General features: G+C 40.6%; 9 protein-coding genes across 16 annotated transcripts; 5 read left to right on the top strand and 4 right to left on the bottom strand.

Annotated features, from left to right (window-relative positions):
* Positions 1-4,536: 4,536 nt before the first annotated feature.
* Positions 4,537-6,666, top strand: LOC134858379 (uncharacterized). Its single transcript, XM_063874234.1, has 3 exons — positions 4,537-4,830; positions 5,062-5,236; positions 5,491-6,666. Exons 1-3 carry the CDS (start codon positions 4,626-4,628, stop codon positions 6,617-6,619), a joined length of 1,509 nt encoding a protein of 502 aa, XP_063730304.1. The 5' UTR covers positions 4,537-4,625; the 3' UTR covers positions 6,620-6,666.
* Positions 6,667-6,771: 105 nt separating this feature from the next.
* Positions 6,772-9,638, bottom strand: LOC134858416 (uncharacterized). 3 transcript variants are annotated; one of them, XM_063874279.1, is made up of 3 exons: positions 9,248-9,638; positions 8,438-9,031; positions 6,772-8,313 (listed from the first exon to the last, which is right to left on the bottom strand). In XM_063874279.1, exons 1-3 carry the CDS (start codon positions 9,593-9,595, stop codon positions 7,906-7,908), a joined length of 1,350 nt encoding a protein of 449 aa, XP_063730349.1. In that variant the 5' UTR covers positions 9,596-9,638; the 3' UTR covers positions 6,772-7,905. The 3 variants fall into 3 exon arrangements, with proteins under 3 accessions (XP_063730349.1, XP_063730352.1, XP_063730350.1); XM_063874282.1 differs by having other exon boundaries at positions 6,772-7,560; XM_063874280.1 differs by having other exon boundaries at positions 6,772-9,031.
* Positions 9,639-11,594: 1,956 nt separating this feature from the next.
* tm9sf2 (transmembrane 9 superfamily member 2) lies at positions 11,595-31,930 on the top strand. The gene is made up of 17 exons (XM_063874832.1): positions 11,595-11,834; positions 16,653-16,720; positions 18,567-18,660; positions 20,200-20,327; positions 22,405-22,534; positions 22,945-23,069; positions 24,335-24,431; positions 25,428-25,507; positions 26,537-26,645; positions 27,166-27,298; positions 28,093-28,212; positions 28,358-28,415; positions 28,500-28,659; positions 28,889-29,040; positions 29,651-29,762; positions 30,236-30,407; positions 31,281-31,930. Exons 1-17 carry the CDS (start codon positions 11,718-11,720, stop codon positions 31,346-31,348), a joined length of 1,923 nt encoding a protein of 640 aa, XP_063730902.1. The 5' UTR covers positions 11,595-11,717; the 3' UTR covers positions 31,349-31,930.
* A 2,141-nt stretch (positions 31,931-34,071) lies between these two features.
* Positions 34,072-49,808, bottom strand: pcca (propionyl-CoA carboxylase subunit alpha). The gene is given in 24 exon segments (XM_063874831.1): positions 34,072-35,127; positions 35,860-35,937; positions 36,974-37,114; positions 38,332-38,385; positions 38,678-38,776; positions 39,370-39,472; positions 40,030-40,243; positions 40,338-40,413; positions 40,585-40,653; positions 40,773-40,847; positions 41,099-41,242; positions 42,749-42,899; positions 43,081-43,175; positions 43,466-43,568; positions 43,779-43,857; positions 44,581-44,617; positions 45,091-45,222; positions 45,719-45,772; positions 46,440-46,553; positions 46,697-46,765; positions 47,241-47,288; positions 47,402-47,449; positions 47,451-47,480; positions 49,740-49,808. Coding segments are annotated over 24 exon segments (2,136 nt in total). The 5' UTR covers positions 49,794-49,808; the 3' UTR covers positions 34,072-35,058.
* Positions 49,809-51,933: 2,125 nt separating this feature from the next.
* Positions 51,934-59,337, bottom strand: LOC134859104 (zinc finger protein ZIC 4-like). The gene is made up of 2 exons (XM_063875425.1): positions 58,555-59,337; positions 51,934-55,696 (listed from the first exon to the last, which is right to left on the bottom strand). The coding sequence occupies exons 1-2, from the start codon at positions 59,075-59,077 to the stop codon at positions 55,065-55,067; spliced, it is 1,155 nt and encodes a 384-aa protein (XP_063731495.1). The 5' UTR covers positions 59,078-59,337; the 3' UTR covers positions 51,934-55,064.
* Positions 59,338-62,516: 3,179 nt separating this feature from the next.
* On the top strand, positions 62,517-104,859 carry vps8 (VPS8 subunit of CORVET complex). Of its 2 annotated transcripts, none has more exons than XM_063875254.1 (45): positions 62,517-62,649; positions 63,834-63,902; positions 64,695-64,825; positions 64,982-65,078; positions 65,552-65,584; positions 66,128-66,182; positions 75,679-75,803; positions 77,685-77,771; positions 77,989-78,056; positions 78,311-78,464; positions 78,556-78,615; positions 79,841-79,948; positions 80,776-80,856; positions 81,409-81,510; positions 81,990-82,064; positions 82,689-82,724; positions 83,212-83,302; positions 83,764-83,807; positions 83,916-84,005; positions 84,629-84,675; positions 87,406-87,628; positions 87,759-87,848; positions 88,858-88,909; positions 89,009-89,051; positions 89,533-89,605; positions 89,874-89,993; positions 90,843-90,914; positions 91,272-91,391; positions 91,707-91,763; positions 92,033-92,115; positions 93,284-93,368; positions 93,798-93,896; positions 95,084-95,173; positions 96,139-96,185; positions 96,279-96,423; positions 97,201-97,290; positions 97,383-97,550; positions 97,804-97,885; positions 98,292-98,374; positions 99,223-99,303; positions 99,772-99,941; positions 100,667-100,835; positions 101,329-101,382; positions 103,448-103,528; positions 104,410-104,859. In XM_063875254.1, exons 1-45 carry the CDS (start codon positions 62,578-62,580, stop codon positions 104,533-104,535), a joined length of 4,128 nt encoding a protein of 1,375 aa, XP_063731324.1. In that variant the 5' UTR covers positions 62,517-62,577; the 3' UTR covers positions 104,536-104,859. The 2 variants fall into 2 exon arrangements, with proteins under 2 accessions (XP_063731324.1, XP_063731323.1); XM_063875253.1 differs by having other exon boundaries at positions 81,409-81,579.
* LOC134858407 (DELTA-sagatoxin-Srs1a-like) lies at positions 66,766-71,572 on the bottom strand. The gene is made up of 3 exons (XM_063874268.1): positions 71,351-71,572; positions 69,559-69,649; positions 66,766-68,822 (listed from the first exon to the last, which is right to left on the bottom strand). Exons 2-3 carry the CDS (start codon positions 69,624-69,626, stop codon positions 68,396-68,398), a joined length of 495 nt encoding a protein of 164 aa, XP_063730338.1. The 5' UTR covers positions 69,627-69,649; positions 71,351-71,572; the 3' UTR covers positions 66,766-68,395.
* A 1,548-nt stretch (positions 104,860-106,407) lies between the features above and the next one.
* Positions 106,408-115,998, top strand: fam98a (family with sequence similarity 98 member A). The gene is made up of 8 exons (XM_063874192.1): positions 106,408-106,612; positions 107,400-107,548; positions 108,510-108,644; positions 110,324-110,505; positions 111,435-111,515; positions 111,597-111,713; positions 112,660-112,827; positions 114,730-115,998. Exons 1-8 carry the CDS (start codon positions 106,575-106,577, stop codon positions 115,363-115,365), a joined length of 1,506 nt encoding a protein of 501 aa, XP_063730262.1. The 5' UTR covers positions 106,408-106,574; the 3' UTR covers positions 115,366-115,998.
* A 455-nt stretch (positions 115,999-116,453) lies between these two features.
* On the top strand, positions 116,454-132,365 carry si:ch211-195b21.5 (transcription initiation factor TFIID subunit 1). 5 transcript variants are annotated; one of them, XR_010165029.1, is made up of 10 exons: positions 116,454-116,782; positions 122,557-122,693; positions 122,801-123,509; positions 124,565-125,186; positions 127,457-127,524; positions 127,627-127,723; positions 127,805-127,923; positions 129,970-130,758; positions 131,640-131,758; positions 132,149-132,365. XR_010165029.1 is itself a non-coding variant. In XM_063875275.1 (8 exons), exons 1-8 carry the CDS (start codon positions 116,582-116,584, stop codon positions 130,498-130,500), a joined length of 2,481 nt encoding a protein of 826 aa, XP_063731345.1. In that variant the 5' UTR covers positions 116,454-116,581; the 3' UTR covers positions 130,501-131,098. The 5 variants fall into 5 exon arrangements, 2 of the variants coding, with proteins under 2 accessions (XP_063731345.1, XP_063731344.1); XR_010165030.1 differs by lacking the exon at positions 131,640-131,758 and having other exon boundaries at positions 132,149-132,354; XR_010165028.1 differs by lacking the exon at positions 132,149-132,365 and having other exon boundaries at positions 131,640-132,121.
* Positions 132,366-142,922: the final 10,557 nt, after the last annotated feature.

Genomic DNA, 142,922 nt, shown 5'->3' with positions numbered 1-142,922 from the left:
GGAGAAAGACCGTTACACAAAAACATATTACATTCATCCTCCTTATTTCCGAGCCAGCTCACTGTTGCTATCCAGTGAGCTGGCTCAGGTGGTGGAGGAAAGAGGACAGAAATATATTAAATGGTGACTAAGACAAAGAATAACTCAACTTTGAATCAATGATACCAGCTGGAGAACCAGGTCCACAGGAACTTCATTCTCTCTATTCTGAGTCCTGAGCTCATACTTACCTTGGTGTCCTCAGGGAATGGCAGCAATCTCTGAAGTAAACACACTTCTTACATGTAGAAAGAGAAACTTAAATGAGTGATAATAGGCAAACAGAAGCAGCAAATGCAGAGTATATGTTTTACTGTAAGTCACACACTTCTACTGAAGGAGTTGTGAGTAAAACATGGTTTGATTTATTCAAAAGCATGGATATGTAAACTATATGAATTAAAGGAGTCACAATGCAACAACACATATTTCCTACTTTGACTTTGCATTGCAGACTTTGCTGGATCACCTCGATCACACGTCAGAAGCCCTCACTCACCTTTTGGGTTCACATTGCACAGCAGCGTTTACCTGTGAATTGTGAGCTAAACAGGTGATAGTATATCAACAAATAGATGAAGCATACAGCTTGTAGGCGGGTCACATGTTAATACTGTTTTACATTCTCTACGGGACAGAAGCTCAAACTTATCGGTCTTGTCTTCGGTGAACCTCAGCAGCTCAGTTGGTGGAGGAGGATCAGAGGGAATGAAGGACAGAGATGGTTAGTGACACATATTATCTTTGAATGATTTCATGTTACAATATTATGTATTTCATAGTTACTGTACCTTTTTTGGCCATATTAAAGGGACAGAAAGGATGGTTTGAAGCGGGGTTGTTGGAGGTAATTCTCTATAGTCAGTGCATGTCCTTCAATTGGAAGAGGTCAGCACGTCCCGGGTTTGTAGGAGCCGGCAGAGTTCCAGCCGGAAGTAAAGCGAGGTACTGTTGTGTACCGGGGCAGCTGCAAGGCTTATTGTTGGTGAATCCAAACTAGCTGGTTTAAGTCCCACAACACAAACTAACTTACATCTGGAGGAGTGGAAGAGCACCCACTCCTGCGGGCTGTGAATGGAGTCAAGTGGCTTTGAATAGAGGATCAATAATTGCTTCAGTTTCCCGTTGGAAAGGGAAGGTAAACTGAGTTAAATGATCTGAGTATAAAGTTGCTTAAACTCAAACCTCGTTTTTAGGTGGGCTTTTCTTTTGGGTGGCTAAGAATATTTAGCTGTTACCCCCTCTACAGAAATACTTTGCTGTAACTCATGTGTGCCTCTTCCAACAAGGGGGTGCCGAGCGCAACCTGCTGTAGGTAGAACACTGACTGTGGATACACACCTCCCAACTCCACTTCAAGCCATCCAAACTATCCCTTTAATCTTTTGACCTGTGGAGAAAAATATTCAGGAAGCATCCTTATGAGATGCCTAAAAACAGCGGGGTTCGATCCGATTTTGGGAGGTTTCTTTTGGTTCAATTAAGTTTCCTCATGTTGGAGGTTATGTATTTTGAAGGTGTCCAGTGCATTACCTGTCAATTGGGGAGTAAAGTGCAATGAGAGTAAAGTGCCATGTTCTGTTGCTTTTGTCCTGCTTCTTCTAGCGTCAGTGCAGTGGTCTGCAGGGATGTCTTTCGTTTGACCTTGAGAGCTACAGACAGCAGACTGAAGAGAGACTTCCAGGAGCTTCCACAGTGCTGCCAGCTTCACTGTGAGGGCCTGACATGAGGGTGAGTCAAGCAAACCCACCATCAGGGTGAAGGCTCCAAGGAGAAACATCGACCCACTGTGCAGAAAATGAGGAGACGGTTCAAACTCCCCCAGTGCAAGACGCTTCCTGGGGAGTTGGCAGCCCAGCCAGACGCAAAGGCTACGTGAGGCTCTCTGCCCAGCAAGACGCAAAGGCCAGCCCCGACATGTAAAAAAGTGTCAGTTAAATCAGAGCAAGACGCTTCCTGGACCTGCCCCGCCAGACGCAAAGGCTACCTGGGGCAGCGCCTGCCATCAGAATTAAACAAAGAAAGACTGAGCTGCAAATAATAAGTAGTACACAAAAAATCCCAAGGCAAGACGCTTCCTGGGATGTTGGCAGCCCCGCAAGACGCTAAGGCTACCAGGTGAATGATGTGGTCCAGCTGTGAAATGGAAGAGATGAAGGGCAGATCTTGCTCTGATGATTCAAGGAGGATTTTCAGCCCATCCATCGCAGACTCAATCTGAATCGCTGTCCTCGGACCACCGCGGCCTCTTCGCAGGAGACTCCTCCTCCTCCTCGCTGTCTTCCCTGCATCTTTTTGTGGAGGAGTCTATGGACACCTCGGAGGAATCTTCAAGGGAGATTGGCCCGATGTCTTCAACATCAAGGACAGGGAAGTCGAGTCCGACGACATCAATCTCTTCATCCTCGTCCTCGGCCAATGGCTCGTCAAAGTACCTGCGAAACAACTCCTCACGAGCATGGTTATTATCATCGTCTGAAGGATAGGCATCATACGGAGGGTCATTGTAAGCAGGAGGAGCCTGAGGGTAAGCAGGAGCAGCCTGAGGGTAAGCATGAGGATCGGCGAAAGGAGAAGCGTAGGGGTAAGCATAAGGGTTAGACCAAGGAGCATAGTAAGGGTAGGGAACAGCATAGGGAACAGAGTAAGGAACAGCATAGAGAACAGCGTAGGGAACAGCGTAGGGAACAGGGTAATAAACAGGAGACGGAGCAGCAGGAGGGGGCTGCTCACTATCTCCATCACCTCCCTGAGGCTCATCTTGAGCCTCCTGAAGCCCGTCTGCAGCATCTGCCTCATCAGCACCAACCATGTCCTCATAGTCAGGCAGGAACAGGTCCTCGGCAGGAGTCGCAGCATCAGGGCGAAGGTTGGTCACAGGCCACAGGGAGCCACCTGAGGAACAAGACATGTATTTGAAAAAAAGTCACATTCTACACTTCTATGAAACAGACTCAATCAGTTGGTCTGAAGGCCTCACTAATCAGTTTGAGCAGAAACATTAAAAGCACTTTGTAGAAGCCACCAGTTAACAGGGCCCCCTTTGAGAAGTATTATCAAATTGAGTGCAATCCAGCTCCAGTTATTGGACACACAATGACAGTATAGTAGAGAGATGTGATAATGCATGACCAAACACAGGTAAGGTGCCGGTGTTTAACCGTCATGTTTTTCTAAAAGTTTTGTTTTGCAAGTTAGTGTGGCATATTTGTCTGCCAAATCATAAATAAAGGTTTTGACAATTATAATTGAAAACAGCAAGGGGCAACTTTATTTAAGTATTTATTATGATATTTAAAAAGTGGAAATGATGAAAATACTATGTGGATTTAGCCAAACCATCTCATTTCTATCTTTCCTTTAATGAGCACAGTAGCAGTGACTGGGACAGTAGAACAAAGGTGATTAAGGTTGGGTTGTATTCAGTTAGATTTGGTTTTATGACCGACTATCTCTTCTCAGTGATGCAATAATAAGTCCATTAAATAACACAATACTCCTGCTCTGCTTCTGAAGACATCTGAGAAAACATCTTGTTCGAAAACACTGACATGCGCGGATAGAGAGCATATGGGACCTGCAGTCACTGCTCCACAAACCACCCTCTTCAGAAAATACCAACTATATATTAACTTTAGGATATTTAAATAACATATCTGAAAGTGTTGTTCCCAAATGTGATGTTGTTAAATTTAAGAGGACCCCAAAACATATCTCCAGATACATTTGAACAGCAAACTCATCTCTCCCTACAGAGAAACGACCTGGACTTGAACGTTCCATTATCACCATGGTGCTGGTCGCCATTTTGTTTTGTCAATTTCAGACACTAAATTCGGAAATTTCGGAGGCCGTTAAACAAAAATAACGGGGTTTTCCAATCGCTACACCTTCGTTTACACATTATACAGCTGTTCTGACAAAGTCTGCCCAGTTCTATCGTATATTTTTCATTTCACAGCGTAAAAACGTTGAGCGACCCCAAATTCAGTTATTTCCAACTTTCAAGCCAACATTCCATAATGTCTCAATGTTAATTTTCAACTATTTCACGTAATTAAATGCAAATGTCTTACTGATTTTAACTCTAAATGACTAAAGAAACATTTATAAATACATTTGCCATGAAATGAATTTAATATTTACCAGCAAAGCCAGTGAACCATCGTGTGACACGGGTCAGCAGGTGCTCCAGCGCAGGGGGTCCAGACGAAGCCATGTTTTCAGCTGGTAGTGTTTACTGTAGATTTACTGAAGGGGTTTCTGAAGCTCAGTTATCCAACAGTAGGTTTTCAGGAAGTTTTTCGGATCAGAAATCAAAGATTTCAACTCTCCAGGTTTTGCAGGTGAACTTGTGTCAAGTCTGAGTGCAAATGACGGATTGAAGCTCTGCAGCTTTTATACCCTCGGTAGAACGTCCCGCTCGGTTGCCATGACTTTCACTGTGCGTGAGCGAGTGAGGGCGATCATATAGAGCTCCTGCAGATGATGTCATATATGCTGGTCACGTGACGAGATACGACAGGGGCAGCCATTTTGGCAGTCATCGCGGCAGTAAATTGACAGGCACTGGCAGACTGTCAAGGATGGTGGATAACTGCTGTGCACCAGGTTGCACAAATAGGCGTGGGAAAAAGAAAGGTGTATCGTATTATCGCATTCCTAAAGACGCGGAGAGGAGGGAGAAGTGGATTGGAGCGATTAAAAGAGCCAGGAGCCTTCAGAAAAAGACTGAAAGATGGGACCCCCCGGCCGTTGGCTTTCGCTTATGCAGTGATCACTTCATATCAGGTGGGTGAAGGAATACAGTACAATGCTACAAAAAGTTTCTGGTCAGTTTAATTAAATTTAATTAGTTTAATTTAAGAAGTAGCACCCAGTTATTATAGCTAACGGACACTGTGATGTCCCTTTTTAACTCAACAAGTGTGGCTCTGGCGCAGCCTAGCCAGTTAGCAAGTTAGCTTGTAGCAAGCTAGTGGTAAACAAACCCGTGTTGAAATATTCCTTCTTATTTTGTAGGGAGAAAGAGTGATAATCCGTTGAGTCCGGATTTTATCCCCTCAATTTTCGATTACCTTCCATCTCCAGAGAAGAGGAGACATAAAACGAGACTGGAGGTTTTTAACAGAAGGCAGAAGGCTAAACTGCACAAAGTAGAGCAGGCAAAGATATCTGCAGAAGCCATCCGTCAAAGGTGGGTAGATCAAACTCCTGTCTGATTACATGTTGGGTCTACTTGTGATCGGTGTGTTATTCAGATTATTTTATTTCAAATAGTTAACTGCCGTGATATGGTTATAAACAATAACGTCACACCAGTCATTTAATGAAGGCTAATATCATATGATTTCCATTAAACATGTCAAACTGTAAACATGTAAACATGTCAAACTGCCATCAGTATTGTATGCATGAAAGCTTATTTTGCTGCTTCTGTGTTTTCATCAGGACATCAACTGATGCAGCCCCAGAAGACCATATCACAGAGCCTTTGAAGGAGCCCCCCATCACAGATCCGTTGGAAGACTCAGCCGATGATCCTGTCCAGCCTGAACCAGTAACACCACCATGCACCTCTGAAACCTGCTGTACCCGCATCCAGAGTCTTGAGCAAGAATGCCAAGCTCTAAGGGCTGAAAATGTGTTGTTAAGGGAAAAGATTAATAGGAAGACCCTGACAGAGATTAGTTTAAATAACAATGATAAAAAGGTGAATGTCCTCACTGGGCTGGCAACCTATGCATGTCTCATGACCATTTTTCAATATCTGGCTCCATTTCTCAAAGTTAAATCATCAATAACATGTTTTCAACAATACATGTTGACTTTGATGAAGCTTCGAATGAACTTAACATTTGACTTTTTGGGTTTTTATTTTGGCATCGACCCAACTACTGTCTCCAGGCACTTCAAAAACTGTGTTAATTTGATGTATTGTAGACTGGTGCCAAGCCTAGTGGTGTGGCCTGAAAGAGAATCTTTAAGAACATCTCTTCCATATGTATTTAGAAATGGTGACTACGAGAAGACTGTTTGTATCATTGATTGCTTTGAAATATTTCTAGAGAAACCAAGTAGATTGCGACCCAGTGCGCAGTGTTACTCAAGATACAAATCACATCACACCATGAAATATTTAATTGCCATTTGCCCTCAAGGTTCAATTTGTTTCATTTCTACTGGATGGGGAGGTCGCACCAGTGATAAGTTCATTACAGAACACAGTACTTTTTTACCTAATATTCTCCCAGGGGATGTTGTTTTGGCAGACAGGGGGTTTCTGGTGAAAGAGTCTGTTGAAAGGTGTCAGGCTGAATTAAAAATTCCAGCATTTACTCGTGGAAAAACACAGTTAGATCCTGCTGACATAGAGAATACAAGATCTCTAGCCTCTTTAAGGATTCACATCGAAAGAGTCATAGGAGTACTTCGTCAGAAATATACTATCTTACAAAGCACTGTGCCAATAACTTTCACAGACATAGAGAAAGAAAATGATGTTACTTATCTTGATAAAATTGTGAGTGTATGTTGTGGACTAACAAATGTACCTGATTCTGTGGTGCCCTTTGAGTGATGAATTTGTGCGTCAACAGAAAATAAACCTTTTTGATTCGCTTCTCACTTGTTTCTTGTGACTTCTTTTCTCACTCACTAGATTTGAGTGACCTATCCACATTTTAAGATCGCTACAGATACTGCTACAGACACAGAAGACATTGGTTTAACAGTTGTTTATTAATTAATAAAATATTTACATTGCATCAGCTCATTCATATTCACACATTTCGTAAGTAAGTAAGACTAAGTAATTATGTTTTTTTTTTTTGAGCATTGATTAGTTTCCTACAACTAGGACACACCCACTGTTTCGGTACCCTTTTCATCCGAAGGCAGGTTTGGTGGAACCTCTTCACGGCACAGAACCCTGAGGCACAAACAAGCATATTCCCTGCCGCAGGTGCACGGCAGTAGCACCACTGTTGCTGGGGATCGGTGCTTGCAGTTGCTTGTTTTGGTGCAGAAAACCATTTGCCTAACAGCTCTGGGATGATGCATTTTAGGAAGAAGTCACGAGCAAGTTCAAGTTCTTTGAGAAAGAATTCTGGGTCAAATGTAATGCGTTCCACAAAGGGTGAATCACCTTCCTTTTCAGTCCACAGAATGAAATCACAGTATGCCAATTTGGTAACAAATAGCTGCATCTGCACTTGGTAGAAGTATGCATGGTCTCGCTTAAGTCTAATTTTTCCTAGGGAATCTTGTTCAAGGCAAAAGTGTGCAACAGAATTTACAGCTTCATTGACAGAAAGCTCCTTTGCAGAAAATGGGCACTTCATTTCTAAGACACCTGTACCACAGCAGCTACAGGACACATACCCATCAGGTGAGGCCCCGATAAATGGGTGCAGAGGTGAAATTCTAAATCCGGCTGGTCGCACCAGGACGTCTGTGTGTGATAGGCGATGCTGCATTTCGTAGTATTTTCTGGCCAGTTCTTCATTATTGCATCCCCATCTGAAGAAACAATGGAAATATGAGTTTTGGACAATAGTAATGCCACCCCACATTGCTACCTCCCTGCCCTTTACAAATGTTTAATGCTGTACTTGGTTTTACACTTCTTTTTAAAGAATAGCCTAGTACTTACTGCATTTACCCTCTCTGTTCATTCACCTCACACTAATTTTCTTGTACACCATATGTTGTACGTAAGTAAGTTAACACATACATAGAAGAGATTACACACTGCACACCCTATTTTAGTTTACAGGGAAATTCCAGCTGATTTCAACATGCAGTTGTAATGCTCACACACACTACCCTTGACTTGTCAGTACCTTCCTGAAGATGTGGCATATATCATCCCACATGATACAGCTGTATTGTAAGGTGTCTGCTGATGCACATGTCACAATGTTTCATACAATAAGTAATCAAATGCATATGCCCATTACTTTTGGGATGATGAACATCAGCTGACACCTTACAACAAGGCAGAAACTTTTGGGATGCTATTTGGAGTATGTTAGGATGTTCAACTGCATGTTGACATTGGCTGGAATTCTCTGCCCATGAATACCTGGTAGCCTCACTGCTGAAAACATGGGACTTTGGGTCACATATCTGTCTTATGAGAGACACGGCTGGCTTTCTGAGGTCTGTTCTTGTTGCTGCTCTGAAGGTAGATCCTGTCACCCTACCACTCCTTTGATCAAACCAAATTCTGGACTTGGACTGTGCTTGGGTCTCCTCCTCTACAATATCACTCTGAAAACATGGCAATCCAAACAGTTTCTCATTTACATTGCAAGATAGCGCACACACAGTACACGTGCACATAACATGGTAGATCTTAGATTTCAGTCATTAGTAAACAGAATATGTTATGTACCTGTTCTTCAGTGACAGTCAAGTCCTCAAATATTCCTTCTGCACGCTCTTGTAATTCAGCCAGGTTCAGGTCTCTTGCCTTCTTGTCATACAGACTGGTAAGGGGTTCAGGTAAATCTAGCTTGACAGCCTTGGGTACATAGGATGTGGCGTACCCGCGAACAACTGACAGGACTGCAGGTCTGCAGGACTTCCCATCTTGAGTCCGGCACTGTGAGAGATTTTGGTAGAACTGTGTTTGCTCAGCAGCAGTCAGGGGTGGGAAAGATGGGGGCGCAGAGGTACCCTTGGTGGAATTCCCCTTTTTATTTTGTTGAGTATGGTTGAATATGATGTCCTTGCCCTGCAGGTACTCCACATTCTTCGCAGCATCCTCACTGGGAGAGGCCCACTTGCATTTTTTGGATGTGCAGCTGATCTCCTCGTGCCTTGCGTTGTTTTTTCCCCACAGACTGAAGAGAACAGCTGACACATGAGAGCAGCTCTCCCCGAGTCCCGCTGTGCAGTTGCAGTGGGCTCCCAGCACAACACCGTCGTTCCTCACCACCACCCATGGCTTTAGTTGACTTTCATTAAGCCTTTGGGAGTGATTAACCTATATGAAATTCCAAAACAGATAAATAAAGGTAAAAAACGCCAGCCACTTTGGTTGAGTACGATCAAAAATACAAACTAGCAAGTTACAGATGCACTGCAGTAGCTATCCAAGCTAAAAAACATGCTAACGTGACACTTCCGTAGCTAGCCAAGCTAATAAACAAACAATGCTAACGTGACACTGCCTATCAAACTGGAATAATTTAATACTTACCCTTGCAGTGATGATGCCGAAGTTTTTGGATGTAAGACTCCACAGTTGAATGTTGTTTACGAAGCCGGACTGACACCATTTGTAAGCCTCCAAGCTTTTGTACGCTCTGAGGGAGTCTCCTGAGTACACTGATGGAAAGCTTACAAGATAGCTGTGGATGTCTGCGTAGCGCAAGTCGGGTACATCGTCTTCAGAGCAGGAGGTTATGCTCTTGAAAAGCACACCGGGTGAATTATATGGGTCGCTTATATTTAATCTCTCTAATTTTGTACTATAAAGCCGAATTTCACTTGAATTAAAATGAGAAGTATACTCGCTCGGTAAGAAAACACTGGCACCGGTGGTCATGTTGACTGCCAAAATGGTGGCTCCCAACCAAAAGTCACGTGACCGCAGGAGCTCTATACAGTACATTTGGGATGATAATGGGAGATTGTTTGTTTAAAGTAGCTGTTTCCATACGGAATGTATGCGTATGAAGCCTCATGATGATGAACACACACTCGAGTCTCTACATTTGACCCAGAACAAGATAATACAAGTTAAAGCAAGAATAAACCATGTCAATATTCATTTCTGCTCTTCTTTTTTGTAAAGATAGCCTACAGAATAGAGAATATAAATGTCAGTTAATGGTAATAAGTGCGTGCTTTCATTAACACACTGAAAATATTGCTCAGGCTTAATTAACCACAAATGTATCTTGGATTTTCTTTGCTGCTATAAGGTGAACTTGTTGTTTTTCATCAGTAGCCTAAATGTGTCTCTCCTGATCCTCGTGCACCTTGTGTTGCGTTTACTTACGAATATTCAAGCAATCATGATGCCTTCAAGTAATAACTGGAAAATTACAGTTAATAATACACATATAAAAACAAATGTTATTTAACTATCAATTATTAGTTTTGGAGATGCATGTCGGTATTTGATCTAAAAGTTCATTCAAAGAACATTTATCTTACCCATGTCCTTCAATGTGCTGCAAAGGTCAACATTATACCCACATACTTCAATTTCAATTAACATTTGATATATATTTTAATTGTTATTCCACAGTAGCATGAAACAGTCAAACGAAGAAGATCAATAGATAAAGCCTCCATGATTGTTCACTCATTGAACACCTTTAACCTGTCAAATAAAAAGCACCAGTGATCCTCTAAAACCATTTATCGACCCACTGTCCAAACCCTAACATTAAACTTCCCCCCTCTTGATGGCCCTACAGATCCATCACACAGATCACTTCTCTCCTACAGCAGGACACTGAACTCCCTCAGTTTACCTCTCTCAAGTTCCCATAGCTACTGTAATGAACAGTGGTGTGATGTCACTAAGTACATTTACTCAAGTACTAAAGTAAAACATTGAGGTATTTGTACTTGACGTAATTATTATTTTTATTTTCAATTATTACTGAAGGGAAAGTACAGGAGTAGTATCATCTACTGTACTACATGTTTCTAAGGTTCTTGTTTTGCAGAATGGATCTTTTCAGGGTATTATGTTATTGTGGTTATTATATTATCCTGTATGATGTAAAGCAATTTAGATACTGGAAATATTGTTTGGATTAGGATAACTGCATTATACCATATCAGCATGTGTATAGGCACAGAGTAACTTGTATCTATGAGTGTTAAAATAAATATAGTGGAGTAATAAAGTATTAAGTACAACGCAAGGGAAATACTCAAGTAAAGTAAATATATATATCAAAAAGGTAGAGTACAATACCTGAGTAAATGTCCTTAATTACTTTTCAGAACTGGTTTATGGTTACATCATTCACGCTTACATTCACAGCTATGGACAAGGATGCTGGAGATAAGAATTTTCAGAGGTGTAAGAGGTAGCTACTCATATCTTTTACCTAAGTACAAGTAGCAATACTACGTTGTGAACATACTCTGAAACAAGTAAAAGTCCTGTATTCTTAATTGTACTCAAATAAAAGTACAAAAGTATTTTCATTATTAATGAATTGATGTCAATGTTGCACTTGGTAAAGGGGGGATCATTTATTACTTGATATACTGATGGGTCGCCTACCCCATTACTAATACATAATGATTTGTTTATTTAAATCCTGTATTATAAACCATACCTGGAAAGTTTAAAAAACTACTTTTGTTTGGAAAAAATGTAATGGAGTAAAAATTAAGTAAAAATATAAAGTAGCATAACATGATAATACTGAAGTGAAATACCTCATAATTGTACTTATGTACTGTAATTAGATATATACTTAGTTACATTCCACCTCTGGGAATATTACTGCAGCAACATCGCGGAATGCCTGATCCCACAATGCTCTGCTTCACGAAGCAGGACTTCCGGAAAGTGACGTGTCTGCCCGCTGCAGAACCGGATGCTGGTGGCTGTCCGGTGTGGATGTCTGATGCATTGTAGACTGTGAAGAGGAGCAAGTTAACTGTGTAATTCCTGAGTGAAGACACGCCGGGTGAGGATGTTGCGGTGGCTGCTTGGAGCCGCGCTGCTGGCTCGGGCGGCCGGCTTCTACCTCCCGGGTCTGGCTCCCGTCAGCTTCTGCGAGTCGGGGAACGAGCAGGTCCCAGACTGCAAGGTAAACATGTCGAACATCACCTGAGCAGCTGCAGGGGCTACAACTAAACTGAACAACCAACACAGGATACACTCACCAAATGCATAGAGAAGAACATGTAAATGCAGAAGGTGAACTCGTTTTTTATAAGCAGCTCTAATGTATCTGGCAGCTAACCTTAGCCAAAACAAACAAAGCTAACGGATACTGTAATAAAAAACAGAGCATGCTAGCTGCTGGTTAGCTAAATACCTCCAAGTAACTTCGTTTTTCTGGACAAAACGTCAAACGTAATATTGCTAGACAGTTTAGCTAGAATGTCAGAATAAGTAATACTCTGATATTTATTTGCCTGAATTCTATGATTGTATTGTGAGAGAGTACAATCAGAAGCCCATTATTCGTCCCACAGAGGGGACGTTCACATTGTTACAGAAAAAGTAATATGACTTAATGAAAAATGAATTAAGAGGCATGCATTAAATTAAATAGAAGATAAAAAGATAAAATTACACAAAATACAAGTTACAAAAATAAACATCCAGGTAAACAACAATAAGTACCAGTAGCAGTATTTAAAATAAATAAATGAGAGTAGCATTTATAACGTAGTGTGAACAGATAACAGTAAGTGAAAGTATATATTGCGCAGTTATTTACAGATCTGTTACAGTAGTTGAATTGTCTAACTAAGAGATAGAGCCAGTAATAATCATAATTATAAAGCAGTATATTTATCTATATTCAGGGTGGGGATGGTTACTTTAAAAATGTGATCAGTAACCTAATCTGAGTACACAAATATAAAAGTAATTACACCGATTTCTTTCTGTTACTTTCGGATTACTCAATATCCAATGCAATAAATAAAAATAAGAGAATATACATAACAATAAGAGTTTTCTACTTAACTGTATACTAATGTAGCCTTAATTATCAGGTGTCCACCTACTGCAATGAATTATTATTTTTGAATTTAGAATAAAGAACAATTAAAGTAGCCTAAATATAAACCATAAAGAAAACAATTAATTTCAAAATGCTTTGTAAAATTGTAATCCTGCCGTAATCCCGATTAAAAAAAACGGTTACTTGTTTTGTTAATGTAGTTGTAATGGAATACCGTTACCTTTTTTGTGTATCATGATTACGTTATCTTATTACATGTATTCTGTTACCCCCCCAATCCTGTTTATATTGCACATAAGGAAAATGGCACAGCAGAATGGTTAATCTTTGATGTTATATGTGTGGTGGTCTACCAGAGGCCATGGTGGTTTTACACCCTGACCGCTGCAGGAAGGAAGGACCACTGAAGGAGCTGCAGAGTGCAGACAGGGTGTCCTGCAGTGGGTGGGACACAAAATAATTCCCATATAGAAGCATATGAAAAAGTCCTCTTTACATTTTGTCAGCTGGACCCATTTGCTTGTTGCTAAATATAAGGGAAGTTTGATATTTAAATTCACTATGTTATGTCAGACTCTAAAGTCGGTTGTTTACCCACATCACTGACAGACCGCACTGATGTGTCCAGTATCAGTTGTGATAGTCAGTGGCCTCTAAACTTGCACAAAGCTCAAATGTTCATTTAATAGTCTTTAATTTAATCATTCAAACAGACTTGAAAACACATATTTAGAACATACTATATATCATTTGCAACGTTTTGCTTATACCAAACTTTGAATGACAAACCACCAACTGTCCTGTTTAGCTGAGACCCTTTTGTTAAACCAGAGGCACATCATGTACGAGTAGATCATGCTTTACTTTTGAATAACACAACATACACAGTTAAAAATGTATATTTTACAAAAATGTAAATGTGCCTTCTTTGCAAAAATATGGAAAGATGGGTTTGATCGGAATCTTTTTCAGTTAACATAATAACCTCCCTAATGATCCCATGATAGGCAGCTTGTCAGACCATGCTCTGTGAACATTTGTGCAGTAGGGTTTGGACTTCATTTTCCATGAGTCAGGTAGGCCTGTAGCAATTTCTACATGGTCACATATACTGGGAACTGATCCCCATCCCCAACCTAAGGTCACTGTTAGATATGTGAGTTATAGTTCCATCTAAGCCAGAGGTCGCGTTAACCGACAAATGTCCGTCATTGACGGATATTTTTTAGCTATGACGGAAAAATCTGAAGGCCGTCCGTCATTTTGACAGATTTTTACAATGATCATTACCAATAATAAACACAACAATAAAAATCACAGTTGAAATACCAGGCAAGTTGTGACAGTTTTCTTACTCTGCATAAGCTTCATTGCCGACACCAACTTTCAATCTGAGCCGACGTTACGGCTGTTCTGGTGTTCAGTGGGTCGATACATTGTAGCCAGCTGCGCAAATTCAGCTCCATCGCACTCAAAGCCATGCTCCGATTTAAAACCATTAGCGGTCTGTGCCATTAGCACAGTCTGAGATGTAGCCTATGGCTGCAGTAGTGTAGGCTATCTACCTGTTTCAGTGGGCTGTTTCCCCTTCTCAATCATCTGCAGAAAGCATGTGGGCGTAATTTTGCTATTTAAAAGAGATGCATTGAGTCGTTTGTGTCACTTCGCTGTCTCCTGTACCGCATGCAGAGGGATTTTCTCCCGATGAAGAGAGTGCTGGCAGGGTCGGGAAATCCCTCGTTCAGGGGCTCCTGTCGGCTGCTCATCACTTCGCTAGGGGAAATGTTTCCCGATTTTAGAGCGTTGGCTGAGGTGGCGCTGGTTATCCCAGTGTCTAGTGTTGCAGCTGAGCGGGGGTTCAGCCTTCAAAATAAAATAAAAACCGCCACGAGAAGTCGTCTGTCGGAGGCAAAGGCGCAGCATTTAATGTCAATCGCCTCGGCAGCAGAATCCATTGACACTTTTGATTACACGCAGGCAAGCGCACTGTTCAAATCCATGCGGCCAAGAAGGAAAGTTTGAGCTGCTTGAGCTGTTTGTATTTTCACTATAATTGACTTCGTTCGGCTAAAATAGCCCATCGTTCTAAGGCACAGCCGCTATGTTTTCACAGCTGAAAAAGTTCTGATCGTCAGAAAAGAAATGCATAATAAATAATTATTATTAAAACACGCTTGTTCTGTGAATTATTTTTTTTATGACAATAAGTCAATAAAAAACAATTGAGGCTATTAAATATAAGCATTATGGCTTAGGCCTAATATAACCATTTAAAAGTTAAAATACAATGACAGATAATAATGGACAATGACGGATTTTTTACGACCCTGCCCGTCAAAATGACGGACAATGAAAAAGTCTAGCGCAACCTCTGATCTAAGCACAAGGTTTCAATGTCAGGAAATGTGGTTCAAAAGATCATGGCTGACTCAAAGGTGTGTCTCTTTTCAGAATTACTTTATCCATCCCACACTGGGATTTTTTTTTGCAGCCTATTTTGTTTCTGCTCATTTGAGACAATCTTTTTAGGATAATCACATGAAGGAGCACACATCTCAGATCCCTTTGCTTCTATCAGAGTTACACATACTAATGCAGAAGTCATTTTTCAGACAGCCAATTGCTGCTTATATTCAGAATGTTTTGAACCCCTGACATTTTCTACAATGTCCTGTGACCAAATTTTGAACTTGAAAATAAAACCAATAACAATTTTACATTGATTAACTGTCCACTCAACACTTGAATGGCCTTTATTTGAATCATAAGTTGTTAAATGTGCCCAAAGCCAAAATGAGTTATTTTCCCCCATTCATATGACTTAGCCAAGACGCAGCAGCTAGGAGGGGAGGTTTAATGAAAACTCTACGGGCCTGATAGAAAGTAGAGCCATTTTAGCTCCTTGAGCCACTGAGCAAAGGTATGAGCGCTGTAACCAGTTCTCCTCATACGTACATGGTTTGAATGGATTCCCTCATTCTGAACAAAGCTTTTATTATGAAGCCTTTGCCGAACCCTGTGGGAGATTCAGGCACTTGCATGGTTCCCATTCATGCTTCAAATGTAGCTTTTACTTTCTTGTGTCACTTGTAGGTTACCTTCAAATCTGATTTGTCTGGAACATTACACCCACAGAGAGTAAAATAAGGCAGTAACACTTTGGATGAGTAATTGAAAATAGCAGTTATACATTATAAATACTTTTTGGGGGTCAAATTGTTTTTCTTCTCGGCAACAAACCTCCCTGTCATTTTATTAAAGGGGCCATTTTATGATCCTGGGGGGTTTTCCTTTCCTGCAGTGTTTCTATAGGGTTTTTGTGACTTTAAGTGTTCTGCAAAGGCTAACATCACTATGTAACACTCACACTTCTATTGGCTAGCACTCCAACACATTGTACGTGATAGGCTAAGGGAGGGACATCGTTAGCAGTTGACCCATCACATTAGACTGGGCTCTGGTTTCAGACGGAGGGTAAAAGGAGTTGCTGCAGAACAGGCAGTATGAGAAAAATAAAGAGCTTTTTGAACATTAAAGCATGGAGACATGTCACAGTTGAAGAAAAAATCAATTTAAACCTGAAAATGAGCAGAATAGGGCCCCTTTACTAATAGTGGCACTATATTAACAGAACAAATACTTTGGTATGAGGTCTTTTCCAATTCTTTATGACTTATTTTTCCTTTGCATCCACTGCCGGCTCGGTGATGAAGGGGCTTGAATTACTATGCAATATGACACCCACAGAGAACCAGCGAACAATAAGAGGAACAGTGGCATGTATAAGGTCTACGCATGTATCCGCTTGAACTTTTTAATGATTTATTTTAAAAAGTTGCATTCAAATAAATGAATGTCCAATTTCTTCTTCTGAAATGTCCAAAAAGAGTACCAGCCTAATATGTGTCTGTCTGCTTTGTGTTGTTCCAGCCCACCATCGAGCTGTTCGTGAACAGGCTGGATTCAGTGGAGTCGGTTCTGCCTTATGAATATACTGCGTAAGTGTGAAACAATTGACCAATGTGTGGTTTCTTTGTGTGACTTTTGCATTCCATCCATTCTCATCTTCCTATCTATATAATGAACCCTTCTCATCTTCCTATCTATATAATGAACCCTTCTCTCTTTATTATGCAAGGAACCCTGACCAAGTTTGTCTTTTTCTAAAGAATTTATTTTTATATTTGTTTGTATCCGCACTGTGGGACTGCCAGAAACGGTATTTCAGTTTTCTGTATGTATAACACATGTGGAAACTTTGACAATAAAGTGGACTTTGACTTAAATTATAATAATAATTCCAGTTATGAAAATCCTTACTTTGCATTACAGTAAGATTGGATCTGAATGAGTCCATGGTCAAAAGTGGTCTCAAAGTGAACAGTTATTTGAAGGAGTTTTTGGTTAGATGCCCAAAAGAAGGTCTGTGGTTAATACAAGCTTATGAAGACATAAAATGTGTAATTATAGTTTCAACCTGTCTTTGCCAAAGAGCACATTTTCTTCAATACTTAAAGCCAATGGAAAATACCATTGCGTTTAGTTTAAGCAGCCCTTGTGATGCTAACTGGGTTTCCCTACACAAATAGGTGATCACTGCACCACTTAGGGGATCTGTTCCTAAAGCTGAGAGCTTACTTCTCTGTTTGGAGTTTTCTACCGTTGGAAGCACTTGGTTCAGAGGAGTGACTGTAAGCAGTGTGAACAGAGGATAAAGGTCTTGTGCGAAGTAGCGGATCTAGAACATTTTACATGAGGTGGCAAAGGGGTGGCAAGAAGTTTTTGCAGGGGGGCACGGCATTTGTTTTATATCTTTAGTGTGATCATAATCAATAATACAATAAGAGGCATTTGTAAATCTTTGTGCAAGTAATCCTGTATAACACATAAATCAGAAAGCAGGAATTAACATGTTATTTCATGTGAGTGACATGCTATGCTATGTTACTGTAATGGAGGGGGTGTAAACACATACCATGTGGTCCAGCTAGAATGGCAACTGCCTCCCTGCCATCTTCCTCAGCCTCCCTCTGACTTCCTGCTTCTGTCCCTCTTTCTGAGTCTGAACCCTCTTCTTCATTTCTCACACCCTCTTCTTCTGTCTTCTTATCTTCATCTCCTGCTGTGGCCTTCTCCTGTTCTGACCCTCCTGGGCCCTCCGGTGTTCTCTCCTCTCCCTTTTCATTTCCCTCTCTCTTGTCCTCCTTTTCAGTTCTCTGACTTTTTGTGCTTAAACAATAATCAATATCCCCTTTTCTTTTCATGTATTGTTGAATTACTCCAGCTACTCTGTCCAGCAAGAGTCCAGATGTAAAGCACTGGTTAAAATCCTTGTAATACATTACACTGTAGGGCAATGTAGAAGTTAAATAAACTTAAATAAAACCAGAAAAGAAAAAACATTAAACCCTTTGTGTTCACACTATTTACTCAAATTGTATTTCCTCAGTTTGACGGTACATCTCTATTTACCGTCTATGCAGTAAACATATACGATGTAACCTGTTCTAATTTATTCCTTCTTTGCTGTGACATGTAAGGGTAACCTGAGTGTTTTAACTGCTTAGCTAACAAAATCAAAATGATCGATCTCCTAGCACTGTCACTGTGTTGTGTGTTGTTGGCCGTTTTTAATATTGAGTATTAAACTCTTTGTGTCTTTACTTAAATCAATACAAGGACAGAATGTTCCGCAGGGTAACGGACTTCACCTTCAGATGCTGGGGACAGCTCAGTCGCTGCTCTCTCGGCGGCTGCAGCTGTGTTACCTGGAGTGTGTGTGCACGCTACGCGGTTTAATGTGTCCTCCCCTGAAAACGTTGACATTGAACACTGTTTATGCAGGTTCGACTTCTGCTCAGAGGAAAAAATGAAACGTCCATCAGAGAATCTGGGCCAGGTTCTTTTTGGGGAGAGGATTGAACCCTCACCATACAAGGTAATACACATCTTCAGAAACACACACACACAGACACACACACACACACACTCTCTGCAACACTGCAATTGAATTCCATGAATGAAGAGCTTTCATTGGCTACACTCTTAAACAAATAGATACAGAAGGTATGTATGCAGTCCTATATTTAGGTAAGGGTTAGGATGAGCCACGTTTCTGTGCTCCCGGGTCGACAGGCAAATCTTTTTTATATATCACAAAATCCTAGCTTCGTTACTGAGGAACCGCTGGAGGGGACTGAACAGAGAGGAACACTAACTTCCAAAAGTGGATGCCAATCTGGTAACAAGGCATCAGCTTTTGGTAGCAGGAAGAAAAAAAAGGCTCCCTTTTTAGTAACCTTTTATTTGGGTTATTAAGACACAAGGCAGTTATTACACAGTCTAATAAGGAAAATGTCACATCCATCTCAAAGATTTAAGGATACTTTGCCTCATAAATGCATTTTCTCTGCATGGACAGTCCCCCATTTGGTCCTCAGGAGGTGTTCACAGTTAGCAGTACACTTAACACTGATGTGTTACGCTGCTTCAGTCCACTTTAAGCAGAGCTGGAAGAAGTACTCAAATGATTTACCGAGAAAAAGTAGAAATACTTCAGTGTCTAGTGTTAGTACCAAAAGTTAAAGTACTCGTTATGCATTAAGATCCATTTAAGCACAATATATTTGATATTTTTGTATTAAAACAATAGGTGGATTAAGGTGTTCATTACCTCAAAGTCAGCTTTATTGTCAATCTTTCAGTTTGTGTGTACAGACAGAGAGAACGAAATATTTGATACAAGTTGGGTTTATTTAAATGACTTTAACTAGAAAGTATAACGTATAATAAGATACAGTATGACAACATATTGCTTAATTTATATTTTGTATTTAGAACCTAATACTGCAAAGTAACTAATCTACAAAATAAATGTAGTGGAGTAAAAGTGTAAAGTAGCATAAAATAAAAGTACTCAAGTAAATTACCTCCTTTTTTGAACTTAAGTACAGTACTTGAGTAAATGTTGTGAGTTTCCACCACTGACTTTAAGAGCAAGTATTTCCAGAAGCTCTACAGACATTGGAGGATGGATATTTAATATGCACTCACATGATAGACACTACTACTCATTAGCTTTGTAAGCATTTGTCATCATTTCCATGGAAGCTTTTCTTTTATTGATAAAGCGTGACACCTGCATCTTTGTGAGGAACAGCTCTCATGCAGGACACACAGATTTGATACTGATCTTTAAATTTGACCTGGTGTGAAGCCAAGTAGTGTTCCTGCGTTCTTGTGGGTACCTTTAGGGAGACATAAGCTATTGCACCCCTTTTATAAGTCATAACAGGACATATTAACCCAGACAAAGACTAATGTCAAAGGAGTGCAATGAAAATGTGACATTGTTAATCCTGTGTATTTTTTATATCAAATGTAACTTGTTTTTTGTTTTGTAAACGTTGGGGAATGATGCATTGTGTATATCATGATGGCAAACTTATCTGAGCACTGACCGTGTCCTGTGTGTCAGTTTGAGTTTAAGAAGGATGCAGTGTGTCAGTCGGTGTGTAACAGAACCTACGACACCAGCAAACCATCAGACAAGAGCAAACTGGAATTCCTGAAGAAGGGCATGCTACTCAACTACCAGCATCACTGGTACGTAGAATCCACTGTCATAATCATTTCAAGTGAAGGAAACACACACACACACACACACACACACACACACACACACACACACACACACACACACACACACACACACACACACACACACTGCAATCAAAACCTCATTATTGTTTGTTTGGAAAAGCTGTAATTCTGGTCAGCGTCACTTCTATCAATAATCAGTGCGCCTGTGTTCAAACACAACATCTGAGAGGATCTTGCATGTGTGTTTAAACACCTGAAATGAATATAACAGTGTTAGCTTTATGCCACGTCTTAAGTCATAATGAATCATGTACAATCATGCCAACAGGGGGAAGCTAAACTGAATCAGAAATCCTTGATTTGTCCCACAATGGGAAATGTTCCGCATTCCAGCAGGAGAGGTCCAGTGCAGAGGAAAGTAAAAAGAGTTGACTGATATTATATAAAAAAGTAGGCGCACGTTATGAATTATAAAAACACATTTAGTTCTAAAACACTCCAGAAAGGTACACCATGGTAAAGAAACAACAGCATTACCATCAAATAAATAGAGATGGAGCTGGTGATTTAAAATAAGTGTAAATAAATGCAACAAAAGAAAATAAAGAGTAAATTGCACGTAAGCACGTTTTATATTTAAAGGCAGTTTTATTGCACATCAGAGATATTACAGTCTGACCGTTGCAGGAAGGAAGGACCTACGGTATCTCTCCCTCTGACACCGTGGTTTCAAAGTCACTTTATGTTGAGCAATTCCAGTATGTTTGTAAAGTCAAATGACAAATTCAAATCTAAAAAACCAACAGTGTGATGAAGACTAGGTAAGTCTCAAGCCTCCCTACATTTTTGGCCCCTGCACATCGATGTTCCCTAAATGTCTCATATACAGGCTGATGCTAAGATATATTTTGTCCAGCAACTCCAAATATCAGCCTCAAGATGAGAGCACGGTTTCATAGTCAGCAAAAACATAAGGATCCGAATCAGGTTATTGACAAGTAGGTTTACACATATGAGGAATTTTCCTTGGTCTATATTTTCTTATGGAAGCGTATTTGCCTGTCATCTCTGAATCTCATTTCTCTGTAGTTGTTTGTTGCGTCAACATTAATCCCTTCATAGTATAAACAATCCAGCCCCTGCAGCTTCTGGGTTCACAGCCATTGTTGGTCAGTAGGTGCAGAGTGTTGCTGTTATAGATATAATGACAGCTTCTGTTGTGTTTAAAACAGATGTGCTTAGCAAATATTATCCATCTCTACCCTGAGCCGCTTATGATAGAGATTATAGGGGTTTAAAATCAGTGCTTTTGACAATGACGGGTAGTAAAAAAAATAAACTAGAATAGATGCCGATAAAAGAAGTAGCTGTGGGTGGAAAGTTATTGAGGGTCTGATTTGAGGTGGTAAAAGTGACATTCCTGTTAAAAGACAATTTAAGGATGTGTTTATTCAGTACTTTTACTTGAGGAACATTTTGAATGCATCACTTTTACTTGTAACAGAGTATTCCTACAGTCTGGTACTTCTACTTTACTCAAGTACAAGATCTGAGTACTTCTCCCACCTCTGTTAAACATCCTGTAGACGTTCAGACGTTAGAAGCTGCTTATATGTATATATATACGGCCGCGGAAAAAATGAAGAGACAACTTCAGCGTTAACCTTTTTCTCTTACCTTAGTTTACCTTTTTATTTAAACGTAATACTATTGCGTTCAACTAACATACGTAGTACAATGATGTGTACTTATGACAAAATGCATTTAATCAAAGTCTCGTTTTTTTTATTGTTAACTGATGACAAATGTTTTGTGACCGTTCAGTAGATAAGGGGAGGTCAGCGTAGTTTTTTAGGGTATTTGGTTAGTGTTAGGTGTTTTTAGCTTGTAATACTTCTGTATAATACATGAACGCTCTCACTTCTAGATGTGTCAGTTATTTATATTGCAGATACTTTCTGTTTGGTGTCCATTCTGCCTCCTGAGTGTACTGTTTAAACCATTTGTGAATAAATATAGTTTGTTAGGTCCCTTGTTGTCATTTTATATTGTCTATGCTCACGTGTGTTTGTGTGTGCAGGATTGTGGATAACATGCCTGTGACCTGGTGCTACGATGTGGAAGACGAGCAGAAGTTCTGCAATCCTGGTTTCCCGATTGGCTGTTACGTCACAGAGGCGGGACGAGCCAAAGACGCCTGCGTGGTCAATGTGAGTCAGTTTTTGATTCGGTTTCGAAGTGTCTTTTTTGATATTACGATACTATAATACTTGAATGGTCAGATCAAAACTGAAATTTGACTTGGGTCACAGCAGCTCCATTTGTAACATCAAACATGGACAAATATCAAGACACAATGCATGAACAAAAGAAACCTTTCACACACATCACAATCACTGAGAGAATCATGCTCAAAAACCCTTTAGCGTGCATTTGATCTGAGATTTAGCTCTGTGTTTACTGTGAGGATTGACCGGGGCACAAAGGAGGGCTTCAGTCTGACTATAGTGAATAGCATTTCAGTCTCAATGGTTCATATCCTACACAGATTAACTGAAATAACTCACTGCCACCCCATCTTTGCTTTTAACATGCTCTGTGTCTTGGTTTTGTTTTCCAGTCTAACTTTAATGAAAAGGACTCGTTTTACATCTTTAACCACGTGGACATCACCATCCATTTCCACATCGTGGAGCATGAACAGCTGGGAGCTCGGCTGGTTGCTGCCAAGGTTGAACCCAAAAGGTAAGGCAGTTTTAAATAATGTGGCACAATATAGATTATAAGACCTCATACTTGTGGTACTGTTGTCATTTTCATAAACCTATATTGCATATATTATTATCTTCTGGTTCTTTTACTGAATTTGCCAGAAACTCCCCACTGATTATACCGTTTCACTGTTTCATTTTTAATCTATTTGTCCATGTGTTTTGGGGTCATCGTATTGTACTGTGGATAATTGAGTATCTGATATTTCAATTTGAATGTAATTTTTTTAATTAAATTGATCGAATATGGAAATGTTAGCTTTGTTGCGATGAGTATGCGTAAAGCAGAGTTTGGAGAAGTACACACATCTTGTATCAGAGTGTAGGAATTCTCTGTTACAGTAAAAGTCCTGCAATCAAAATGTCAAAAGTAAAATTACTTAAGTATTAGCATCAAAATGTACTTAAAGAACCAAAAGAACAAATACTCATTATGCAGATTGGCCCATTTCAAAATAATAAATATCATATGGGCCGCTGGATAACTCACTGTTTTGAACTGGCTTCTTCTATCTGCCTAGTAAGCTGGTTAAAATCCCGAGGTGGCCGAATATTCAGGCAATGTCCTCCCCTCTGTCTCGGCCTTTCAACTCTACTCATCTCTAATAAAGGCTCTCTGGTCCACAAAAATACCGTCATTATTTTCTCAAAATATGATATGATTTGAATATGACTAATATAAATGTATGCTGTTGAATTTACTCCAGGTGTGCTCTTTATATTTCACATCACTAATCCAAATCTGTAAAGTAACTAAAGGTATTAAATAAATGTAGTGGAGTAAATCTACACGATTAACCTCTGAACTGTGGTGGGGTAGAAGTTAAAAGTAACAAAAGATGGAGTCCCTGAATTGTACTTAAGTACAGCACAGTAAATCTACTTAGTTACTATAAACCACTGGCGTTTAGTAGTGTGCATTAATATTTTGGTAGTTCTTCTCAGTTAGTTAACCAACATTTTCACCTTCACCTTCTGTTCAACTGAGAACATCCTGATTCTGCCAGAATGCTCCTTTCATTATCTCCAGGCTGGACCCCCCCACCCCTTTCTTCTCTCTGTGTTTCAATCTGCACCACCAACTCCAGTCTATGTGTTTCCCTCTGCAGACAGTTTGCTCTGTGTATGAATAGGACAAAGACAGCTGAATGCTTTGAGTCTGTATCCACGTTTGACCAATAAAAAAGCCACCACACAGGACTCTAATGCTTAAATGTCTGTGTATCTTGTCTCTTGCAGCTTTCAGAGCTCTGATTGTTCTGGGGGGCCGAAGTTCCTGAAAAACAAACAAACAGGACTGTTTGACATCAAATACACCTACTCCATCAAGTTTAAGGTCAGTACAACAGAATCCCCTTTATGTGTTTAATGCTGCATGCTGAGTTTTAGAAAAGTGGAAAAACAGATCTAGCTTTAAGTTGGTTAAAGACTGAACACCTGAATCCTTCCTGTCTCATGTTTATTCATATGTTCCACACTAATATACTCTTACTCCACTTTGAGAGCTTGGCCTTCTACCAAACTCCTGACAGTGGGCCGGAGCAGTAAAATCAGAGAATAAATCCTATAGATAACCACAAGTCCTTCCCTTGGTTTTAGTGTAATAAAGTAAATTATGAAAATGTTCACATTTATTTACCTATCTTTTTACAAAACATTATAAACAACCTGATGATTTCATGCCTCATTTTATAGTTGACACATGTGCATCACAACTGACTGATCAGTGTGTCTACAAAACCCTTTATTCTCCGGTACCTGGAACTGAACGATACAGTATTTCTCTTCATGAGTAATCCTGACACACCAGCATACAAACTAAGGTGGGAGCTATTGAGGAAGAAGGCTCAGTTGTAAATATATTACATTTATAATGAACCGTTGAAATATAAATTAAACTGTACACGTAGAAAGCGCACGAGAGTCACAGCGCACAGACGGAGCGGTCCGCCCGTCAGCGACGTAAACAGCAGAAGCTCCGGTAAGGATTCTTAATGTGTGTGAACAAGCAGCGAGCACACACACACACACACACACACACACACACACACACACACACACACACACACACACACACATACACACACCGTATATTGTGCACCAGGCATGAATAGATAAACCATCACAGCTTCAGAGGGAAATTATGAATGTGTCAAAAAGCACATATACCTGGGTAACTGTTGCAGGTGAGGGACACTGGAATTCCAATTAGAAGCAGATGGAATTTCCCCCTTTTATTAGGAATTCTAGGTTTTGCAGAGCATTGACATGCACAAAAACCGAACACTCAAGATAATATCGCTTTTTTAACATTTTGTGCACTTGTGTGTAGGAGGACAAGACCATTCGTTGGGCATCTAGATGGGACTACATCCTGGAGTCAATGCCTCACACCAACATCCAGTGGTTCAGGTAAGACTCTTAACACACACTGACAATCATTTAGTTCCACAATCTGCAGCTTGTATATAATCCTTTTCCCAATAGTTAGTTGTGGTTTTGAGCCCTTGTTGTATTTCTTCTATCAGTACTGTTTGGAATTTCATTAACAACCACATAGAGCTGTAATACGTTATGGGATCCTGCAGGGACAGGTGGGAACTGCTGACCCAAGCTTGGTGAGAAAGCAAGATTCCAGATGATCTGCTTTATATACGCTCTCAGTTTGAGGAGTTTCTTTATCTTGCATTCACACTTTAAATCAGAGCAAAGCAGACTCTGAAACTATTTCAACAACAGCAGGGTGAAGGGGGTTCCGCCTGTCTTCCTCCTCTATAGACGACAGTCCCACCATCCAGCAGGAGTCCTGTCCAGCAGGCTTACAGCTATAGCAGAATTATTATTATTAGAATATTTAGTCACCTGATGTTTTTTTATTTTGTCTGTAAAAAGATCTGTGGTTAACACAAAGAGCTGAGAAGAGATTTTAACGTTGTCACCCACTGTTGAGTGTGTCAAACAGTGTCCTTTTTTTGGGGCAACCAGTGCTTTTAATGAAGTGACAGCTATGAAATGGGGAGACAGAGGGGATGACACGCGGCAAATGGTCTCATGCAGGATTTGAACCTGGGTCGTCCGCATGGGAATCAAACCACAAGTATATGGCCTCAAGCTCTACCAACTGAGCTATACAAACGCCAGTCGTATAACAGTGTGTTAAAAAAGGCATTTGCTAAGGGAAGTGGGACTGTGATGCAGTTTATTTATAGCCTAACACAACATAATTGAATTTATGTTTCAACCATTGTTAAGTAGTATTTATATGTGGAGATCCTCGTACTGCAATATTAAAAAATACCATCTCTTTTTGTCCCTCTGTGATGCTAACTTCTGGGTCGGTCTACAAAAACACATTAGCACTGCACCACTCTATTAGCTTAGTCATGATACCAGTGGGTCTAACAGCAATAACTCACTGGGATTCTCTCTGTTCGTCCCCAGCATCATGAACTCCTTGGTGATCGTGTTGTTCCTCTCTGGGATGGTAGCCATGATCATGCTGAGGACTCTGCATAAAGATATTGCCAGATACAATCAGATGGACTCTGTGGTGAGTACCTCTGGGGGGGGGTGGTAGCATGAAACATACTCAAAGAAGCTCTGATACCTGCACCTTTAAATGTTTATATTTAACCTTGCTCACATATCTGTATCTACAGCCCCAGAAAAAATGAAGCTACCCCTTCAGCATTATCATTTTCTCTTGTTTAATTATGTATAGGTTTGTCTTTGAGTTAAATGATTTTATTGTATTCTATAAACTATTGACAACATTCTGTTGGAAGTCAACAGACAGTGGAATGGCTGCCATACATGTAGAGATAAAGATTTAAGAAACATGTGGAGTGGTCTCTTTTTTCCGGAGCTGTACGTAAATTCCCATGGTCAGAGTTGAACTGTCATTTTTGTTATTTAGATTCACACTGGGTTTTTTAATTCTTAATATCCTTGTGTTATTTCCATGTGTACTACCATGTGGTCCTCTCTTATCCTGCGGCTGCTGTAACTCCTGAATTTCCCTGCTGGGATCAATGAAAGTTCATCTCCTCTTCTCTTGTGTTGTTCTGCAGGAGGATGCTCAGGAGGAGTTCGGATGGAAGTTGGTCCATGGAGATGTTTTCCGACCTCCGAGGAAGGGGATGCTGCTGTCCGTTTTCCTCGGCTCTGGAACCCAGCTCTCCATCATGACCTTCATAACCTTGTGTATGTCTCTTGAATTAAAGAGGCCCTTTTATGCTTTATGGGGTTTTCCCTTTCCTGTAGCGTGTTCTTTAGGTTTGTGTGCATGTAAATGGTCTGCAAAGGCTAAAATCCCTGTGTTCCCTTCAGAGGGAGTTTCTCTCCCACACACTCCCCCCCCCCCCCTGCCTTCATTGGATGCCTTTGTTTACTTCCGTGACAAAGTGACATCTCTACGTAACACTCATGCTTCTATTGATTAGCGCTCCAACACATTATACGTGATAGGCTTAAGGGCGGGACATCTGTAAGATTGACCAATCACAACAGAGCCAGCCAGCTAACCAATCAGAGCAGACTGGGTTGTGGTTTCAGACAGAGGGTGAGAAGAGGTGCTGCAGAAAGTATGAGAAAAATAAAGAGCTTTTTGAACATTAAAGCATGGAGACATGTCACAGTATAGGTACAAAATACTGGTATACACATGGAAATGAACATTATAGCGCCGTTTTAAACTAAAAATATAGCGACCAATATTATTCTACCCCAGATATCTCAGAATTGCTGTTTAGTTTTGATAGATAACAATAAATGTCAGTAAAGGAAGGTCTAAGATATGTTTGACATCCTTTAGAAACAGTGAATGAGCACTATGAAGTTTATTTCTTGACTGATAAAAGTTCTACTCACACAATTATTTTGTTCAAAAGGTAGAGTGTTCAGCTGAAATATGAGCAGCAGCTGGACTCTAAGACTGACCCACTGTGTCCTAACGTTACATCTGTAAGGTGTATTAATGCTGCCTGTCCCCTCTGTAGTCTTCGCCTGTCTCGGGTTCCTCTCCCCGGCGAACCGTGGCGCTCTGATGACCTGTGCTGTGGTTCTCTGGGTTCTCCTGGGAACTCCTGCTGGATATGTGGCTGCCCGCCTCTACAAATGTAAGTGAGAGAGGTATTCATGTTGAGGGGAAAGGGAGAAAGAAATCCCAGGTAGAGCTGCAGTTATTGATCATCTCATTATACAGTTGGTTTGAATTGTTTTCTTTACATTTGGTTGACGTGCTTTTTTAATTTGCCATGTCAGCTTTCGGAGGAGAGAAGTGGAAGACCAATGTCCTGCTGACAGCCTTCCTCTGCCCTGGGTAAGACAGCTAACATGAGAAAATATTTAGACCCAGCACTTGATCCTGTGCTTCATTAATCATATCACCCTCCCGTCTCTGCAGGGTGGTGTTTGCAGATTTCTTTGTGATGAACCTGATCCTGTGGGGGGAAGGGTCTTCAGCAGCCATGCCCTTTGGGACCCTGGTAGCCATATTGGCTCTTTGGTTCTGTATCTCAGTGCCACTCACATTTCTAGGCGCATACTTTGGCTTCAAGAAAACAGTAAGTGAACGTCCATTTATTCCTGTTGCACTGTTGTATTCATGTCATGGAGGTTAACAGACAGCAAGTCATTATGAAAACAAACAAACAAACAAACAAACAAGCAAACATGTTGTTCAGTGTCATGATGATTTCCTTGTCCACCACCTTCCAACAATCTAAATGTATGTTTTTGTAGTGTCAGTGTCTGACGGTTTGATTCTCTCTCTGCTGTGACTGCTGTTCTCAGGGTATTGAACACCCTGTGCGGACCAATCAGATTCCTCGCCAGGTCCCAGAGCAGTCCTTCTACACGAAGCCTTTCCCCGGTATCATCATGGGAGGGATCCTGCCTTTTGGATGTATATTTATTCAGCTCTTCTTCATTCTAAACTCCATATGGTGAGAATGCAGTTTGTGCTACTAAATGTAGGTTTGAAAAGCTGAGCATCTGATCCTTTTTTCAGTCAGAGCTGTGGGGAGTCCCTACGTTTAAAAGGTGATGTCAGTCACACTCTGAAACCTGAAGTCAGAATCAGAGTCCTTTATATGTCCCAAAGCGAGTATTAAAACTTCTACATATTAAAAAATGGAAGCAAAGTTCGGCAAGGAATATTTCTCATCTTGAATATTTAAAAAAAAACATTGCACATTGTCCATGTTTAATAGAATGTAGTAGGACACATTTTTATAAATATTTGGTCAGATATGGTTTACACAAACTGTGTAAAAGGGATGATTATCCTAGTTAATTATTGGGTATTACTCAAAAGTCCTACATTAACAGAAATAATGACTTTTCACATCACTTTGACAGTCCATCTTAATGCTAGATAAATGATCCTAGTGGGCAGAACTAGAGATTTTATCGACTGCCACCAGTTCGACTCTGGACTTGCTGGAACTCCACCCAGTGGAGCGGGCCTAAAGAGAAGAGTCTGGATCAGCAACGGCAGCACAGTGATGTGTTGACTGGTGTGTCCTGACTGTAGCGCTGTGTGCCGTACTGCAGGTCCCATCAGATGTACTACATGTTCGGATTCCTATTCCTCGTCTTCATCATCCTGGTCATCACCTGCTCTGAGGCCACCATCCTGCTCTGCTACTTCCATCTCTGTGCCGAGGTGAGCTGCAGATCAATGACACAGTGACATCATCAGGTTTCAGGGACTCAAATAATACTGATATTTGTCTGGTATCATCAGCTGTTCATTTTAGATTTCAACAGGGTTTTATTTCAGGTTGGACTGTAATGGAATGGGCTGAGATTGATTATTATTATTATTGATCCAAAGATGTTTTGTTACAGCAGCTTATATAAATAAATATTCAGTCACTATATCAAGCGTCTTTGAGCATTAGGAAAAGCGCTATAAAAATCTTGTGTATTATTATTATTATTTATATAAATATCATCAGTAGAAAGATAGATATCTATAGGGAATCTCAAATCAAATAAACAATATGAATAAGCAGATGTATTTTAACTCGGCAGCTTTGAGCAGGCTCTGTATGGCGGGGCCACTCACTCATTCCGTTAGGGTCTTAATTTAAATAACAGTCCCTCCCCCCTCCCCTCTGCTGTGTCTCCCCTCAGGACTATCACTGGCAGTGGCGCTCCTTCCTGACCAGCGGCTTCACGGCTGTCTACTTCCTGATCTACGCCATCCATTACTTCTTCTCCAAGCTGCAGATCACCGGCCTGGCCAGCACCATCCTGTACTTCGGATACACCATGATCATGGCCCTCATCTTTTTCCTCTTCACTGGTGCGTGGAATAACAACAAGGGAATCTCGGGGTCGATGTTTTTCACGCAACAAACATGAGTATTTTGAGGGGTTAAAGAGTTCTGAGGGGGGGGAACCTTCAGAAAGGAGCGATTTCTTAGTTTTATTACTGATGGAATGTTTAGACCATCATGTCTTGATTAATGAAACAGTATCTGAGGCAGAGGATATCAAGTGTAATGTGTGTGTTGGTGCTGGATTCAACTCCAGAACTAAAGAGCAGTGATTTGACTGGAGGGTAATAAAATAAACGTGCCCATCTGAATAAAATAAGTAGCAATTCATCTATAGAGTTACATGTCACTGCCATCACAGCAGAATGTAGCTGCTAAATAAAGAAATAAAACAGCAAAAGAAACTCTAAATAAAACTGTGAATCAGCCGGAAAGGTTTTTTTTTTGTCCAGGCAAGAGTGCCCCGTGTTGCTTTATTTTATTTTAAGGTAAGATTGAGAAGAGAATAAACAGTACGGATTCACAAGGATATGAAATAATAATAATAATTATATTATTTTATTCCAATAACACAATACATAAAGAGCAATGGTCCCGCTGTGGATTGTCCTTTGGTTCTTCTGGTAAAAAAAACCTTTGCCAATCTGATGCGCCAACCCCCCACCACCAGTCTCCAATATCTCATAATCAGCAGGTCGAAACCGCCTTGAAAACAACCAAAATAATTACAATAAATTCTGATTCATTTAATGTAGGAAAAAATAAATGTTGAATTACTTATTTAAATAATTAGATGTATTGCTCTTACACATTATGTTACATGATTTTGTGCTGTGGGTTATAAAACCAAATAATAATGAAATATCCCACATAATTAAGTGTGTGTCTTCTGTCCTCAGGCTCCATCGGCTTCTTCGCCTGCTTCTGGTTTGTCACCAAGATCTACAGTGTGGTCAAAGTGGACTGAACGACTCACACACACACACACACACACACACACACACACACACATATGCACACACACATACACACACATACACACACACACACACACACACACACACACACACACACACACACACACACACACACACATAAAAGCCCATATGCACGCACACACACACACACACACACACACACACACACACACACACACACACACACACACACACACACACACACAGAGACTGTACATGTCTGGAGGTTGCTTTTTCCCCATGAACCTCTGGAACATTGAACATTTCCATCTTTCCACCCCCCCCCCCCCCCCCCCCCTTTCTTCAACCGGAGACGACTGCTGCCGCCTTCTCTCTGTGTGCCTAAGCTGTTTTTTGTGTGAGCATGTGTACTCTGGGTTGTCATTTTGAACATGCATCATGTATCTGCCTATAATCTGAAACTAATCACAACTCTACGAGCCTGGAGTCTTACTCATCGACAGAGGGAGCCACATCAGGTCTACGTCTGTCCCATCCTCCATGCACTCTGAGTTCAAAATGTAGGAAATGGTAGAGAAAAATAAAGCTGCGGGGGGCTGCTTCTTAACAAACATGTCCATGTGTCAAATGTCTCCACAGTGTGTCCCAACATGTGCTAAAAGCAAGACAAAATAGGTCAGGACAGTTCAGCAGTCTGAGTTTAGCCTACTTTATTTCATTTTGAGATTCACAATGGGTGCTTTGTGCTCATCAGCATTTTATGGAATGGATTTTCTTTCTGAGGTGTTGATAAGGGTGACTCATCTGCTGGATTTGTGGAGGATGTCTTCAGTAAAGGCCTTGAAGGTGAAACAGAGTCAGTTTGAAAGCTCCCATAGTGCAGGAAAAGACAAAAACAATCCAAGTATTATACTCCTGATCAGACAGAAAGCCAGTTTGGGAAACTAACTTGAGGACACACCCCTGTCCTGTTCCCCAAAATCTACTTTTTGTTGCCTCAGCGAAGCAGCAGTTTCATCTGCTCCCCATCGAGGTCCTGCTCAGCGTCTTGTTTTATCCTCAGGATGTCTTCAGTGTGTTTTGAGCAGGAAATGATGACCAGAAGAAATCTGTCAGTGTGAGTTTCCCAAGCTCAGTCAGAGGGTCTCTACATCTTTGGTTAAGGGTTACAAATGTTACCTCATCCAGGGGTTAAATACTCTCCAAGCTTAAGCTCTAGAGTTCAGAAAAGTGAGAGTCATTTGAGAGCAGTGTAACCAGATTTAAGACTTTAAGTGTATAAATAATACAAAATGACGTCTGGAAACATAAACACTTCTAAAAATGTAGAAATGTTAAGTTAAAAACTGATTACACATGTTTATAATATGTGTGATACATTTATAATACATTCCTATAGTTGCTCGTTATTGAACATTATAACTTTAAAACATAATTATATATGCATTGAATACCTGCTCTGATTTGTACTAAACATACATTCATATTCCTATAAAAAGGTCATTACAAAAAACGTAGTGCTAAGTGCGAACTTGTGCTAAGTGAGGCAGTGACGACACCCATTCTGTTTCTGACTTAATAACCACATTTAATGTATGGACGATATGACAATATGGAGTTATAGCGGGATCATGACACCAGGGGCTCAGCAGAAATGCCAGGTTTATACATTAATATGAAAGTGACTGTCAACAACGCGCAATTTGAACACCTGACTCTTGTGCCGCCCCTCTAAAAGACCAGTCAGTTCTGAATGTTGAGAGAAAATGTGTTTATAATGTAAGCTTCATAAACCAATATATCAATCATAACTGCAGTGAGTCCATTTTAATCTTCATTCTTAATTGAAAAACACACTAATCAGTTTGTGCATATGAAGTGTTTATGCCACAGTGCAGACGCTTTTGTCCCAATCCAGCTCGTAGCCTGACACATTTACAACATAGGAGAAGTTACAAAAAAATGGTTTGTTTATGCAACTAAATGAAAAATGATTACAAAGACGAGATAAACCAAATAGAGCAAACCAAACAGGGTGGACGCCAGTGGAGAGAACTGGTAAGAGGACAAACCAGCAGCCCAAAAAATAGAAGTGTATTAGTGAGTCCCAAAGAGGAAGGCTTTATCTACACAGGATAAAATGACGTTACATTGAGCTGACACTTTTATCCAAAGCGACTTACGATAAGTGCGATAAACCATCAAGATTCAAACTAAGGACAACAAGAACCGTGCTGACATTCATTCAATGAGCAACATCATTGTGAGTGCTGCTGCTTAAATTAAACTCGTTTTTTTTTTATTATTCGCAACAGTCCAAGCGAAACAGGTGGGTCTTCAGTTTGCGACGGAATATATGTATACTCTCTGCTGTCCTGATATCAGGGGGAAGCTCTTTCAACCATTTGGGAGCCAGGATCGCAAACAGGCCAGTTTTTGTTGGGGTGTACCTGGTACCTTCGCAGCGAGGGAGTAGCACCCTGATTGGCTGATGCAGAGCGAAGTGCTGGAGTGTATGAGTTGACCATTTGACCTTTATTTGCTTTTTAAAGGTCTCAATGGAGACAGATGGAACAGATGTGTTGGTTGTTTTACAGTATTAAACAAGTGAAAGTGATAAAGTAAAAGGTTCCAGATTCAGGGAGAAGGCTGCCGCCCCTGCACCAGAGCCCTCCAGAAGGATATCCACAGCGCTGTTGAATAGTTCTTTTAGTTTTATTATGAGCAGTTTAAAAGAAATTGGTGAAACAAATGTTTTTATTGGAGTCTTTATTTCCTATATGCTTCTTAAGGCACACATTTTATGCCAGATTAACACAGAACACTACATGATTTATAGAAAATATTCATCCCACCAAAGTTTTATTACACTAAAAAATTCCTCTCTACATTAATTACAAATTAAGATGTTTGCAAAAGTATCCTGTCTCTAATAGTGTCTAACCTAACCTAAATCATCCCGGTCAGCATATTGCTTCTTGAAGTCACATCACTGTTAGACAGAGATGTAAAATATAAATACACCGGTATCAGTGAGGTCTTATCAAGGCTGGACCTGCACCATGGAGACAAATGAACCCCCACCCCCAACCATGGAAACCCTAACTCCAGAGCACAGGATGGACTAATTAATTTAACTGATAACCAAAGTTCATTCAGTTACAGTACGTTAGAAGAAGGAGCTCTTTATTGATCGTATGTTGGCTGTATTTTAACCATAATTGAGATACCTGTCTCTTAAATCAATTTATTTTTGTTTCTCAAATCACAGAAAAATGACATTGGGAAGAGTCAGAGCTGCTTACACACCAAAGGACAAGTCCATAGTGTTGGAAGTGGCAGCAGACGTCTCCTATGCATCTCAAAGCCTTGGAAAATTAACCAGAACTATCTGCAGGGCTAACAGCATGAAGGAGGAGCGGGACAACAATTCATAACGCGGTTAAACTGACTCCAAAACAACAACACAAAAAAACAGGTCTAGAAACACACTCAACAGAAGCATGGAAAGATGTACAGGAGGTCCACAGCTGCAGGGTTAGTGTTACATATGGAGCAGACTGCTGATACGCTGAGTCATGGTGGTGAGGGGGGGAGGCGACTCCCGGAGAGTAACCTCTGGCAACATGAGGAAGCTTCTGTTATTGTCCAGTGTGCTTCAGTGTGGATCCTCCTCTGAGGACTCAGAGGGGGGATAAGGCTCTTCCTGGTGATGATGTTACACGTCAAAGGTCAAGTTTTATTCTAGCTCTACCAGCAGGTCTCCCTCTCCCACCGTCTCCCCCGCCTTACAGTGCACGCTCTTCACCTGGTGGACAGGACACACGCAAAGTGAAAAAATTAAAACATGAAAACTTTAAAAGCCAATACAGATTGTTATTATTCTACACGTTTCATTAAAATAAACGATGTCTGATCATCTGATCAGTTATCACTTTGGTGAACATTAGGTGGACCTTCTATTCACTGAGTTAGCAACACGCATTACAGGCGGCTGCATATATGGGGAAAAAACAAATAACCCAAAGAAAATTTCAACAAAAGGTTTCTTAACAGTTGTGTAGAATTAGGTGTTCCAAATAACATACTAAAAAATAAACCAAAATCTGACACCTAGAAATGTGTAATTTTCAAGATGGCCAAAAATTCCTCAAAACACCCCAACTCCTTCATAATTTATTCCATACAAGTCATTTTATTGTCTAAACTTAAGTTTTGGGGTCCTAGAAATCCATTGGACTGCAATAATATGATTCCATCATTGTGTGATTCTATTAAACCCTCAGAAATGGCCACCCGCTTCAAGTAAACTAAGATCCTTAACATTAGACAAATATCATTTAGTTTCCTTTTACTGGAACAAGGCTTCATGATATCCTCAAAAACACTTAAACCCAAGAATAATAATTGTTACCATTTCATTCATTCAGAAGGTTGCGGCAGAATATTTTTGATTTTTTTTGGAGTACATCTCATTAGTTAGGAATGATGATGATGATGATGATAACAGTAGGCCCCTGTCAGCGCTTCATGTCGTTACCTTTGCTTGCCTGGCAGCAGTCAGACTGTTCTGCATCTTCATGGCTTCAATCACACAGATCTCCTGACCCTCTGCCACCTGCAAACACACACACAGACACACACCGTTTCAGTCAACAAGAACAACTGCAGAGTAGTTCTGCAGTCCACCCTGTGAGTGTGCAGGGGTGAGCCCCTCGTACACTCTAACTGTGACATGATCTCGACATTAGTTCTAGTACTAATGTTGCTCCTAGTGTGAACAGAGCGGTGCAGTGCTGACATATTTGAAGGCCAACCTAGACGCTAGAATTGCAAGGCATCCTGGAGTAAAAGGGATTTCTCCAAACGATATCTTGTATGAATGTATCGTATATAAATCTTACAAAAAATACTTCCAGTTCCCTCGTCTAGAAGTCAAGGTTTTTGTCTTTGGTTGGATGCCTGAAACAGTCCTTAGGCTGAAGAGAAAGTCTCATTATGTCGTGGAACAAATGTGAACAATTAACCTCATCAAGCCCAACATTAGCCGCCTTAGCTTAGCATTGGTGATGCATCCAAGCAGCTATGACGTAGCTAGTTAATAGCCTAACGTTAGCTTTTTACTCCTGGTGATTGCCTTTACTCTCCAGAAATCATAAAGTGGTGTTAATATGTGGAGATTATCCTGTGAACAAATTGTGTAAGTATCATAAAACGTGCGTCTGCCGTGGAAACATCCCACTGATTTTTGATGAGGCAGCTAACTTCCAGGTGGCCTACTAAAATACTTCATCACTGCTCCACTCTGAAAGCTCTAGTGTGCAGTGAGGGTTTCAATGTTTTCAATGTTCCCAAACTGGGGAAAAAACATGTCTTCATGGAGCTGGAGCTGGAGCTGGATCTGTGCATGTTGGAACAGGAAAAGGGCAAGTCAGAAATGAAGCACACTTGTGTAACACATCACTGTAGGCTTCAACATCAAGGTCTTCCTTCCACTGGAACTCAGAGGCCTAGAGCAAACTAAGAGAGACAGACAGAGGTCACAGTATGGCAGTTTGCTGAACAGCCTGGAACATGGAGTTCAGTCGATCCAGGCGACCAATAAGACCTGTAGACTGACAGGTGTGTAACGCTCTCATATCAGCATGTGTTACCTCGTCTCCAGGCTTGACGGACACAGCCACCACTGTGCCTGGCATGGGTGAGCGCAGGATACTGCTGGTGTCCTCTGGAACCTTCTCTGGCATGTAGGAGTTCAACTCTGCAGCCAGCTTAGACAGAACACGGACCTTAAACTGGACATAGAAAAACAGAGGATGAGAAACACTGCACACGTTTGTTTGTTTGCAGGTCTTTGCAGATACCAGGTAGAATTAATAAGCATCAACAACCACGGTCTCTGGAGAGTTTGTACATGTTTAATAGTTTACTTTTTAAAATGAAATGACTATCATTTAGATGAGTGGTGCCAAAAAGTCAACAGGCTACTGTTTCAGTGTTTATGTTTCCATGTTTTACCACATCAAACATCTTTATCTGCTAACTGGAGCATTTATCTTACGGTTCTTGGGCTCAGTACGATGCCAAAGGAACCTTTGATTGAACCCCTGCCCCTCTGATTGGTAGACTCCAATTCTCCCCCTGAGCCACAGCCTCACCCAGCAGCAATGCTTTTTAAAAAATACTCAAAGCAAAGTAGATGCATTTGTTGTAAGTGCTCCTCAGGGGCCTCATTTATAAAGCTTTGCGTAGGATTCACTTGGGAAGGTGGCGTAGGTAGCACAAAGCAAGTAAATACGCACAAAAATATTCAGATTTCTAAAACACTGCGCACGCACGTCCTACGCCGGTTCCCCTTTATAAATCACTATCAACTCGGAATGCGGCGCAGCTTTTGCAGACTTTACGTAACGCCCATATTTGTCTATAAATAGTCAAAGAAACGCCCCGTATGAAAATTCATTTAGGCTGACTGCCTGATGACGATCGCAGGAAATGCTGACAAAACACTTCACACCGAGTTAGATTTTGGTTCTTGTTGGGGGGCAGACAAGTTAATCATGTTGTTTGGTGGACGCAGTTTGAAGTTAACAACAAGTTGCACCATGTGGAGCACTCTGAACGCTGCTGCCTCAGAAAGTCAGATCGTCAACAAAATAAATAAATATGCAGTCCGAAAAAGTTAATGGCAATACACACACAGCCTCACACAGGCAGAGTGTGTGTGCCACGGGCCGGGGACAGGGACACACCCCCTTGATAAGAAACATGACTGGGAGGGAGAGCGGGGTTACACCTGTGCGTCTGGCACTGTAACGTACTCTTCTTTCCTTTGTAGAAATGATATTAAACCAAGTACAATCTAGCTGGATTTGCACATGTACAAACAGCTGGGACTTTGTTTACAAAAGAGGCATCTGTTTAAACACATTTTCAAACATAACTACACAGTGGGACAGCGTGATGAAGTGTTGATATGTAATTACAGGTGTGTGTCGGCATGCCAGCTTACCGAGGTGCCCAGGTACTGTAGCACAATCTTTCCTGAAGCATCTCTGGACAGACACTGAAAAAAGATTTGATATAAATACACAATTTAAGGTTACACTTTATTCTTTCTAAAATGCATTATAAACATATACAGTGTTATAATCTGCTCAAAGCACTAGTTATAAGCACTATACATTCATATTATAATAATAACTTCTAGTTTTCTGCTGACACAGATTAAGATCAAATTTCACAAACTTATGTATGTTTATAATGCAATTGTGTGTGTGTGTGTGTGTGTGTGTGTGTGTGTGTGTGTGTGTGTGTGTGTGTGTGTGTGTGTGTGTGTGTGTGTGTGTGTGTGTTACCTGGAGCATCCGCTGTGTGCCGTTGATGCTGAGTGGCAGCAGGGGGGAGGCCAGGTTCCACTCTCCACTGACTTCCACCTGTCCTCCGTCCGCCTCCACCTACAGAGACAAACACAGGAGGTGTCCTAGTGGCTCAGAGATGGAGACTACTAGGGGTCTTAATCACCAGGGTCCCAACGATACGATACTATTGCCATACTGAAGCCACGATATGCTAAGTATTGTGATACCATATATTGCGATATTGGGCATTTGTGATTTCTCTCTCTGCTGTTTGGACTACCTTCCTGCCAATCCCACTGACTTTACAACACAAAGCTCAGCAGCATCTAGTGGATTGGAAAAGTAATTGTTACCAAAAACTTTAATTTGGATTTACAATAACATAGTTTATATAATAAAATATCTTGGCGTCCGTGTATCGATACAATATCGCAATACTATGCTGTATCGATTATTTCCCCCACCCCTAGAAACTACTGTAACATCCCTCTCTGCTGACTCATGTTATCCTCTGGGCTGTGAGCTCAGGTTTTGCCCCAGTTGATAACATGATCATGTTTTATACGACTGTCTGAGCATCCCTGCTCTGATGGTGACTCTCTTATCCTCATGCTTCAGGGACACTTGTTTGTTGCCCATAGATATTAAAAAGTATTTAATTTGTTCCTAGATGCTTATTAAATACTCACAGTATACACATTTCCTGACTTGGTGACTACTACAGAATGGCTTCCCTCCTCCAGCTCCACAACCAGCTCCCAGCGGCTCAGCTCCACAGGGGCGTTGGACACCCTACAACACAAAAGAACATTCAGTAAAAAAAAAAAGGTCTACAGATTGAAACAGGATCAGTGACAGTCAGTGCTTTCAATTTCATAATGTGATGAGAATCTATAGGAAATACGGACTCTGTGTATCAGACAGGGGTGGAAAGTAACCAAGTACATTTACTCAAGTTCTGTTCTTAAGTACAGTTTTGAGATACTTGTACTTTGCTTGAGTATTTCAAATGTGCTACTTCGTACTTCTACTGCACTGCAATTCAGAGGTGAATGGTGTACTTTTACTCCACTACATGTATTTAATCCCTTTAGTTACTTTACAGATCTGGATTAATGATGGTAAATATAATCAGCCCTTAAATCAGACTTTAGTTCACCTGGAGTAAATTCAGCAGCTACCCTGCAGTATACAGAGTCATTCAAACTAGCTGCACCTTTACCAGCTCTGAGAACACTTTAATGATCAATCATTATAAAACATATCAGAGATATTATTCTGAAATGGACCAATCAAACAATGACTACTTTTACTGTCTCTACTTTAAGAACATTTTCTGTGGGCCTCACCGGAGGTTCCCCAGCAACCTCTGAGAGCGCAGCTGAGCGGTGATGTGGAGCGCTGCGGCCGACGCCAGCAGCTCTCTGCGAGTGTCGGCCCCAAGCTGCAGACCCTTAAAGCCTTCAGGGTAAACCTCTGGCAGGAAGTTGGTAGTGATGTCACCAGAGATGAAGCGGGGGTGGGTGATGATCTCCCGCAGTAGGGGGATGTTGTGGGTGACACCTGGAGAAAATGACCAAACCTCAGTACACACAAAGCTCATTTAAAATGGCTTTGTGTCTCAGCTGGTGATCTCTGTGGAAGTGTGTTTGTGTACCTCTGATCACGTAGTTATCCAGAGCGTCCTCCATCTTTGCCAGGGCTTCAGCTCGTGTAGCTCCATATGTGACCAACTGCAACACACACAGATCCATACAGGGAATCATTCCTACATCTCCATACACACCAATCCACTCACATTGTTCCCTGGGGGTCCCTTGAGGATTTTAATTTAAGATAAAATAATATGCACCTTTAATAATCCCTGCAGGGAAATTCACATGTTATATAGAAAAGTCACTGACCTTAGAGATCATGGGATCATAGTAGATGCTGATGTCACTTCCCTCCTGGATGCCGCTGTCGACCCGGACCTGAGAGCGAGGAGCAGAACACGTTTAGAGGGGATGGCGTGTGAGTATCTGAGGGAGGGTTTGATGCTCTCCTCTGTTCAGCTCTTCTGTGTACGTTGGTTATGGTTGCGTCTTCTTACATTGCTGAGGTTGAGGGGCTCTTGGTACTGAGACAGCCGTCCAATGGAGGGAAGACCAAAAGACTTGTAGGGATCCTGAGAGAACAAATGATGGAGAGACAGATGAACGAACGGAAAGACTGAATCTTCAGGTTTCACTCACAACAGCAACGTTAGCAGAATGTGACGTAAAAAGAAACTGAATCATTCATATTCTTTAATCCTCCTAATCCTAATTTTAGATTGAACACATTGTCACATGTTTTCAAATCTGTTGAAACATTATGTCATATAGACACTTCTCTTCAGGGTCCGCCCTTACACCAGGATCATGACGTCTCACTCACCTCGGCGTAGACGCGGCTCTCGATGGCCCAGCCATTGATTGGGATGTCTTCCTGTTTGTACTTCAGTGTGTAACCCTTGGCAACCCTGATCATCTGCTCCACCAGGTCCAGGCCAGTGATGCACTCTGTGATTGGATGCTCCACCTGGGGTCAAAGGTCAAACAGAGGAGATACATTTTCTGGAGGAGATTTGGTATGCTGATTGAGTGGGTAACTGAAGGAGCCCTTACTGGCCCCCCACGTATTTCAGACGTTTGCCCAGTTGTCATGCACATGAAAAACGCACTGATGAAGACAGTGAGGTGTGGCTGAAGCTCTGGAGAATGCCTAAAGGAGACTTTGTTTGAAGACTATTTTTCTCTGTTACACCACAACCCTCTACATCTCCTGTCCAGCAGGAAAGCCAGCTCTCTAATCTCAATTCGTGTCACCTCTGTACAGTCTATAAACTCCGAAAGAACATACATACATACATGTCCCTATTAATGCACATGTGTTATAACATTAGTGTTGTGGAATATACTGGCTTGCAGTATTGTCTCTTTCACAGCTGATTATTTCCTCAAACATTTGAACTTTTGAGATCCACTTTCTGGCTGGATGTTTTAACAGTTAGCAAAGAATAAAAGCAAACCCATCCAAAGGGTCAATTCCAGGTGGGCGGGGCTAATGAAAGCCAGTTTGAAATGTGCCCACAATGACAGGAACAATATTTGTTCCAAATGTTTTTAATATTTAAGAAACTAGTTTAAATGTTAAATTGAATACACTTTTACACACGTGTCAGCATTAACCCACACACACATTGATAGAGTCAGAGACACAAGGGAACATTCTCAGGGACAGTTTTATACCACAGGCTATAAGACTGCTGAACTCCTGAGCTCTGTGAATGTCTACTCACATCTGTTTATAGTACACACATACATATATATATATATATATTATACACATCTGCCATATACATCTGTTATACGTAATAGATGCATCTGTCCATACCTCCTCATTCAACAGAGTAAAGTATTTAAATACTCTCAATGTATTCCACATATGTATATATTTCACATCCTCAAATCTTTATTGTTATTGTAAATAATCTTCTCTCTTTTTGCACTACTTTATTTATCTTATTTGCACCATGTATGTTGAGTTGTTGGAGGAGCACGCGACATAAGATTTTCATTGCCAACATATACGTTGTATATGCTGTGCATATGACCAATAAAACCTTGAAACCTTGAAACCTTGAAACCGAGGGCATCACCGGCTGCCTGATGAACAAACCTGCATTTTATCTGACCTCCTTTACCACTGGAGGGGGCAGTAGAGCTTACCACACTGGCTTCAGCTGCTGCTTCCTTCAGTTAACACACACATGACACTCCTGGAATTATTACTGATACAGCTTATAATTCTGCTGACTTGGTAGTTTTATTATGAGCATGATTTTTCCAATATGTAAATGTACATCTTCTTTTGTGTTGGTGTATTCTTTCTATATGATAGTTTATTTGTGTTTCTTTTATGGATGTATCTTCTTATCCCACACTCACAAAAAGAAAAAGAGCTTCTTGTTCTTGTGAAAATAAAAACTAGAGATAATATTCATCAGAGAAAAAATGGAGAGTACACACACAGCCTTTCACTGACCTGCAGTCGTGTGTTCATCTCCAGGAAGTAGAAGTTCTTTTTGGAATCCACCAGGAACTCCACGGTGCCGGCGGAGGAGTACTGCACCGCTCTGGCCAGCTGCACCGCCTGCTCCCCCATCGCGCGCCGGGTCTCCGGGTCCAGGAAGGTACTGGAGAGACAACAATACAGTTGAATGAACCAACAGATGTGGCAGCGTTACAGCATGAACTGCCTGACCTTTCACCTTGAATCTTAGAGTACTGGACTGTACGGCTGTGACGGATTCTAGCTTTTCTGAACAAAAGGCAGGTTGCATTGGCCTGACATACTAACAGCAGCTTCTCACTGACCTGGGAGCTTCTTCCACCACCTTCTGGTTCCTCCTCTGGATGGAGCACTCCCTCTCATTCAGCCACAATGCGTTACCGTGTTTATCAGCCAGCACCTAACACAGACAGGAAATAGGAATTTAATAAGTGAGTTTTTTCTTTTACTTGTCACATTTGGATTAACATTTCTGCTGCATTTATTTAACCAGGTATCTCTAGAAAGTTAGGGAGTTTATCAGAAGCCCTGTTTTCAGCATGGTGACAATGTATTTTCCAGCTGATCTGAGAGGCCTTTTATACACTTTATTTTGCTTAAGAAACAACACAAAGAAAACACAAAATCCTTCAGTACCTAAGTACAGTACTTCAGTGAATGTACCTAGTAATATTTCCCCACTGGTTTTACCTGTATCTCTATGTGTCTGGGGTTGTCGATGAACTTCTCGATAAGCAGCCGGTCGTCTCCAAAGCTGGACGCTGCCTCCTGAGAGGAGAAGCGGAAACCTTCCCTGTATCCGAACACACACAGAAGATGCATCAGATACATACACTACAGGTGGTCTATACAAAATCAGTCTTTCCAGTCATCTGTTGTAGCAGTGGTAGTAGAATTGTATCATGATGTGATGACAGCAGTGCTGAGCACAAATGAAGCGGCTAACAAAAAGTTGGTTGGATAGTGTACTTTAAAAGGTGTGACAAACAGAGGAGTACAGTACCTTGTCTCATCATCATTCCAAGCAATCCTCATCCCTTTCCCTCCTCCTCCTGCTGATGCTTTGATCATCACCGGGTAGCCTGGCAACAAGATAAAGATAAAACACCACCACAAAAATAAGATGCAAATACAAAAAAACTACTTATTCGCTTCACCACATAAAACAAGAGCCAGAAACATTCGAGCACTCCCAGTCATCTAAAATATATCAGACAAACAACTCTACTAAAGTGGCAGCTGTACTCCATGCAGCATAGTTCTGTAAAGTACAGATACAGATCCAGGCCCTGTTTCAAGGGACATTTATGCCATTGCATTATGGGATTATAATTATTTTCAGTTTTGTATCTGTGAAAAAGTATTGGTATGCAGTATGAGCTTCTTCCCTATGAATGGTGTCCATTGTGTAGTAAATGTGAGAATAATGCAATTGCTCTAAAAAATAGCAGTGGTTTTATCCAAAGTATCTTACACTTCCATACTGTGGACAATCCCCACAGCAGCAGTTTGGGCTGAAGTTTCTTGCCCAGGGACACAACGTCATGCTGACTGCAGTTGGATGGAACCTACTCTCCCCTGATCTGAAGATCAGCACAGTATCCCACTGCGCCACAGCCTCCGTTTATATCCTTGTGATATGTTGTTTATTTAACTACTACTACTGCTACTTCTGCTGCTAGCATTTATGCTAACATACTGTTGTTATATCACATACATTTGTTTTTATAACATTATATATATTAATACCATAATACTGAAATAGTTTCTCTTATCATACTGTGATACTCTCACTCATTACTTACCAATTTCCTGTGAGATGGTCACAGCTTCCTCAGCAGTCTGACACCAAGAGAGGGAGGGTTATTATTATTACAGATGGTGAACTCATATATATCATCAATGCTTTGAACTGCCACCATACTGTAGTCATGAGTGAAGCAGTTCTGTTTCTGGATTCAACTGTGGTTGTGAAACCTTGTTGGATTGGATTTCTTTGCTTTAGTACTGGATGAGCGGTCATTGGCTTTAACAGCTGTAGAAGGAGTTTGTGCACTGTGATATTCATCATAATATATATGACAGGTGTGTGTGTGTGTGTGTGTGTGTGTGTGTGTGTGTGTGTGTGTGTGTGTGTGTGTGTTCTACTTCACAGTTTTGAGTCTCGTGTGTTACTGAGAACCCAAAATAGTGCAGTGCAGCACATTCAGACACAATTAAACAAACGTTTACTAATTTCCCCTGTCCATAAACACAATCCACACATGTTAAAGATGTGATGTAAAGGGAGGAGGGGGTGTTGATGTTGCACATACCTTGACGACTCCATCGAATCCTGGGATGGTGTTGACCTGAGCAGCCTTAGCGATCAGCTTGCTCTCAATTTTATCCCCCATTGCCATGATAGCATGGGTGTCTGGACCAATGAATGCCACGTTCTCTGCTGCCTAGCAATGAAACACAAACACCATGAAAGTTAACATATCAGAAATACCACAGAGAGAACAAAGACAAATCTATCATCCGCCTTTCTTTAAACATATTCAATATAATACTGGGGTTTATTGCCCATGTTTAAGTAACTCCTATTGAGCTAATCACTACTGAATTTGAGTCTGGTGGAACAAAGCCACAGGTCACATATTCATAAACCTTTATTTTAGATACAATAAAAATCTAAGTGCTGGCTGATTGGAGGTGTAGTTACATACATGCTAACATAACTTTAACCACTTGTGCTTTTTTTTCCACAACAATTCCTTAATAGCAATTATAACGGTTAAGACCAAAATAAAACATAAAGAGCTCAAAGACAGTTTGAACAAATCTGAATAAACTAAAGTGTATATAACGGTGTTTGTCATTCATTATTTTTGAACTTGTTGTAAAGGACTTGTTAAAGGAAATGTGTACCTGATGATGTAATTGAAAGGAATTACTCACCAGTCGCTTTGCAAACTCTTTGTTCTCAGAGAGAAACCCGTAGCCAGGGTGAACCTTTACAGAGGGAAACATTTACACTTTGATTTACTTTAAAGGCTTTCAAACACAGAACTACAGCTGTGAGCATCCTGTATAAAGCCAAGGATGTGTTCAATGATTCATCTCAGCAGACAGATGAGTATATGTATACAGCTCCGGAAAAAATAAGAGACCACTTCAGCATTATCAGTTTCTCTGGTTTCTTAGTTATAGATACATCTTTGACTTAAGTTATTATTAATTTAATAGTGAAAGTAAGAGCATTTCCACACACACAATGCGAAGGGATTGGGACAAACAGCTGTGTAGCTGGAAGAAAACCACTTGTCAGTCAGGCTAATGGGAAAAAACGGCTTCAAAAAATTAAGAGACCACTTCAGCGTTCTTGTTCTTGTTTTATTATTTATAGATGTGTCTTTGAGTTGAATGATTTATTTAGATTTTTTATTGTATTCTATAAACTACTGACGACATTTCTCTGTGTTGGAATTCAACAGACACTGCAATGGCTGCCATACATGTAGAGATCAAGATTTAAGGAACATTTGGAGTGGTCTCTTCATTTTTTTCCGGAGCTGTAGATGCAACAATATGTTTATTTTGTTCATCATGTACACAATACTTAAGCATGCCTTCTACCACAGTGTCATCATTTAGTAATAGGTGTCATGGAAATGCTTACAGCTTGTGCTCCAGTCGCTCTGACGGCCTCCATGATGGCGTCCATGTTAAGGTAGCTCTTGTTGGTGGGGGCGGGGCCGACACACACCGCTTCATCAGCCATCTTTACATGAACCTGGATATACACATGCACATGGAAGACGAATACAGTTTTAAATGTGTTTCAGCTTTCAGTAAGAAAAATTCAGGGAGACACAGTATTCAAATATCCTCATATTCCACCCTGATGTCTAACAGTGATGAACAGAGGGGACTCACAGCACTGGAGTCCACGTCGCTGTGAACGGCTACAGTCTGGATGCCCATTTTGCGACATGTCTTGATCACCTGAGGAGACAACACACAACATTAACGCTCATGCTTCATTACATGGTGAATGTGAAATCGTACAATGCTGGCAGTTACTGATAGTACTGGCTGCCATGTGTTAACCTACAAATTCAATATTCAAAAAGTGTGTAAGTATTCAAAAGGATTCACTATCAGCAGTCAAACCATTTCAAATGCTTCAATTCTGCATTAAAATCTTAATAATACACCAAGGTATTTGTTGTGAGATACATTTGATATGTTGTAGTGCAATGTGCACAATATGTGGACATTATTTTACTTTTGGACATTTTCATTTACTTCTTATGTTTACAAAAATATTTTTATCAAATTTCATATTTTACTTCAAGTTCTTACCTTGACTTGATGTTTAAATTATATTTTATTGACATCCTCAATCTGGAGGGTGCCAGGTGAGGCTTGAGTAAGACTTTGTTATGTTTGATGTGCAGAACCCCTCTGTGTGTCTTACCCTGCAAGCAATCTCTCCTCTGTTGGCGATGAGGATCTTATCAAAGGTCTGAGGAAGGAAAACAATTAGGAATGTTTATACGTCACACACAACACATCTTGCCTCTCAATAATCAAACGTGGACGTTCTCTTCAGCTGCTGATCAGAGAAGAGATCCTTACCTTCTCACTGGGACTGGAGACGGTGGAATAGTGAGCAGGTGCATTGTCCTGCACAGCATCTGGACTGGAATGAAGAATACTACAAAACATAAAAGATAGACCATATTCATGTGGGTGTGGATGATTTACTCAGCACCATTTCTGATTCTGCCTATTACTTTCCATTTGAATATTTTTTACAAATTTAAACATGGTGGGAGAAAAACCACCTTTATTCTCAGCTTAATTACACTGGTAAATGGTATAATGGGATTTTTGAAATTGTTAATTTAATTGAATTCCCAAATTATAATATCATATATATAGGTAATTTTACAACTTGATTAGTATGTACAGTGGAGGAAATAAGTATTTGATCCCCTTGCAACCAACAAGAATTCTGGCTCCCACGGACCGGTTAAATAAATCCTCTCGCTTTCAGAAAGTACTCCTGATGTCAACTCTCTACCTGGATAGAAGACACCTGTCCACAGTCAATAAATCAGATTACAACCTCTCCACGAGGGCAAGACCAGAGACAGGTCTGTGATCATGGTGGAACGAATGTCTAAGGACATCAGGGAGAAGATTGTAGACCAGCACAAGGCTGGAATAGAAGACAAGACCACCAGCAAGCAGCTGGGAACAACATGACCATCAATCGCCCTCAATCTGGGGCTCCATGATCTAAGATCTCACCTCTTGGGTATCAATGATCATTAGAAAGGTGAGGGGTCAGCCAATAACTACACAGGATGGACTTGTTAATGATCTGAAGGCAGCTGGGACCACAGCCACCTAGAAAACTATTGGTAACACACTGCGCCGTGATGGATTCAAATCCTGCAGCACCAGCAAGGTCCCCTGCTCAAGAAGGCACATGTACAGGTCGTCTGAAGTCTGCCAGTGATCCTCTGAATGATTCAGAGAAGGCTTATGAGAAGGTGATGTGGTCAGATGAGACCAAAATCACGATCTTAGGCATCAACTCCACATGTCGTGTTTGGAGGAAGAGAAATGCTGACTATGATCCGAAGAAGACCATCCCCAGCATCAAGCATGGAGGAGGAAGCTTCAAGCTGCCAAGCATCAGGCTCCAAACCTGAAGAGAATCTGCAGAGAGGAGAGGACCAATATCCCTCCTGAGATGTGCGCAAACCTGGAGACCAACTACAAGAAGAATAAGAAAATAAAAGAATATAGAAAAACATATATGATAATTTATATTTGTATGAAGATTTATATTCTCATATTGCCCAGCTCTAAATAAAGGTTAAAAAAAAACATTTCACAACTAAAAATTATACAGGAGTTGGACAGTCTAGAGACTCTTGGTCTAACCCATTCTGGATAGGAACTGAAGATTTATCATTAGTTACGGTGCATGAGCGTTAAGGAATAAATGATTAATTCAAACACTGCAACCTACTCCTGCTCAACAGGATATGTTATTAATGATTGTTCCACTGTTCTTGACAGTTTGAGTATTTCTGATGAGGAAGAAGAAGCCAGAGTTGATGCAAAAGCTGAAGTTTTACAGCACTCCTTAATAAGTAATGCACTAAAACTGGTTGTTTTCATGAGTTAAAAACACTGTGATGCACAACACTTGTTAAAAAGTACAGCTTGAATCCAAACTGAAGCAGAGTGGTTTATAGAGAATATAGAGATAAACGGTCAAAAACTACGTGCAGTTGTAACTTTAACATGCAAACACCATCTGACTTATGACTACCTCAGCATGCAGGCTCAGTGATAGAATTCTGAGGTGAAGACAGTTTGTTTATTTTTTTCTGAAATTCTGTTAGACTAAATGACTAGAAAGAGCTGTCCGCCAGGGACCAAACCACCCTTTTACTTGAGGGCCCCCTAAAGGGCTGACCCAGTCGAGCACAAGACCTTTAAAAAAGGACCCAGTTAAATAAAAACACTTTGCAGCCACAAACTGGACCCTTGTAAGCGATGCGGCGAGGTCTGCCAAATGCAAACACAAAGCATTTAAGAGGTTTACGCAGGGCAGCATCATGTGTCTGTGTTCAGCTGCATCGGAACAGACGTTACGCCAGTGTGACGCGCAGCCTCTGTCTGAGTCAAAGTCACACCTGCTTTACGTGACTCTCTTTTTGACTAAAGAAACGCAGGACACCTTTATGTACCTGTCGAGCTTTCGTAACAAACGTTTTTTCTAATGTAAGCAAGGTGGTTTTACCTCTCAAGAACCTTCAGGACTGTGCTAGCGTCACCTGTCATTAGCATGCTAAGAACTATGCTAACAGCTGCCGCCTTGCTCGACAGGGAACACACGGCTCTCTGTGTGTCCATCGAGCTCGCACTCTGCATGTCTCTGTGAGCTGCTCACCTTTACCGCAAACAGCAGTCTGTTCAGTGATGGAGTGAGCCTGTGCGCCGCCATGTTGCCAAACTGTGACCCACACACTGACGTGATGACGTAATAGTTTTGAAGCGACATGAGTGGTGGAGAGAGAGGCGTCAACCAGAGCTATGGTATCTATATAGCTCTGGCGTCAACATCGTTAACATTTTTTTCAACCTAACTTTATTGAGAAGTATAGTTCTAACCAGAGCCATTCAATAAGATGACTGGTTATAACTAAATAGTCCTAGCATCATACACCTATTTGCAAATAAATAAATAGATGAACTACCTTGAAAATTGTCTGAAATAAGACATGCCAGTCATAATCCCAGTGTTTCTTTAATCATATGGTAAATTCATTTCCGGTGAAGAAACAACATTTCTTACATTTAGTGATGGGCAATTTTAGAAGGATTTGGAAACTCATAACGTTAGTGTAATAACAATGGACCTTAGAGACTTTCAGCATGTTTAATTGGAATAAAAACTCATTATGAATATGAATATGTTTTGCACCCATGTCCACATTATAAGAAAGACTCACAGTCCAATGTGGCCTGCACTGCAACAGGTTTTGGTAGATGAAGTGTTCCTTCTTTAGAAATTATTTGTAGTTAATGCAATTCCAATATGGGTCAAATTCCACATTCTTTGTTTGGGGAGAAAATGCATTTCATTTTCAGTCCGAAATCGCAAATCAAGAGGGCTAATTCCCTTTGCCACACAATGGTTCCTTACCAAGATGCACTGGAGTGGCACAAACAAAACTATGTGTACCTAAAAATCTGTAACTTTGGTTGATTCCCACTGTATTTCCCACTAAATAATTTAACCTGCTTATCTTTGAGAGCAGTGGTTCTGAACGTGACCATGTCAAGGACCTATTTTTCAATATATGAGGTCACAGAACGCCATTCCTTATTAGAAACATAGTTGTTAAAAATAATTAACAACAGAAATGTATAGTTTCATCTACAGTCTAGGGAGATACCTGATGAGAAAGTGAAAACCCTGATAAAATAAATACTCTCATGACTCACATTAGGGCTCACTTCTATAGTGAATGAAACATTGGGAATAAACTATTCCTAGTTTTCCAAGGAACCCCTTGAACTCCCTCAAGGAACCTGGGGTTCCTGGCTCCCCGGTTGAGAACCAATGCTTTTGAGGATTGTGTATCCTGACAAACTGTATCTTTCTATCCAATCTGAAAAAAACTTGGCAGGACTTTGAAGGGCTGTGAAGCTGTTCTTTAAGTGTATTGAACCAGAAATTGGTTCTTCCTTCAAAATTATAGCATAACTGTAATAACACCTATTGGTCACACAATTTTGCAGTTTGCAAAACTGTAATTTCTGTCTCTGTAGTCTTGTATTGCATTACAAACATCTCTTACATACATACCTTTGAAATAAGATAAGATACAATCAAGGTCAACTGTTCTGTGTAATGAATTCTTCCTCTGTAGCCTACTTGATAAAAAACAATTAGTTAGAGACAGCTGCCACAACAGATCTCTTTCAGACAGTCACCATGAGAAAAGTCATGTGTTCTTTTTATGTTGTTGTATACGCTGTATTAAATTAATAAAATACAATCCCATTAACACTTAATAATTCACTATCATGTTTCAAATGGGCCCTATTACGTTGTATGGGGTTTCCCTCTCCTGTATTGTGTTATATAGTTTTGTGGGCATGTAAATGGTCTGCAAAGGCCAAAATCCCAGTGTTCCCTCCAGAGGGAGTTTCTCTCACACACACATTTATAGTGATGTGTTACCTGCTACATACACACTTAAGGTAAGCCACAAAAATGAACAGATAGTCACTGAAAAAACTGCTAAACCTGGCAATTGAAGCAGACTCTAAGAACATAAATCACCACCATCTGTGGTTACACACAAGTCTTTTCTGTGATGTTTTACCTTTACAATCACACAGAAACAGTTGGACAGAGTCAGTGTGTTGTTATCGAAACATTGTTGAGAGTAATGTATTATACAGCAGTTTTTTGTTACTTTTTTAGTTAGTAAATAAATGATAAATACATTGTGTAGTCAAATTAAAAATGTTGTAAAAAACGAACAAAGTCATTAATAATATGTCAAATCCTGCCCCCCTGTTCAAAAAGCTGAGTGGAGGTTACTTGTTGCAAGAAAAAGATTGCAAAGGTATCAAGATTTAAATTGTTTATTTAACAAATTACATTTTTTCATGTGCATGAGAAAAACAACTCAATGAGAAAGTCATTATAGATTTTTTTTGTATTGCTCTGTGAGGACTGCATGTGACTCTTGCTGTAAACCAGTGGACCTGCATGAAAAATGCAACTTTACTCACCGTTAGTAAGTAACCAGAAAACTTGCTAGTCCCTCCAACCAGTAATGCGGGCTACGTTTAATAATAATTTAAAAAAACAGACAAATAAATATACTTGTTAACTTATATACTACACGTTCAGTTTGTTTGTGACAGAATCCTTAAATCCATGGTACTCTTCTTTCATATACTGACTGGTAGTTTATGTAACTCCCTGCCTGACTCTTCTCTGCGTGCATCAGGACCGTTAAGAGCGGGTTGAAGATGGGGCCTTACATGGGTAACGGCCTAACTCACAATCAGCTTGTTGGGCAGTAGATTTCAGATTCATCCCTGACGTCAATTAATAACAGACTTAGCACCAGGACTGATTTAGTTGGCTTGTGGTTACAAGCAAGCATTTGTCTGGTGAGCACAAACATCACCTCAACAGTTCAGCTAGTGGTAAACAAATCTGATTCCCTGGGCCATTACTAGCTTTTTTTCAGAACATCTCATGGTCATAGATGAAAGCTGAGCCAGTAAGAGGGCTTTAGTGTCATTGTCAGAAGTAATATTTCCAGAGGTGCAGTGGTTAGCACTCACTGCGTCAGGTACTGAGGAGTTTACATGTTCTCCCATCAGTGTTGGTTTCTTCCCTTCGACAGTGTACTGACATGCAGATTAGGTTAAATGGAGTTTTATTTTAAATTAAAATGATAATTTGATTGTGTACATGGAATACATTTCATTCTGGACACCCTGGTTTAAAATCCAGCTGCTTTTTCCTGCTTCCTGTCACCTTGCATGACTCCTGAGCTGCAGTGATTCCTTAAGGAAACAAGGAAGCAGTGAAGGCCAGATGACACTGAACTGAGCTTATGTAAACATGGAGGGAATTGCTATCATTCAGGGGGCTGCTGTCTGAACGGGTGACACTGATGTAAAGACCGTAATGTGCTACTGAAATAACCAAGGCTAAAAATGGCATTTCATGCTAATCTCTTGACCTAAAATGTAACTTTAGCCTTTGTTCTCTTCAAATCTGATTAACCTTGTTAATAATCACAACGGCAGAGGCAGTAGGAATTTCATTTCACCTTCGTTTTCAACTAAATCTTATATGTGTGGACTGTGGGAGAACATGAACACTCAGATCCAGGAAGTCCTGCCTGTGAGGTGACGCTGCAAACCACTGCTCCACTCAGCTGCTCATGTGAATAACCCAACCTTCATAAACTGGGTAGTTGTTTGCTCATACATACAAATTATTGCTGAGACTTCAAGGACACAATTCTGCTGTGCACTTATAAACGTGCTTGTATCCTCTGCTCTCATAACGTTCTGATTGGCTCAATAGCTGTGTCAGCAGTCAAACTGAAAATTCAATTCTCAAATCATTTAAATTGTTTAAAAGGGAAATTCTGTTTTTACTCAACTTGGGTGTTATCTGTAGTTTTGTCCATCAGTCCTATCAGTAATAATAATGTACACAACAAGTTAATAACTCGGGAAAGAGGTGATTATAAGGATTTAAACAAACCCCAAACTGACTTGGAATAGAAAACAAAGATGAACGTTAAAAACATTTTCCAAACTCTCCTTTGTAAACACCCATCACAGTTTAAAGAGCCACTTCCTGCTTCAGATGACCAACTATAAGTACTGTAGCTGTGCACCCAGTTTTCCCTTGCAATATGGGATGTAAAGAGATATGGTCACCTTCAGTTTCACCAGGCTGTCAGACCTGGGTTGTAACACCCTGTAGTTTTAACTGCATTTAAATCCTGTGTCATTATTCTGTTAAACTATCTGTGTCAGGTAGCTTTCCTATCCCAGGTCCAAATCCGGCCTGAAATGACTTACTGGTGGATGGATAATGTACATTAGTAAAAGTCACTTATTAACCAGTTAAAGTGATCTCAACGCAGTTGCTTCAAACGGATGAACTTTTTTTTTCTCCAAGCTATCGAAAATCTCACACATTACATTCTGCTTGTTTCCTAGATTCATTGATGCTCTGTTCTCACATCCAATATCCACCTTTTATGGCTGCACCACTGCGTCACAGGGAAAATACTACATGTTTTTTCACTTAATACACATGTTAAAGGATATGTGTACATGGTAACTTTTCAAACCTTGGGGTCTTTACTAAATTGTACATGGAGTGTAAACAGGGCAGGTGACTAACCCACAGAGAGGTCCACTGATGTTCAGAAGGATCAGTTCTATTGACTTCAGCTTCACAGCTGGCTACTGTGTCCAGTTGGTGATCACATTAAATACTTTTGTTAAGTTAAGGCCTGTTTGCTTCAAACAAACAGCTTTCTGGATCACACAACAGCATCTGAAACCTGTTTCTGACAGAAAATAAAAGCTGCTTTCATCAATTTATGTAACTATCTGACAAAAACACACTGAGGCCATAACACTCAGCTCCACCCTGTATGCCTGCTGTTTTGGACCTGCTGTGTTACCGTGTGTACAGAGCTATCGTTAGCATCAGTGTCCATGCAGCCCTTGGCATTTCTTTATCTAGGTGGAGCTCTCCGATAAATTAGTCAATGATCCGTCTCCTTCCACATGTACACACCATATCCTTCAACAGCCATCAGAGCAGTACCCAGCATCCCCTGGTCCATTTGTACAAAGTCATCCCATTCTGTTAGTTCAGGTTAGCTAGCTAACACTGACGGACAACTCGCAGTTTTTCGTCAAACACTAGTTTGATAACCATAACGAGGGATTTACTCTTGTCCCTTCTGCCAACATAAGAGTCACCATAGATTTTGGTCCACAGAAAGTGATGAAGGCCGAGCTGAGTTTTGTTTTAGAGACAGTTAAAAAGTTCTCCATCTGATCACAGCTTACTCCGGGCCCTCATGTTGAACCATACCACTGCTGGTCCTGAAATGTACAGCAACTATGATTCCACAGACCTTCCTCTGGCCTGACCTGGGTCTGACAGTACATGTTCTTCAAGTCCAAACTCAGCCCCTCTGTCCTACGTGACATACTCCTCGTCATCACTAGGTTCTGATTTGATGTGGTCAGGGTGGAGTAGAGGGAAGTGAGGTACTGTACTCCTGGTACACACATACCACTCCTTAATGTTAGAAAGCTGAGGTAAGGCGGGGTTGACGGAGCGCTGGCTCCTGCGGGGGGTCCTCGCACTCTGCTGCCTCTGGGCCAGCTGACTCTTCAGGCCCGACAGAGACAGATCCAGAGGCATCGCCATGGGAGACGAGCTCCGCAGCAGCAGTTTACTGTCAACGTCGCTGGCAGGGCTGAGATCCAACTCGTGTTTGGACACAAGAGGGAAATGAGTGTGTAAATTGCCATGGGATGGAGAGTGGCGGTTGATTTTAAGGTCGAGGGGCTCCAGGAGAGCCTGATGAGGTTGTTGGAGGTGATGAGAGATGGAGTCGTACATGTCCTGGGGGTCAGAGGTAGGGGACGACTTAACGTGGACCTTCATGTGTTTGCGCAGGGAGCTGGGGTGGGTGTAGGACTTGGTGCAGCCAAGGGCCTTGCAGTCGTAGGGCTTGGAGGCCGTGTGGACCTGGGAGTGCTTCTTCCTGTCGCTGCTGTTAGCGAACCGCCGCTCGCAAAACTCACACTGGAACGGCTTCTCACCTGCAACACAAACATCACATCGACCATTATCACACCACTGACGGGCCCCTGTTCGTTTACAGCTGAAGCGACACCTCCACCACCTAGTTTATAACCCTGAATGTATTCTAAATTATCTGTTGAATGCACCCATGGCATAGAGTAGAGCAGTGATGAAGTTAGGGCTCCCTGTACAAAAAGCAATTGGATTTTCAATTGGATTTTAGAATATTGCAGAAAATAAGATCTGTGCAAACACACGATAGAAATATTTCAAAGTTTTGTTCAGCAAGATAATCTCCACATATTAACTATGATTTTTTTAAGCTTAAATACTATTGTCAGAAGTGAAAATCGAGCATCAAGCCATATACACTACAGCACATGGCTGCGTTTCACAACCGCTAAGCTAGAGGCGGCTAATGTTTCGGGTGATGACGTTTAGTTTATTTTGTGATCTCGTTAGCGTCCTCTTTTTTTGAGACACGAAGAAGCTTCAGAAATTCCCTCACGGGGTATTCACTATGTATGTTATGTTTAACAAAATATGAAACATCTCTTAAACTAAATAACAAACCTTATTTCAGGCAACCAACCAAAAAAAGGAAAATAGAATGTCTATAACAAGAAGAGTTGGTTAATACCGTAAAATGGAATAAACACAATAACATCGGTATCTGGTATCTTATACCTAAAATAAGGTGTTACCATTTGAGATTTAAATAAAATACCATACACTTTAAGAGCCAAACTGAGTGTCTATGAGATACTATATTATTTAGAATGTTCTCATGCATAAACATCTGGGTCATGTTCAAATATAAATGCAATGGTGGTGAAAGAGGTGAGAGGCAGGCTTATTCAGGAGAAAATGCAACCGGCCTGGCCACATGTTGCTGTTTGTTGTTATGTAATAGAGGATGCAATGCCTATTATAAATTGACAGTAGAGTAGTGACACCAATGTTTTTTGCAGCTTTGATCAGGACCTCAAATAAATTAATATTTAAAACTCTGCTTTCTTAAGCCAACAGATAGTCTTATGATAATTATATTAATAATATTCAGGTTTAAAACCTGCACAGTGCACAGACTTCTCTATAGACAAGAGAGGATTGTCATTTTCTGTGTTCCATCATCAAGTAGCAAACAATGTTATTGTAATTTCTTCATTATATTTAGAAAAATTATACTTGCTGTTAATTAGTGACACCATGTAATGAATGCATTTAACCTCAACAGGTTTTGAGTATTTTAAATAAACACTGTTACTGTGCTGTTCCCTGAAGCATCGTCCTACAAACCACGTTGACAGAAATTATTTGCAATGTGTTTTTAGAATATGCAAAACCCAGAAAATTCAGTTTTCAAATGGGATTTCTTCAATTCAGTTCGACAATTGGAACACTAAAAAAAACAGGGTGTGTATATTTAAATCAGCCAACTAAAAGGTTTACATCAGTCATTAAAAAATCCAAGATTCACAAATATTTTAATAATTACAGCTTATATTTGTAGGTTTAATTCTTTAAATATCCAGGATGTATTTTGTTCTTGTTTAAGTTGTATTATTAATATACTTATTATTTGAACTGTAACGGCAGTGTTTCCCATGTAATGATAACATCTCATTTAAACCCTCACACCACATGTATGTGCATGAACAGTTATGTAGTGCATAAATACACGCTGCTAGTATTGTATTGTTTTTTGTTTGTATGGATGGGGTTGTTTTTGGAAAAATATAGTTTAATAATAAAGTTTTGTTTTTTTTAGCAATTTGAAGACTGAATTGTTTCATTACCCAATTGACATTGACAAAAGCTAAAACACATTTGCCTAAAAACACACTCTATTGGCTGTTTATTAGATCCACCTTAATAAAACTATTGCTCTCTAATCCAACAGCTCTGCATGAACCCTAATAACAGTTTTAATCATCAGTTCATGTGTGGCGTTTCATAGAGGTGTTGATTTAACTTATGCTGTGTTTACCCTATTAACATGAGGGTAGATGGTTAAAACCATGTCTAGCATTTATTCTTCTATCATTGCCCCGTCTTTCTCTTTGTAGCGTGATTTCTCACGTTCTTATAAACCAACATCTACAGTGAGAAATTCATCAATTAGATGTGTTAGTCAGGCCAAGTTGGGTTCGTGAAATAATTAAATAAGTCGTAGTTATTAGATTGTTAATAGATGAATTTTGTTGAGTTGTCCTGGTTGCCTGAGAGTTTTAGATCCTGAGAATATGATCACTGTGTCACTGTCTACGCTGTTTATTAACACTCTTCCCTTACACTCCATTATAAAACATTTTGATTAAAACCACAACCTGGCAGCGTATAATCCATACACAAAGGGTGTGCAAGCTCTGTCAAAAACTGTGATTCTCTTTTCAAACAACTGGCAACTAAGATTACACAATTCGGTCAAATTGTCAAAAATAGGGTCTGATTATGGGTATTTGCAAAAAATAAATAAAACTCCTGTAAACTGTTTCTATGCAGACTTGGAATTAAAATGATAAATATAGCCACATTTCTGCTGTGCGCATGGAATCAATTTCACTCTGCACAACCCCCTGGTTTAAATCCAGCTGCTTTGTCTTGCTTCCTGTCACCTTGCATGACTCCTGAGCTGCAGTGATTCCTTAAGGAGACAAGGAAGCAGTGAAGGCCGGATGTGAAAATGGTACTGAACTGTGCCTACGTAAACATGGAGGGGATTCCTATCAGACTGGGAACAGTCTCTATTCGCCTATGTGTTCTCTGTGTGTGTCGGGGGGCTGCTGTCTGAACGGGTGTCACGGATGTACAGACCATAATGACTTTATGAATCACAGCTCTGTGTGCAGTCACACAAACATGAACCCCCTACCAGTGTGCGTGCGCGTGTGGATCTTGAGGTTCTCTGAGCGTGCGAACATCTTGCCGCAGTTGGGAAATGCGCAGGAAAAAGGCTTCTCCCCGGTGTGCACGCGAATGTGGTTGATGAGTTTGTATTTGGCTTTGAACGCCTTCCCGCCGCGGAGACACTCGTCCCACATGCAGACATGACTGAGGGTCTCGAGCCCCGCTGCTACATGCTCGGTGGTGACGTGGTCCACCAGCTCGTGCATGGAGCTGAAAGTTTGCTCGCAGACGGATGTCGCCGTCCGCCCCAGCCTCTGTCTCGAAGAAGTTCGGTCAATCCATTTACACACCAGCTCCATTTTCACGGTGGGGCCTTTGGAGAAATCCAGCAGGCCGTCCATCCCACCGCCGGCACAACTGTCGGCAGACGCGGATATATTAGCGGCTCTCGGCTGAGGGGGTGAGACGATGCTCGAAGCCCCGGAGTTGTTGTTCCCCAGCGGAGAGACGAGGCCATTGTGCCTGGCCACTACAGCCGCCCGCTTCATGCTCAGAGCGGCGGGCTGCCCCGCTCCTGTGTCCGGCTACAATCCTCTCTTCCACGGAAAACGGGTTAAATCCAAGTGGCAAAGCGCTCGCCGCTTTCCTGCTTCCTTCCTGTGTGTTTTGGTGAAAGGGAGAGCGCATGCGGCAGTGTCTTACCCCCCGCTGTTCGGTATTAGATCCCGAGAGTCAGAGCCTCCATGCTTTTATTTACTGTGTGAATGGAGGTGAATGGAGTCGAAGACACACAGCAGGCCGCGAACCAACACCGTCTGGGGGGCGTCCTTGTCTCCTTTCCTTCTTTGGTCTTTTCACATTCCCTTTCCTATTTGCTTCTAACAGACCCACAGAGGTCTGATTAGAGAAATTCACTCCCGCTGATTACTCTCTACTCGGGCTTCTTCATGGTGATAAACGAATGTGTGAACACAACATTTCATGGATATTTGTGTTAAAGTGACAACAAATCTGAAAGATAAATGCAATAAAATCAATTCACCCTATGTATTTATCTATCATTAATGTTTTGTATGACAATTTCAGATTTAATATCATGATTTTGACAATCATCATCCCTAACAGAAAGCTGTTTACTCATACTGCTTGTATTATCATTTTAATTGTGTATAATTCTTGCTAAAAGGCTAAGCATTACTTTACTTACTTTTTATCCAAAGCTTGATGTAGCATTGACCTCCCTGCCATAAAATCCCAGTGTTTCAGAGGAAATTATAAAAAAAACCCTCAACAATAAACTGTTGTATTTGGTGGTCAGTCAATGTTGTGAGTGCTGTTCTTTGCACCAAATCAAAAATGTTAATGGCTACCATAATAAAGACAAGCCATAATAATTTATTCACAATATCATAATATGAATAGAAGACATTTGTAATCTTAAGGATGAATAGTCATTGCTTGAATTGAAAAGTTTGAGTCAAAAGTCATTATGTTACGGAGCAAAAAATGATATTTCAGACAAAAAGGATTATAATTTGCACGTTATATTTTGATAAAACTCCGATACTGTGTCACAGAACTATGTGTCAGAGGGAGCAGTCTGCAGTGGAGGAAATATACTTATACGAGTCAAATATTCAATCAATCTCTCAAATACAAACTTAAATATTACCTAAAGAATGAAAAGGGAAACTTAAAACTTAAAAACTCACTAAGGTGTATTTATACTGTATGTATCTAATATATCAACCGATTGTTTCACCTTTATTGATTTTGTTACCAATCCTAAAACAATGTAAATCATATCAATAAATAAAATCCCATATTTTTTCCAACTTTTGTACTTCCAGTTCAATGCATAACCTGGTATCCTATATGCTTAGATAAAAAGGGCCCATTCTAAGGTAACTAAAACACAACTGTTCTAACTTTCAGTAGACACTAATGAAAACATATTATCTTATTTTATTCCATCCAACATACATCCATCTTCTACCACATATCCGGAGTCGGGTTGCCATTTACTGCCAATAGAATCCCCTTAAATACCTAACACTGATACAATTAATAAAGTATTACTGTACGTACATTTCCAAAGTATTTCCTTTCCTACATTCAATAGAAAAACATACTTCTACACTGCATTTAATGAAGTTTAGTTACTTTTTGTATTAAGATTTCAGTTAAGATACAACTCATTTATTGTAGTTTATGAAATATGATCTTTGTCCCAGATTTTACTACCAAGAGTATATGAAGTATTTAAATAGGGATCTGCATGAAGAATCGACCCCATTAAAACAGCTTACATAACAGTACATCAAAGGGATCCAGAAACCATCCAGTAATATGTGAGTTTACCAATGAGAGAAGCGTCTCATGTGGCCAATTGTGAAATATTTGATCTGTGATGCTATATATCACTTTGTTGCATTCATTTTATACTTGAACTTAAGTTTACATTTCTAATGCACTTTAACTTTGAATGGATTATTACTGTGGTATTGCACTTTTGCAGAAGTAAAGGATTTCAATACTCCCTGCTTCACCACCAAGGACCTTGATTGACCTCTAGGTAAATGTTCACATTGATGCCATGTGGGTTCTGATTTTTAACACCTGTTATACACAGCAGGTGTATGTGTGTGTTTCCCTAAGAGGTTCACATTTGAAACTAAAGGAGAGCGATGATACCCCCTGCACCACTTGCAGAGGTTTAACTCCTATCAGCTGCTGTCTATTGAACCCATGTTCACTTAATGATATAGACAACACAGTTTGTATGATTTTACACTGCTGATGAAACATCTTTTTCTATTACATGTGATTTATGACCAACTTTTTACCATTTTCGCCTGACATCCTCCTTAACCCATTGTTTTCCATTTCCCCCCCCTGCTATTCATAAGGTTTGTCACATAACCATTAACCAACTTTTTTATAGGTGGTGGTCTGCTTGGATTTGAACCCTGTCACCAAGTTGCTGAGCAGTGTTCTGTAACCATCTGCTCATACTGCTTATCCCTGTCACAGTGCTATTAAAGTATCACATCGTACAGATACAGATCAATGAAGACAGGAGTGATAATATTACAGCCTGATGTTGATTTCCTTTTGTAGGATTTTCTTGTTCTTTAGTTGAGTTTGTATCAGCGATGTTGTGCTTGTTTGGTGTAATTGTCTTTCCTCATAACATCAAAGACCATGTTGGAAATAACTACTTTAAATCTTATCCCTTATATTGTTTTTTTCGTATCTTCTATTCATAAATCAAATCGTGTTGTGACATTTTAAAGTCTAGTTCTCATGGTAGTTAGAAATAACAGGGCTTATTTCAGTGCTTAGTGTTTAGAGATGAATATGTATTGAAATGTCTTGGACCACCCTCTTTTATCAAAATATAATAATTACTATTTTGCACTATATGACATACAGTAGCTCACTTATTCTGCATTACTTGTACGCTGGTTTTGCAACATAATTGTGCACTATTTTGATTCTACTCTGTTTCTTTTTGCACTATTTTTGTTTTTCCTTTTTTCTTTTTTGTATTTTAGATTAGTCTAGTGGCCAGCATAGGTAACCCGGACATGATGAGTACCCCAAAGTCTCATGTTAGAAATGTATAGTACGGTTCCCCAGCAAATAGAAGCTGAGAACTCTTTTGGGTACTCTACATTTCCGGGTTCACAGCAGGACTCTATGTAACTCATAGTTCTCTATGAGCTGGCAACTAGACTATATGATATGTTGCATTGTTGGAGTAGCTCAGGTCGTAAGATTTTCATTGCCATACTGTGAATGTAACAATAAAACCTTTGAATCTCGAATCTTAAGGGATTACTTAAGTCTTTACTACCTAGCATCATCACATAATTACTACACATTAATTAATTAATTGTATTTGTTTATTAAAATTGCATGTTTTCCTGACAGACTATCCAGAATTTATTCTGAAAAGTTAAACCGGAAATGGTAATTATTCTACTTCCTGACGGAGGAGCAGCTGCAGTGGTAGCGGAGCTCCTCTATTCATGTAAACACTGAAATGTCGGAGTCTCCGGACGCCCGCAGCCTCCTGTCGGCCTCCTCACAGCTCAACCTGATGGAGATAGACGCGGTGAGACACCCTATACTTCTGTACCAACTACTGTAATGTCGTGGCGAGGGAGGAATGGAGTCAGAAGGACCGGCTGCAGCAGTGTTGTTGTCCCGTAAGAGACACCATGATGGGCTTGGGTCTGACCTGTGGGTCTTACACTCTCCTGTCCTCTCCTCTCCTCTCTGGCTGAAGTAAAAACGTTTGTGTTAAAAACGAAATGACCCTAGCTCGTGACAGGTACAACTGAGGTGCAGCTACGCACGCGGGAATCTCCTGTAGATAGCCTTTTGTGAGGAAAGCTGCTGGACTTTTATAACAGGACATTTTTTTCACATTAAGTAGCTTAACCGACATTATCTACCCTGTTTTCAGTTGAAACAACTAAAGTTGATTCTTTAAGGTTGAGCTGTTGTTCTGTATCAACACATTTCTGAACATAAAGTGTCAATCACACTGCCTTGAACACCATCACGTGATCATTTAGCGTTATTGTTTACTATGCAGCTGCCTCTTATGTAAAACATGTATTAATACAATAAATATTGGCCCTAGCTGTGCCACATAAAGTAAATGAAAAGAAATCTCCTCTTGAAGTAATATTCACGATTTTGTGCAGGTTCAATCTTTACTGACCATGGTGCGTTCATGCTCCGTCACTTCCCGTTGTGTTTTACACGCCCAACTAAGAGGACCAGACTGATTGAACAGTTGTTATTTGTTAGACGTTCAAATAATATTCTATGGTATTCATGGAATATGAGTCATAGCATATGGTTATTGGCAATATCCATATGACGTTATAGGCACATACATCTGCAATAATGCAGATGTTCTGAACTGATTATCGTGAATGAGCCCTCTTGTCCTGCTGTGTCTACAGCGGATGGATATCATACATATACAGCATTTGAGTTACTGCCATAGTAACCTTCTTCGGTTTGTATAATCATTATTTAAATTTTTATTGAATGTGTTTTTGAGATACCTTTAAAATGTATTTGTCTTCAGCACCATGGAGTTCTGACTATGAAAAGTGTAAAATTGTGAAAGCTGTATAAGGCTTAATGCAGTTGGGGTGTTTGGACCGACAGCTCAAAGCAAATACTGCCAGTCAGACTGATATAGCTGATATATGTAGACAACAACGACAGCACAAAGTATAAACATTTCTAATCCTTTTCTTGTAATACTTCTGTCCTCAGATCGATGATAAAGAGTTTGACATTCCCCAAGTTGACACACCTCCCACACTGGAGAGCATCCTGAATGAGGTGAGTTCATGACACGCTCACTGCTCTCAATGAACAACAGAAAGTGGGGAGAGGGATACATGACAAAATAAGACTCAAAGCTGTTCAGCTGTTATGAATATTATATTCATGAAATTGGTTGAGACTGTTTACATTAGAAATTAAAAAAACTGAAGGAACATTCTAGCTATTCTTAGAATTAAATAAAACATGTTTGCTGCCTTTTATCCGTCCATAAACCTAGGATTAGTTGAAGAATTGTGCTCCAAATTACTTATTTACAAAGTCAAAGAATATGTGGTAAAAGTGATAAGCAAAACTCTCACATCATTTCAAAAAGCCCTCAAAACTCACCTTTTCACTCTTGCCTTCAACTCCTAAACCCCTCTAAACCCTCCCCCCTATTCCACCTAGCTTTTTACTTTTGTTGTAGTTATTCTTTACTTGCTTGTAAAGCGCTCTGAGCACCAGGAAATATTTAAATCACATGTAGTAGTATTATTATAAAAACGCATAGCTGCTTTATGCAGTTCCAGTGGTTAGAAACCAACCAAGATTCAGCTTGAGTCATCCAGTAAACATGTGGGAGAGAAACTCCCTCTGCAGGGAACACAGGGATTTTAGCCTTTGCAGACCATGTCCATGCACACAAACCTGTAGAACACTCTACAGGAGAGGGAACACCCAATAAGCATTACCGGGCCCCTTAAATTATTCACGCCACTATAGATGTAGAGAAGCCTCCTTATGTGTCTTTATGTTTTCTTTTGGGTACCTAGCTGATGTGTGTGTTGTCCTGTGTGGTGTCTGCAGCTGGAGGATGAGGAGGAGCCGTTTGTGTTGGAGGACACCTGCGTGCTCAACACAGACAACATGGACGCTCACTCCTGTGACACTTCCTCTCTGGCCAGCTCTGACAGTGGAGACCCAGCACACCTCAAACGGCAAGAATGGACACACACACACACACACACACACACACACACACACACACACGTTCTTGATACATACCTATCTTTGCATGTTTATGGGAAATGTCTTCTTTGTGTGCGTTTGTGTTTACTTGTTTTTTCTGTGTGTGAACATGCACCTGTGTGCAGGAAGAGGAGGACAGTGGACCTGAACGCCACGGTACACGGGTCTGTTCTCCGACACAGCCTGCTGAAGGGCATCTCCGCACAGATTGTCTCTGCTGCTGTAAGACACACACACACACACACACTCACTCACTCACTCACTCACTCACTCACTCACTCACTCACTCACTCACTCACTCACTCACTCACTCACTCACTCACTCACTCACTCACTCATAAAGGACTGCTTGTTTTTAGTGCTTCAATTACAGTACAGTGTTTTCCAAATGTTAACTCAATTAAAGGATAGAAACAAGATACTTACCTGAATTACTTTAGTTATAGTATGATTTTGTGGTTGTAGTTGTAAGAATGACTACTTTGGTAGCTCGTTTTATTAAACTTGTTTTAAGAGCTTGAAGATGCTTTACAAAGATAAAATAAAGTGAAAAAATGTAAGCTCACATAACCATTATTCTGTAGTGATCTTTTGTTACTTTAGTGTGTACCTCAGTACTGGCTACAGCATTGTTCATGTGTTGCAGTGGACTAATGCTTTTTGTAACCAATAAAACATGTGTATATTTCCCTCAGGACAAAGTGGATGCTGGCCTGCCAACAGCTATAGTGAGTATTCGTTTTATTTAACCATAAACCAACTGAACAAAGGGACATGGTTTTAGTTTAGAGGGAAATACTTTTGTGAGCAATTTCATTCTTTCTGAGGTTGCTATTGCTAGAAACATGGTTCATTAATTTAGGTTTAATATGTTATTTTTGGGCATTTTGCCTGAAACAACGATGATATAAGACAAGCAGACAGAAATGAAATGAATGCCTCCGAATACACATGGAGATATTGCAGTTATGCACTGTACATGTACGATATCGTGGTGCACAACAGTCACCGTTATTATAGTTTTAATCGCGATGGTAATTCCTATAAACTACACACACTTTCAGAAGGTTTTATACATAATTCCACAGAAGCAATCACAACCTTTACACAGAACTATAATGTGGAAGTTGTTAGAGAGATGACAGGGAAAAGCGTAAAGATTATGTGGGTGTGCATCAGGGGTCCTTGTTTGTGGGTCTTCATTGTGTCAACACTGGTGGATGCATGACGTTAGATTATATATATATTTTTTTGTCTTGTTTTGTGTTCAGACAGTGGCGGGAGTCATTGTGGTAGGAACGTCTCATGGTCTGGCTCTGGTCTTCGGTGAGTCCAAATTTGATTTTGCCCCTTGTACACACAACTTTCTACCATGCAAGTACAACACAAAGACTGTAGATCTATTTAATTAAGTGTAGTTGTCAGTTACTAACTGAACTTTTACTATACATTTCACTAGAATATGTCTTTGCTGTGATCGTACCTGTTGCATGTGTAGTGGTTTTGTAGTTCTGTGCTTGAGTTGCAACTGGGTCCTATTTAATACTGCCCCCGCGTCCCCCTTTGGTTTGTGCACTAAGGTTCAGAAGCCACAGGTTTAGCACCCGCAGTGACAGAGACGGTGGATTAAAGTAAAAATGTTCACGTTGTATTTGTATAAATACATATTATTGCTTCACAAATTTTAAGAATTTGGCTGCTGATGGGTAGTTAGTCCTAGTGCCAGTCTATTATATTAGATCTAAGATGACTACAAACAGTATGTATTTATACTCTGATTTGATCCTGTCAGTGACTACAGCTTGAAAGCTAAATCAAACTCCCAGTATTAAACAACTGGATTTGGATAGATGCTACAATTTCTTAATTTAGATCCTCTCAGTGTTGTTTTGTTTAAGATAACACAAGCTAAGGTAAGAAGTACTTTATTAATCCCAATTTGGGAAATGTTTGCGTTGCAGCAGCATAAACAGACAAGGCATTGTACATTAGAGAAATTAAAATCAAAACATCTCAATAGAAATAAAATAGCATTAAAAAAGTAGAAAATAAATATATATAAAGCAGGATGTTACATTAAGTGTGTAAGGAATGACAGTTTTATGAAATAGAAGTTGCCTGACTAATTTAAAGTTCTTCTTTAAGATCCCCTTCATCCCATAATAATGTATGTATTATAAATACATAAGAAACTCAAAACAATGAGCTTCTAGTAGATGGTTAAAATGATCTACTTATGTTTTGGTACAAAACAAAGTAAATTAATTTTGGGACAAACCTGTAAAGTTGTATCTCTTGGTTTATAATGTGTTCTGCGATTGGTTGAAACCTGCCGTAACAATGGTTAGGTCTAAGTGGCAAAGGTTTATGTACATAACCAAAAATAATTCAAACAAGCATCCACACACTCCTACTGACTGTAGCCTGCCCAACGCTCTGCTGCCCTCTAGTGTCCGTCCGTTCTATCCATCCCCTAACAGGCTTACTGTGTCACAGTCCCTTCATGACATCCAAAGAAACCTCCTTAGACAGGTCCCTAGATCTGGGAAAGCTTCCCCTCCAGGTGCTCCGCTGCCCATGCATAAATGCATGCAAATCATGTGGCAATATAAATGTATTTAACACTTTAGTATTTGGACAATGTTGAGTATCTGCTAGGTGGTTGTGGCTCAGGAAGTAGAGTAGAAGTCCACCAATTAAATGGTTGATCCCCAGCCCCTGCATTCATGCTGATGTATCCTTGGGCAAGATACTTAACTCTGAATTGCTCCCGATGGCCAATGATGAGTGTGAATGTTAGTTTCCCTGAGCAGATTGTGGGGTTTGCTGGTTAATTATAGGTTTTCTTTGATACATTAATTACATATAGTTGATTTAATGTAAGTTAAATTACCTATCACATGTCTGACTGCAGCACCTCTCTCAATGCTACCTCCGAAATGTTTGGGCTATAAAAAGCCGCTCTTTGTGTCATTGTCATGTTGGTGTTGGTTGGTTACAGAGTTGAATAGTTCTAGAATTGAAGAGTGTCCATGTCAGCAGGCTGGGCAATTTACCATTCCTTGTAAAGTCATACATAAATTCTCACACATTCTGCCTCTGCCTCCTTACTTTTGATCGGCCACTTGCTTGTTAGCCTCACCAGTGGTAAAACACGTGCCATTGTAAACCATACAAGGGCATGGCAGCCTCTGCCTCTGTATGAATGTGTGTGAATTGTGTATGTAAAATCAGAAATGACTCACTTTTATATATAAGGCCAGTAGTATTTCCTAAACCTCTGTGTCACAGAGAACACACTAAATGTCCTATTAGCATTTTCTTTCAAAGAGGAGATGGTTTGATGGACAGTGAAGTCTTTTTATTCGTAAGACATCAACAGAAATCATCTAAAATATCCAAAATTCGGTGTACAATCATGTGCACTCATATGTTAAGTATAGTGAATACTTAGCACCACTCTGTCAGTTGATTGAATTTCACACACATTAAAATATCTGACCAAAATGATCACCTTATATAGCTTCCATTCTCCTTCCCTAATACATGCCAGTGTCGCTGAGGTCCAGCCTGAGGACCGCCTCTCCCGAGTCTGACATGGAGGCGCTGACTATCACATAATCCCCCTCATAAGAGATGCACGAGCCGTCAGCCTTTGCCCTCACGAAATAATTTTCACTTCCATTATACATAACATCATAAAGGTTGTAGTCGCAGTCGTTCCCCCTCTCAAAGATGCCCACAGCGAACCAGTTGGAGTACATCATGCGGTCGTAGGGCACGGAGAACATGACGGCCATGACATGGCTGTAGTCGTTCAGGTCGGGGTTGTAGAGGTCGTAGGTGAAGACCCCCACGGACCCCGTCGCAGCGCCGCTGGTCTTGTTGAACAAACCGCTGGCGGCAGAGCAGGGGCCCACCATTGGGGGCAGAGGGATCTCACAGCAGCCGCTCTCTGTGAACACCCTGAAAAGAAAAACAGAGACACAGCAATCAGATTTTTTTTCACAAATCATACCGTAGATCTCATTTTAGTGAGGGGGCATTTTTGTGTCACTAAGCATGTGAAGGCACCTTTAAATATGTTTCTGATGTCACATGAGCATTCAAAAAACAACATGGCCAGTAGCATGTGGAGAGCTGAGCGTTACTCAAGGGTTACTTTCTCAGTTACCTACAGATTTCATAGGATTTATTGCAATATACACAAAAGCTACAGTGCATTTTAAGTCCCCCCTCAACAGTGAAACATACATTCTTAAGACATAAAATAAATAAGGAAGTAAAAAAAACGAGTGCTAGTGCTAATGCTGGAATAAGTAAGCTATGAACATGCAAGATATAATAAGATCAAACCGAATGAATGCTTGAAATACTGTAGAATAGATTACATATGATATTTAAAAAGGTGGATATTTGGAATAAACAGTGTATTATAGTTAGACTAGCTAGCTAAGGACACTAGGTAGTGCTTGTGATTGAAACATAGGAAAGCAAGAGCAAATAACTTGAATGTCTGAGGTTTACATTATTCTGTCGCAATGCCAAAATTCACTTTACCACTGCTATGCATTAAAGGCTAATCTTGCATTATAGTGAGTGTGCGGGGCAGTGTTTGTGACCCAGGGAAGAGCCACAGTCGACTGTAAAATGCGTCTCAATACCTCAAGGCGAACACAAAAGTAGGAGAGCAGTGTCTGACCTTGGGTTTGAGAGCGTGTAGCTGCCAGAGTTGTTGTTAATCTCAACAGAGCAGACGCGGTGAGGCATGGTGATTAGGGGTGCAGGGCTGGCTGTGAAAGAGAGACAACAGAGTCAGCTCAGCTCATTCAGATATTCAGCGTTCAGTAAAACTGTGTGTGAGACTTGCTGAGAGTTCAGTGTGTCATTTGGCGACGGTTGAAAGTCTTTAGTTAAAGACGTGTGATCAGAAGATGCTTAATAAACTAATAGTAGATGAGGTAAATTCCTTTTTACAGCTCTAATCCCATCATTAAACCACTCCACTACTGCTACTTTGTTCTCACTCTGCTACCATGTGGAAACTAACTCGCCTTTCTGTTATTACTGCCACTAGCTTGCTTTTATAACAAGTTTATTACAGTCATGTTTGTCACTTACAAATGACTTGTTAAGTCTTTGAATGGGCTGCAGGATTTGGAAAGGAAAGTAATTGTGATACTTTTTGACGGATGTTGAAATTACAGTAGCAGGGATTCATAATATTACATTCAATTTACAAATCAATTCATGCAGCATGTTATCAAAGATTTTTGTTATAAAGTTCATGTTCAAAAGAGGCAAGAAGAAGCATAAAAGCTTTTCTAGTCCCACCCCCTCTAGCAAACATTGCTGACCGAAAGTCATACAGAGTTCAGTTCATGGTCGTCAGCGGTCGTGATATTTGCATTGTTTTAAAAAATACATGAAATTCATCTCTTTGTACAAATCAAAAAAATGAATAACAATCAAATAATGTAATAATAATAATAATAATCTAATAATAATAATAATAATAATAATCTTATAATAATAATCTAATAATAATAATCTAATAATAATAATCTAATAATAATAATAATAATAATAATATTAATAATAATAATAATAATAATAATAATCAATAATAATCTAATAATAATAATCTAATAATAATAATCTAATAATAATAATCTAATAATAATAATCTTATAATAATAATCTAATGATAATAATCTAATAATAATCTAATAATAATCTTATAATAATAATAATCTAATAATAATCTAATAATAATCTTATAATAATAATCTAATGATAATAATCTAATAATAATCTTATAATAATAATAATCTTATAATAATAATCTAATACTAATAATAATCTTATAATCATTAGGGTGTGTTTTTGAGAATCTGTACCAAACAAAGCTCAACAATACTTTTCAAAAAGGTTTCACACATAGAATATTTAGCCTTTACCAAATATTACGCTTCCTGCTCTTCTAATTTTGCATTAGTCCATATTACGAATATGATAACATTTTGATTAATAGTGCAACCCTAATTTGAAAAATGTTGAAATGTCTTTTTGACAACAGGGAGGTTAACGAGGAAGTGACTTGATATGTCTTTCAGTCAAAGTCATATTTGAGTTGCCGTGATCACAAGTTAAGAAAACACATGCAAACCTTTTCATCAGATGTATGTGGTTGTGTTTTTGTTTGCAGATTAAATTGGTGTTTTTAGATCAGTAAGATTAGCAACCGCTATAGAAGAAGCTACAGGAGAGCCACTTACAGTATGTTAAAAATGAAAATAAAGGAATATATAACCAGCACTAAATGTTGGAAGATGAAAACACATGATCTCTGGGATAAAACTACAACTTCATCTAAAAATAAATGACGAAATCTCCCAAAAAACTGGTGAGAAGTGGTGTAGAAAATATCCATACACCTGTGATGAAACAAAACACATCCATGTGGAAATGAATCTGATTAAAAGAGTTCTTACCTTTTTAAGATCTGAAGAAAAGGAATAGCCAAAAGCAGCTGGAGCGTTCAGGTGGGTGGTGCAGGTTTAGGCCGGATGTGGTGGTGGAGGCACACTCAGGCTTTTATTGACTCGGTTAATCAGGACGTTTAGCTCCAGTCGACTCCCTCCTTTTCTGCGGGTCAGTATCAGCCCCCCTCTGTTCCCGGACTTCGCCACCACCTTATCACCATGGAAGGATTGGATCACAGTGACTCAATCAATGCTGCTTTTATTTGGACCTCCTTTTGTTTGATCGTTTTTACAATCAGTAGCCATTATTTGTATTGGGCGTAGCAGGGAAGGTAAGGACCTGCAGGCCTGAAACAGATGTAGGGTCTGGCCATGGGATGGACAGCTAGGTGAACATGTAAAATAATGTATTTTTTGGAAAGCAAAAATCAAGAAAACTGAGAATATATATATTATATTCCTCGGTATCTGACTTTACACGGTGAATTTGTGATTTTATTATTTTAAGTTGCAATGCTTAATGTCGTGGCTTCTTCTCTATTTTTCCATCAAGCCACTAGACGTGTTCAACAGACATTTCTAACGCGCTTTCTCTTCTTTATATTTGTTGTACTTACATTGTTGTTAACTTGTTTTGGCCTCAGATGCTGGTGACATTGCGCAATGAGTGTGCTCAAAATAAACTTTCGGTGGACTTTCTGTCTCTCTATTTGTAGGCTTACGTGTGGGAATTCTAGTCCTTTATACTGTTTGGACTACATATGTCACCATTAGGTGGCCTTTTTTATAAAATCAAAATACTGGCTCTAACTCTTGTAGTCTAAGGAATACAGATAAACGTTCATATATATTAATTAAGTGATAGTGATAGCAGTAAGTCATAGTGGTAGGAGCCAATCTATGACTAACTGGTAAATATACTATTAGTATTAATTTAGTGCCTTTCTAGTCTTCTACATTCACCCATTCACACACTGATGGGGGTGCACCCATTCAACATGACCTAATGCTCATTCACTCCAATGGCTGCACCTTCGTAATGTTCAGTATCTTCTGAAGAACACTTGGACATGCGGACTGAAGGACCGGGGATCCAAACGCTGACCTCCGATCACCTCCTGGGCCCCAGCCGTCCCAGTTTACAGTAATGTTGTTGTTTAATTGGCAATAGGAGCAGCACTAATAACAGCAGTAGTCCAGTCAGAATAATGTCACATGTATAGGGTTAATTCAGTGAAACATTATCTCTAATGGTATTAGTGTACAGTATACTGTAGTGGTAACCATAATTATAGTATTTATAGCAGCAGGTTTTGCAACATGTTTCATTCATTTATTAGTTTATTTAATGGGACAGTGCACATTAATAAACAGCTGTAAATGTGCCAGAGGTAGCCAGATGTTTCAAGTCAGCCTAAAATCAAAATTATAATATTTCCAAAAAACAAAAAATGAGTAAAAAGATTAAACAGATGCAACAAAGAGGCTCAGAAAACAGAACATGTCAACACAAAAACAAATCAAAACCTGCTGTTCACACACAGAATATAATTATTTGTTTCACTTTGCAAATCACATTTAATGTACAGTGAAAAACTGTTGAGCATTTTCCTGCTCTCCATCCCACATCCCCATCAACTGACTACAGACATGAACAAATCCAAATGACTGTATTAATACACATAAAATAAATAGTAAAGGGTGTTCCTCAGGTCGAGCGTCTTTACGAAACAGTTTCTGTTGACATTCATATCAGAAATATGACTAGTATTTGTTCTAGCAGTTATGGGTGCGTCAGAGCAGTCTGCACTGTGTACATGTAACCTGTGCAGCTAGAAGAGAGACGTTTATTAGCAAGGCACTAATACTGCTCAGTGAATGACCCCTGACCTCTCATCACACCAACAGGCATGCTTTTAGAAAGGGAAATCTCTCCATCAGTGGACCTCTGTCTGATCAAACTTACTCTACACACAATCAAAAGGTTAATTTACACACAAACACACACACCCATTTTAAGTGTAGCCCAAGCTACAGGCAAGCTCTTTTTCCAGGTACCTCCTCCTAAAGGACTAATACAAAATGATCTCACTGTGGACAACATCTAAATGATCTGAGCAATAACTGCACTAAAGCTTTTCATTAAACATTGTTTTATTGAGATGTATGGCGATCTGATTATTTGAGCACTTGTGTTTCAGTAACTTAGCAAGATGGATGCTCAGGAGAAAGAGGTCCTACAGAGCATGCCCCTGACCTGTCAAGTTATCTAAATGAAATCATGTTTGGTTTTAAAAGAGAATATTTATGCCATGTTTTTATGTTTTAAAAGATAGTTAGACTCTTTAAAGTAGAGACACTACATACTGATAAACACCTGAACGTCAGCAGGAGAGAACTCTTTAAAGTAGAGACGCTACATACTGATAACACCTGAACATCAGCAGGAGAGAACTCTTTAAAGTAGAGACGCTACATACTGATAAACACCTGAACATCAGCAGGAGAGGACTCTTTAAAGTAGAGACGCTACATACTGATAAACACCTGAACATCAGCAGGAGAGGACTCTTTAAAGTAGAGACTCTACATACTGATAAACACCTGAACGTCAGCAGGAGAGGACTCTTTAAAGTAGAGATGCTACATATACACCTGAACATCAGCAGGAGAGGACTCTTTAAAGTAGAGACGCTACATACTGATATACACCTGAACATCAGCAGGAGAGGACTCTTTAAAGTAGAGACACTACATACTGATATACACCTGAACATCAGCAGGAGAGAACTCTTTAAAGTAGAGACGCTACATACTGATATACACCTGAACATCAGCAGGAGAGGACTCTTTAAAGTAGAGACACTACATACTGATATACACCTGAACATCAGCAGGAGAGGACTCTTTAAAGTAGAGACACTACATACTGATATACACCTCAACATCAGCAGGAGAGGACTTTTTAAAGTAGAGACGCTACATACTGATATACACCTGAACATCAGCAGGAGAGGACTCTTTAAAGTAGAGACACTACATACTGATATACACCTGAACATCAGCAGGAGAGGACTCTTTAAAGTAGAGACGCTACATACTGATAAATACCTGAACATCAGCAGGAGAGGACTCTTTAAAGTAGAGACGCTGCTTACTGATATACACCTGAACATCAGCAGGAGAGGACTCTTTAAAGTAGAGACGCTACATACTGATATACACCTGAACATCAGCAGGAGAGGACTCTTTAAAGTAGAGACGCTGCTTACTGATATACACCTGAACATCAGCAGGAAAGGACTCTTTAAAGTAGAGACGCTACATACTGATAAATACCTGAACATCAGCAGGAGAGGACTTTTAAAGTAGAGACGCTACATACTGATATACACCTGAACATCAGCAGGAGAGGACTCTTTAAAGTAGAGACACTACATATACACCTGAACATCAGCAGGAGAGGACTCTTTAAAGTAGAGACGCTACATACTGATAAATACCTGAACATCAGCAGGAGAGGACTCTTTAAAGTAGAGACGCTGCTTACTGATATACACCTGAACATCAGCAGGAGAGGACTCTTTAAAGTAGAGACGCTACATACTGATATACACCTGAACATCAGCAGGAGAGGACTCTTTAAAGTAGAGATGCTGCTTACTGATATACACCTGAACATCAGCAGGAAAGGACTCTTTAAAGTAGAGACGCTACATACTGATAAATACCTGAACATCAGCAGGAGAGGACTCTTTAAAGTAGAGACACTACATATACACCTGAACATCAGCAGGAAAGGACTCTTTAAAGTAGCAACACTACATACTGATATACACCTGAACATCAGCAGGAGAGGACTCTTTAAGTTGATACTGTGATGTTGTTTGGGTTGTGACTGGGGTTTGACCCATGTCTCTTTATATTGCGGACATAATGATGCCTGGGCAGGAAAAGGTACGAACATCATGCTAAATGTTCATTTTGCATTAAGCCTGACTCGCTCATGTCTGCTGAGCTTCTTTGCTGCATGCTCTGTTGCTTGGTTTGGTTGCAAATGGTGTTTTTTTTTTTTTTTTAACTTGCCGCTCTCTTTATTTGTTGCCATTGTTTTGTGTTTTGGTCTCGTTGTCTTTTCTTTTAAATATTCAGTTTACCGTACAATTCTCTAAGTTTGTACCCTTTTTCATGGAGTTAATTCTTCTTCTTCTTCTTCTTCTTTTCTTCTTCTTCTTCTTCTTCTTCTTCTTCTTCTTCTTCCTCTTCCTCTTCCTCTTCCTCTTCCTCTTCCTCTTCCTCCTCCTCCTCTTCCTCCTCCTCCTCCTCCTCCTCCGCAGATACCAATCAGGCTCTGCGGCTGTGTCTGGGTACCAAGGCAACGGGGGCAGAGTTTGGAGCTGTCTCTGCTCTGAGCGTCAACCACGACTGCTCACGACTTCTCTGCGGCTTTGCCAAAGGACAGGTACACCCTCAGAGGTTGACTTGTGTTCATTAGACACAGGAATGATCCAATAACAGCCTGATAAAGCTCAACAGTAGCCAGCAAACCACAAGTGTAATACTGCTAACAAATGCAATATATTATATAACTGTAAAGTTGAAGTTTAGTAGTAAGTGATATAGTATGGACTGCATTTATTCAGCACTTTTCCAGTATGTGTGACCCCTCAAAGCACTTTTACATTTCAAGTCAGTTTCACCTGTTCACACATATTCAAAGAAGAAGAAGAAACTTCATTGATGGGGATATTAAGTTTTTCACTCTGTTAGAAAATATACACACTCATTAACTTGCATGCAAGGTACCACCTGCTTAAGGAAAATATCATTCAGAGACACTCACACAACTGTCACAGGCTTTGATTTTCTAAGCTCGTCAGGTGCCAGTGTTTGTCCAGTCTGTTGTGTTAAAGCAGAAATGGTAAACACTGCTATCCATTCCATCCTGATCAGTCTTTGCAGTTGCAGTTTGTAGAGACACACCCTTCTCCAGAGTTACATGCACCCTTTTGTCAGGTTTCGGGGGAGGTTAACAGCACCCAAACGCAGAAATAAGGAGGAGGGATACGAAGTGTAACCAAAAGCGAGCTTTATTTGAATAAAAAGCTGTTCCAAAAAACTCAAACACAGGGCAAGCGGGCCAAGTAAAACAAAAAGGAAAAGGGCAGACAAGGGAAATCCAAGACATGACACATGGAACCAAATCACAGGAAAGCGATGAAGAACTGACAAGGGACACAAGGGAAAGCAAGACTTAGGCTCAATTCCAAACCACACCCTACCCACTCCCACTCCGTGGTGGAGTGAACTCTCTGTAGTCTCCCTCGCAGCTTAATGAGGGTCCGTTCTTCCCGGTGGAGGGTGTTGATACAGCGGCAAGCTTTGGAACAAACTCCCCTCTCTCAGGCAGAAAAAGGAAATGTCGTAACTTTTCATAAAAACGGTTTCAAATCAGCATCTCTTGGTCCAAAAATAAAATAATAACTGAATTAAAACTCCAAAAATCTTTAATGGTGTTTCTTTATTTGCAAACCTCTTTCATTTTTAAAATATGATGTTGATAAGCTGCTTAGTTTTCGCACTAGTCTTTACGTATACACAACTTTTAAATTAAATTCACACCGTTTTCAAGACCTGACCTGAATTTATTCCTGAGTAAAACAAAACAAACGAGGTAAAATCTGTATAATATATAATGTGTATCTTGTTTTACGCAGTTCATCAGTCTAAATGTTTGCAGGAACTGTTTGTACACAGCATGTTTCAGGACGGACACACACAGCGGTGAGTCCAGTCAGGTAGAGCAGCGGGTGAAGTCAGGTGATACGCAGACTCGCTGTTGGAGGTCTTGATAACCCACTCCCCCTCCACACTCGTTGGATTGGAACTGCACTTAATGTGGCGTACCCTCTGCGCAAACGGAGGGGTAGGGTGTAGGGGGCGGTTTGGAATTGAGCCTAAATATACAGGGACTAATCACAAGACAAGACAAAGCTGTGGAGGGGAGGCAGAAACAGGAGGGCAGCAGGTGGCAACAATGAAGCAATCAGACACAGGAGGGCAAACACAGGAAGTAACAACACTAGGAGAAAATAAATGTCAAAATAAAACAGGATCTAAATTAAAAAACCTGACACCTTTTCTTCATGTGGAGTGTCTCTGATTCAAACAGAGCATCATTATGAACATGTAGCGTCAGCCAGACATCATGATCTACATATCAGAAAATCAGTCCCAACTTATCAGCAGTATTTATTTCATGTGGGATTGATTTATTGTAATTTAAAGAGCGGAGAATTCTGTTGAACTCTTGAACAATCAATTTGTCTGATTGTTTGTTTAGATCACAATGTGGGATCTAGCCAGTGGGAAGCTCCTGAGAACAATCACTGATGCCCACCCTCCAGGAACAGCAGTACTGCACGTGAAGGTACACACACACACACACACACACACACACACACACACACACACACACACACACACACACACACACACACACACACACACAAAAACTCCACCATATACTAATATCTCGGGGAGTCTGGATGTCTGAGTCTGAACTTTTTTCCCAAACACAGCCATTACAGAAGACAACAAAAATGGTTCTTACATGAATTGTTCTTATTTCCCTGTTGTGTCTCTAGTTCACAGATGACCCGACTCTTGCAGTGTGCAATGACAGCGGAGGATCAGTGTTTGAGCTGGCTTTCAGGTACATTTCTTAAGATAAAGAAACTAAAATAAGCAGTTTTCTTCCCGGAAGAATCGTCAAATTGTTGGTCCACAGGTGTTGTTCTCTTCTTTGGCACTGTGTGTCCATCGGGGTTGAAAATCACCCTTTCTCCTATGCTTAAAATACAAATGCACGCAGCTTATTGAACGCAACACCAATGCTTATAACCCCGAGCTCCTGACCAGTGACAGTGATGCTTCTATAATAAGTCATCTGTCTGTATTTACCTGCAGGAGGGTGATGGGGATGCGCTCCTGTGACTCTCGCTGTCTCTTCAGTGGGTCTAAAGGGGAGGTGTGCTGTATTGAGCCGCTGCGTGCCCCCCCAGACTTCAGAGACCATCCCATCACACACTACTCTCTGTTGGCCATGGCCTCCCTCACTAAGGTACACACTGCATCCTCCTTCGTCTGCTTACCCACCCAGCTGTGTGTACAGTTCCTCATGTAGTTTTGCCTCGTGGTTTTTCTCTCTCCAGATTCTGGTCATTGGACTGAAGCCCTCGCTGAAAGTCTGGATGACTTTCCCCTACAGCAAGGTCTGTTTAACTGTGTGCTTGTTCATTTTGTTATTAAGGAGTGCGTGCTGGCACATATTCATCAATACATCTCATAAATAACTGATTCTGTGCTGAAGTTATCAAATAGTTATTGACTGCACGCTAAGGGTCGTGGATTATAGAATTCATCAGTTACCATCTCACTTATCCTTATCCTCCCCTCTTATGAAAGACTGTGCCTAGTGCTGTTACATAAGAGCAATGCAGCCAAGGCAAAACTTCACAACAAGGTTTACTGAAAAGCTTTTTTAAAACAAGGTAAAAATATAAAAAGTCAGTTGAAACTTCTCAAAGCTTCACTGTCCATACTGTATGTGTGTTTGCCTCCATTATCTAACATTTTCTTATCAGCCAACTCTTCTAATAGTTGATTACACACAAGTGAAGCTAGTCGCACCAGACCTCAAATGCGTATGTAATCAGAGAAAATGTGATCTAGAAAAGGTCCAATAAAAACGACAACAGATCTGGTCCTTCGTACACCACAGACGTGGTAAAACCATTCCCTCCAGTACGTGTACTTTGCTCTGTATCAGCCAATTGGAACGATACTCCCTCACTGTGAGCTGGACCTAGGTACCGCTCCACAGAATCACCTGCTATCCTGGCCCCAAAATGATGGAATTAGCTACACGACACAATAAGTTACACAAAATAAAATGTGTTGTAGTATCACATTAAAAACCTGCACTTAAAAAGATTTGGTTTATTTAAAGCTAATGCTCCTGCAGGTTCTTGACTTTGTATCTTCAGAGTTGTTGGTTTCTTAGGATGAAAGTGTCATCTAAATAAAATGTAATGTAGACTCAGTACTCTCCTTTGAGTTTGGCCATAAAAGGCAAATGATACTGCTTCCTGCTGAGGTCTAAGGAAGACAGTAGAGATCCCTCAGGGACACTGAAGGGTTGAAACAATTGCATCAGGTCTATAAAGGGAACACACTAATTCATTGTGAATTAGATAATATATTTGGCCAAATTTCCATAAAATAAAATAAGTGAACATCCATTGGATTTTAAACCTCTACAGAACATCCTCTAGGCCAGGGGTTTTCCAAATCTCTTATAATAAATACGAATTCGACCATAGCATAGTAACAGTTTTTATTTTCACATGGATGATGTGCTTTCAGCAAAATGTACAGGTATAAGCTTTGTGAACATTGCTTTTAGAGGATAATTATTGATGTGTTTTCCTTCCCCAGTCCGACCCGTCCAGCGTTCCTCAGCTGGCCTGGCAGTTTGTTCCTGTTCAGAAGACGGTCAACCCCATCCTGGCTTTCTGTAAAGGAGACACAGTCCACTTCCTGCTGGTATCTGCTCAACTCCCTTAACTTCCAAAAAGCAAAATACACATTAAAAGACATTTTCTTTCAGCATTAGTTCTGAAGAGGACCAAATAGAAATGACTTTAAATACATCATACATCACGTTAGATAAACCCTGCTTGATAATACTCAGTATCATTGTCATATATTATTGAATGTTGTACTTGTCCTACCTCAAAGGTCCTCTATCATACTCATTTTCAAGAATATATTACAGATCTCAGATATATACAAAACATGTCTCTGAATGCCATCCCATAATCCCCTGTGCTTCAGCCCTGTTCCAGAAGTGCTGATTCTGTGTCTGTAGCTTTAAATGCTAATGAGCTGCAGCTGGCCACGCCCCTCTGAGTGATGATTGGTTTAGAAAAACACAATGGCGCTCTAGGAGGAGATCCAGGTGATAAGGTGTGGGGGGATTACCTTGGTTGGTTATTGGCTAATGGCAGCACAACCCCAAAAAAACATTGTGACATCACAAAGTGGCCAAATCTGATCAGCTCATTTTCAGACAGGTTTTAATAGAGATGGATCAGGACAAAAAGAGAGGGAAGGTTTTTTCCAAAGACCTTCAGAGTCTCTTAACACAGAGGGGACACATATTTATGTAGAAAAGATGTGAAAAGTGGATTTTGCATAATAGGTGACCTTTCAATCTCTGTGCATGTTGGACAGATACAGAACTATAGCACATTGTTTTAGCCAGTGTTCCCCCAATAATAATGTAATATGTCCCAGATTGTGTTCTATATTACGCTAAAATCATCAAGCAACAGTTTGTAGTGTTTGAATGTACCTCTCTGTTTGTTCAGGTAAAGAAGGAGGACACAGGGACCATCCATGTCATCAAGCAGAAACAACTCCAGCTCAGCTGTGACATCATCAGCCTGAGTGTAAGCCCTTGAGCTCTCTCTAACTGCAACTGTTTCAATAGCCCTCAGTGTTAAGCGTTAGCATAATGACATGTATCTGGACAGCATCCGGCCAATTAGAACCCTTTAAGACCAATAACAGTGATAGTGCATCACCTTGCCCATGTGCTCGCCCCCGTTATATTCAGTATTTCAAAGCACTTGGGCATTGGGAGTGTACACACAATAATTCATAATGGAAATTAAAGTCCTTCTGCATGTTCTCTGAGAACAATAATGCACAGTTTTGTCAGATAGTTATTGGTAAAAAACAAACACACAATGCAACACTTACCTCTTAACCTAAGAAGGGACAAAATGAGGGTGAACTGTGGCTGTCTTCATTTAGCAACAGGTGGAATTGAGATCTCTACATATGTATGCATTTTGTTTCTTGTCCCTCAGCTGTATGCCATTTATTATACCTTGATGCGTACCAGATGGGGTTCCTACCACAGGTGTGATCTAACTGCTGCCTGTGTGATAGAGCCTGTCAGTGCTTGACTGGTTTCCCTGTTTCTCGTGTCTCTGCAGTGGATTAACAGCCGTACCCTGGTCCTTGTGGACAGCCATGAAAAGCTGCAGGTCGTGGACCGGCCCAGTCAGGAGGTTCTGGAGACTCTGGACCTGGAGCAGGTGCAACTGGTCTATAACAGCCGACATTTCAAATCGCTGGCCACTGGAGGGAATGTCTCCCAGGCTCTGGTGAGGGGTTGGCTGACGGGGGACAGGATCAGATGCTGAGAGTTATAGTCATGTAGTCCCTACATAGTCTCTGGATAGTCTGTTTACATAACACTCATCCTGACCTCTGTCCACTGGCTGTCATAATCACCAGCCCTGATTTTAAAATCCTCCGCCTGACATTCTCACACCATGGTCATTCCACTTTCATTAGAGCGCCAGGTTCAAAGTAACACTCTCATACGTTCTTCATCTTCACACTGACCTTCCCTTCCTCATGTCACTACCCTGTTAATGATGGAAGGCTAAACCCAGAGTCCACTGAACATCAACAAATGCATTCTCAAGTTCAGCTGAAGCTCATATGAGGCTTTGTTGGACTAAATTAATTTGACCCACATATTGACTGGACATGTGTGTGTGTTTTATAGGCCTTAGTGGGAGAGAAGGCCTGCTACCAGTCTGTCTCCAGCTACGCAGGACAGATTGTCTATTTGGGTACCAAGGTATTGTGTGTGTGTGTGTGTGTGTGTGTGTGTGTGTGTGTGTGTGTGTGTGTGTGTGTGTGTGTGTGTGTGTGTGTGTGTGTGTGTGTGTGTGTGTGTGTGTGTGTGTGTGTGTGTGTGTGTGTGTGTGTGTGTGTGTGTGTGTGTGTGTGTGTGTGTGTGTGTGTGTGTGTGTGTGTGCGCACAACAGTTGAACAACGACCAAATTTCCATCAAAAATTTTAAAAAAGAGATAATTCAGACTTTAAATTCTTCACTTGAATTTGTAGATTTTTAAAAACGTTAACTCCACTTCTTCAACGTTTCATTTGAAAAAAAACCCCCCGACAAATCCAGATTTAAGGGCAACTTTTTCAAAACGTTTTGAACCTATAACTGTAACTCTGGCTCTTAAGATAACATCTCGTTTTTTGTACGGCCCAAAGCCCCAAAGCCAAATATGCCAAGTTTTTATTTTAAGTTGAAACAGTTTGACTAAATTAGAGGTTGCATCTGAGTAGACTTGATCAATGTGTTAAATGTGTTCACAATCTCTTATGTTGCATTTATTGAGCATCTGATGGTGTTTGAGTCTGTGCTTGGTTTTCTTTTTCTTAAAAACGGTGATTTTCTGTTGTGTTGCAGTCCGCTCACATCATGGCTCTGAGGAATTGGAGGGAGGTATGTATGATGTTATTTAAACTAAGTATGACTGAAGACTTCAGTCTAACTATAGTTCCACTCAAAATGTAAAATGGATATGTTAAAATATAGCTAGTTTTATTTAAAAAAACGCCACCCCCCGGATGAACATTCGATAGTGATGTCAGATATCTTATCTCAGATATATCTGACAAAGTTAGTAAGTTAATAGTAAATGTGTATCTTTGGCTGAATACAGTATCACAGTAAAATAAATCATATTTCACCAAAAATCAATTCCTTTTCGTTTCTGCATTTTTAAATCTGGTTTTCTTAATAAATCTTCAATTAGAATCATACCTTTTCTTTGGTAAAAATCCCTGAGAGCAAGGTTTTGACAGACGATACGTTTCCTCTTGACCTGCTTTTACCTGCACATGATTTCCTTTACATCAACAGACCATCCACTGCTCGCGCTGCAGTTGTTCCATGTTCTCCCTCTAACTCTGTCTCTGTGTGTGTGCAGCGCATCGACTGCCTACTGAAGCAGGAGCATTTCGTGGAGGCTCTCTCTCTGGCCTGGTCCTTCCATGAGGGAACTGCCAAAGCTGTGGTTGGTGGGTACAACATAAACTGCCCCACACATGACTTTGTACTGATGAATCTGTGGTCCTATGAATAGAGAATGTGCTTTGGTTTGAATAATGCACCATATAACACTGAAATCACAATCTAAAAACAGATGTTAACACATTTTAACTCAGAACTCAGCCATGTTCATGATGTTTGTACAGTTCTATTAAAGAGATAGAGGTGCATTGTGGGTACACAGTGCACTCAATGGCATCTGACAGATACTGAACTGGATGTGTTGCTTCAATTCAGAAAACTTCTGTTGGTAGTCCGTTTGGAGAAAAATGAGTCTTAATTGCTTGTAAGAGAATTCTTTATTAGTACTATATGTTTATGAAATGTCAATATGCGTGTTTCTGTATGAAGATAACATTTGATGAATCAGATATTTCCAATAGAAAATGATTCAATTAAAAAAAATGTTGTTCTGATGTGTTTAATCCAGGTCTCGGAGATCCAATGAAAAAGAAGGGAGTGGTAGGGGACAAGGTAAGAACAGGAACACTAACATTATTAGTATTAATATAATCTACCATGGACATTGTACTACTACTCTCCTGTGCTCATATTGACTCTGAAACCCCCCTGTGTGTGCAGATGGTGGAGATCCTCTTCCAGTTTGCAGAGCATGCTCTGAAGAAGTGTCCAGAGCAAGGCAAGATACAAGTGATGGAGCAACACTTCCACGTAAGCTAACCTCCTTACAGCAAAACTCACAGCAAGGCCAATACACCGAGGGAATATACCCAACATATCCATGTTTGTGTGTTTATCTACCTTCATTGAAGCGGGACCTCGTACAGTTAAAAACATTATTGTCACAATCCAGTGCACTATTCCAGATTATAGTTTTTCAGTAATTCATACCTGTGGTCTCCAGACTGGTCGGATTAAAAGTAAGCAAACAGAAGAGAGTAAAGACGCACAGTAAGACACAAGATACACAATACTACACACAGTAGCACCTCAGAAGTGTACGCCTGTTAGAGAAACGTGAAGTCATGAAGGCCTTAAAATAGAATTCAGGGTCAGTGATTACAGTGCAGAACAGCTTTTACAGATTCAGAAAGTCAGAAAAAAACAGAGACTATGATAATATCCCTTTGCAAACAATGGAGATACAAAACCTGTTCTTTTGTTTTGGCAACAAGTTACATTTTTATCTGTCAGACTTACAATTCAGGGGATTATTTTGGAAATACTTCCTCACTATTATTTCTGTAGTTTGGTATTCTGTTAGAAAGTGTGTTTCTGCTCCCACATCACATCATTCTTATGTTTGTGTGTATCTGTGTGTGTGTGGTGATTAGGATGTGGTTCCAGTCCTGGTGGATTACTGCCTGCTGCTGAAGAGAGCGTGAGTACTCACCCTATTTAGGATTATAAATACATATAAAATCATAGACTCATGAGAAGTATATATTGAATCAGATTCAATGGAATATATTCAAGAATAAAGCTGATTTGCTAAGCTAGGTCTTAGCCTAAATGGTTCATGGTTGATATTTTGGCCTCATTATATATTTGTCTTTATATCTCCCTGGGCTTCTAAACAGTTTCCCAGTGAATGGCAGGATCTGGTACACATAGTTTCTTCAAAATTGAAGATGTTCAGCCTGTCAGTTAGAGTGTAGGCTCACTTTTGCACCTGTATCGTAGTTTGGATGATAAAGCCCACACCTTTTTGTTTATTTCATCTCCATTCCATTTACAGTTCACAGTGACTCATTAGAAATGAAGAGGAGTAAACAGGCTGTGTGGTTGCTCCTTCATTTGGTGGTCGTGTTGATTTTATCCTGCATTGTCAGTGCCAAATGGTACAATCCATTCATGTCTGCTGATAGGAAGTCATGCAGCACTTGTGAAACCGATGTGATTGTTTGTCTTCCCTGGTCTCACAAAGAGCTCACCAAACATCACCTGATAGAGCATTATTACTGAAGACTAAAACTCAACCTCATTTTAGGAATAATGGGGGGTGGGAGCCAGCTCAACCACATGTATTTTCTGGCTGTGAACTGGCAGGGGTGTGATATGTAGGTTTGTAAAAAAGAGTTTTCCCCTGATAGTTAAGAAAACTTAAAGAGGCCATATTCTGCTTTTTGGGTTTTCCCTCTCTTGTAGTGTGTTCAATAGGTCTGTGTGCATGTAAATGGTTTGCAAAGGCTAAAATCCCTGTTTTCGCTCCAGAGGGAGTTTGCCTCCCACACTCTCCCCCCCTGCCTGAAACGCCTCCATTGTAGTCTTTTGTTTTCTTAGTGACATCACTATGTACCACTCATGCTTCTATAGGCTAGTGCTCCAACACATTGTACGTGATAGGCTAAGTGGAGGGACATCTCTAAGCGGTTGACCACTCACAACAGAGCCAGCCAGCTGACCAATCAGAGCAGACTGGGCTGTGATATCAGACAGAGGGTGAAAAGAGGTGCTGCAGCACAGACAGAATGAGAAAAATAAAGAGCTTTTTGAACATTACAGCATGGAGACACTACATACTGATATACACCTGAACATCAGCACGAGAGGATTCTTTAAAGTAGAGACACTACATACTGATATACACCTGAACATCAGCAGGAGAGGACTCTTTAAAGTAGAGACGCTACATACTGATATACAGCTGAACATCAGCAGGAGAGGACTCTTTAAAGTAGAGACGCTACATACTGATATACAGCTGAACATCAGCAGGAGAGGACTCTTTAAAGTAGAGACGCTACATACTGATATACAGCTGAACATCAGCAGGAGAGGACTCTTTAAAGTAGAGACTCTACATACTGATATACACCTGAACATCAGCAGGAGAGGACTCTTTAAAGTAGAGACTCTACATACTGATATACACCTCAACATCAGCAGGAGAGGACTCTTTAAAGTAGAGACTCTACACACTGATATACACCTGAACATCAGCAGGAGAGGACTCTTTAAAGTAGAGACACTACATACTGATATACACCTGAACATCAGCAGGAGAGGACTCTTTAAAGTACAGACGCTACATACTGATATACACCTGAACATCAGCAGGAGAGGACTCTTTAAAGTAGAGACACTACATACTGATATACACCTGAACATCAGCAGGAGATGACTCTTTAAAGTAGAGACGCTACATACTGATATACACCTGAACATCAGCAGGAGAGGACTCTTTAAAGTAGCGACACTACATACTGATATACACCTGAACATCAGCAGGAGAGGACTCTTTAAAGTAGAGACACTACATACTGATATACACCTGAACATCAGCAGGAGAGGACTCTTTAAAGTAGCGACACTACATACTGATATACACCTGAACGTCAGCAGGAGAGGACTCTTTAAAGTAGAGACGCTACATACTGATATACACCTGAACATCAGCAGGAGAGGACTCTTTAAAGTAGAGACGCTGCATACTGATATACACCTGAACATCAGCAGGAGAGGACTCTTTAAAGTAGAGACGCTACATACTGATATACACCTGAACATCAGCAGGAGAGGACTCTTTAAAGTAGAGACGCTACATACTGATATACACCTGAACATCAGCAGGAGAGGACTCTTTAAAGTAGAGACGCTACATACTGATATACACCTGAACATCAGCACGAGAGCACTCTTTAAAGTAGAGACACTACATACTGATATACACCTGAACATCAGCAGGAGAGGACTCTTTAAAGTAGAGACGCTACATACTGATATACACCTGAACATCAGCAGGAGAGGACTCTTTAAAGTAGAGACGCTACATACTGATATACACCTGAACATCAGCAGGAGAGGACTCTTTAAAGTAGAGACTCTACATACTGATATACACCTGAACATCAGCAGGAGAGGACTCTTTAAAGTAGCGACACTACATACTGATATACACCTGAACATCAGCATAATATGGCCCCCTTAAAGCAGTGGCACCTTAAGGTGTGAACACATTTATGAAGCTCTTCAATAAAACTGAGTCTAACGTTGTAACTGGACATTAAATATCAGAACTGGATGCTCTGTTTGAGCTCTCAGTGACTGCAGACAACCTGCCGGTGTGAATTAAGACGGAGCAAAAGTAAAAGTATATTCCCGTGTGCAGAGACCTGATGTTCAACCAGCTGTACGACCGGCTGGTGGAGAACTCGGTTGCTAAGGGCGTCTTCCTGGAGGCGCTAGAGTCGTACATTGTCGCCGACCGCCTCGGTCACCTCACCACGCCTATCATGAGAGACCTCCTGGCCCATTACCATAGCAACGGTATGATGGACAGCCTGGAGAGATGCATTGTCCATCTGGATGTGACCAGCCTGGACATACAGCAGGTGTGTGTCTGTGTGTTTATGTTCAGTAAGGACATTATCAGCTGCAATAAGACAAAATCTGTGAGAAGATGCAAAAAACAGCTTGTTTATTAATTATTTCCACTCATAATTTTGGTTTCTGGGTTTGTAGGTGGTTCAAGTATGTTGGGAGAACCAGCTCTATGATGCAATGCTCTACGTCTTCAACAGCGGCATGAATGACTACATCACCCCTATGGAGGTAAGTGCTCCACCAAAAGGTAGTTCCTTCAGGTCACAGTTAATACAAATCTTTTTGAAGTGATGTCTCTGAATCTATAGGAGGAGTTTGATTTCAGTTGGACTCAAATGGGATTTCGTAAACAAAGTATAATCTACTTTCTCTTCTCGACCTCTTCTTGCTGAGATGAGCTGTTTGGGGCCCTTACTGTAGTTCAAGTTCCAATATTAGATTTGTAAAGTATTGGTCATATCAAGAAATTTCAAAACTAGTATATGCAGCATTTTTTGTGCTTCTATTTTTGTGGAATTCTTCAAAAGCAGTCATTTAAAAAAAAAAAAAAGTATAGAGGTCAGGTCAGATGGACTGACACAATACCAGCTCCTCTGCTGCTGTTTGATTGGTGGAAATGAGAATTTAAATGTTGAGAAATCCATTTTTAGTCATCTGATTTCCACATTTTTTGTCAGCAAATGAATAATTTTATTGGAACTGTGAATCAGGTCTTGAGCAATAATTGATTAAGTACACTGCCTGGCCAAAAAAAGATCACACTCTAATATTCGTTGGACCGCCTTTAGCTTTGATTACTGCCCGCATTCGCCGGGGCATCGTCTCCACAAGCTTCTGCAACGTCACAACATTTATTTCTGTCTTGCATTAATTTTGTTTGATCTTGTATTGATGACGGGAGATTCAGACCACTGATCAAAGTCTTCTCCAGCACATCCCAAAGACTCTCAATTGGGTTCAGGTCTGGACTCTGTGGGGGCCAATCCATGTGTGATGATGTCTCATGCTTCCTGAACCACTCTTTCACAATTTGAGCCAGATGGATCCTGGTATTGTTGGTAACGTTGCTGAGACTAGACCAGACCAACTGGAACAACCCCTGATCATAGCACCGCGCCCCCCCCCACCCCCCCCCCCCCCACCGGCTTGTGACCTTTGTTTTGGCCGGGCAGTGTACCTCTGGATGATTATCTTTGAAATACCCCTTTATGTTGTTGAATTACTGTTTGTGTTTCAGAAACTTTTTGCAGTGATTGGCCCACCACTTAGAGAGGGGAGAGGCCTCACAGGTAAGGCTGTAAACCACACATCCCAGAGTTCATAGCACCAATTATTTGAAGCGTCTCTATAGTTTTTAAATGTCTTTGCTTTTTTTTCTTCTTGCACAGATGAAGAAGTGGTGATGGGAAACAAGCTGTTGGTGTACATCAGGTACAGATGTTGGTTTATGCCTAAGTTTTACAGACTTTGGTAAACATTATAGCCACTATAGCATTATAACTGTGGGGATTTGTGAACCAGAGGGTTGCCAGTTCAAGTCCCGGCACTGACCAACTACAGAGTTTGGACTTTGGGACGTGCCAGTGTGCCTCCTGGTCACTGATGGGCTGACATTGAACACGTTATCACTGCTCCCCTGGGTGTATAATTGGTGGCTAATGCTCCTAATTATAGGGTGAACATGAAAGACATAAAAGGGAATGAAACAGGGTGATGAAAATGATTGTCAAAAGATTGAGTTTTCTTGCAAATTCAAACTTTTTTTGTACTTTACACTATACAAGGGTACTACACCTTTATACCTACTGTACAGTCTGTGTACTGCACACACATCTCATGATAACCTGTTTTAATCCTAAACACTGTTAATACACCCTGTATAAAAAAAGTGTGTGTGTGTTTGTGTTTGTAGCTGCTGTCTTGCAGGCAGGGCGTATCCACTAGGAGACATCCCTGAAGACCTGGTGGTTCAGGTCAAGAACCAGGTATGTCATTTGTGTTTGTGTGTGATTTTTCCGGAAGTGACAGGTGCTGCTGGAGTGGAGGAGCACAAATACTTTTGGATGGCATCGCCACGTCAGAAAAGCCCAATTTAAATGTACTTTTTATCCGTTTATTTGCTCCATGAGTCGATGAGCTATCCTGGTGTTTGTAGACTGCCGATCAGGTTACTATTGTCAACACAAACACACCTTTTGTACTCTTGAGTGTTAATGATGTTTTGTGTGTCTGTGTGTGGGTTTTCTTTGTCAGGTGTTTGAGTTTCTTATCCGTCGGCATTCGGCTGACTTGTTAGAAGAGGAGGAGCTCTTTCCATTTATCCGTACTCTCCTCCACTTTGATACCCGGGAGTTCCTCAATGTCCTCGCCATGGTGAGGTTCCTTCATATCGTATTAACCCTTGTCATGCTGTGGGTTTAGTATGTTGGAAGACCTCACACTGTATCTTTGATATCTTATAGTATGCCATTAATCAGCCCTCAATGTAATTGACAAGTACATTTGTAAGCGCAGTTTCCATTGTGATGCATTGGTCTGAATATGTATTACTAGACTGTTACCCATGTTTGAGTAATTAGTCCTTTGTCTTCGCTGTTTGGCTTTTTGTCTCAAGGTTAAAAGAGTTCCCTTTCCACTATTTGAATCAAGTAAATAACACACTCATGACCTGTTGTCAGAGTACGCAGTAGAGCCATATCACAGCTGACTATATTTTCTAAAATATTTTTTCTTTAACATGATCTAAGATCATATAGAAATCAGAAGCTGTAACGTGCGTGTCATAAAGGTTGTAGTATATAGTCCAAAATAAGACTCTTGGTATAAGTGCCTTCAGAAAAATCACTAAAAGTTTCTCTGAGTTCAATGTGTGTGAAGACACACACTAAATGTTCCAAGATTTAAATATGGATATGTTTATTTGATAAATGTCAAAGACTGCAGTGCAACTCAAACTCACTAACACTGTGCTAAAATCCTAGGATGCTATCAATAATAACTATTAGGATAGATTAAAATGTGAGCACTGTGATTAGGGAGATCCAAGAGGGGGGGTCACCAGGGTTTAGTGTATGATTCCATGACATATGATTCTTGAATTGTGTGTATAAAAAGTGTTTGTTTTTTTTAATAGAAAATGCAACTGTTACATTTAAAAAGTTAATATTTGATCTTTTATTTTTTTGTTGAATAATTTTAGATTGTTTTCTTGCTCTATTCTAGACATTCGAGGACTTTAAGAATGATAAGCAGGCCCTCGAGTACCAGCAGAGGGTAGTGGACATCCTACTCCAGGTAAAATATATAAAGATCCTTCATGTTCTGTGTGTGTATTTGATATGATTGTTGATAGCAAAGAGAGGCTCACAATCTGACAGAAGCATCCGCACCCACTGACCTTCTCTTGGATGTTGCGCTGTCACAGGAATCACACAATCTCCCAGCGCTGAACCGAAAATACAGTCATGGTCGTCTTATGTAGCTAAATGATTACCTTTTAATTTATTTTACACATCCAACAACAATTTGGACAGCATTTAGTTTGGTTTAAGAGGGGTTTTATTGGTCATATTAGAGTTTTTATTATCCTTGTCTTTTCTCTTTATTTTTGTCTTTGCTTGGATCATCTTTTCTCTTTCTCTGGTTACCTAGGTGATGGTGGACAACCCAGACTTCACTCCCTCCCAGGTGGGCGGGCTCTTCACGTTTTTGGCTCGTCAGTTGGCCAAACCAGACAACACGCTGTTTGTGAACAGGAAGCTCTTTGATCAGGTAACCAATCAGAGCCTGAGTCTTTGATCATTGATCATACGACCCTGATGCTTTCTCTCAGAGGCAGAGACGCCGGGGGTTCACAGGAAAAAGGAAATGAAAATTAGGTTAGTAATAATGCAGTTATATGTTTAGATGGTGGGGGCAAAAGCTTCACCTAACTACTCGAGGTGGGGCTTTTTTATTTTATATCTGACATAAAGGACTTTTAGTATCAATGACCCCCTAATTCAATGCTGCCCTCCCTCACAAGTCTCACCAGACTCCTCCTATTGTTGTATTCTTCCTCCTCATCTTTATTCTGTGTGTCTGCAGGTGCTGGAGTTCCTGTGTTGCCCTGATGATGACTCTCGACACACTGAGAGGCAGCAGGTTGGTGAAAGAAACACAGAGAAGTCTCTCTCTCTCTCTCTCTCATCGTCAATTTGAGTCTCCATGTTTGCTCTGCTGGGCAAACACAGTCCTACCAGATTGTCCTGCTACTTTATTCTTTAGTCAACCTCTCAGAAAGATGCGTGAGATCCTGAAATGATGGGATGCATAAACAAAATTCATTCTCAGTGGATATATGTTTTATTATGTTGTACTTCTACTTGCATGTGTGCAGTGTGTGATTTGTGTCTCTGGATTCTGGTTTGCAGGTTCTGCTGGAGCTGCTACAGGTCGGGGGGGTGGTCCAGTTTAATGAAGAAAGGCTGCTGACATTGGCAGAGAAAGCCAATTTGTGAGTAGCGGACCAAACACTCTAAATAAAGACATTCACGTTGAATAACTGTAAAGTGGAATTAGAAAGTAATTATAGCATTTTTGCATTTCAATATGAGCCTACAACCTTGGTCCAAGTTATGCAAATTACATTTCATCCCCAGCCGCTCTTTACCTGTGCTGGGCAGGTGTATCAGAGATGATGATGGGGCACTGAGACTGAACTAAACAGCACATTTGGATGTTTGTTTCTATTAAACCAAACCAAAACTTTAAAAGGGATGAAAAGCTCCATAGAGGGAAAGCTCATAGTGTGCAGTTGGTCCTGATCTCCTGGGGCTCTGCCACTCTGAGAGACACGTATTCCTTTAATCCATATTTCATCTTTACAGTGCAGCTTCGACTTTAAATGAGGATATTTCACAGACCCACCAAATACATTCACTTAGACCAGGGGGCCACATACAGAAAAACATAGGAAGGTCTGGGCCCCTCACTGGAGGTGAGGTATTTTGCCTTATAGGTTAAATTATAACATTGATTATAATCAATCAAATGCAGGTACATTTTTCTTTATACTTGAATATGCTTTAAGAAACATCTCAGCTCTCCGTAGGGTGTAGTTATTTAGTTGGCAGCTGATTTCTTAAAACAGAAGCTCCAGATTGCTGATAATAACAGGAAATAAGAATGATCTATTTCAAGTTTGTTATGTAAATAAGTTATTGGGCTTTTTTTTATCAACTATGATTTGTTTGAAACATTTCTTAACTTTAATTGATTCAGTTTATTTGAAAATTGGTCTTATTAACACAGGAATACTGTGTAATATGTTATTTGTACATATTTAAGAAGTACAAGATAGGAAAAGCACAAGTTTCAGGTGAGGGCCATATTCCATTATACTTTTAGCATTTACTGAGGGCCAATTCAAAGTGGGCCGCGGGCCGCATTTAGCCCCCGGGCCTTAGTTTGGACACCCCTGACTTAGACAGTCTCATCTCAAGGTGCTCAGCCTCACTATACTGCTCAGTTGCACTTCATCTCATCAAGAACGGTAGGAAATTCAGTTCAAATAACTGTGAAAAAAAGGGTCAACAATAACTTATTAGAACTTAATTTACATTTGTGATTATCACATGTCATGGACCTCAATGACATCTTTGTATCCCTGTCTTTACTTTCAGCTACCAAATCTGTGAATTTCTCTACGAGAAACAACATCTGTACGACCGGATCATCGACTGCTACCTGAGAGACCCCCTCAGGAAGGTAACATCTCACTTTGATCAAACTATACATGTGTGGGGTTGATATGTGTCAAATCACAATGTGTCCCATCGTTAGACAACTTTTGGATATCGACCTTCACCACTGTGAACAAAGTATTCAATGATAACCTGATAAGAGGTAGAGTAGGAAAAAGATGTCGCTCTTACAAATATTACTCACAGCCGCGAAGAAAACGATTACAATAAGAGGGCTTAAAAAAGATCCCCCCACCTATGCTGAATGGCTGACAATTCTAAGAAATATTTATACAGTGGAAAAAAGTATATATGCTACGATTACAGGGAAACTTTAAAAGAAAGATGGACTGGGCAGCCTGGCTCTGTTGTGCAAGCTGTGTTTTTCTCAAAGTGTGTGTGTGTGTGTGTGTCTGTGTCTGTGTCTGTGTGTGTGTGTGTGTGTGTGTGTCAGGGGGAGATCTTCAGCTACATCCACAATCTGCTGTCCATGCCCGGCTACAGCGCTGAGGAGAAACAGACGGTGAAGGTCAAAGTGCTGCAACACATACAGGTCAGAACATATTCAGACAGACAAATACGGTTCTGCCTTCATTTCACGCTAATGTAACTGTATATATATTTTAGTTATCATTTGCATGAACCAGCTGTGGTTATAGAGCAAAATCTATCCTCCCAGCAGACATGGAGACACCAGTGATGTGATGAATATAAGCTTTTGCACTTACTCTTTTTGCATTTAAAGAGAAATAAAGTATTTTATCATTGAGTAACTATCATTTTATGTCCCTAGACGATGGCTTTTTAAATATTCCCAAAGTCCCCCAAAATAAAATGGGTGAGGGAGCTTTTATCCACAACGCTCCTAAACTGGAACACCCCGCCAGGAAATATCAGAGAGGCCGACTCAGTGGACATTTTTAAACAACAGCTAAGACACATTTCTTTAGATTAGCTTTTATTAGCGACACCCTCCTTCAAATGGACTTTTAGTCTTATTATTTACCTTCTTTTATATTGTTTTATTTATTTTACTGGTCTTAAACCTTTTTATTTAACAGTTTTAATAGCATAATTTCCTTTAAAGTTGGTCTTTTAATCACTTGGACCTTTATTATAATCATGAAGGTCTTATTACTATCATACATTTACATTTTATTGTAAACATGTTTGCTTTTATTTCATAGGGTTTTATATCTTTGCATCGATTCACTTCTTATTCATGTCTTATTTTTCCGAGAGGAATCATTATTTATTTCATTTTTATTACCAGACCTTTTGCTTCAATGTGTTTGTTAACATGTTAACATGTTATATTTTGTTTCTATGCTGCATGTATCTGAAAAGGTCTCCACATCTGACCCGGGGGGAATTTCTTGTTGTTTGAGTTTAATTTGTGATGTGTGCCATTCTGTAAAGCACATTGAGCTGCATGTGCTGTATGAAAAGTGCTATATAAATAAAGCTTTATTATTATTATTATTGTTTTCTTGTATTGCACAACTCAAAGTCTCAGCTCCTCAAGGTTACGGTAGATGCAGGCAGTCAGTGGCAGCGCTGGTTGGTCACAAGTTGAGTGAACATTCTTGCGACAGCCTCTGTTTGTATTTTTCTCAGTGCAGAGATCTTAAGAACATTTAAAAACACAGGAGCAGATAGAATGGAAGACTCTGGCTTACAATATGTCTGTAAGTGTTGGTGTTTGCATTAACAAACAAACCCTCTGACATGTGTTCACAGGAGCTGGTGACCCTTGACCCCAGTAAGTCAGCGGACCTGGTGCTGTTTAACTTCACTGAAGAGGTGCAGCAAATCATCTCTGAGCTTCAGGTGAGGTCTAAATTAATAGGGATGTTATTGTATCTTCTTTATCTGCTAATGATATTCCTCACAGTCTGGATAGCTACACCGACTACCAGATGCAAAATATTACCGAACACATTCCTGCTTTTTTTTATTGATTGAATATTTATTTAAGGTGCAAGATGTAGCTTAGCCACCTGCTCCACATAAGTATATGGAAGCATTTCACCTATCCATTCAGTGTATGTCAGCAGCTATATGAAGAGTAGGTTGCGAACCATTCAGAAGGTCGAAGGATCAATGTGTGTGTGTGTGTGTGTACGAGCTTAAAAAACATGAGCAGTTTGGCACCTTTATAGCAGCCCTGCCATTAATCACAGTAAGAATACTTTATTCATCCTGCAAGAAGTGGGTTACAGTTGTTCCATTTTAGGGTGGAAATAAATAAAAGATTAACACAAATTGAATTAAAAATGATAAACATGAGAAGCTTATGTTATAATAGAACTAGAAAAACAAGATATGCTTTATTAATAAATTACTTTTTCAATATGTAACAGTTTAATTTACATCTTTGTGTTTACTGGGTCACTGACTATGACGGTGTTTTAATCTAATCTAATAAAAATCCCAATTAAACTCAGACAGCAAATCCATGCATTGTGTGATAAGAGGACATATAGGTGCTCTTCAGTTGGCAAACACACACATTTTATACAAATGCGGGGCCAATGGGCCAGGGAGATGTCTTCCTGCTTTCTTTGAGAAAATCATTTACATTCTTTAAGGAAAACAGGAAGCCTTTATGGAGAACAAGGATTTAAATATATATAGCTGTGCAACACAATACATACACATCTTCTGTACAAATGTATCCCTCTCTAACTCTCTCTCTCTCTCTCTCTCTCTCTACTCTTCTCTCTCTCTCTCTCTCTCTCTCTCTCTCTCTCTCTCTCTCTCTCTCTCTCTCTCTCTCTCCTCTCTCTCTTCAGGATGACCAGTTACTCTTCAGGTTCCTCAGCTGCCTCCTGGAGCCACGGTAGGGGGTGCTTCCTGTGCTAGTGATCACTCTGCCTCCTCTCCTCATCTCCTCCTTCTCTTCCTCAACATTTCTTTACCTGCTGTGTCACAGGGAGGGCCATATCTCAGGGACCATGCTGCCTCGGCAGAGGGACCTCCATGAGCTCCTGCTGGACTTACTGTGTCGCTTCGGCCCCCAGCAGCTCCTGGGCTTCCTGCAGACCTCCCAGCACTACAGGCTGGAGGAGGCCATACAGGTACTGTCCACTCTACTGTCAGTATATTCCTCTGTGTGTGTGTGTGTGTGTGTGTGTGTGTGTGTGTGTGTGTGTGTGTGTGTGTGTGTGTGTGTGTGTGTGTGTGTGTGTGTGTGTGTGTGTGTGTGTGTGTGTGTGTGTGTGTGTGTGTGTGTGTGTGTGTGTGTGTGTGTGTGTGTGTGTGTGTGTGTGTGTACAAGGTTCAAACCTGCTCCACGGCAAGGCACGTTATTTTAAAATGCTTGAAAACAAATTGAACCATTAAGACATGGTGCAAAAGAAACACATGATAAAATAACAGTCATTAAAAAGCTAAGAAAATACACATTTAATCAAGTGGGGATATAAAATATAGGAATAGAAGTTAAATAAATGGTTACATACTTCATTACACCTGCTTAACATTTTTTGATTTGATTTGATTATTTGGAAAAAATTATAAGAATGAAATGAAACAAGAGAAGTATGATACTGTACAAACTCAAGCATTGTCAAATAGAAAACAAAAATATTATTGACGTACAAATTATAGTTAAACAAAAGATCTACCTGATCACACAATCATTTTGTGAGCACGCTATCATGTTGTGATTAGCATTTAGCTCAAAGAGCTGCTAAAATGTCTGTTTTGATTTAACCAATGCTGCTCAGTCTCTCTGTGTTTCACTGTTAGAACCAGCACATCAAAGAAAAGCTCAGAACTAATTATAGTTCCAATGTGCTGTGTAACCCAATCCCTGTTCTTCTGCCTCCTTCTGTCCACCTCGTCCTCTGTAGACAACTCAGAAGTACCACCACAATGAGGCCACAGCCTACCTGCTGGAGATGAAGGGAGATGTTCATGGAGCCTTTGCTGTCCTGTTAGAGGTAGCTACCGAAACTACCACAGAGAAATCATTTTTCAGATTCATTAATAAACTAACATGTATTTAACAATTTGAAATGTGTTTGCTTTGAAGACTCTGAAGGAGAAACTCAGTGTCCTCACTGCTGAGAGTGAGAGAGGGGATGACAGAGGGGAGCAAAGAGACAGGGAACACACACTGAGCAGAGTGAAGGGGTCCCTGAACGACATCATAGAGCTGTGCCATCGGAGCTCTGACAACCTGGATCAGCAACAGAGAGAGGTACTGCTGCTTTTACCCATGGGGTTCAATGTATTATTCTCAGTCCTGTCTTTGTGTTTCAAGGTTATCAGAAGATATAATATGAATAATCAGTGGATCAATGGTCTCCTCCTTCCTCTGTGCACATTTAAGCAATTGGGACGTCCTTCAATATGGCATGCCTCAATCAATTTCTGGTTAGAGGAGAGAGGAGTGAGCAGGGACATGGGATAAACCTGCTGTCTCCTCATTCATTTGTTTTGTTGTCCTGCAGGTCTTGTGGTTTCCACTTCTGGAGACCATGATGGCCTCTCAAAAACTAGTGAAGGGGCTTAATGACGAACACACGTTTGAGGGTAAACACACACACACACACACACACACAGGAAGAGCCAGGACGGCCTAACTTCAGTAACCCTCACTTTGTTAATGTTTTTATTTTAATGTGGATTGAAACACTTCATTTAGATATCAAAGATTTAGATTAGATGCTGATCATTCTATTATGACATATCGCACATGCAAAAACATATTTATGATTATGTTTAGTATGTTTTATTATTCACCAGCTGAAACAGTTGGACAGTGATAATAATGGTGCAGGTCATTCAGACAATTTTGCAGATGTTTGTGTATTATCATTTTGATATTAATGAGGTGTGTGTGTGTGTGTGTGTGTGTGTGTGTGTGTGTGTGTGTGTGTGTGTGTGTGTGTGTGTCTGTGTGTGTGTGTGTGTGTGTGTGTGTATGTGTGTGTCTCAGTCTTGAAGGAGCTAACCATGAAGGTTCTCAACTGTATGAGCAGCTTTATTCCTCTGCCGGCCATCATCCAGCGGATACTGCAGGTGTGTGTGTGTGTGTGTGTGTGTGTGTGTGTGTGTGTGTGTGTGCGTGTGTGTGTGTGTGTGTGTGTGTGTGTGTGTGTGTGTGTGTGTGTGTGTGTGTGTGTGTGTGTGTGTGTGTGTGTTTACTGCCACCTTTCTCAATCTTCCCTACTTGAGAAGAGTTTAAAATCTATATTTTTATGGATGTCACAACTGTAACTTGCAAGTAGAATTGTTAATTATCTGTTTTGAAACACTCAAAACAAGGATTTCTCCAAAGTGATGTTGATATACAATGTAGTAGATAATAACAGTGTGAAAACATAATGCTGCTATTTGCAATCTTTCATTGTGTATATAATCAGGAGTGCAGGAAGTGTCCTCTGAGTTAAATCAGGATCCCTTTTGTGATAGACCACGCCCACATGCACCAATCATAAATCATTTCAGATCGTTGGTTAAATCTGTACATGCCCCAAGAGTATGCGCAGACAAACTGTTAGAATTCACTCCTCTGGGTTCAGATACATAATTTTCCTTTGACATAACCTTTTTCAAACAGTGAATAATGATATGCTCTTACATTTATGATATGGCAGTAAGTCATGGTTAATTTCTACTTATTTTAAAGGAATGGTGGCAATGTATGTTTGTTTCATAGCTCCACAGGACTGTATGCCAATTTTGGCTAATACAGTCCAATTATTCCCTAAATGATATAATATCCCAGTTTTTAAGACTTTTTGATTTGCACAAATCCATAATGGCAGCATTGTATAGTCCAATGGGAGCACATGTTGCTGAAGGGCTGTCAATTGTGATTTAATAATAGCATGATATGTCCCTTTCTGATGTTTTCTGTGTGTCAGGACCCGGTCTACGGGAGAGGAAAGCTGGCAGAGATCCAGGGCCTCATCCTGGGTATGCTGGACACCTTTAACTATGAACAGGTAAACTGTGTGTGTATCATAAGTAAACGGCAGAGCAGCACCTGAACACAACACTCTCAACTCAGCAACTCTCAGATATTAATATGTTCTCATCCTATGTAATGTTGCTTTGTTATTCTGCCTGTAAACAAGGAGATAAAACAGACCTTAATGTTTGACTGTTGCTGAGTTAAGAAGAACGGTTGCTTGTCTAGATGTAAAACTCCTGTGTTATATATCTGCAATTGACATGAAATACAGTTAGGCCAATTTTATTCAAAGAAGCTTTATTGGCGCGACGATATACCAAAGCAGATTGTACAATGTGGTTCAACAATAAACACAGTAATACAAAAAACAACCATTTTGACAATATTAGGTATAAGTAATTTAACATAACTAATAATATAAACAACTAGTGATCTGTAATGATGGAAATCTCAATACAGTTTCTACAAGAGAATCATAAAGCTGTCTGTTCTGTTTCAGACTCTTCTTGAAACCACCACCAGTCTGCTGAACCATGACCTCCATTGGTCCCTCGCTCACCTTCGCGCCGCCGTTACCAGGGGGCTGCACCCCCGACAGGACCACTGTAACATCTGCCTGCAGCAGTACAAGAGGAGGCAGGACTCTGCGGAGGAGATCATCGTGTTCAGGTAACACTGCAGTGGACTCAGTTACATGACCTGTGGCTCCTGCTCCTGTTTATTCATATCATCAACACATGGCTGCCACTTTATTAGATAAACATGTAAACTAGTGCAAATATATACAACTGCTCTGACACATCAAAGAAACCTGTGGTGGAGCTGATGTTGAGGTTACATTATCCAAGCAGAGCTACTCTAGAACTTCAATTGCTAAATATTATATAGACTAACAGGATTAATGCAGAAAAAGTAAATATAATCAGATAAAATCCAGTCAAAGGATGTATTAATACAGCACTACAACATTATGGCATAATCATAATCAGGAGTATTTATTGATTTTAGTACCGAAGCTTGTATTGTATTTAAATGCATCAATTGAGAAACCAAATGAGTGTGTTTTTGTCCTAACTTTAGTGTTGTGAAGAAAGCCTTCAGTTTCTGCAAAGTTTTCCTCATGATAATTTAATGAGGACATCACTATAAACACACCTGTTCAGCATGGCCCCTTTGGCCCCTAACCCATCACAGACCCCCTGCTTCCATTCCTGCTTTTTATTTGTATTTTGTATCTGTATTATTTGCCCTACTTTGTTTGTTTGTTTTTTTGTCTGTCCTTACATCTTCCCTTGAAAAGCGCTATAAGTAATAATGTCTATTATTATTATTATTATTATTATTATTAATAATAATATGTGTGTGTGTGTGTGTGTGTGTGTGTGTGTGGTCAGCTGCGGCCACCTGTACCACTACCAGTGCCTGCAGCAGAAGGCCTGTGGGGGGGGCGTCCCCTCGGAGCTGAACCAGCGCTGGAGCTGCTACAAGTGTTCCTCCAGCCAGGGGGGGAGGGGGGGGACTGCAACCGAACTGAAGAGAGGCCGCACCACGTCCCTGGCACAGGTGTGTGTGTGTGTGTGTGTGTGTGTGTGTGTGTGTGTGTCTGTGTCTGTGTGCGTGTGCGTGCGCATGTGCGTGCGTACAGAAAAAGAAAGACCTGAATAGAAATGAATGAATATACCTTAGATTTAAGGATGAGTCAGACACTGTTTGACATTTAACTTTAACAGCATCGAGTCCTTTAAAAAGTTCCAATCAAAGAATGTTTTAGATGTCTTTACATGGTAACCTTTGATTTGTGAACCTTTAGGTATGGGTGTCGCAAATCGATGGTTATCGTATAGACAGGACGACATAGAGCTTGGGTACATGCAGTTTTTATGCATTTCTCTTTAGCTGAATGTATCTTTAGCATCAGTAATTTACTGGTATTCAACTAATGTGCTTACAAATCTACTCTAGCCCACAGTTGTTCAAAATGATTTGATGCCACTGTTGGACAAGGTCTCCCAGTAGCTCACAATCCTGACTGCCTGTTCTTCTCTCTTGCTCTCAGACTCGTGTTACGTCTGTGCATCATGACGGAGGAGCAGAGGCTAACGGGAAGAAGGTACAGCTCACACACAGGACATAGAAATCATTATGTTTCACAGTCAGAATTCCAGTCGTTAAATTTCAAAGGGTGGGCCCCGGCCGTGGCGCGGCTGGCTGGGGCACCTGCACCTGTGTGCCGGCGACCCAGGTTCGATTCCCGACCCGTGGTCCTTTCCGGATCCCACCCAGACTTTCTCTCCCACTTTCCTGTCGCTCTCCACTGTCCTATCCGATTAAAGGCAAAAAGCCCCCAAAAAATATTCAAAGGGTGATTCCTGCTTACATGTATAACAACCTGGGCCTCATTTCCTGCGACTTATTTAAATGTACTTCATTTGTAGCAGGGCCATAAACACAGTGCATACAGTTTCATTGCAGCATTCTGATGACGTTACTGTCAGGTATGTGACTACAAAGTAGCGAGGAAAAGGAAAGATACAGATAATCAATTCTGACGGAGACTGTGCTGTACCGGTACTTACTGAAAAAGAAAACATCCAAAAGCATAGGTGGGAAGTCTGAATTAGAAAATGATGAATGAGGGTTCAAAGCAAATGCATAAAGCAACAACAACTAACACAGAGTGGTGGAATAAGCAAGTAAAAATAAGGTGGGGGGGAATTGTGGAATGAAGAACAGGTGATCAGATGGATGTGGGGGCAGGTGACTGGACAGGTAGGAAGGTCTGAGGGCATCTAGTCCGGAAAGATTGATATGCCTGGAGGGAGTGAGAGTACTGTTGAAGGAGGGACAGCGAGGCAGAGGAGGAGACAGGTGTTGTGGTTGCAACATGGCATTTACTAGAAACTCATATAAGCTTATTCAATTGATATTCTGTAAGTGCCAGTGTGTTCTATTACCGATGTTGTACAACCCTTAAAGACTTGAGGCCCAGCGAGATCATTCTTCCTTCACATGTGAACATATATGAAGAAGCTATAGTTGGGGAGGTGGTGGTTCACTGAACATCATAGGAGGTGTGCACTAAAACACTGGATCCAGAAGAACGTTTAATCATTTATTGGTCCATCCGGTGGTGTGTGGATGATTTTTCTCTGAATAAAAGAAGATTGGCAACATATTAAAGGTCTTACAATACCACAAAGAATACTAATCCTAAAAAAGGTTGACTATTTTCATCAAATAATGCATCCACAGGAGTAAACTGCTCACTCTCCTCTAACATAGGTACAGATCAAAAGCGATCTAGCAGGTGAATCTAACAGAACAACATGGCTTAAATACAAACTGTGGTGAATTCCCTGTGCCACTCACAGTGCTTTGTTCTGCCTGCAGTCTCTAGAGGGGGGAAGGGAGTGACAGGCCTGGAGGGAGGAGTTTTATAAGCTTGGGGAGGGCAGTGGCCTCAGTAGATTGACAGTCTAGTGCAGGGGTGTGCAAACTTCAGCCCGAGAGCCAAATACGGCATGCTGTACATTTTGAATCAGCACTCAGCAAATTCCAAAAGTATAATATCATATGGACCACAAATGAAACTTCTGCTTGTGTGATATTATACTTCTTAGATATATTACACAGTATTCACGTGTTAATGAGGACACTTCTCAAATAAATTCAGTCAATTAACGTTGAAAACATTTTCTAACTAATCTAAGCTGATAAGACAAAGCCCAATAACGTATTCATAACAAGCTTGAGTTATACCCTCCATATTTTCCCTTATTATAAGCAATCTGAGGCTTCTGTTTTAAGGAATGAGCTGCCAACCAAATAAATGAAACCCTATCGAGAGCTGTGAGCTTTTTTTTCTGAAAGCATTCAAGTTTGATACTTGAATGCTTTCAGAAAAAATGATTTACCTACAGTTGATAGATTTTGCTAACTTAAAACTTAACTTATGAGGCCATATACCTTACCTTTAGTGAGGGGCCCAGCCCTTCATGTGTGGCCCTTACTGAAAAAAGATGGACACCCTGCTCTAGTGGTTCAGGTAGAGGGGAGACTTGGGATTTTTAACAATAAAAACATGTATTTCTGCTGCTTGTACTACAGCTGCTCTCTGCATTAGTTAGTTTTAATTAGTGCTTATTCTTTGACAACCTTCTTCTGTTCTTCGTCAGGTGTATGTTGAAGCCATGCTGGACTCTCAGCAGGAACAGTCCTGGGATCAGCTGCGCTCTATGTACAGAGGACCGTCCAGGGTGAGGCTCAGGAGGAACGTTTACAAAGAGCCACACATCACATCAATCTCTGTAGATTCAATATTTATTTATGATTTTCAACACAAACATAAATGGTTAAATTGTGATAATGCTATTATAGATTTGACTCAGAGGTGTTGACAGCAGCATTACATACAGCCAAATATAATACAGTGTAGTGTTGTGCATGCATACAGCATTATGCTTACCTTGTTAATAGAACATTGATATTAGTAAATGCAAAAGGCTTCTCAGTTTTATGGTTTCATTACTATTTAACTTATTTATATATATTTTTTTTATTTCCTCTTTTCTCAGAATTGAATATATCTGAAAGCGAAGGACACATAAATAGGCAATTAATCGAAAACCATAAAACATTAACTGTTATCAGAATTATTATTTATTTGTAGTAGAAATGTGTTAAGAATTGTTTGGTTGTTCATTTTCTGTTTCTATTTGGCTTAATGATTATTGATTGAAAAGAGGATCATTTGTTTCACTTCCATCCTTGATTGTTAATTACTTGAGATAAGTTTTATTTATTTCGTGTTGTCTGTATTGTTTGTGATTTTGGTGTGTAAATGTGAGTTTGACTGTTTGTGTGTGCAACCCAGGAAGAATGGCCAATCCTAATCAAGAAATAAAATAGCGACAATACGCTCCAGGAATAACCTGACACAGATAGAAGTGTTATAACAATGAATCAGGAATGCAATACCCCATGATCTTCTGTTAGTGTTCTCCTTTGCTTGATATCTACCTTAAACATTTACAGATGTACTTGAGGGAATGATTTCAGTGTGTGAGTGTGTACATGTGCTAGTAGGAAGAAAATGGAGACACCTTTTTTATTCTTTTTCTCTCTCTCTTTCTTCCAGTTGTCCATCCTTGCAGAACTCTCACAATGCCAAAGCAACGAAAAGACAGGGCTTCTGATGCCGGCCCAACCCGGAACAGAGAGTTTCCAACTGAAGCTCTCTCCTCCACCCTTAATAGAAGAGTAGCACCATCACTGCATCTATGTTGTCTTCGTTTGTTCAGAGTCTGAGATTTAGCTTACTTCTGATTTCCTTCACTCCCTAACTATTCTCCATCAATGTGGATTGTAGTTATACACTTCTTCTATGTTGCGAGACATTTGATATTGTATAACGTCTTTCAATATGTTATTTTAAACAAACTGATTCTGATAATATCTGATGATTCTACTAATCTCATCCATTGTAAATGTGCTGCAGCTGGCGGAATTGTGTTGCTTTATTTGCATGTTTTTTGGGACAGAAATGATACTGAGACTTTGTTTACAACCAGTAAAAACATGCAAGATTCTTAAGCCTCTCTCTTTTTTAGAATGTTATTCTGAAACACATGTTCTGATACCACAATGTCAGCCTCTTATTGATAGATGCTCTGTGTCTACTGAATCCAAAAGGGAACTCATTTCTGCTGTTAAATTAATATAAAAAAGATACCTCCTTGCACAGTTGAAAATCTTTGATCAGATGTTTCTTCTTGGGAGTTGTGGTTTATTACTATTTCAGTATTTTTGTACTCAAGCAAGTAAAAATATGAATCTGATGGAAATACCATATCAGTCACATCATTTACTAAATTGGGAATATAACGTGTATATGTATTTTCCTTTACTCTATCATAACTTCTTTATCATCTGTCTATTTTGTATCGGAGAGCTTAAGACAGCTTAGTGTTTACAAAGTAGTACAAATAAAAATAAGGTTTTTTTTATAGCATGTACTTCCAAGTTAAATTTAAAACATGGATTATGTCTACTCTCGGCACCATCACAGAAAAATGTACAAAAATAATTATCTAACAGGGTTACCGCAAAGTTATTCTTCTAACAGGACAGAACAAGTCAAACAACAAACCTGAATGTTTGATTGGATGGTTCAGTCTCATCACAGAGAAATGATGGGAACAGCTCAGTGTTGCCACACACATCTGGATCCTTGCTCATGTACTGTAGGTGTGAAGGGAAATGATAAAGTGGCTATTCTGAATAGATAAACACTCGGGGTTAAGCTTGTAGCTCTACGTTGCATTTGACTGTATGGAAGCATTGCAGAATATAAAGATGATAACTAAATAAAATGTATATGCAAAGATATGTTGGTGCTGGGAGGACGGTAGGCTGGAAACGAAGGAAAGAAAATATGATCACGTCTCAGATGTTAATACCGGGTAGTTCACACACTGTAAACACAAACATGTAGACTCATGAGAGAACACACAAAAGAGGAAGGGAAAACAGCAGACAAGACCTGTGACCAGTGGTGGAATGTACATTTACTCAAGTACTGTACTTACGTACACATTTGAGGTTCTTGTACTTAACCTGAGTATTCTCAATTAATGCTACTTTATACTTCTACTCTAATTTTTACTCCACTATATTTATTTTATAGATTTATTTACTAGGTACTTTCAAAGCTAATTGTGACACACAATACTTTAAAAACGTTTCAAATATGATTATTTGGGATAGATTTAACCATCCAAGCTTGTATTCAGGTAACTAAAACCATGAGTTGGTTAGCAGAAAATACATTGTGAGCAATTTTGCTAGGACGTTCTTTCTTCAAATATATTTCACAGTTCTAGCTCCTTAAAACTTCGGATTTGCTGATTTTGCTTTAAAATATTTTTAAATGTTTCGAGTATTTTCTGCAATGAGTACCTTACTAATACTTAAAGTACATTTTTCTAATTCTACTAACAAAAGTTTACTTAAGCACCATTCTTGTTGCAGTACTTTTACTTGAAAATGAATATTCTTACAGTGTAGTTTTACTCAAGTAAAGAATCTGAACACCTTTGCCACCACAGCCTGTGACAGGCTGGGTTCCCGCCTCACATGATGTCCTGCTACACACACTGTCCAGGCGGTGGCGGTAAGACGCCTCTAAGATGGTCTAACAACCGCCAATAATCGCGTAGAAGAAGAGGTTCAACGTGTATCAGCTGAGCTGGCTGATAACTCTTCCATAGTACGTGAATTAAAGCATAACCACAGAATATTGGGATGGAGAATGATACTCTCGTCTCTCTTGAAGATTTAGGGTGAGTTAGAAAAGTTACTTGTGTGCCTATGTATGGACATTCTGTGCGAATGCTGCCATTCATTTGAAGCTTATCAGTCTTTCTTATTTTAGCTTTGGAGGGGAGCTTGCTTTAGCATAACGGCTAACTTGTCTCTGTAGCTAACAGTTAGTGTGACGGTGATGTTTTTTCATTGCAATTCATGTGAACATTAGCTACTTGTGTGCAAACCGGTATTAATAGACGTACAGGCTGTTTTACATGTTGTGCCAGCAGCTGCGTCAGCACAGGCTGCTCCCATGATTCCTATCAGAGAGCTCCAACACATTCCTGTCATTTGCCATTCCAGCTCCTCTTTCTAAAAATACACCACCTATTCATTCTGTCTTGGTTAATTACTATCCTGAAATATATTGTAGCCTCTCAAAATGCAGTAAAGGTCCTGTGCCAGTATTGGGGTGGCTTTACCTTTCACTTTGTGCAATGTACAAAAACCAATAAAAATATAGAGAGCAACATATGTATGAAAGATGCACCTGAACTACCTGCAATTACATTTCACAATGAGCACGAATAATCAGTTTTTTAAATGTGCTTAGTCTTGAAAAGCAAAGGAACTTCGTACTTGAGTGTCAAGTCTGCTCTTTGAGCCAGCCCTCAGGATAGCTTATCATTGCTGCCATGCTGTACTGGTGTACTGATCACTGTCAGGGGGAGTGTGGTTCACTGTGTGTGTGTGTGTGTGTGTGTGTGTGTGTGTGTGTGTGTGTGTGTGTGTGTGTGTGTGTGTGTGTGTGTGTGTGTGCAGGTACCAGGGCCCTCTGTTGGAGGATGGAGCTCTGGATGGTGCAGTGAGCAGCGGAGCAGCTTCCCCTGAGTTCACTAAGCTCTGTTCCTGGATCACCTCAGAGCTGAGACTCTACTGCCAGCTGGAGGAGAATGTCCACGCCACGAACTGTGAGACTTATCACTAGTAGTTGTAGTTTTGTTTCTCTTGTAAGCTGGGCATTGATGACTGGCAAAACATGTTTGCTTATTTTGATGACTCATGCTGAGGTTTGGATATTGTCCAAAAGGAAGTCATTACTCTTGATTACTAAGATATTATCCAATGGTGTGGGGGGGGGGGGCTGTTTTGAATCGTCTGTAACCATGCTTGGGGAGTAAGGGATTAGATGTGACGTAATCAGGATACAAAAAAATGTAACTATTCGATTACAATTACAGTAACAAAAATGTCAAGAGGATTGGGAAGGGGGAGGGACGGGGTGGAGTGGGATAGGGACTCTTTTTCGTTTTGTTTTATTGTCTTTATAATTTGTATCCATGTATAAAAGACCCTCTGTGAGGACAAGAAAAGAATACAAAATTGGTCACAAAAAATAAATAATTACATCAACAAAAAAAGTAACCAGATTACATTTAGAAGAAACAAAAGATGACCTAAGTAGACGCACTGATATCATTTTCTCTTCTTTATTTTTAATAAAGGTGGACATCTGATTTATTAAACAAAAATACAGTCTATGCTTGTGATTAAGGTATTTAGCTTAAACAGCAACTTATAACAACTATTACTGTTACTTCATTTTTTAAATGAAATATCTTAATTCCTTCTTTTTTAAGGTTACATTGTGACATACACCTAAGGAAAAGACATCTTATTGTTATGTATTCTCTTTTTATCTGCATTGCATTTGATATTGAGTGATCCAAAATGAACAGAAAGTAATCAGGTTACATTACTTTTTATTGTGATACTCAGAATAGGTAACTGATTACATTTAGAAGTCCCCCTCCCCTGTCTGTAACTGGCTTTATTGCTTTGGGAATGCAAGAGATTGGACCAGACATTTTCTCCGTCTTATGTCATTGTGTTCAATGTGTGTGTTCATCTACCCTGTACCCCCCCCTCCAGGTCCGAGCGAGGCCGATGCCTTCCAGCTGGAGATGAGCGGCCTGCTGTCGGAGCTCGCCTGTCCTTACCCTGTCCTCACCAGCGGAGACATCACCCAGAGGTTCCTGAACAGCACCGACTGCCTGCTGCTCCTCAGTACGATACAGCACCACGCAACATCTCTTTATTTATTAGCAACACTAATAATATTTTCTGTTAAAATGCTAAAGTTATAATCAGTGTTGGGATAGTTTCTCTAAAAAGTTAATGCATTACACATCACAAGTTACTTACTGTAACAAAAAAAGTAATGCCTTGCTTTACTTAGTTACTCACTGCTGAAAGTATTAGTTACACTACTAGCTAGATTACCTTTTGGATTACTCTTAACATCGCCTGAGATGTACCATAAATCAAATGACAAATAACAATATAAAGTTAAACTTAATTTATGCCAGATCAGCTCACATTCTTAATCTAATAAGGACAGTACTGAACACATGTTTTCTGTAGCTCAGTCTCCATCAGAACTCTGGTCCAGGTAGCTTAAAACGCTCTACATTACTGCACTACAGAAACATGTAATCTGATTACTGTGACTTTGTAGCGCTTTACCCCCGAAACTGGTTATAATACAATACCAAACACACATTGTGTGACAGTGACAAAGTGACAAAGTAGCATCTGGTAGCCTCGAATAACAAAATAACAAAACACATTTTTTAAATGGTGTGTAGAGCAACAACTCGGGATAATAATAATACATTGTATTTGTATAGCACACTTTAAAAACAACGTTTTCTCAAGGTGCTTCACAATGCTATGGGGAGAAAGACACAAACTAAAATGAAATAAAAGCTACTTAAGGATCATATTTAATAAAATACATTAAAACTAAAGTGAGCTGAGTGTCAAAAATATTAAATAAAAGGTTTAAATATAAAATGAAGCACAGTCAGGGAAACGCAATGAGGAACAGGTGGGTCTTCAGGCTTTTCTTGAAGACTAAGAGGGATGCAGAGGTCCTCAAATCTTCTGGTAGCTCATTCCACAGACGAGGGCCGAGGGAGGAGAAAGCACGGTCTCCCATGCTGGCCAGTTTTGTCTGAGGAACAGCAAGGAGATTGGGATGTTCCACTGCTTGATTTTCCACCATACTGTAGGCAGTTTCACCAGCAGATATCCTGCCCTGTCAAACAAAGGTGTAACCAATGATGTTAATAACAGTGGGTAGTCGTTAAGGAGTGTCTGTATTGTTCAGACTGGCTTACTGCCACTCACAGCTGGACAGATCTTTCCTTTTATAGTGTTGATGTTGCTCTGCAGCTACTTTAATCCCTGCGCTGCTCACACTGAAACTCGCACTGAACCCTGGTTGGTTTTACTCCTTCACAATACCAAGTTTATCAAACAACTTAAATATGTCCTCATTTCTGACACAAAGAGAGACCAAATGTGGAACTGTGCAGTTTTAACCAGAACCAAAAACAAAACAAATGGGGAGCAAACATTTTTTGAAAGATGCAGACAACCTGAACGGCCTGTTTATAAAGAAGCTTCAGTTTAATATCACAGCTTTCTCAGTCAGCCACATTAGCCACAAAAAAACAAAGGTAATATCCAAACAATATGTACAATTTTTAAAGGATCTTTTGACAGCTGACAGAACTTTGGTCTATGATGTGGATTTAATCATTCTTAACGACATTTCTGGTGTCTTTTCTCTTGTTATTTTATTATCTTGATTTTATTCAATTTCACATGGCATTGAAACAGTTTCTAAATATGACTTTCTGAAACCAAATCTAGCCAGTAGTTTGTAATTATTTTCACAGCCTTCCTGGTGTCTGAGCTGGAGGCGTCGAGGATGATCCTGGTTAATAAGCCTGAAAAGAAAACCCAGGAGTCGGGCAGCCCCATGTTCCAGGAGCTGAAGGGCATCTGCATGGCCCTGGGCATGTCCAAGCCTCCAGCAAACATCACCATGTTCCAGTTCTTCAGCGGCATAGAGAAGAAGGTCAGTCGACACTCAGAGAGGATAGGCTCTCACAAGAAAACCTGAACAGGCATAACGTGCACTTCAAGCTGCCCATCCTTCTGAGTCCCTGAGGACAGAGGAACTCTACAGTGCTGTTGGGTTTGTCTCCTAACACTGATAATAATAGTTTTAGTTGTGACTTGTGTGTCACAATTATCTGAATCTCCTTCCACAAGACGTTCTGTCCTCATAAGAACTGACTTTTTTAGTGTTTCATGTTGAGGCAATAACATCCTACTGGTGGAGAAGTATTCAGATGTTTAACTTAAGTGAAAGCAGCAACATTTAAAAAGTTCTGTTACAATGGCAGTCCTGCATTCAGAATCTTAAGGAAAAGAACAAAAGGATTGTCTTCAAATACACTAAAAGTACAAAGAGTAAAAGTACTCATTATGCATCATTTTTATGAAATTGCTTCTGTATTTGTCATTTCATTTAATACTAGACTTGTACTTTGAGTTATATTTTGTATTAGCTAATCTGAATCCATAAAGTAACTTCAGCCGTCAAATCTCTGTAGAGGGGTAGCTCTGTAACGCAGCAGGTTCATTTGAGGGCTGCACAAATGACTTATTACGATTAATTAGATTAATATTGTGAAATGATTTTCAACACCAGAGGGATGATCAGATTTTAAACATTATTTACATCGTCATTGAAAAAGATAAGCCATCTGCTAAAAACCATACTTTATTCAGATATTTGTCCATGTTTTGTCTGTTTTGTTTGGATATTGCTCTATTCCATATTACGATTTGGAATACTAATTAATTGTACAGCCTTATTTGATTCTTTACTAGCTGTCATGTCAGTCACAGTGTGAGAGCAACTTGTGGCTATCATTATTGTTGTTTAATATGTTGTATTTTCTGTTTGATCTACATTGAAATGTCCATATATTTTCCCAGCTGAAAGAAGCCATGTGTAAAGTCCCACCACATCACGTAGGAGAGCCTCTGATGAAGAAGGCCCTTGGACCTGTGCACGTGGTAACTACACAGGAACTATGAGAATGATATTTAGGAACATCGCATAAACAAATGACAATTCATTATCTTTCTCTTTTCCAGGAAAAAATTGAAGCTATCAACCAGGCACTTGTGAACGAGTATGAAATGAGGAGGAAAATGTTGTTGAAGCGTCTCGATGTGACCGTGCAGTCCTTCGGCTGGTCTGGCCGAGCCAAGGTACGTGAAGCGTCCTCAATCTGGAGGAAGTCTGTACACTTTGTGTTTGTTTAGCAACATTTAAATTGGACCTCTCTTGTCAACCTGTGTGTTCTTAGCCCTGCTGAAGGGAGAAAGAAGTCATGGAAAAGGAGTTTAACAAGGAAATGGAACTGAATGCAACAATGTTAATGCCAAACAGTTGCACTGAAAGCATGTACACGCATTTTGAAATGATCAGTGTTTCTGCAATAATACATTTTATTCATCAAGTGCTTTATCAAGTGCTCAAACACGCTTTACAGAGGTGAGAAACAAGAAATAAGATAAGTTTCATTAAAATAGAGCAATAAAACTACATTTATCACATGTAAAAGCTAGTCTAAAAAGGTGAGTTTTGGTCAATGTGTTGAAGGTGGTTGGTTCAGTACAGTGTTGTGGGAGTGAGTTCCAGAGGATGGGGGGCAGCGATGGAGAAGGCTCTGTCCACCCCAGGTTTTGTGGTTGGTTGGTGTGGGGATAGATATGAGGGGCTGCTTCTGATGAGCGGAGGCTGCAGGAGGGAGTGTGGTGGTGGTGGTGGAGCAGGTCGGGGAGGTGGGTGGCTGGGGGCCTGGTTGTTGAGAGCTTTGTGGGTTAGGAAGAGGATTTTGAAATGTATTCGTTGACGTACCGGAAGCCAGGTAAAGATTATTATCAATAAATTTGAGTATTTTTGGATTACTCGTTTATTTTATGAATTAAAAAGTGCTTTCACTATTTTCTAGAGCTCGAGTTGATTTTATTTTTGTGTCATTCCATTAAAATGGTCAATCCAAGTGACAATATTATAGCATTTATATCCTATTGCAAAGGAAATCAAATCAAACCTGCACACCACACAGTGTACATTTATATAAAATACAACTGATATTAAATACACTGTCTCATAAAATACAATCACTCCCTTATGTTTGTCTCTTCACAGACGCATGCTGAGAAGTTGGCCAGTGTTTACCAACCGCTGCGTTCTGTTCTCAGCACCAAATCTAACATCTCTGTGGCTCACCTCCTCGCCGCTCGACAAGACTTCTCAGTGATCCTGCGCACGAGCAGCGGCAGGATCCGGGAGAAGACAGCGTGTGCCATTAATAAGGTGGGTTGCAAACAACACATTTTTCTCTGTTATTAGTTTTCCATGCAATATCCAATGTGGTGCATTCCTGTTTCTGCGTTTAGTGAAAGATGAAATGTTCTCATGACTGTTCTGTGTCACCTTACACACGTTAGGCTATTCAATGTGTGCAAAAGCTGTTCAATAGCTAATTATTAGATATTAACAGTGCAGTGGCGGTTTGCAACATATTCCAAATCAGTCGGAAAGTGCTCAACACTGTCTTTTAGTATATGCTGCTGAAACGTTTCCAACAGGAGAAAGTAAATTAGGAATGTGTTGGGGATGTGATTTATACATTGTATGATCACACATGTGGTGCACTTAAAAATGTTTGAAAGATTTTTTATGTATACGTAAATGAATACTTTAGGCCACACTGTGAGGAATTGTTTTAATTTAGACAAATATTTGGTTTTGGATAAAAGCAGTAGAGAAGAGCAAGGATGTATTTCATTATAGCTCATACTAATAAGAGCTGAGGTTTACTACAGCAATCCAATCGAGCGGTGCAGGAGTGACTCCTTAAACCTGCTAATGAGTCAACATTTTACTGCAAGTGCAATGTTTGAAAAAAGAAAGTGTTTTAGTTAGATTCCTGAAATAAGGTCTGAGATTTTCACAATATAATCTACCACATAAAATCAGTAAATACCCCACTGGTGAATATCATAAAAAGTGTTGCTTACAGGTGACTAAATAAAACTAGTAATCGTCATCAAGCCAAACATTAGCTGCCTTTTTAGTGGGAAGAAAATGAAATCATTTGTCCGCTTTGGGTTTTTTTCAGGCTAACGTTAGCTTTTTACTTCTGTCATTGCATTTACGCTTCGAAAATTATAAGTGTTAATACGTGGAGATTATCCTGCTCAACAAACGTGTAAGAATCACAAACATGATTGCCAAAGATCTGAATTGAGTCAATATTCCAAAATCCAATGGAAAATCCTAAGCATTTCGTCAAAGTGAGCCCTTGTGATGCTACCTTCCGAGCTAATGCTAAATCCACTTTACGAAGGAAGCCCTGATTGACTAAAGAGCCATCGTGCGGTCGATTTATAGATTTATGAGATTTTGTGCCATCAAGGTGACAGAAGCTGGAGCTTAAACGTCCCCTATTATGCAAAATGCACTTTTTGCTGTCTTTTCTACATAAATATGTGTCCCCGGTGTGTAAGGAGACTCACGAAGTGTCAGAAAATACAACCCTCTCTCTTTTCCTCCTTACCCACATCTCTAAAAACGGGGGTACAAAACAGCTGATCCAGATTTGCCCTTCTTATGACGTAATAAGGAAAATGTGGGATGGCTTTACATTGAACTCCTGGCAACGTCCCAACCTATCGTCCCCAATATACAGTTGGCGATTTGAAACCACTCTGTTCTGGAAGTAATATGGTCTGTGTTTACATTAGCAAGCATCGCTAACACTCAGAGCTAATGCTGTACTGGAGAGACTATGTGTAATATAAAGGTCCTGTCCCTGTGGTAAACCCCATGAGAGAGAAACAGTTGAGCTCCATACTGTTTCAGAAATAATGCTTGATGTGGTTTGAACATAATATGGGGTTTAATCACGGCAGCATTTAGCTGAGTTTCTCCGGTAGAAACTTCTCTCTTCAGAGGAGAGATCATGACGCTCCAAAGGGGCGTGGCCAGCAGCAGCTAGTTCATTTAAAGCTACAGTCACAGAATCAGCACTTCAGGAACAGGGCTGAAATAGAGCGGGATGAGGCATGCTACAATGGGGGATCTGTTTGGTGTTTTGAGCAAAACACTTCAGACATGTTCTGTATAGATATGGCCCTACAATATATTGTTAACATATAGCATGATAGGAGACCTTTAAACAAGCAAAGATCTAAACATGTGTCTATCTTTCAGGTTCTAATGGGCCGAGTTCCAGACAGGGGGGGCCGCCCCTGTGAGATCGAGGCTCCTCCCCCAGAGATGCCCTCCTGGCAGAAGCGTCAGGATGCCCCCCAAGGCGGAGGACACTACGGTGGGAGTGGGCACGGAGGCGGAAGGGGGGGCTACGACAACTACTCCCAAGGTGGCCGTGGAGGATATGAGAGAGGAGGAGGTAGAGGAGGAGGTGGCAGAGGGGGAAAGGTGCAGGGAGGCTGGGGAGAAGGAGGTGGAGGAGGGAGAGGCTCCTACAACCAGGGCCACTATCAAGATGGAGGAGGTCATCAGGGGGGAGGAGGGAGAGGGGGCTACGGAGGAGGGAACAACCAAGCAGGCTTTCAGGACTCCGCTTACCACGGAGGAGGTGGTCACCATGAAAATTACCAACAGGAGAGAGGCGCGGGTCGAGGAGGTCGCGGGGGCAGGGGAAGAGGAGGCCGAGGAGGAGCAGGAGGAGGAGGAGGAGGAGGAGGAGGAGGACAAGGTGGAGGGTGGGGAGGGAGAGGGGGGCAGAATTTGAATCAAGGAGGACAGTTTGAACAGTTCTTCCAACACGGCGGGCAGCACTACAACCAAGCTGGCTTTAATCAAGGCCGACAATACACCAGTTGAAGAAGAGTCGGGGGGCATCAAAGCAGAGTCCACTCAGAGATTCACTCGTCGTCATGTGAACAGATTTAAAAATGCCTTATGATCAGATTTAGAATTTTCAGCATGGGTAAAAGTTAATGGAGATGTTAATTGAGGACCCTGAGACACACAGACAACACACACTCAGCAGTTTGAGGTTATTGTTTTACTACAGAGAGCACTTCTAAAGTAGGTTTTTATTTTCATGCTGGTGTGTAATGTTTTCTCTGCCGCCTCAATGCAAGTATTCAACAGTTGTGCTATAAATGGCTATTCGATTATTTGGACTCTGCTGTTTTGACCTCACACTGATACTAATTTAGCCTTACATTGGACATGTTTTTTGAAAGACAGGGAAGGGTCCTGAGATTTCAGTGTTACTGTGTATCTGACATGAGAAGTGCACTCTTCAAATCCTTAATATATTAATTGAATTTGACGATTACTTGAAAACGGCTTCACCTTTCCAGTCTTCCTTGATTTGACTGGAATCTCCTTTGTTACTTATTTAAAGATGTCATCTTGTTCTGCTCATGGAAGATTGTGTGCATACAAATATGGATGTTGGAGGGTTTGCATGGGTGTGTGAATGAGCAATAAAATCTGAAATGAGAACATTGTGTTTTTGTAGTCAAATGTTGCTTTATAAGGTCTTACAGTTGGTGACAGTAATTCACAAACAAGTTTATATATTAGTAAATGCATATTGTAACATCACGTCATGGGTCGGAGGGGCAATCGGTATCATTTGGCTTCAGGATATACCAAATTAATTAAAAAAAACATAAATATATGTTTCAATCAAACTTTAGCATATAACTATGGTAATTATATTATGTAATTTAGGTAAGGCAGTGATGAGCTTTTATTTTGAATGAATAGGTTTCTTAATACGTTGTGCATTCAATATAAATAAAGGAACTCCGGGAATCTAAAATGATGTTTAAAACGTGTAATTGACAATGTATGTAGAATATAAAAGAACAAGTCACTTTTAACTCCGTGCTGTCGTAGACCTTTATTCTGAAGGAATTGCTCCGGATGTTGTCCTTTTTCACTGTAATATTTCCGGTGGCAGGCTTATGCAGCTGTGCAGTCGACTGTGGAAACACGTAAAGCAGCATTTGTTTGGAAGCTGCTACCCGTTGGTGTATTCACTCTTCGGTAGAGGAGTTTGAATGTCCTCTTGAACACCAACATGTACCACCGGGGTAAACCTGCACATGGCCGGCCGCCGTTCAGACCTCGAACCCCCCATGGTCCTCCTTTCAGACACGGAGGGCCCTGTAGTGCCCCCCCCCCTGGACACTTACCACCTGCACGTTGTGGACCCTTTTCAGCCACATCGCCGGATAACTACTATCTCCTCCACAGGCCACCAAGAGGTCATTTCATGAGAGTACGTATCCAACAGGCTAGTGAATCTATCTCAGCTAGCTGGTTTCCTGTGTAGTATTTTTATAGTTATCACTTTTTATTATTTAACGTTTATTATTTGGTCATGCGTTAAAAATGACTGCCACAAAGCTGGTTAAATATTGCTGAAACACCTACTTTTGTTTTACTATGTTTCTCCAGAAGGATTAATTTAATTTTCCTGAAAACGTTAATATAGTCTGCAACAAACAGTTATACTTTTTGTTGCAGATATATCGAAAACATTAAAGATATTTTACATTGCAGGCTCATTGTGCACACAGGACGCCGGCAAACTTTCATCCTGCGTTGCAAATTTAAAAGCAGCATCCTTGGTGTCCGATTTATGTTTCTGCCGGTGGGTGCTCAAAACAGTGGAATGTTTTTCCGTGGATGCTCGAGCCCGGAAGCACCCACGGAATCGGCGCCTATGACTCAAACTGTGTGCGATTTTTGAACTTCAGTTACGACATGAGGAGAATCTCTACGCTGGATTGCTTTTGTGTGACTCGCTTCAGTCGCCCTGCGTCTATTCGTGTCCTTGCATTGACTTATCGCGCTGCGCATAAAGTTAGCTTCACGTTGGGTGTAAAAGAGACACAAGTATGCTCCTGTCAATCGCACACTCATCATTCTCTGCTGATGTCTTTCGAAATATTGTTGAACGTTAGCTCTTGTTGCTCATTTGCATGCTTTCTCGACTTCACAGTAATTCGACCTGGGGGCCAGATAGCAGAACATCAGCTCCATCTTATCCAGAGATATTTCTCTTTGGGGAAACGCAGAAATACGCATACATAGTGCAGAGGAGCTGACTTCATGTTGCTCAGCAGAGTTGATAGAACACAGTTCTTGTGCGTGGACTAGGGCTCTATAATATGGCCATATTTTTAGGCATAATCTTGATACACAGTATATATTGCGTTATTTAAAAATCCTCTAAAGGTGGAACTTCATTTATGCATCCTGGCTGCTGCAATTCCCCCCAAAGCCATACTGCAGAGGTCATTTCAGCTGATGAAGTACAGTGTTTGGATCCCCCACTTTCCTTGGCTACATTGGACTTGGCAATACAACGGATCGGATTCACAATAGGTAAGTCTGTGAAATCAGATGTTTTGTTACTGTTTACAAAAAATAGACTAGCCAGCCGTGCTTTTTTCGTGTCACATTACACTTAATATACCTTTCAAATAGATTAAACCTTAACGATTAATTAATAACCTTTATTATAATACTGTAATGAAGTTTTCCGTTTCTACATTGCATTATGTATGTAGCAGACATAACAGTATTGTAATAAAAAAAGGTCTGAATCTAATATTTGTCCAATAATCTGTATATTCTTTATTTTGCTTCCCATTTTGTGCAGTTTAAGAAATACAAAGGAATCAAGGATTGGAAGAGCCAATGGACCTGGCAGATTTGCAGCATTCTTCTACAGCTGGAGAAAGAGTCTTGCCGATCCACAGAAGAATGCACACAACTGATAGTATCCTGATGGATCTTGAATCTAAAAACACATATTTCAATCGCTTTATTCTGTTGCACATATTTCAGTATTTTTTTCTTTTGATGGAACTTTTTATTTACAACCACAAAGTTTAATCATAAGAGTTACAGTTTTTCTCAAATACATACCAATTATTAATCTTGCCTTGTTAAAAACTGACTCTTAACAGCAAAAGAAACAACACCCTTTTTTCTAAGATAAAATCAAAAGAATGATGAGAAAATAATGGTGTGATTAAAATTATAAATGTTTTACAAAGGCCGGTTGAAAGTGTTTTTCATGTTATTTTGAACTATACTAGTACCATGAATCCAAATGCCTGGGAGTAACAGAAAGCTGCTGAGAAATGTAGCTTTCTTTTACTTTACACAAACTTTATAAAAGTTCCACAATTCTTTGACATAAGGACAGCTAGCAGTGCTAGTTGGTAAAATACTGTAGCTCACATGCTAGCCAATAATGAAACTGTTTCTGATAGTCAATCAAAACAGCTTCTCTGAGATTACTCCTATTTCCTGTGGCATTTTGTTCACAGTACGTCATTGAAATAATACAACATTTAATAAAAACATATTCAAGACATGGAAAAGATCCCAGAGCTAGTGAGCTCTCTAACTTCCACTTAATGAGCTTCTTGTGTCTTGCTGTCTTGTGTTGCAATACATTTTAAAACATAGGCTTTGACTGCATCCCCGTTGCAACTTTTACTTGTTTTAGATGCAGCCTCAAATCTATTTACATTAGTTTGACTGGAACTACACCCTGCAGCTGATCAGAATACCCAGACCATGGTATAACCAAACTTGATTGATGTTGACCTTGCGCCCAAATCCAGCTATGTTCAGTCAGACATTTGGGTATTGCCAGGTGTGCAACAGTACACAGAAGTAGTTTTAATCATATCCAGGATTAGGAGTCATTGAAACCTTGAAACCTTGTCATCAGTACCTGCAAAAAAACGTCCTCTTGCAGTGGACTGATGTAGTTTTGCCCACTTTGTTTTACTATTCTTAGTCATAAATTCAGGAACATGTCAAACGGGACACTGAAAAAACCTTCCCAAAAGGTAACAGGTATATCTACAGTACAGTATAATATGAACCGGAAAATAATGTATTAGTCAACTAAATGTATTCAAAAATAGATGCAATAAATAAATAAAACTGTTGCAATAGGAGAAATGTCAAACTGATTCAGCAGTTAAAAGGACATTTGAGACTGACTGATGAAATTAAGAAACCGCAGTGTTCCTGTAAAGCAGGTTAGCACTTCACTGTTAGCAATTATTATCTAAAAAACAATGGAGCATGCACATACATTCATTATACCTTCAGTGGTAGCATAGCATATATGTGCTAATGCTTTATTATATGCCTGCATAGGCAACAGTGCTAGCTCCTAGGTTTTAACGTCAAATCCAGTAAACCAGATTGGCCAGTCTACTGTACTTTAAGGTGCGGGACTGCTATTGGTCAATTTCTTTAGAAATTGTTTTATCACTTTCGGTTTTCCCACTGCACATTGTTTACCCAGAATGTTTTTCCTCTCTAACAGCCAATAAGGTTAACGTTTGAGTCAGAAATCACAAAATATAATTTGGGCTTTCTAAACATTATGGCTGAATTAACTGTGTGAAGATACTTGCCAGCCTAGCAACAGTATTTCCAAATAAGGGACATTTAAAAAGACCTAAAAATATCTTCACATTCAGTTTAATTCAATGTTCTGTATTGTTTTACCCCTCTGAGCTCAACGCCCTTTGTTAATACAGTGGGGCAAAAAAGTGTTTAGTCAGCCACCAATTGTGCAAGTTCTCCCATTTAAAAAGATGAGAGAGGCCTGTAATTTTTATCATAGGTATACCTTAACTATGAGAGACAGAATGAGAAAGAAAATCCAGAAAATCACATTGTAGGATTTTTAAAGAATTAATTTTCAAATGATTGTGGAAAAGAAGTATTTGGTCAATAACAAAAGTTCATCTCAATACTTTGTTATATACCCTTTGTTGGCACTGACAGAGGTCAAACGTTTTCTGTAAGTCTTCACAAGGTTTTCACACACTGTTGCTGGTATTTTGGCCCATTCCTCCATGCAGATCTCCTCTAAAGCAGTGATGTTTTGGGGCTGTCGCTGGGCAACACGGACTTTCAACTCCCTCCAAAGATTTTCTATGGGGTTGAGATCTGGAGACTGGCTAGGCCACTCCAGGACCTTGAAATGCTTCTTACGAAGCCACTCCTTCGTTGCCCTGGCGGTGTGTTTGGGATCATTGTCATGCTGAAAGACCCAGCCACGCTTCATCTTCAGTGCCCTTGCTGATGGAAGGAGGTTTTCACTCAAAATCTCACGATACATGGCCCCATTCATTCTTTCCTTTACACGGATCAGTCGTCCTGGTCCCTTTGCAGAAAAACAGCCCCAAAGCATGATGTTTCCACCCCCATGCTTCACAGTAGGTATGGTGTTCTTTGGATGCAACTCTGCATTCTTTCTCCTCCAAACACGACGAGTTGAGTTTTTACCAAAAAGTTCTATTTTGGTTTCATCTGACCATATGACATTCTCCCAATCCTCTTCTGGATCATCCAAATGCCCTCTAAGCAAACTTCAGACGGGCCTGGACATGTACTGGCTTAAGCAGGGGGACACGTCTGGAACTGCAGGATTGAAGTCCATGCGCCGTTGTGTGTTACTGATGGTAGCCTGTTGCTTTGGTCACAGTTCTCTGAGGTTTTCACTTGGTTCCCCCTGCACATGTGTTTCAGAATTTTTTCACGTTCTAAGGCCATTAAGGGTATCTGGTTGAGTCCCAGAATCACAAATATCATGTGGTTCTAACTTATGTCTTAACTTTTGAATAATTGCCCCACCAGTATTTCCAAATAAGGGCTTACCTACAAATATTTTCACGCTTCAGTCTAACAATGTTCGCTTTGTCTTCCTTGACATCCCTTTGTTTCATAGTGGCATTTTATTTATCACGTGACATTGTGCGAAGTGTCTTTTAAAAGTGAAACCTGTATTCAACAAAGGTACCTCATTAATACGGTAACGATGGAGAGGACAGAGGAGCTTTTAAGAAAATTTTCAATGTTGTGGAAAATAATGTATTTGTCAATAACCAAAAGTTCACTCAATACTTTTAAACCCGTGGCAATAATGTCAAAGGTCTTGGTGACCAAGGGGAAAAAATAAAATATTTCTAAACCCTTCCAAAATCAATATGCACATACAATATTTACAAAAAGTCAAAGATTATTATATCGACAAGGTTAGTTGTGCCATACAAAGCAGTTTCTGTCAGGTACAAGACAGAGGGCAACACCACACTGCCTACACCTCCAGGGGGTCTACTTGTTGAGCTGCATGGTCTGCCTACATACAAAAATAAAAGTGCTGATCAAAGTGGGTATGGAAAGGGAATAATATGTCCTTTTTATACAGTAAGGAGACTAATAACTGCAGCGAGAAAGTGTAAAATAGTGTATTGATTATCCTTTACGAAAGGTGATCTTACTCCTAAAACATCTTGATCTACTTCCATCATGGATTAACGTTCATGAAAGACATGCATTGTTTGTTCATTAGACAAAACAAACACTTTTCCAAGAATGGATTACAAATGGCCTGAAAATGGTACAAACAAGCGGTACCGTGTGTGATGGAGGTATGGCTATGAGCTGTACCATGCAGCTAAAAGTGAAACATAATCCTGCAAGAGTGGGGAAAGGTTTTTTACATAACAGTTTTTCAACATTCAAAACATGAAAAGCAAACTAGTTTCCTGCAACAATTTGTTACGAAATGTTTGAAGTTAGTTTGTCTTAGAAATAAATCCGACTTAACTGCATTACTTATTATGTATGCCAGCAAAGGAGCATTGACCCCTACGTATGTCCAGATTGTTTCTTCTATACAAGAATCCACTTATTGCTGGTAATAGGGAAAATGCCTATTCCTTTTCAGTAACACAGCTGATTTTAGGCCTGTCCAGCATTTTATTTGCGGAAAGATGAAGCTAATTTTCCTTGGAAATGGCAAAACGTATTGTACAATCTGTTGTAACCACAGACCTTTCTAAAGGGTTACCCACGTTTCTAAAGTGTTCAGTGTACACTTTTTTTCTCAGTCAAACACATGTTAAGCATCTACAACTGTCCCCTTTCAAATACGATTTATCTCAACTATGCTAATACAGATGTCTTGTATAGCGCTATAACATGAATTCTGAATACTCTCAGCCCCAATGTAGAAGCTTCTCCATAGACCATAGTACAGTGGTTGCTGTGGGAGGCGGCCAGCAGATCGTCCCACAACCACTGCATATTCCCATCCCAAAGTGGAATACCACTCCCGTTGAACGTCCTCCAGACAGCAGGTATATCTTTCTACTTTGTGTAAATCTAAGCATGAACAGTTGAACTAATGCTTTCATGTATATTTTGAGTTCTCTCTCATTCGAAACACATGCATGCTGCTTTTCAGTGACCAAGCCGGTGAGGAATTCCTGAGATGCATCGCAACAAACAAGCCTTTGCCAGACTATCTCAAAGGGAACATGGCATACAACCTGGCTGATGCTTTTATGTCGGCAAGTGTCCTGAACGAAGCGATGAAATCAAACCCTGGGATCCAAAAGCATGCATCCAGGAGCAGAAGCCGCAGTCAAAGTCGCTGTCGAAGTCGCTGTCGAAGCCGTGGAAAATCTCGAGCCAAGAGCCGTGCAATAAGCAATAGCCGATCGCCAGACCGAAGCAGAGGACGGAGCAAAAGTTGTGCTCGGGGCAAGAGTCGGCCAAGAAGCAAAAGCAGGGCCAGGAGCAAGAGCAGGGCCAGGAGAGGGAGCAGGGCCAGGAGCAAGAGCAGGGCCAGGAGCAAGAGCAGGGCCAGGAGCAAGAGCAGAGCCAGGAGCAAGAGCAGGGTCCGCAGTAGGAGTCTGAGTCCAAGCAAGAAGAGTCATGTACGGAGCAAAAGCCGGGTCAGGAGGTCCAAGTCACGAAGCAGCAGTGTTGAAAGGAGGCGTGGGAAAGACCAAAAGAGGAAGAGGTGCACCAGCCCGCACTTTAGCAGCAGTGTGGGCATCAGTCATAATCTGACAGGAAATAGTCTGTTGAAAGGACTGAAGGTGGTCATGAACAGCAAAGAACTGGTGGAGCGGATGCCCACCCTCAGAGATGCCATCCTCGCTATTCAGGTAGGGCTCCTCATTCATTCTCTAAAATGCTCTCAGTGCAAACCAGCACAAAAACTGTGATTCATGACTACTAGGGTCTATATAGACGTGGACAGAATGGACAGACATATGTCTATTGTTTTATTTTAACACTTGATCCAAAAACATGATGGCTGAAGCTGTGAGTTGGGTGAAGATCCGCCACAGACCTGGTCAACTAGGTCATGGGAGTGTAGAGAAAATACACCATTTTTTAAAAAAGTGGAACCAGATTCCCTCATTTATATCCATTGTGTGGGTTTTAAATACATCGGGAAGTGGTGACGCAGATGGTGAGCTAGTCAATTGAATCCTGGCTATACTCTTGTCTTGGTTAATTTTTTCATCATTTTGTTTAGCTTCATATCAAATGATGGCTTATAGATTAACTTTAAAACAGAATCAGGCCGGTGGTGGTTTATTGTGTTGCTAATTATTCTGACTTCTCTCCATTTAAACAGAGACAGGCCAAATCATAACCATTAACATCTGGGATTTACTTTTAGTTATGGGATGCTTTGCAGCTGTCAGTATTGTTGTGAGGAGATGTCAGGATGATGGGCTGCCACCTGGAAGACATTCCAAATAGTTAAGGGCTTGATGCTTTAATCTGGACTTGAACCTACCGCCCAATTATTCAGTCCAAGACCTACCGACTGAACTACTGCAACCTATTTAATCAATTATAGACTAACCAAATCAGTTTAGCATATTTTACCAAATAAGGGCAATTTAAAGGAGTCTTCATATAGTTCTTTGTTTTAGAATCAAGCTGCATGGGGAAAAATGTGCACTAAAGGTGCTGGCTGCCACACTGGAAATTGATAGAGACTTTACTAATATCAAGCTGCAAGGTATTGCCAACACTGTTCATACCACAGTCTGCGCAGTGGGCATCCACCTCCATGGACATACCTCCTGGTATTAAAACACGTACCTCCTTTTTTACTAAAACATTGAATTATTAGTCAAACAAGATAACAAAGGGAAGAAGCTGCTATCAGCTAATTGTATGTCCTTTCATTTCTTTTGTGCAGGGTTCAGATGAAAGCAAAAAAGTGGAGCGTGTTTGTGCAGAGCTCAGACAGCAGCGACATGACAGCAATGACAATTCATCGTCACTGGAAAATGACAGTATGCTGCTTCCTCATGACAGAGTAGGGAGCGACTTCTCTTGGCTGCAGGCGCAGAGTCAGGAGGACTCCACAGTCGTGAAGGCTGAGGAGCTTGAAGATGAAGAGTCTTTCTTGTACGGTAATGAAGAGACCGGAGGAAGACCAACCAAAACATCCTCTACCACACTTTTTGCAGCATACAAACCACAGGGAATGGATAATTCAGGCAGTCAACAGAACAAGACCCTTTACAGTAGCTTTGGGGATCTGCTTGATCTGAAGCAAACCCTTCAAAGGACTTCATCAAGCGTAGCCTCCGCCAGTCTGGACAGCAGTGAGTGTGAGAAGATCAAAAACATATTAAAAAGTCTAGACACAGCAGAAGTCAGCAAGATCAAGGGGAAGATGCAGGGTCAAAAGGTGGAGAAGCAGCCATCTCCTGCACCTTCCAGTTCAGAGCGGACCGCAGCTGCCTTAGCACTGCCCGCGCTGGGTAACCCTAACGTACGGCAAGCTCTGGAGTCCCTACAGTCACTGATCAAAGGTGAGAATCCTGTGTTAAAACTGAATGATTGAACTGACCGTGCCATCACACTTCAATCAGCTTTATTCATCCAGTAAAAGTGGCTTTGACATCATTATAAAGTAAACGTTGATTGCCAAATGTAATGGCAGTTAAAATAACACCGTCAGCCATTAGATTTGTTCCTAATAAGCTTCACTTTTAGTAGGCTATTCTGTTTGTCCCCAATGCAATTGCAGCTTCTTCCCAGCAAAAACGAAGTGCATTAACAATTGTGTAACCAAAACAGGAAAAGGATTGCGCTATCGTTTCACCTGGTGACCATCGGTAGCTATCCCCAGTTACCAAAGTATCAATGTTAAATCTTTGTAGGTATATTCTCCAGTAGAAGCAACGGCGTACAGTGGAGCAACAGATGTAACTGGAAGACAAAATGTGTTGTCAGTAGTAGTAGGTTCAGAGGAAAAAATGAAGTTATTTCCTTATCTTTTTAAAGGTGGCACCAACAAAAGTGCCACTAGGAAAAAATCTAAAAGTTCTGAATTTTATCTTTAATTCTGTGAAGTTCCAAATGTTTTCATACAGTAGGCACATTGTATATTTATCTTTGGTTTAAATACTTTCATCTGAAAAAAAGACAGGGCAGACTAGTGGCAGGACAGCAAACTAGCCAATCACATTTTAGCAATAACTATAAATGTTTGCTTACAACTGGTTAAATCCTCGTGGAGATGAGTGCGATCTAGACTGCAAACTATCTTGTTGAGTGGCCTTGGCTGAAATGATAAGAACGGATACAGCTTATTATTTGTAGGCCTTTTATTGTGAAAGTTAAAGAGTGTAAAGAGTGTGATGCTGCTGCCATTAACAGGGTGAGCAACGCATAGTTTGTTTAGGTTCACAGTTCGGCGCAAGCATGTTATTATTTTACCTTCATAAGTACAGGCGGTCTCATTCCCTCAGTGTTTAGTGCCATACTTTTTTTCCCTCCCTTATAGCATTGTGAAGCACCTTGAGATCACGTTGTTCTATAGAAATAATATGTATGATTATTATTATACTTTTTCTCTGATATGTTTCAGCTCATAAATACGGCTCTGATTTGAGCACTATTTAAAGGTCCCCTTTTATGCAAAATGCACTTTTTGCTGTATTTCTACATAAATATGTGTCCCCAGTGTGTACGGAGACTCATAAAATGTCAGAAAAAAAACCCCTCTCTCTTTTCCTCCTTACCCACTAAAAACAGGGGTACAAAATAGCTGATCCAGATTTGCTTCGGTTATGACGTCATAACGGAAATGTGGGCTGGCTTTAAATTGAACTCCTGGCAACGTCCCGCCCACGTGACAAGTCCTAACCTATCGTCCCCCATATACAGTCACAAGCTGAATCCCCTCCAGTGTGTGTGTGTGTGTGTGTGTGCGTGCGTGTGTGTGTGTGTGTGTGTGTGTGTGTGTGTGTGTGTGTGTGTGTGTGTGTGTGTGTGTGTGTGTGTGTGTGTGTGTGTGTGTGTGTGTGTGTGTGTGTGTGTGTGTGTGTGTGTGTGTGTGTGTGTGTGTGTGTGTGTGTGTGTGTGTGTGTGTGTGTGTGTGTGTGTGTGTGTGTGTGTGTGTGTGGCAGGATGTCTGCAGGAGGGACTTAGAGTTGTTGTATATATAATGTCTCTGTTCTAGTGGTAAACACTGAGAAGTGTTTCAGAAATAATGCTGGATGTGTTTTGGAACATAATATGGCGTTTAATCACGGCAGCGTTCAGCTGAGTTTCTCCATTAGAAAACTCTCTTCAGAGGAGAGATCATGACACTCCAAAGGGCCTTGGCCAGCAGCAGCTCCAAAGGGGCGTGGCCAGCAGCAGCTCCAAAGGGGCGTGGCCAGCAGCAGCTAGTTCATTTAAAGCTAGTCACAGAATCAGCACTTCAGGAAAAGGGCTGAAATAGAGGGGGATGAGGCATGCTACAATGGGGGATTTGTTTGGTATTTTGAGCAAAACACTTCAGACATGTTTTGTATAGATATTGACCTACAATAGATTGTTCAAATATGGTATAATAGGAGACTTTTAAGTTACTATAGAAATGTAATGCCGTATCTTACTTTTCTAATGTCTCATTTGGAATCACGGTTGATTTCTGGTCTGTTTCTCTACAGTTGCCGAGGATAAGATGAACTAAGAAGTATACGAACTGAAGTCCTCTGGATTAATGATTTATCTTCTCTGACTTTATAGTCTAATGCTTACGATGTCATTAAGAGGATTATATTATTGTTGTTGTTGTTCTTTCTTTAAGCAACGAAGGAGAAACGTGAAAGAAGAGATGGCAGTGGCTCATCGCAGACGTTCTCTGATAATCACAAGGTACTGAATCTCAAGCTGTGCTACTGACAGTGATTGAATTGGATGCATTTAAGGATCTCAAAACCCCTAATTCCTTTTGAAATTGTTACATGTGTTTCTTAGGCACGTGACAATGATGAAGGGAAGAATGACAAACAAACCCGGATGAAAAAAATTGAATCCTTGGTGAAAGAGCTGGAAGTACTGCTGAAACAGGATGGTAAAGCAGTCTCCTGTGATGAATGTATCCTTTAGCATTAAATACTCAACGTTCTTCACCGTCTCTCTTGTCTCTTTGCAGGATTGAGTTTCCTGTCGCCAGTGATTGGGTTTTACTGTCAGAAATGTGAGGAGTTCATTGGAGATTTGAGTAGTGCTGAAACCCATGCAGCCATCCACCGCCATGGAAACTCAGGCAGTGTAAGTATCACTCCTGTCTGCCTCTGTGTGCTGTCAACAAATCCCATAAAAGAAAAAAATAATCAAAACCAGGAAGAATGGCGCTCCAAACATTTTGATCTTTACAAAGTGATAGTCGATTTCAGGGGGCCCACACCGCAAGTTATAGTGAGTCGCAAGGCCCGAATGTCCACTTTCAAAAAGAAGCTTATGTAACTTTATGCATCCAAACAAACTATTTTTAATTCAAGCTCCATTATATTTTATGAAAGCAAAATCTGTTTTCCTGACCATCTCTGTCTTAAAATAAACGGAGCAGTATATCACCTCTACTTCTATCTCCATACATTGTTAATTCACCATCTGCTAATTTAGTCAATAGCTACATATCATTCTCTTCTAGTTTTGATATATATATTTAGTGTGTATGTCAGTTAGTGAGGAAAAGGCAGATCAAACTCGACCAAACTGCTCAATTAAATAATTCTGCCGTGATATGCTCTCACTGAAGGCTATGAGGGCCGTTAGGGACATTATTCAGAAAAACCATTCACGTACACATGTGAAACACTCTCACACACACAACTGAAACCAAAATCATTTACAAACGTATATAAAAATCTCTCACACACACATGTGAAACGCTCTCATAAACACATTTGAAACGCTCTCACACACACACGTGAAATGCTCTCATATACACATGTGAAACGCTCTCACACACACACACGCACACATGAAATGCGATTTCAGTATGTTGTGTGAGAGGGATTTCAATATGTTCTGTGAAATCGATTTCAGTCTGACGGAAGGCGTTTTAAGAAAACAGCAAAGAACCGCGAAAACAACATTTTCCGTCTGTCCGTTTGCTTGTTCCATCATGTCTGCTCAGCAGCCTGCACAAAGCTTAACGGAGGCAGCAGCGTTGTTAAATAATTTCCTGGCCATAGGTGAGACTATTAGAACGCTATCGAACGTGGCCACAACCAGGCCACAACCGACTGTTGAAACTGCAAGTGGGGACACCTGGACGGTCAGCTATTGTCCCTCTTCCTGTCCCGCTGCGGGCAACGGCCCACTAGAGTCTGATATCGGGGTGCATAGTCTCTCTCTCTCCTAAGGGAAGCTTTATTATTTAACAACCCTGCTGCCTCCGTTAAGCTTTGTGCAGGCTGCTGAGCAGACATGATGGAACAAGCAAACAGACAGATGGAAAATATTGTTTTTGCGGTTCTTCGCTGTTTTTTTAAAACGCCTTCCGCTTTTTTTTTGTTCTCACACAACATACTGAAATCGCATTTCGTGTGTGTGTTTGTGTGTGTGTGACAGCGTTTCACATGTGTATATGAGAGCGTTTCATGTGTGTGTGAGAGAGCGTTTCATATGTGTTTGAGAGATGTTTATATAGGTTTGTAAATGATTTTGGTTTCAGTTGTGTGTGTGTGTGTGTGTGTGTGTGTGTGTGTGTGTGTGTGTGTCTGAGAGTATTTCACATGTGTATGTGAACGGTATTTCTGAATAATGTCCCTAACGGCCCCTCATAGAAGGCTGTATGTCCAGTGTCGCTTTACATTTGTTTGTCTTGTGGAATACATTTTAAAAGGCGGAAACGATTAAACCGCCCACAAACTGGTCTGGCCTGAGGAGAGAGGTTGGCAGAGAATACACTGCAGCATTCGCAGAACAACGAAGTTTGGATTAAAGCTTCTGTAGCTGAACTCTAACTAACGGCTAACTGTTGAAACAGCCTCCCTGCTGTCAGGTGGAAATGACAGTTTTTGTGAACTCTTAAACGGACACAGACCCTGAAAGTAGCTGGTCTTGTTGTCCCGCTGGTCTGCGGACTGCTACTGCAGGGACTCACTGTCGCCTCTATAGGAACAAATGCTGTTACAGACAGGACGATCATGGCTAGCCAGTTAGCATGCTTATTTCAGTAGATATGTCTGAAACCTTTTGACATAATTACCTTCTCACAAATTTATTTCATAATGGGCATATCTTTATGAACATTTACAGTGGCCATAAACTCTTTGCTTGATTATCATTTTATTTATGTGTTTTCAGCAGAAAGTGCGGGAGGACAGGAATGCTGAAGACCATTTGAGCGGCAGCTCTGCGCATCCACAGCCCTCAGACGGGAGGGACCACAGGAGCTCTGACTACAGAGAGTCAGCAGAGCACAGGAGTCACAGGGACCCCCAGCGAGACTGGAGGGACGACAGAGAGCACAGAAGCAAAAACCACAATGAAGGCAGGAGCCACGGGGACACCCAGGGAAACATGTCCTTGAAAGAGGAGATGAGGAAGGAGAGTCTCCTCATTACCGTGTCCCGTGGACAGACCCCTCCTCCTAAGTGGAGGCCCAAAGAGGAGGTAAACAAAGATCTGAACATCGGAAGTCATAACAAAATTAAAGTGGAAGACACTGACGGCAAGGGAAGTAAATCCAAGGGCAGCATAGAAAAAAAAGGCAAAGTAAAAGATGGAAGCAGCGACAGCAGTGATGATGACAAAGGTAAAACACAGAAAGACAAATCCCTTAAAAAGAAAAAGAAGAAGAAGAAGGATAAGAAGAAAAAGAAGGATCAGTCCTAACTGTTGAATTATGCTTGCCACTACGCTGGGAACCACGTTGATATTTTTTATAGGTATGACCAGCAGGAGGGGGTGTTAAAAGAATGTGCTGTTAGGAAGTGCACAAAACGATGGTTAGAAATGAAGATTAATATCAATGTTATCTTTTGTGCATCTGGCTGAGATGTCTCTTGCCTGGAGTTTTGAGTTCTTGGAGATGTATGTTCCCGCTCTGCTCCCTCCAAACACATCCCAGTCTCTGCTCTACTGGACTTACAGGTGAGACAAAATCTGTTGGCTGTAAAATGTCAGCATGCTACTTTTGCTTCGCGGCTTCCTACAGATTTGACGGTGATAATGATGTAAGTGTACAGTGAGCTTTTAGTCGCCCTGTCACATCCTGGTTTCATGTTTCAAGTCAGTGTTTGCATTGTTTTTCTTTACGCATTCATCTTTCTTAATACCAGTTACCGTGTACATATTTTCAAACAGCATTGTAGTGATAGAAATGTGATGTGTGTATTTTGCAGTTGTGTTCCTCCTTCCAACTTGTCCGTATTTTTATCTGAAATACGAGATCACAAGTCTGACATTTTATAATAAAGAAATGTGTTTACCATATCGTTTAAATGAGTCAAATGCTGTTGCAATCAAGTGATCTGATGAATGCCTCATGGGTTTGCAGCGCAGTGGCTAGAAGGTGACAGGATAGCAGAATCCTTGACATAGCGTTCTAGAAAGTTAAACACTATCTAGGTAATGCTGCATTTATGATATCCTACATTTATGTATTTTTGAAACTACATTAAAGTGGCAAATGTAATTGCTGCCTGTGTTACGTTGAGACTTCAGTAGTGCTGCTTTTGTTCCTCACAGAGATCTCTTCCTGAGTCCTGTCTGTGTGGAGGCAATGAGGGACCTGTGTTTGAGGAGGAAAGGGTTTTTCTGTCAACATAGTATTTCTGCAACTATAATATCACACAGCCTTTCTGAAGTTAATAAAAAATATATATATATATATACAGCTCTGGAAAAAATGATGACCACTTCAGCATAAACAGTTTTTCTGGTTTTACTATTTATAGGTTTGTCTTTGAGTTAAATATTTGTTTTTTAGTCTATAAATTACTGACAACATTTCTCTGTGTTGAATTCAACAGACACTGGAATGGCTGCCATACATGCAAAGATTGAGATTCAAGAAACATTTGGAGTGGTCTCTTCTTTCGGGCTGTATATATTCTCCAGCAAACATTCTTACGTTTTCGCAGCATGAAAAGTGGGTTCATATAAAAAATGTACATATAAATATACATATAAAAAATGTATTAATGGTGTTGGGGAATATTTTGCTTAGGTGTTTAACCTATGACCTAGTTCATCATCTTCTCCTTCCTCTGTCTGTATTCCCATGGCATCGGCAGGGGCAGCCTTGGCTTCCTGAGCTTTGTTGTTAACCATATTGTACAAGCTCATGCTGACCTAAGATAGATTTTATTGTTTTGGGACAGCAGGGTGCCAGTTTATCTGGCTCCAGCTACTCTCGTACGCATATTCTATTGACCTAGATGGCAGTTTTAGTTAAACGTAATGTCCGCTCTTATTTAGTCTGATGCTCGAAGAATGTTGATTACCCACTGGTTAAACTGGTTAAAATCTCTTCCTACAGCTAGCGATCTTCAGAATTGGTCGGGCAACCGCTCTGTCAACTCGTGGCTGCAGCAAATGTCTTGTCAATTCTCCGGCTGTAAACTTCATAATAAACCTTCAGTGTGTGCCATCAAAGTTACAGCTTTCCCCGTGTCTCTGAGAGTTTCGTCTCCATTGCTCCAGAAGTTTCCATCACACAGATAACTGTCTTCATTACCTACAGGACAACATGTCAGTGACAAAAGACATTTTTAGGGTGTGAATAACACATACTGTACTGCATTGTACTATAGTAAACTGTACTGTACTGCAATGTAGTATACTTTACTGCATTGTACTGTACTGTACTGTAGTATACTTTACTGCATTGTACTGTAATGTAGTATACTTTACTGCATTGTACTGTACTGTAATGTAATGTAGTATACTTTACTGCATTGTACTATAGTAACCTGTACTGTAATGTAGTATACTTTACTGCACTGTACTGTACTGTACTATAATGGTAGTATACTTTACTGCATTGTACTTTGCTGTACTGTAATGTAGTATACTTTACTGCATTGTACTATAGTAACCTGTACTGTAATAATAGTATACTTTACTGCACTGTACTGTACTGTACTGTAATGTAGTATACTTTACTGCATTGTACTATAGTGGAATGTACTGTACTGTAATGTAGTATACTTTACTGCACTGTACTGTAATGTAGTATACTTTACTGCATTGTACTTTGCTGTACTGTAATGTAGTATACTTTACTGCATTGTACTTTGCTGTACTGTAATGTGTTATAACCTCTGACCTTTATAAAGCTGAGAGACTGGTTTGGCCTCAGCTCCATTGGGGGCTTGGATGTAGTTAGGGAACATATTAGGAACATGCCTGGGGAAGAGGCAAGACACCGTCAGAAACATCTCCACTGTAACATTAACTAAAGCACAGGAGCTTCCTGTCAGACAGTAAACCTACACAGGCTCAGAGCGGTTGCCAACCAGCAGTGAGGCCAACTCTGCTCTGACTGGGTTCCCAGGTTCCAGGTCTATAGAGTGTTTGTCAAATGTGTGTTCCACTGTCCCTCCTTTACCGAGGTCCCTGTCAGAACCAGAGACATTCAGAGAGAAAGAGGGGTGAATAAAATCAGCCTTTAGAGACAGGAAGACACACTAAGACACTCCCAGAGAGAGGGGTGTGTTATTAGAGAGCAAAGGCTTCACCTCTGGAAAGTCCAGGCCAGAAGTAGTGTTAGGTCCACTGGACTTCCAAGCAGTTCTTTAATGACTTCCTGTCTGCTGGGGGGGCTGATCCTCCACACGGATCCTGAACTACCTTCAATTATTCATTCCTTCACATCCTTATAACAACTAATCGTGACTAACAGAATGATGAGACGTAGTATTCAAAGTACTGCCGCCTTAGAGGAAAAGTCTCAGTCTGTAGGGCTTGGGAACTGGAGGGTGGCCAGTAAAAAGCAGGAACTGGTACCAGGATAGATGCCTGTACAGAAGCGTGCTGGCATTCCGCGAGGCTGTTGCAGTAATATTCCCAGAGGTGAAAGTAACTAAGTACATTTACTTAGGTATTTTACTTTTTTGACATATATTTACTTTACTTGAGTATTTTCCCTTTCGTTGTACTTAATACTTTATTACTCCACTATATTTATTTTAACACTCATAGATACAAGTTACTCTGTGCCTATAATGACACATGCTGATATGGTATAATGCAGTTATCCTAATCCAAACAATATTTCCAGTACCTAAATTGCTTTACATCATACAGGATAATATAATAACCACAATAACATAATACCCTGAAAAGATCCATTCTGCAAAACAAGAACCTTAGAAACATGTAGTACAGTAGATGATACTACTCCTGTACTTTCCCTTCAGTAACCTTTTGAAATCAGAACTTTTACTTAAGTAAAGGATCTGAGTATTCTTCGATCCCTGCCATTGACCACGTGTCGAGATGTAACCAGGGTGTTTATAAAAGGTGTACCTATAGACTGAATATTAGGGTGTGTCCTGCTTCTTGCCCAATGACACCCCCCTTTCTTTGTGCATATTGCGGTCACAGATAATAGATTGGTGGATGTTCAATATGATTATGATTAAATATATTCAGGCCTATAATAATTGTGTTTGTATCAACTCATTTTTGGAGATGATATAAATGAGAGATATGTTTGAGATTAAATTTATTGTCCCCTGGGGGAAATTCATTTTCACAGAAAACTAATAAGTGATAGTTAAATAACATTTGTTTTTATATGTGTATTATTAACTGTAATTTTCCAGTTATTACTTGAAGGCATCACGATTGCTTGAATATTCGTAAGTAAACGCAACACAAGGTGCACGAGGATCAGGAGAGACACATTTAGGCTACTGATGAAAAACAACAAGTTCACCTTATAGCAGCAAAGAAAATCCAAGATATACATTTGTGGTTAATTAAGCCTGAGCAATATTTTCAGTGTGTTAATGAAAGCACGCACTTAATTTATATTCTCTATTCTGTAGGCTATCTTTACAAAAAAGAAGAGCAGAAATGAATATTGACATGGTTTATTCTTGCTTTAACTTGTATTATCTTGTTCTGGGTCAAATGTAGAGACTCGAGTGTGTGTTCATCATCATGAGGCTTCATACGCATACATTTCCGTATGGAAACAGCTACTTTAAACAAACAATCTCCCATTTGCATCCCAAATGTACTGTATATGATCGCCCTCACTCGCTCACGCACAGTGAAAGTCATGGCAACCGAGCAGGACGTTCTACCGAGGGTATAAAAGCTGCAGAGCTTCAATCCGTCATTTGCACTCAGACTTGACACAAGTTCACCTGCAAAACCTGGAGAGTTGAAATCTTTGATTTCTGATCCGAAAAACTTCCTGAAAACCAACTGTTGGATAACTGAGCTTCAGAAACCCCTTCAGTAAATCTACAGTAAACACTACCAGCTGAAAACATGGCTTCGTCTGGACCCCCTGCGCTGGAGCACCTGCTGACCCGTGTCACACGATGGTTCACTGGCTTTGCTGGTAAATATTAAATTCATTTCATGGCAAATGTATTTATAAATGTTTCCTTAGTCATTTAGAGTTAAAATCAGTAAGACATTTGCATTTAATTACGCGAAATAGTTGAACATTAAGATTGAGACATTATGGAATGTTGGCTTGAAAGTCTGAAATAACTGAATTTGGGGTCGCTCAACGTTTTTACGCTGTGAAATGAAAAATATACGATAGAACTGGGCAGACTTTGTCAGAACAGCTGTATAATGTGTAAACGAAGGTGTAGCGATTAGAAAACCCCGTTATTTTTGTTTAACGGCCTGCGAAATTTCCGAATTTAGTGTCTGAAATTGACAAAACAAAATGGCGACCAGCACCATGGTGATAATGGAACGTTCAAGTCCAGGTCGTTTCTCTGTAGGGAGAGATGAGTTTGCTGTTCAAATGTATCTGGAGATATGTTTTGGGGTCCTCTTAAATTTAACAACATCACATTTGGGAACAACACTTTCAGATATGTTATTTAAATATCCTAAAGTTAATATATAGTTGGTATTTTCTGAAGAGGGTGGTTTGTGGAGCAGTGACTGCAGGTCCCATATGCTCTCTATCCGCGCATAGATGTCTTCAGAAGCAGAGCAGGAGTATTGTGTTATTTAATGGACTTACTATTGCATCACTGAGTAGAGATAGTCGGTCATAAAACCAAATCTAACTGAATACAACCCAACCTTAATCACCTTTGTTCTACTGTCCCAGTCACTGCTACTGTGCTCATTAAAGGAAAGATAGAAATGAGATGGTTTGGCTAAATCCACATAGTATTTTCATCATTTCCACTTTTTAAATATCATAATAAATACTTAAATAAAGTTGCCCCTTGCTGTTTTCAATTATAATTGTCAAAACCTTTATTTATGATTTGGCAGACAAATAGGCTATGCCACACTAACTTGCAAAACAAAACTTTTAGAAAAACATGACGGTTAAACACCGGCACCTTACCTGTGTTTGGTCATGCATTATCACATCAGAGGTGGGACCAAGTCACTGTTTGGCAAGTCACAAGTCAGTCACAAGTCTTAGCAGTCAAGTCCAAGTCAAGTCCCAAGTAAAGACAGAGAAGGGTGACTCGAGTCCACATGACTGCAGTATAGTGTCCAATAACTGGAGCTGGATTGCACTCAATTTGATAATACTTCTCAAAGGGGGCCCTGTTAACTGGAGGCTTCTACAAAGTGCTTTTAATGTTTCTGCTCAAACTGATTAGTGAGGCCTTCAGACGAACTGATTGAGTCTGTTTCATAGAAGTATAGAATGTGACTTTTTTTCAAATACATGTCTTGTTCCTCAGATGGCTCCCTGTGGCCTGTGACCAACGCTCGACCCGATCCTGCGACTCCTGCCGAGGACCTGGTCCTGCCTGACTATGAGGACATGGTCGGCGCTGATGAGGCGGACGCAGCAGACGGGCTTCAGGAGGCTCAAGCTGAGCCTCAGGGAGGTGATGGAGATAGTGAGCAGCCCCCTCCTGCTGCTCCTTCTCCTGTTTATTACCCTGTTCCCTACGCTGTTCCCTATGCTGTTCCCTACGCTGTTCCCTACGCTGTTCCCTACGCTGTTCTCTACGCTGTTCCCTACGCTGTTCCCTACCCTTACTATGCTCCTTGGTCTAACCCTTATGCTTACCGCTACGCTTCTCCTTCTCCTTTCGCTGATCCTCATCCTCCTGCTTACCCTCAGGCTCCTCCTGCTTACAATGACCCTCCGTATGATGCCTATCCTTCAGACGATGATAATAACCATGCTCGTGAGGAGTTGTTTCGCAGGTACTTTAACGAGCCATTGGCCGAGGACGAGGATGAAGAGATTGATGTCGTCGGACTCGACTTTCCTGTCCTTGATGTTGAAGACATCGGGCCAGTCTCCCTTGAAGATTCCTCCGAGGAGTCCATAGACTCCTCCACAAAAAGATGCAGGGAAGACAGCGAGGAGGAGGAGGAGTCTCTTGCGAAGAGGCCGCGGTGGTCCGAGGACAGCGATTCAGATTGAGTCTGCGATGGATGGGCTGAAAATCCTCCATGAATCATCAGAGCAAGATCTGCCCTTCATCTCTTCCATTTCACAGCTGGACCACATCATTCACCTGGTAGCCTTAGCGTCTTGCGGGGCTGCCAACATCCCAGGAAGCGTCTTGCCTTGGGATTTTTTGTGTGTACTACTTATTATTTGCAGCTCAATCTTTCTTTGTTTAATTCTGAGGGCAGGCGCTGCCCCAGGTAGCCTTTGCGTCTGGCGGGGCAGGTCCAGGAAGCGTCTTGCTCTGATTTAACTGACACTTTTCTACATGTCGGGGTTGGCCTTTGCGTCTTGCTGGGCAGACAGCCTCACGTAGCCTTTGCGTCTTGCTGGGCTGCCAACTCCCCAGGAAGCGTCTTGCACTGGGGGAGTTTGAACGGTCTCCTCATTTTCTGCACGGTGGATCGATGTTTCTCCTTGGAGCCTTCACCCTGATGGTGATTTGCTTTACTCACCCTCATGTCAGGCCCTCACAGTGAAGCTAACAGCACTGTGGAAGCTCCTGGAAGTCTCTCTTCAGTCTGCTGTCTGTAGCACTCAAGGTCAAATGAAAGACATCCCTGCAGACCACTGCACTGACGCTAGAAGAAGCAGGACAAAGCAACAGGACATTGCACTTTACTCTCATTGCACTTTACTCCCCAATTGACAGGCAATGCACTGGACACCTTCAAAATACATAACCTCCAACATGAGGAAACTTAATGGAACTGAAAATGCCTTCCCAAAAATTGGATTTGATTGAAGCCTGCTAAAGAACAGCATCTCACTAGGATGCCTCCTGAATGATTTTTCTCGTTGGTTCAGGAAGCATCTTGCTCTAATTTGATTGACACTTTTCTACATGTCGGGGCTGGCCTTTGCGTCTGGCTGGGCAGCGTCAGGTAGCTTTAACTTCTTGCGTCACTGCCAACACCCCAGGAGGCGTCCTGAATGGGGGTTTTTGGAGTACCATCTCTTCATTTTCTGCACGGTGGATCGATGTTTCTCCTTGGAGCCTTCACCCTGATGGTGGGTTTGCTTGACTCACCCTCATGTCAGGCCCTCACAGTGAAGCTGGCAGCACTGTGGAAGCTCCTGGAAGTCTCTCTTCAGTCTGCTGTCTGTAGCTCTCAAGGTCAAACGAAAGACATCCCTGCAGATCACTGCACTGACGCTAGAAGAAGCAGGACAAAGCAACAGGACATTGCGCCTTACTCTCATTGCACTTTACTCTCATTGCACTTTACTCCCCAATTGACAGGCAATGCACTGGACACCTTCAAAATACATAACCTCCAACATGAGGAAACTTAATTGAACCAAAAGAAACCTCCCAAAATCGGATCGAACCCCGCTGTTTTTAGGCATCTCATAAGGATGCTTCCTGAATATTTTTCTCCACAGGTCAAAAGATTAAAGGGATAGTTTGGATGGCTTGAAGTGGAGTTGGGAGGTGTGTATCCACAGTCAGTGTTCTACCTACAGCAGGTTGCGCTCGGCACCCCCTTGTTGGAAGAGGCACACATGAGTTACAGCAAAGTATTTCTGTAGAGGGGGTAACAGCTAAATATTCTTAGCCACCCAAAAGAAAAGCCCACCTAAAATCGAGGTTTGAGTTTAAGCAACTTTATACTCAGATCATTTAACTCAGTTTACCTTCCCTTTCCAACGGGAAACTGAAGCAATTATTGATCCTCTATTCAAAGCCACTAGACTCCATTCACAGCCCGCAGGAGCGGCTGGTCTGCCACTCCTCCAGATGTAAGTTAGTTGGTGTTGTGGGATTTAAACCAGCTAGTTTGGATTCACCAACAATAAGCCTTGCAGCTGCCCCAGTACACAACAGTACCTCGCTTTACTTCCGGCTGGAACTCTGCCGGCTCCTACAAACCCGGGACGTGCTGACCTCTTCCAACTGAAGGACATGCACTGACTATGGAGAATTACCTCCAACAACCCCGCTTCAAACCATCCTTTCTGTCCCTTTAATATGGCCAAAAAAGGTACAGTAACTATGAAATACATAATATTGTAACATGAAATCATTCAAAGATAATATGTGTCACTAACCATCTCTGTCCTTCATTCCCTCTGATCCTCCTCCACCAACTGAGCTGCTGAGGTTCACCGAAGACAAGACCGATAAGTTTGAGCTTCTGTCCCGTGGAGAATGTAAAACAGTATTAACATGTGACCCGCCTACAAGCTGTATGCTTCATCTATTTGTTGATATACTATCACCTGTTCAGCTCACAATTCACAGGTAAACGCTGCTGTGCAATGTGAACCCAAAAGGTGAGTGAGGGCTTCTGACGCGTGATCGAGGTGATCCAGCAAAGTCTGCAATGCAAAGTCAAAGTAGGAAATATGTGTTGTTGCATTGTGACTCCTTTAATTCATATAGTTTACATATCCATGCTTTTGAATAAATCAAACCATGTTTTACTCACAACTCCTTCAGTAGAAGTGTGTGACTTACAGTAAAACAAATACTCTGCATTTGCTGCTCCTGTTTGCCTTTCTATTATCACTCATTTAAGTTTCTCTTTCTACATGTAAGAAGTGTGTTTACTTCAGAGATTGCTGCCATTCCCTGAGGACACCAAGGTAAGTACGAGCTCAGGACTCAGAATAGAGAGAATGAAGTTCCTGTGGACCTGGTTCTCCAGCTGGTATCATTGATTCAAAGTTGAGTTATTCTTTGTCTTAGTCACCATTTAATATATTTCTCTCCTCTTTCCTCCACCACCTGAGCCAGCTCACTGGATAGCAACAGTGAGCTGGCTCAGGAGGATGAATGTAATATGTTTTTGTGTAACGGTCTTTCTCCTGTATGCTCCATCATTCATGCTCTCTCCCTGTTCAGTAATGTCACTTTATTTTTACTAACCATTATTTATATTTCCCTCTGACCTCCACCACCTGAGCTCCTGCTGTTCACCGTGCAGCAGAAGGTGAGTGTGAGCTTCAGACTGACATACAGTGCAGCACATGCAGGGTTACCATGACGACTCTGACCTGGAGGATGAGCTGGAGATCAGACAGAGGAAACAATCAGTGACAACATTCACAGACAAGTCTTACTTCGGCTTCTCAAATCTTCAAAGCTGATAAATGTGACTCGTTCTTTCCTCCTCCAGAGACTCAGTGTTGCTGCTGCCATCAGGCGTACCTCTGCAGGAGAGCTGCAGAGACCCTCCTCTGGGTTTCAGTCTGTGTGAGTAGACTCTCTGGAGTGAGAGTGGATGCAGACCCAGAGCCATGATCAGAGCGGTCTGATGAGCCCTCTCTGTCGCCATCATCTCTCCATGTCACTGTTTGGTTGTATGTTTCAATAAAACTCCCGCTCTAAAGTCAATCTTTCTGCTGTCAGAGGTTTTTTACTTCAGTGATGTTGGGATGTGAAGCTTTTTGGAAGGTGCATTAACTGCAGGTCATGAAGTGTTTAGGGGCTGAAGTGCTGCTGGAAACATCTCTGCCTCTTTCATCAAACACCCAGTCATCTGGATTATTTGTAGAACCAACAACAGATCAGGGAAGTTGGACGAAGTCGGTCTTCACACTGACACACACACGCACACACACACACACACACACACACACACACACACACACACACACACACACACACACGTGTGCTCAACACCGATCTATGAAAGAATCCTCAACTATTCCATGAAGTAGTTGGGCTTTAGAAAACATAAAATAAAGGGTAAGGAGGAACTGATCATCAAACAGAACATATTGGAAGGATGAGGAATGGAGGAAGAGCTGCTCTTCCTGGATGAAGGAGAAACAACTGAGAACAAAGACCACGTTTGACCTGAAGGTGGCGCCAGAGGAGAGACCGTGTTTCAATGACGTCATTATTTTAGCCGGTGTTCACAGTCTAATCTCTGCTTGCCAACATTTGAAATATACATAAAGTTACATTTAAACGGATACAAACTGTTGTGGGGAAAGAATATATATATGTTTTTGCTTCCACATCAGCGTTTAGTGAGAGTAAAGGGGTTCAGGAGTGTTTAACTGACACATACCATAATATTAAATAATCAGGCAGGAGGAGTTTTCACCATCCTACACACACCTGTTCATCCCACACATGTTTACACACCCTTCAGCTTCAGTGACATCAGCACGACTGAGCAGCAGGTGAGAATTAAACCCATATTGGATGTTAAGAGTTACAGAACAATAGTAAATGAATCCGTCTTACTGTGTGTAGCAGGAACACACACATTGTGGAACCTGTACCTGGGTGTTCCACATGTTCTGTGTTTCCTTTACAGCACTGATTTTAAAAGACAGTAGAAATGGAGATAGCAGAGTCAGCGCTAAAGAGCTGAGGTATATGTTGTAGCGATGTTTGTGAAGATGATGAAGACGTCTCCGGAGACACCAGCTTGTATATAATAAGGTGTATTACAACAGCACCAAGACGGGCAATACGAGGTTCCCAGAGCCAATTGTGGAAGTCCCCCCGAACTGTCGTTGTGCATACAATTTATAGAAGCTAGTGTGTGTGCGTGTCCAAAGTGTGTGTGCTCACAGGAGGTAACCAATGACAATGTATGCCTCACTAAACGACATGTGTCGTTCATAGGGGCCCCCTAACGTAAACAACCTCCGATTGCCCACCATATGGACCCTGAACAACATCTTCCCTGCACTCTCTATGACCTCAGAGAGTAACTAACTGAACAGATTTAATACACCGCCGAGCCTCAGCTCATTTCCACAGGTTCATTCAGAGAGAGCTCATATGTTCAGAGACAAACACTGTCGTGGAACTGAGGCCCTAAGTGGAGAAACCCCTCCCAGAGATCAAAGTACACCTGGGCCTTTTTCAGTACATTAAGAAGTCTTGTTTAAAAATATTTGACAAAGTAAATGGTTACTAAGTTATTACTTTCTTATTTAAAGGGGGCCTTGTCTGCCTTATCACATGTATATGAAATATATGGAATAGAGATCAGAAGGTCACCAAATTGGGATTAGATGATCACAGAGGCAAAGCATTCAATAAAGGAAAGCTTTGATCTTAACTTTTATCTTTTGTGTAATATATACACTTAAACACACAGATTCTAGCAGGAATTGGAATAAGAAATCCCATCGTAAAATGGTGTTTATTCTGTGACGCCCTGCCCCTCTCTCTGCCCATTGGTTGTGGGACTTCCCTGGGTGGAGATTGGGACAGGGCGTCAGGCCAATTGGCCACACCTGTGGGGGTATAGGGATCCAGAGTTTTAAGGGCTGGGTAGCCATGTGTTCAGTGGTCTCTTTGCTGCTTCTAGGCTGAGCTTTGGGCTCAGTCTTCCACTCGCCATGTGGTCTTAAGTATAATTTCTTTTGTTTAAGTATAATCATTTATGTTTACTTTAACCAGTAAACATGAGTTACTAATAAATTAGTTTTTGTTTATTTCATGTGTGGACTCCCTTTATTTTGCCACTACCTGACCCGGTGTGTGACAAAATGGGGGCTCGTCCGATTGTTAAGTTCATTTCGTAGACAAGTGTAAGTATCTTTAGTTTGGTAAGGGTCATTTGGTCAAATTCAGCCTGGTTGGTCTGAATATGGTTTGTGTGCTGGCATTTGCTTTGTGTTCCTGTTAGGAATTGTAGTTTTGCTTTAGTAAGTTGTTTGGTTTCAAAGGATTGATTGGCTTATTGGTAGCACCTGTTGAAGCCAA

This window comes from Eleginops maclovinus, chromosome 22 (genome assembly GCF_036324505.1).
Source record: "Eleginops maclovinus isolate JMC-PN-2008 ecotype Puerto Natales chromosome 22, JC_Emac_rtc_rv5, whole genome shotgun sequence".
Lineage (NCBI taxonomy): Eukaryota > Metazoa > Chordata > Actinopteri > Perciformes > Eleginopidae > Eleginops > Eleginops maclovinus.
This window is presented reverse-complemented; position numbering and strand designations above follow the sequence as displayed.

What these genes read in the sequence shown, in the direction of transcription:
- LOC134858379 (XM_063874234.1), top strand. Translation starts at nt 4,626, where the DNA reads ATGGTGGATAACTGCTGTGCACCAGGTTGCACAAATAGGCGTGGGAAA. An exon ending in CAGTGATCACTTCATATCAG is followed by an intron (nt 4,831 to 5,061) that starts GTGGGTGAAGGA and finishes CTTATTTTGTAG; the next exon opens with GGAGAAAGAGTGATAATCCG. An exon ending in GCAGAAGCCATCCGTCAAAG is followed by an intron (nt 5,237 to 5,490) that starts GTGGGTAGATCA and finishes TGTTTTCATCAG; the next exon opens with GACATCAACTGATGCAGCCC.
- LOC134858416 (XM_063874279.1), bottom strand. Translation starts at nt 9,595, where the DNA reads ATGACCACCGGTGCCAGTGTTTTCTTACCGAGCGAGTATACTTCTCAT. An exon ending in TCGGCATCATCACTGCAAGG is followed by an intron (nt 9,032 to 9,247) that starts GTAAGTATTAAA and finishes AATTTCATATAG; the next exon opens with GTTAATCACTCCCAAAGGCT. An exon ending in TGACTGTCACTGAAGAACAG is followed by an intron (nt 8,314 to 8,437) that starts GTACATAACATA and finishes CCATGTTTTCAG; the next exon opens with AGTGATATTGTAGAGGAGGA.
- tm9sf2 (XM_063874832.1), top strand. Translation starts at nt 11,718, where the DNA reads ATGTTGCGGTGGCTGCTTGGAGCCGCGCTGCTGGCTCGGGCGGCCGGC. An exon ending in AGCAGGTCCCAGACTGCAAG is followed by an intron (nt 11,835 to 16,652) that starts GTAAACATGTCG and finishes GTGTTGTTCCAG; the next exon opens with CCCACCATCGAGCTGTTCGT. An exon ending in ACTTCCATCTCTGTGCCGAG is followed by an intron (nt 29,763 to 30,235) that starts GTGAGCTGCAGA and finishes GTCTCCCCTCAG; the next exon opens with GACTATCACTGGCAGTGGCG.
- LOC134859104 (XM_063875425.1), bottom strand. Translation starts at nt 59,077, where the DNA reads ATGAAGCGGGCGGCTGTAGTGGCCAGGCACAATGGCCTCGTCTCTCCG. An exon ending in CCACACGCGCACGCACACTG is followed by an intron (nt 55,697 to 58,554) that starts GTAGGGGGTTCA and finishes TTTGTGTTGCAG; the next exon opens with GTGAGAAGCCGTTCCAGTGT.
- vps8 (XM_063875253.1), top strand. Translation starts at nt 62,578, where the DNA reads ATGTCGGAGTCTCCGGACGCCCGCAGCCTCCTGTCGGCCTCCTCACAG. An exon ending in TGGAGAGCATCCTGAATGAG is followed by an intron (nt 63,903 to 64,694) that starts GTGAGTTCATGA and finishes TGGTGTCTGCAG; the next exon opens with CTGGAGGATGAGGAGGAGCC. An exon ending in TGACGAACACACGTTTGAGG is followed by an intron (nt 97,886 to 98,291) that starts GTAAACACACAC and finishes TGTGTGTCTCAG; the next exon opens with TCTTGAAGGAGCTAACCATG.
- LOC134858407 (XM_063874268.1), bottom strand. Translation starts at nt 69,626, where the DNA reads ATGCCTCACCGCGTCTGCTCTGTTGAGATTAACAACAACTCTGGCAGC. An exon ending in TACACGCTCTCAAACCCAAG is followed by an intron (nt 68,823 to 69,558) that starts GTCAGACACTGC and finishes TTTTCTTTTCAG; the next exon opens with GGTGTTCACAGAGAGCGGCT.
- fam98a (XM_063874192.1), top strand. Translation starts at nt 106,575, where the DNA reads ATGGAGAATGATACTCTCGTCTCTCTTGAAGATTTAGG. An exon ending in CGACTGCCTGCTGCTCCTCA is followed by an intron (nt 108,645 to 110,323) that starts GTACGATACAGC and finishes TTATTTTCACAG; the next exon opens with CCTTCCTGGTGTCTGAGCTG. An exon ending in CCCTTGGACCTGTGCACGTG is followed by an intron (nt 111,516 to 111,596) that starts GTAACTACACAG and finishes TCTCTTTTCCAG; the next exon opens with GAAAAAATTGAAGCTATCAA.
- si:ch211-195b21.5 (XM_063875274.1), top strand. Translation starts at nt 116,582, where the DNA reads ATGTACCACCGGGGTAAACCTGCACATGGCCGGCCGCCGTTCAGACCT. An exon ending in ATGCCATCCTCGCTATTCAG is followed by an intron (nt 123,510 to 124,564) that starts GTAGGGCTCCTC and finishes TCTTTTGTGCAG; the next exon opens with GGTTCAGATGAAAGCAAAAA. An exon ending in AGTACTGCTGAAACAGGATG is followed by an intron (nt 127,724 to 127,804) that starts GTAAAGCAGTCT and finishes GTCTCTTTGCAG; the next exon opens with GATTGAGTTTCCTGTCGCCA.